The sequence below is a fragment of the Microcaecilia unicolor genome, chromosome 3 (assembly GCF_901765095.1).
Source record: "Microcaecilia unicolor chromosome 3, aMicUni1.1, whole genome shotgun sequence".
Lineage (NCBI taxonomy): Eukaryota > Metazoa > Chordata > Amphibia > Gymnophiona > Siphonopidae > Microcaecilia > Microcaecilia unicolor.
Genome location: NC_044033.1, coordinates 509321951 through 509466129, shown reverse-complemented (window position 1 = coordinate 509466129; position 144179 = coordinate 509321951). Strand labels below are relative to the sequence as shown.

General features: G+C 45.3%; 1 protein-coding gene across 1 annotated transcript; it reads left to right on the top strand.

Annotated features, from left to right (window-relative positions):
- Positions 1-41322: 41322 nt before the first annotated feature.
- Positions 41323-103705, top strand: LOC115464820 (hormonally up-regulated neu tumor-associated kinase homolog A-like). The gene is made up of 10 exons (XM_030195179.1): positions 41323-41601; positions 49355-49647; positions 60959-61014; positions 68685-68823; positions 69026-69153; positions 71294-71429; positions 77472-77649; positions 83919-84011; positions 89432-89651; positions 102849-103705. Exons 1-10 carry the CDS (start codon positions 41323-41325, stop codon positions 103607-103609), a joined length of 2283 nt encoding a protein of 760 aa, XP_030051039.1. The 3' UTR covers positions 103610-103705.
- Positions 103706-144179: the final 40474 nt, after the last annotated feature.

Here is a 144179-nt window from a genome sequence, read left to right as displayed (position 1 = left end):
AAATAAATTTTGGGGGAGACTGTCTTAACACAGACATCAAGTCTTTATTGCACGGCATGTTGGGTTTTTTAAGTTCAATGTTTTTATTGTTTTATTAAAAACCATAACATAAATAACACAAAAACTCCCCCCCCAAACCCCCCCCCCCCCCAAAAAAAAACCTTAGGCACAGCTAACAAGAACACTGGGATATTTATTTATTTATTTATTTGTTACATTTGTACCCCACATTTTCCCACCTATTTGCAGGCTCAATGTGACTTACATAGCACCGTAAAGGCGTTCGCCAGTCGGTTGATAACAAATACAGGTTATATATCATATAAATTATACGGAAAGTATCAAAAAGCACCCAGACTTTCTTAAAGAATGGAAAACACCACCTCTTAATGGCAGCAACGTTCTCATATTTCCTAACAAGACATACAACATTCCACCCAGCACTCATAGACAACTCAGCATTATTTTGCCAGTCGGACAGTATAGATTCAATAGCCACACCTATAAGCAGATCAGACAACTTAACCCTTTCTTTATGCAACAAATGAGATAGTGCTGCCAATCTCGAAACAACAATATTGTAGCTGAGTTTGACCTAAATATCAAGCACACACCCAATTCGTAACCAAACTGGTCCCCAAAACTGCTTCAAATTTGAGCAATCAAACAACATAGGAGAACAAGTCAGTGGCATACCAAGGGGGGGGGGGGGTGGGGGCGGTCCGCCCCGGGTGTCAGCGCCCCTCGGAACGCCACTGGAACAAGTCCCCACAGCAGATCAGCAAGACCAGCATAAATCTGCCCCATCCTCTGATAATTTTGACAGCTTTGAAGGCATCCACAGGTGCACTATGAACTAGGGGCGTAGGCAGACAACAGATTGTGGGTGGGCCTAGGCAAGAAGTGGGTGGGCACTAAGTGTTCTCTTCCCCCCCCCCCCCCCCCACCCAAAAAATATCTAAGCTGGCAGGAAAACGCTTCTTTCCACCTTGGCAGACTGCAAAGGCATGTACTGAAAACTGAGCATGCACAGGTTCCGGTATCGTTGAGAGTAGCGTTTTGTTACCATTAGGCGGAAGCCTCCAGCTGGCGGAGCTTGGGATCCCCACCAGCTACTGCTAAACTTGTGCTACTGTTGGGTGGGCCTAAGCCCTAAGTAGGTGGGCCCTGGCCCACCCAGGCCCACCTGTGGCTACGCCACTGCTATGAGCTACATAATAAAGAGACGGATTAACCAAAGCCAACAAGCCAACAAGGAAGGTCTGGATAATCTAACCCAAAAGTATTCCCACGATCATAAAAATCCCCCCCCCCCCCCAAATAAATAAATAAATAAATAAATTTGTCCAATTATGCTTTGGCTGTCCTTTATTCTAACGTGCAATTTTGCGATTCACTTTAGGAATTTTTAGGATTTCCTTCAGAATAAGTGCCATGAACAATTTCATACAAATTCAAAATTTTTTAAAGGTTTGTTCAATAGTTCAATGAATCAGTTTTGGAAAGATTTTCACTTTTCTAATTGTGGCAGAGATATGGACTGAGCTAAACACTGTAGATAGGGTGATCATGTCTGTTAACATAAAGGTAGATAACACCATTATCACATGTTTGTACGTGTTATTTATTTATTTATTATGTGTGGGGGAACCCCCCCCCCCCCCCCTTTGTGGGTGGTTTTAATGAGAAATAAGGGGAGAGAAGAAATCTAGATACATTTCTTTTAAAAAATAAACAGGTTTATTCTTTCTAAGGTGAACTGTCAGTATGCTTGCCTTAGTAGAGCTGTACAGAAATTTGGATGTTAGAATATTGTTACATTTTGCAGGAGAGGGGATGGGTCCCACAGCTCTGCCTGCAAGCAAAAGGGAGAAAATAGGCAAGTTGATGGGAGCTCTTTCACACATTATGAGGAGAATAAAGGAGAGTTTAGGGACCAGGGCAATTAGTGGCATGTTGAGAATCCAGTGGGAGAGTTGATTTGCTTTTGGAGGATGTTTGTCTTATGCTGAACTGTCTCTGATGGTTCTGGCTGGAATGAGAGAGAGCCCTCTAGTGGGGAAATCCTGTTACTGGTTGTTACAGGGTCTTATTAAGAGCTAGAAACTCTGAACCAAAGCAAATAGGGTACCTTCAGTGACTATCCTAGGTCGGCTACCACCCAGGGCAGATCGTCAATGTGCACCCCCTCCCCTGGTGCAGCATGACCCCCCCCCCCCTCCTGGTGCAATGACACCCCCCCCCAGTGCATCAACCCCCCCCCCCCCCCCGGGTGCATTCTTGGCTGCTGGGAGCAGCCGCGCGGCTCTCGGCTCCGCTGGCTCCCTGCTCCCTCTGCCCCGGAACAGGAAGTAACCTGTTCCGGGGCAGAGGGAGCAGGAAACCAGCAGAGCCGACAGGCACACGGCTGCTCTCTGCACCCCTCCAGCGGCGTGCACCCGGGGCGGACCGCCCCCACCGCCCCGCCCTTGGTACGCCACTGGGTACCTTTAAAGGCTCTCTTAAAGAAGAGTGGAAACCCTTGGGAGCACTGCTCAAGGCACAAGAAGCCTTTGAAAGCAGCTCAGGGCAGAAGAAAATAGCCTGGAGGAGCACTATGGGTGTCTTGGGCTGCGAAGAGTAGCAGTAGCCCTCTAGTGGGGAACCCTGGAACTGGCAGTTGCAGAGCACTGTTAAGGGCTGGTAATCCTGAACCCCAGCAGGGAGAAACCCCAGAGGCTCCGCTTGAAGAGAGGACCAGCAAAGGTGAAGGCTTCCAGGGTGCGATCGGCACTACGGTCCCAGCGAGGGAGAAGGCTCCCTAAGTGTGGCCAGTCCTTGGACCCCAGTAGAGGAGGGCAGCTCTTGGAAGGACAGCTGATTCCCCAGAGCCCAGGAAGAGCCTCCAGGAAGCAGCAGGAACAGGCTTAGCCAGCCTGGGATCCAGCAACAGCAGCCACCAGCCCAAGAAGACTCCTGCAGGAGGGGTGAGATCTGAGGGGACTAGAAGAGAGTGGAATTGCAAGGCAAGGAGAGGAGAGACTTAGACCACTCAGCCGCCCACACACTGACTTAACTAAGCAGCAGGGAAGAGATTATGGCTAATACCTTGGCAAGTAAGACTGACAGGGTCTGAGCTGTGTGTGAAGGACTAAGTCACTGATTCAGAATGGGATAATGGGATGGGATTCAGAATGATTCAGGTGGGATAATGTGGGATATAAATGCAATAAATAAATAAATCCCTAACTGCTCCCTGCGCTCTTCTCCATGGTGCCTCACCACCACCCCCTCTCTCCCCTCCCCCCACACAAACACGTACCTGCAGATCCCTGGTAGCTACTAGGGAGCAGGAGCCAACCACGGTTGTTCTCACCTTGGCTGCCTGTCGCTTCCAAAATGGTGCTCTTCTGGCCTCCTAATGGTAGTATTGCAAGCATTACTGCTACAGGTCAAGATGCCTAATAAGGGTTGGCCAGCTTTGACAACTGGATTGGGGTGAGTTACAGTGCCAGTGAGGGTCTACCTTCTGCTCTGAGAAGTGTATGAGGGCGTGGAGTGGGTTGGGGTATCTTCAGGTTTGACAAATGGATCAAGGTTGAATGGGGGGCCCACACGTTTTTAAAATGGAATTGGGAAGGCCGATTTGTGCCCACAACTGGTCAATTTACATGATAGCAGGCCTGATTTGAGGCCTGCTCCTTTGGCTTTGCTGTGGCCAGGAATAAATTTACTGTAGTATTTGCAACTGATATATCACAGGTTAGTGAATTCCATGGTAAAATAGCAACCAAGCGTGCTATTGTATTGTAGATTAGTGAAGAAACCTTTTCGTATGTATTTAAGGCAATGAAAGGTGGTGACTTATGAAATGTGAGCCTCTCTAGCTCTCAGCCTCCCGAAGTAACTATTAGGCCACTCAAAAAAAAGGCATCTCATCAACAATCTTGGAAATGAGTCAGAAAAGACACTTAAAAGCAGGGCTTTTTTTGAGGGGGTACTTGGGGGTACTGGGTACCGGCACCTTTTTCATTGTCTGCTAAAATTGACTCATGGTCCCCAAGTTATAGTAAAAGAGCTCAGGCTCTACACACCAATTCTCCCTTTTCATAGATTATGTGACTGGTTGCAGGGGTCCTGGCTATTGTGGGGTGATCACCCCACCTATAGGAGGCGACTCTGTGGGTGCTTGAGCACCCCCAATATTGAGAAAATTCCTTGTTTTTGTCCAAGGAAGGGTTATTTCCACTGGGTTTAGCACCCCCAATAATTTTGAAAAGTTGACTCCTATGACCCCACCCCTGAAGGGTGGTCTGGCATTTGAGTAACGGCACCTTTTTTGCTAGAAAACACTGCTTAAAAGTGAGCAGAATCCCAAAAGATGATAATCTCTAGCCTAGAAGGAGTCTGGGTCTTAGTACAGTGTCTCCTTAAATGTGTTTGGAGAGGGAAATGGGACGTCCTTCAGGTTTTCCTGGGGTCAAGGTGAGAGATGGCAGCGGGAGGCCAAAGCTTTTCTTTCCTATTGCTAAAGTAGTGGTGTGAAGTGGGTCTCAACCGGTTTAGTACGCTTTTCCTAAACGCTGTCTATCCCATGAAAATTAAAACAGTGAATGCCAAAGAACTGTGTTTCCCTACCATGTGTAAGTATTTTCCTACTGTGCTAAGTGTTGTCTTTCCTTTTGATATGATCAGTTTACTGGTCCTTTCTGCCTTGGAACAATTTTCTGATCTGTGGGCTGATTTTCATAGAAGGGCAGAAAAGTTACTGTCCTTTAAGGTCAAAGGCCTCCCAGTGATTACTGGTCTGGGTCCCAGAACCTATTAGGCATAGTAATGGTAACATAGTAGATGACGGCAGAGAAAGACCTGCACCGTCCATCCAGTCTGCCCAACAAGATAAATTCATATGTGCTACTTTTTGTGTATACCTGACCTTGATTTGTATCTGTCATTTTCAGAGCACAGACCGTAGAAGTCTGCCCAGCACTAGCCCCGCCTCCCACCACCGGCTCTGCCACCCAATCTCAGCTAACCTTCTGAGGATCCATTCCTTCTGAACAGGATTCCTTTATGGTTATCCCACGCATGTTTGAATTCCGTTACCATTTTCATCTCCACCACCTCCCGCGGGAGGGCATTCCAAGTATCCACCACTCTGTCCATGAAAAAATACTTCCTGACATTTTTCTTGAGTCTGCTCCCCTTCAATCTCATTTCATGTCCTCTAGTTCTACTGCCTTCCCCTCTACGGAACAGGTTCGTTTGTGGATTAATATCTTTCAAACATTTGAATGTCTGTATCATATCACCCCTGTTTCTCCTTTCCTCCAGGGTATACATGTTCAGGTCAGCAAGTCTCTCCTCATATATCTTGTAATGCAAATCCCATGCTTTTCTTTGCACCACTTCAATTCTTTTTACATCCTTAGCAAGATACGGCCTCCAAAACTGAACACAATACTCCAGGTGGGGCCTCACCAATGACTTATATAGGGGCATCAACACCTCCTTTCTTCTGCTGGTCACACCTCTCTCTATACAGCCTAGCAACCTTCTAGCTATGGCCACCGCCTTGTCACACTGTTTCGTCGCCTTCAGATCCTCAGATACTATCACCCCAAGATCCTTCTCCCCGTCTGTACATATCAGACTCTCACCACCTAACACATACGTCTCCCATGGATTTCTACTCCCTAAGTGCATCATTTTGCATTTCTTCGCATTGAATTTTAATTGCCAAACCTTAGACCATTCTTCTAACTTCTGCAGATCTTTTTTCATGTTTTCCACTCCCTCCGGGGTGTCCACTCTGTTACAAATCTTGGTGTCATCCGCAAAAAGGCAAACTTTACCTTCTAACCCTTCGGCAATGTCACTCACAAATATATTGAACAGAATCGGCCCCAGCACCGATCCCTGAGGCACTCCACTACTCACCTTTCCCTCATCCGAGCGAATTCCATTAACCACCACCCTCTGGCATCTCTACGTCAACCAGTTCCTAATCCAGTTCACCACGTCAGGTCCTATCTTCACACTTCACACAGTGTTTTTAATGCATTTTCTGAACGTGAACCCACTGCCCAGTATCTTCGGCTGTTTCCAACCAGAAATGTGCTACACATACTTACTTATATACCCAAATAAAAACTGCCTAGAGCATAGCAAATAAAACCCTGAGTACAATATCATCACCCTGAGTTAATTGGCCAATAAATATGGGTATGCTACAGGTAAAGAAGGCAATCATGAATTATTTGAAGTTAAATTCCATATTTTTGTATATAGAATTAGACTAAATAGTTTGTCCAAGGTGCAGAAAAGGCACAGATGTATGGAAGACAAAAATAAAATTGCATGTCTTATGTCAATGATTCCCAAGTCCAGTGCGTTTATTCTACCAAAAAAGGTGCCGGTACTCAAATGCCAGGCCACTCTTCAGGAGTGGGGTGATCACTGAGGGACCCACCCCACAATAGCCAGGCCCCCTGCAACCAGTCACAGAACCTATGACAAGGCAGAATTGGTGTGTAGAGCCAGAGCTCTTTCATTAAAACTTTAACAGACAATGGAAAAGGTGCTGGTACTCAGTACCCCCAAGTACCCCCTCAAAAAAAGCCCTGCCCAAGTCTGTCCTAGAGGATCCCCAACCAGTCAGGTTTTCAAGGTATCCACAATGAATTGCATGAGATAAATTTGCATGAGGTAAGAGCAATGCAAACTCAAAATGGGTGAAAACCAATTCCCAGGCCAGTTGCTTCTACCCCACAAGGCCAGTATTTTGAAATAGTGCTGGCCCATTTGGACTTTAGACACCCTACAGATGATGTAAGAGATATATGAATGATGGAGGCAGACCCAGAGAGTTTGGTTCATTTTTGTGTCAGTTTTCATTTGCATTTGTTCATTCAAGTTTGGATCCATTCATGATTCATCATGTTTTTATCATTAGGTCCCCTTAAAATCAATAGGGGACAGAGCAGGTACAGAGCAAGATGGTGGACTGTGTAGTGAAAAGGCTGAAAGATTTCTGTTGAAGAATTATTCCTACCCATTATTATGGGGGAAAGGAAGGGTAGTAGCTATGGGAGCAGATAGGCTTCATCAGCATCACAGACCTCAGGTCCAATCGATCGCCACATACAGTGCCTGATTATAGTTGAAGCATCTGCAGAATTGCCACTGGGAACAATGAAAGGGCCTGATGTTCAAGCCTCTCTCTTGGCACTGGAAATCTCACTGAGTCCAGGCGAAAGGCAGACCCCGCTGAACCCAGCCACAAGAAGATCAGCAAGCACGAGGCGTGGTATCTCCAGTGGATGATGTTGGAATCATTGCTGGTGATGTGTGTGTGTGACCATGTTGGAGGGAAGAGGTTATTCTCCTCCCAAAGAGATTACTGTCCTAACTTTGCCCACTTAACTATGTGAATATCGGCTGGCACCTGCATAGCTTCTGGGTCCCGGCCTGTACTTTGTATTGGTTGCTTCCCTCCTGACCCCTCTGACAGGACCCAATCATTCTCTTGATCCCCACCCCTGGCCAGGGCTGCCAAGAGACTTAGACAAGCCCGGGGCAGGCTTGCTGCCGCCACTTCCCCCCCCCCCCCCCCCCCGATTGCCACTGCCCAGCCCCCAGATTGTCACCATCCACCTCCCAGATGGTCGCTGCTGCTACCCACCTCTCCCCAGGATCGCCACTGCAACTGAGATACCTTGAGGCTAGCAGGGATCCCAAGACTCCGCCAGCAGAAGAATCCAGTGCTGATCTTCACTCCATGCCTGCCCTGCCCCTACGGCTGTTTTTTTCTCTTATCGTGCAAGCTTGGTTTCAAAACCGAGCATACGCCTAAGGAGTAAAGCAGCCGCCTGGCACGGCGGTAGAGGCGAGTGAAGAGCAGCGCCGGAGTTATCTCTCCTGCTCCTGTCAGGATGTGATCACTCAGGGCCCGTCATGAGCAGGCGAGAGAGAGAAACCCCGGCACCAGCCCCCCCTTAGATGCTGGGCCCGGGGAATTTTGCCCCCCTGCCCCCCCCCCTCAGTGGCCCTGCCCCCATCAATAGAGGCCATGTCAATGCATCCAGAACACATTCCCTCCCTCCAACAGTAGTAACCCCCCCCCCCCCCCAACAAGTCCCAAAACCACGTTCGGACTTCCCCTCCTATGTCTCATAGCTGGGTTCTTTTGGATTACATCTTAAAACAAGTTGTGTACTCCATCAATGGCTAAATAGCCAATAGTCAGTAAGTACTGTAAGGGAATTTGAATAGAACTTTGAAGTCAACAGGAGAAGAGGCAAAAACACAGAGCTTCAAAGCAGAGAATGACATGGGACCCAGGGTAACTGTGGGGATGAGGACAGGGACAAGGCCTGCAGATATGGGGCAGGGACAGAGTCTGAAGGGTTGGGACAGAGACAGGGACAGATCCCACAGGGTTGGGCCATGGATGGGGACAGAGCCCATGGGGACAGGGACAATCTTTGTCCCCGTGTCATTTTCTACATTGAAGCCTGTTAATGAACTGGACTGTTATGTTTGAGGGATGTAGATGATGATATTTTGATTGTTTTGGAAAAACAAGCAAGCATGCTGGACACAACTAGCAAAATTTGCAACATCCTGAATGTTGCAAGAAACTGTTTCTGGACTTTGGCTTTCATATCTTTGTCATCTTTGCTGTGATTGACACACTGCCATTCAGAAGCCATCTTCTTCCTCATTTCGATGCCCCGGGATATATGAGTGACCTCATAGACCTGCCAACCAGAAACTCAACCAGATCATCACAAACATACCTAAATCTTCACCACCCTAGCTGCAAAGGTCTCAAGTACAAATCAATTTATGGATCCAACTTCTCCTATATAAGCACGCAACTCTGGAATGCACTACCAAAAGCCGTAAAAACAAATCACTAAAGACCAACCTGTTCGAAAAGGTATACCCTATTGACCCAACTTAATGCCTGAACCCAGCAACACAAAGAAACCAATACTTGAACACTATATATGTCTGTAGCACATTTATCTCATTGATAATAACATCACTCTGTATTTGTTTCATCATCGGAGGTGGCTAACGCCTCTCGGTACTATGTAAGCCACATTAAGCCTGCAAATAGGTGGGAAAATGTGGGGTACAAATGTAACAAATTTCTATATCATTACTATCAATAGAAATCAAACAAAATAAAACATGGAAAAGAAAATAAGATGATACCTTTTTTATTGGACATAACTTAATACATTTCTTGATTAGCTTTCGAAGGTTGCCCTTCTTCGTCAGATCGGAAATAAGCAAATGTGCTAGCTGACAGTGTATATAAGTGAAAACATTCAAGCATTACTATGACAGTAAAATAGATACCATTGGAGATTCTACATGGAATGTTGCTACTATTGGAGATTCTATGTGGAATGTTGCTATTCCACTAGCAACATTCCATGTAGAAGGCTGCGCAGGCTTCTGTTTCTGTGAGTCTGACGTCCTGCACGTACGTGCAGGACGTCAGACTCACAGAAGCAGAAGCCTGTGCGGCCACATTGGTGATCTACAAGGGCCGACTTCTACATGGAATGTTGCTAGTGGAATAGCAACATTCCATGTAGAATCTATAGAAATCAAACAAAATAAAACATGGAAAAGAAAATAAGATGATACCTTTTTTATTGGACATAACTTAATACATTTCTTGATTAGCTTTCGAAGGTCGCCCTTCTTCGAAAGCTAATCAAGAAATGTATTAAGTTATGTCCAATAAAAAAAGGTATCATCTTATTTTCTTTTCCATGTTTTATTTTGTTTGATTTCTATTGATAACCTTAAGAGTGGACTAACACGGCTACCACACTCCTCTACTTATATCATTACTAGATGTACACAGTGCTGTATATATGCATGCAGGTACTTTTTCTGTTCCTAGAGGGCTCACAATCAAGGTTTTTGTGCCTGGGGCAAAGGAAGGTCAAGTGACTTGCCCAAGGTCACAAGGAGCAGCAGTAGGAATTGAACCCAGGTTACCAGGGTCAAAGTCTACTGCACTAACCACTAGGCTACTCCTCCATACCTGTAAAGACTTCAGTACCCGTTTTGTTCCAGTTCCAAGACTTCTCAGTGAGTACCAGTGCTCCACAACCTGGGCACTGCAGGTATGTACTCAAGGTCTGGCAAAACCCAAAGGCAAGGCAGTCACTCTAGGCAGAAGCCTGGGGGGTGCTTCATCTGACATTCGATCAGCTTTCTGTCCACGGTCTGGATCATCTGTTACCAACAGCAGTCGCCATGCTTCTTGTATTAAGATCCGGTACCTTACAGACCAAATTATAGCACTGCTGTTTCAGGTTTCCATCTGCTTCTAGTTTTATCCAGTTGAATTATGTTTAAGCCTAGCTGAAAAACATGTTTTTTGTTTTCTTAATTACTCTTTTCCGAAATCAGAAATGTTATCTCAGAAAAAGATTTTTTTGTTTCGCATTGCAACTGTTTTGATGTCATCGTCTCTTTTTCCAATATGTAATCAAAAAAAAATGTTTTCAGTAACAATAGGGTGCTTGTATTTGGCAGTAAAATGACATCTTAATGAAAAGGGAAAACAATACAAAATTGGAAACAGATTTATTCATGCTCATCGCTTTAATGAAAACGTTTGAGAGCCTGAACTGCGTGTGATGTGTGGAAAAAAAAATAATGGCGTAGCAGGTCTACGTTTTATTAACAAGTCATCAGAAAGCAGGTTGTAATTCATAAGCAAGAATTTACCCCAAGGAACAGCACATGACTCTGAGCTTTTTAGTTTCCTAAGAAAATACATATGTTGTTCCACTTGGTTTCCTTTCAATAAAACCTAACCGTTAGCACTTCATTTTCAAGCTGCGCTGACAAATCAGGCACATTAGCTCAGTAAAAAGAACAGGAGCCAGCTTTTCCAGCAGAATAGTTGCTGGGGGTGGGGGAGGGTAGACATTGCTTTTTAATAACAAATAAATTTCCCAGACGGTATGGAATCTGTGATGAAAGTCCTTGAAATTAGTCGGCTTTATGAGCTTTTAAAAGAACTTGTCAAGTTCTGAGAACTATACTGAAGTCTGCGTCTTGTCCGGTTTTGCCTGCATGTGAGACAAATGAACGTTTATGTTTGTATATGTATCTTGAAGTTTTATTGAAGTCTAACACAATAGATGACATTAGTCTGTAGTTAGTCCACACAAGTGTGCATTCAACATTTTCATGATACACTTGCTCCCCCTGGTGATAGTTTTTGGAATTGATTGTCATCTGTTTAGAGACATTATTTTTGCCCATAGCAAATTATGAAAGTTGGAGGGAAATGTTGTTTGCATCATGGAGCTCCAAGGCTGATGACTCATAGGTTAAATTGAATCCTGAGAAGTTAAGAGGTTCTATGTCTAAGCTGTAAACAGAAACCCCCTGACGTCATTTCCAGAGGCCCAAATAGCCAGAAGAAGCACCAGGAGCCTTCAAAATTGGGACACAGTTCCTTTTATCGTAGAACTTGAACATCAATCTCTCCTTAGTGACCCGACATGGGCTGTGTTTCAGCGCACAGTGCCTGTGTCAGGGGTCAATTAGGTTGTAACATCTAAGAAGCTTGGTGTGCAGCAACGGAACTCTGTCCCCGACACAGTACAGACTAAATGTCCTTCATCGCTCAGCACAATTAGAGCAAAGACGGTCCTTTCGTACTCCAAATGTGAGTCTTTGCTCCAACTGTGTCCCAATTTTGAAGGCTCCTGGTGCTTCTGTTGGCTATTTGGACGTTGTTCTGTTCTTTCGACTCTCTCTGTGCTTGGACCATTTCCAGAGGCTGCAGGTAGTGATGTCTCAAAAAAAAAAAAAAAAGAACTGACATCTTTAGGTGTAAAATTAGATTATGGATTATCTATGACCTCCCCCTAGTATCTCAAGTTGCACATCATCCCCTGGACTCTGTAGAGGTCACCAAATTTTTCACGACCAAATTTGGACCCGATCCCGAGATGCGCACATCTCAAATGAATAGTGAGCCAACTCACACCAATAACTGCATGTTAACAATGAATTATTGACAGTAAACAATCCAAGTTTGTATATAGGTACATAACATTATTTTGTGAAATATTAACGGACCTCATCAATAAACTCCGCCGCACTCGACTACCCCAGAATCATCACCGGTCCTTATAGATTAAATTTTAATGTTTTCATAGTCTTGATCATAATACTCAATTTTGAAAAAAAACTTTCATCTAAAGTCTTGTATATTTAAATGGTAGTCGTTGCTTTATAATGTATTAAACAACTTAGCTTTAATGAATGAAGTCAGCTGTGGAGGGTTCTTCTATCCGACATGTAACATGTTTTGCCAACTAGCGGCTGTTTCGAAGATGTGCCCCCCCCCCCCCCCCCCAAGTTTAACTGCCTGCCATTCTTGAATTTGAGAATCACCAACTACGACTACATTTCGCTTCTTATTGGCCACCAATCCAGTAGCTTTGGGATTGTTGAGCTTTGTTCCCTCTTGTTCTTGAGATATTTTCAGCTCTTCTACCTCCAGGTCTGTAAACCGATTCTTCAGTTCAATAGCAGATGGAATTGGGGGGTTGATTTTGCAGTATCTGGTGATCTGCATCCAGTTTTCCTCTTTCTTTGCAAGTTCTCCTATCCCTTTCTTGGAGATACCCAATGACTTGAGACGCACTTCTGGGACTGATTTCTGGTTGTCACAGATGCTTCTTAGTCTTGCCACCTCCTTGCCACCCAAAGAGCAAGTAATGCTCCTTGGGCGAGCTCTTTGGGGTGACTCAGTTTCCCTTTAACACCTTTGCCATCATCTTTTGTAAGATATGATATTTTTGGTATTTTTGGATCTTTATGACATTGACCCTTCTTGCCATATTCCAGTTTATTGGAGTTGCTGTTTCCTTTCAGCATTCTGTTCAACCATTTCCTGACTCCTATTGTTTGGTTCCCTGCCTTCCCTTATTTGCTGCCTCTACACCATGCAAATCCCTAAACCTCTTCCCCTGACAATCCCCTTTCCCTGTGATTCTCCCTCAAACTGTTGTTAAATCACGAGAGGATTGTGAAAATTTACAAGAGGACCTTACGCGACTGGGCGTCTAAATGGCAGATGACGTTTAATGTGAGCAAGTGCAACGTGATGCATGTGGGAAAGAGGAACCCGAACTATAGCTACATAATGCAAGGTTCCATGTTAGGAGTCACAGAATTGGATCTCGGCTTCATTGTTGATGATACATTGAAACCCTATGCTCAGTGTGCTGCGGCGGCTAAGAAAGCAAATACAATGTTAGGTATTATTAAGAAATGAATGGAAAACAAAAATGAGGATGTTATAATACCTTTCTATCACTCCATGGTGTGACCTCGAATATTGTGATCAATTCTGGTTGCCGCATCTCAAAAAAGATACAGTGGAATTAGAAAAGGTACAGAGAAGAAAATGATAAAGGGGATGGGATGACTTCCCTATGAGGAAAAGCTGAAGCGGCTAGGGCTCTTCAGCTTGGAGAAGAGACAGCTGAGGGGAGATATGATAGAGGTCTATAAAATAATGAGTGGAGTGGAGTGGAACGGGTAGACGTGAATTGTTTCCAAAATTCTTTCCAAATTCTTTCCAAATTCTTTCCAAAAATACTAGGACTAAGGGTCATGTGATGAAGCTACAAAGTAGTAAATTTAATACGAATCAGAGAAAATGTTTCTTCACTCAATGTGTAATTAAACTCTGGAATTCGTTGCCAGAGAATGTGGTAAAGGCGGTTAGAATCAGAGAAAATGTTTCTTCACTCAATGTGTAATTAAACTCTGGAATTCGTTGCCAGAGAATGTGGTAAAGGCGGTTAGCTTAGCAGGGTTTAAAAAAGGTCTGGCTGGCTTCCTAAAGGAAAAGTTCATAGACCATTATTAAAATGACTTGGGGGAAATCCACTGCTATTTCTTGAATAAGCAGCATAAAATGTATTGAACTTTTTTGGGACCTTGGCAGGTATTTGTGACCTGGATTAGCCACTGTTGGAAACAGGATGCTGGGCTTGATGGACCTTTGGTCTGTCCCAGTATAGCAACACTTATGCACTGTAGATCTTTCACTCTAAAACTACAGCTATACATGATATTACTCAAGCCTCGACTCCCATGTTACTTTGGTTGACCAATACTTGGTTGCAGAATGGGGAGGAAGTTATTCTTTCACAGTACCTTCCTGCTAATTACTTAGCATTTTCTACCTCTCACTAGAAGAGGACATAGCGTAGATTTTCTTGTCCCTGACTTGTTTTAGCCTTTGGAACTAAAAAATCGGCGCCGACAAATACCGCTTAAGCGGTGTTGTATAAGCTGCCCTTAAAGTTAGGTGCAGTTTATAGAACAGCGCTTAAGTGCAGGGGTCATGCATAAATTTAGGCGCGTCCATTTACACCAGTGAAAACGTGGTGCAAATGCCCTCATCTAAATTGAAGCACGAAGTCGTCCGTAGTCTATAATTTCACGTGTAACTGGAATCCACGCCCACATTCTGCCTCAAGCACCCCCATGACCCTCCCATTTCCACACCCCCTTTTCCAGATAAAATTTAGACACAGATCACATACCTAAATGTACATGCGGACGTGTTAATTGTTTTCGATTAACACCAATAATTGCTGTGTTAAAAAGCCAATTATTGTTGCTAATCGGCTCATTATTCAATTAAGATGCATGCGCAATTTGGGCATGTGCCCAAAATTGTGCGCGTATCTCAATGCGTGTTATAGAGAATTAGGGGGATCGTGTATCTTGAGTCTCTTTTTAAGGATCAGGAAGAGTGTTGTGTTTTCTACCAGCTAAGAAGGACGGGACTTTTATGTAAAGATCTATAGAGATATCTTAAAGACAGATGCATGTAATCTCATATACTAATTGTTATATTAGTATATATTAGTATAGGGGGAGCTTCATTGGCTTCCCATCAGAGAAAGAATAAACTTTAAAGACCACACACTCATTCATAAGATCATATATGGAGAATCCCCTAACTACATGAATAACCTGATCGACCTCCCGACCAGAAACAGATCAATGTCTTCACGTACTTACCTCAATTTACACCTTCCCAACTGCAAAGGAATTAAATACAAAACCTCCTATGCATCCAGTTTCTCCTTTTTGGGCAGCCAGCTTTGGAACGCTCTACCAAGATCCATCCGAACAATTAACGACTATCTACCCTTCAGAAAAATGTTGAAGCCCCATCTCTTCAAGAAAGCTTACCCTAACGACCCAACTTAACTTTTTAAGCTCACCTACATGACTCCTGTCCTGACGATTATTATACCTTAGACCATGTCTCCCAATCTCCTTATGCTCATCCCCCAATCTTTTCTTCTCCATCCACCCTACACCATACCCCTCCCAATCTCTTCTCCTTTTGCTCATCCTGTCGTTGTTTACCTCTCCATGTTCAATTTTCATATCCTTAAAACCCCACTATTACTATGTTTACTACAATTTGTAATAGTCTCCTTCATGACTTTGTAATTCTATTTACTATGTAAGCCGCATTGAACCTGCTATGTGTGGGAAAGCGCGGGGTACAAATGTAATAAATAAATAAAATTTTAATATTAACCAAGACAAGCTTTTACAGCCTGAAAGAATCTAGTTGTTTATTAGACGTGCCTACCAATAAACAGATGCTAAAATAAATGTGCTCATTAAGTAGAAACATCTAGCTCAAAGTTGAGAGGTTTCTGTATTATTAAAAACAGATCCATATACATTCACAACCTAAATAATTCATGCCATGCTGTACAATGTGGCCCAGCTTCAAACATCAACCTCTGACAGCAGAACCTGTAGAGACACAGAAGAGTATATATACGTAGAAAGAGAGACAGAGACGACCACTGTAATGGTATTAATCTTTTCTTGTTATAGTAATCAACCCTAATAAAATCATTTTGGTTCCAGCAAAGGTCTCCCTAGGACTTAGAAATTTGGTGAATGTTGTTCCAATTACTGTATGAACTTGCACAGCACTGGGAACGTAATCATTTCCAGAGGCTGCAGGTAGTCATATCGCCAAAAAAAGAACTGACTAGGTGGAAAATTAGATTATGGATTATCTATGAACTCCCCCTAGTATCTCAAGTTGCACATCATCCCCTGGATTCTGGATAAGTCACCAAATTTTTCACGACCAAATTTGGACCCGATCCCGAGATGCGCTTCTTTCACACGGAGCGAGGTCGAGGTAAGGTGCAATGATTTGAATTCAGGGGGGCCCGGTGGTGGACGGAGGGGAGCGGGTGGAGGAGACTGCTGTGCCGGGCCAGGGCCCGGGGAATTTTCTCCCCCCTCTCGGCGGCCCTGATTAAATGACTTGCCCAGGGTCACATGGAGCTGCAGAGGGAATTGAACCTGATTTCCTAGGATCTCAACCCACTGCTGACCATCAGGCAGCAGCAGGAATTAAACCCAGTTCTCCAGGTCCACAACCCACTACACTAACCATGAGGCCATTCCTCCACGCCACTCTATTTTGAAAACAAAGGAGAGTCACCAAAGATGTATAAAAAAAACAGCCAAGGTTTATTGATATAAAAACAAGAAAAAGACCTGCAAGGGTCAATGAAGGGTCCCAAATAAACCACATGTTTTAAAAAAAAGGGCTAATAAGCAATGATCAAATAAAGGATTCAACACGTAATCACCTGGCATCAGGAATCCCAAACACCTACATAAGTACAAAAGTATTGCCATACTAGGAAAGACCAACGGTCCATCAAGCCCAGCATCCTGTTTCCAACAGTGGCCAATCCAGGTCACAAGTACCTGGCAGAAACCTAAATAGTTTCAACATTCTATGTAGAACCCCAAAGAGTAGCAAGATTCTAGAATTCTGAAGAATAACAAGATTCCATGCAGAATTTCAAAGTGTAGCAACATTCCATGTAGAACTCCAAAGAGTAGCAAGATTCCATCAAGAATCCAAAGTACATAAGTGTTGCCATACTGGGACAGACCAAAGGTCCATCAAGCCCAGCATCCTGTTTCCAACAGTGGCCAATCCAAGTCACAAATACCTGGGAAGATCCCAAAAAAGTACAAAACATTTTAAACTGCTAATCCCAGAAATAGTGGATTTTCCCCAAGTCCATTTAATAATGGTCTATGGACTTTTCCTTTAGGAAGCCGTCCAAACCTTTTTTAAACTCCGCTAAGCTAACCGCCTTTACCACATTCTGGCAACGAATTCCAGAGTTTAATTACACGTTGAGTGAAGAAAATCTTTCTCCGAATCGTTTTAAATTTACTACATTGTAGCTTCATCGCATGCCCCCTAGTCCTCATATTTTTGGAAAGCGTACACAGACGCTTCATATCTAACCTAAAGGTTTTGTATACTGATATTGCTCAATGTGTCTATTGCAAGAGGTTTCCTGCAGAAACTGGTTTCACTTTGGAGCGATGATTTGTTTGCTTGTAGCTGTGCTCAACACCTTTAAAAGTTTGTGACTCCTGACCCAGGCAATTACGCCAAAATACGGCACCATGTCGAGTTCTTTATTTGTATTTCAGAAAGAAATGTCTTAGTTCAGGGATGGACAACCTGTGGCCTGCAGGCTGTAAGTGGCCCACAAAACCATGGGAAGTATACACAGAAAACGGCCCACCCAAACATCATTAACAAGAATTTTGTTTAGTGGAACTGTTGACTGATACAACAACAGGACAAAACTTCACATTGAGTTCTGCTGCCAGTGAATTATATGGTGTATTTGTTAATTTTCTATGTGCAGCTCAGGGGCTTAGCCTGAGTTCGGCAGGAGAGGGGTCCAGAGCCCAGGTGAGGGGGCACATTTTAGCCCCCCCCCCCCCCCCGCCATTGCCAACCCCGCCCTGCTGCCGCCACCAACAACAACTTTGCCCCCCAGCCGACGACCCTCTCGACCCCCCTCCCACCGCCAACCCTCCCCCGCCGCCGTCGCCTACCTTTGCTGGTGAGGGACCCCAATCCCTGCCAGCCGAGGTCCTCTTGCTTCCCGCGCAAGGCTTTGTTCTGTTTCTGTGAGTCTGACGTCCTGCACGTACGGACATCAGAAACAGAATGAAGCCTTCCGCAGGAAGCAAGAGGACCTCGGCTGGTGGGGGTTGGGGTCCCCCGCCAGCAAAGGTAGCCCACGGCGACAGTGGGGGAGGGTTGGCGGCTGGAGGGAGGGGTCGAGAGGGTCGTCGGCAGGGGGTCCAGGACCAAATCTATGGGGGCCCAGGCCCCTGTGGCCCCACGTAGCTACGCCCCTGGTGCAGCTCACTAGGGATAGAACTGACATTCATGCGGCCCTGTGTATATAACGGTTGCACACCCTGTCTTAGCTATTTGACATGCCACTCGGCAAGTTTGATCTCCTATGATACTGTACACTTTGAGGCTTCACCCAAGGAGAAAGACATTGGTAGTGGGACATAGGACTCCTCTCTTAAACTGCTCCACTGCGGCCTTCCTTAGAACAAAGTGGAATCCCTGTGACCGACAGAGAACGATGGATCCTTTTCCTCCTCTCTGCTATTTCCAATCAGCCTGATTATTGCTTGGAAACCACTGGGAATAACACTGAATATACTCCACATTCCAAGTTTGTAGTACTCTAAAGGCCCTATTTACTAGCCATGCTAGAGGTGTATTAGCGTTTTTAGCGTGAGCTGTGTAGACACCCACAATATTCCTATGGACATCTACACGGTTAGAGCATGCTAATTTTGTACATGCACTAAAAATGCTAGTGCACCTTAGTTAACAGGGTTCTAACTGATATACTGCCTTTCATAAAATCAAACTGCTTTGATTTTATGAAAGGCAATACAGTGATACCTCGGCTTTCGTCGATAATCCATCCGATAACAATCGGCGAAATACGAAACCAACGAAAACCGAGGTATCACTCTCTTTAATCCACTAACGCAGTGAAGTAAGCATGAGTCTCTCCAGGAAAAGCAAAATTAGCAGCGAGGTCACGTGGGCAAGCCGATGAAATCCGAGACAAATTTTTTGCAGAAAAAATCGACGAAACCCGAAACCGACGATAACCAAAGTCAACGAAAACCGAGGTTCCACTGTATATCAAATGTGAATAAACTAAATTACTCTACTGATCTGAAACTAAGTTTACTAACAAGTGCTACCGCATTAGCAAATACTAATATGCATTACCACACGTTATTTCTACTTTTACAGAATCTTATGCAAGAGACCTTTGTAATGCATGTTAACCCTCCATTGCCTCAGGTACAAAAACATAGATTGTGAGCCCAATTAGAAAGTACCTCCATATAATAAATGTAAACCGCTTTGATTGTACCACAGAAAGGCAGCATATCAAATGCCATTACCCTTACTTTGCCTATAAAAATGTACAAACCCACCTAACCAATTCCTGTTATTAGGAATGGCCACTAGGTGGCACCAAAATATCTTGTTCTTTCTGAGTACAGTATGTTTCTTTTTTCTCTCTAAGTTATCTGTGTGAATGTCGGAAATGCGTTCTTTTTGTAGCAAAGTGCAGGTATACAGCTTTGCAAGAAACCTGCATTTATTATTTTATTATTATTATCATTTTATAGTAATAAGTCAACAAACAAAATGAAACAAAAATAAGGAATAGTCTGACTCAGAATTATGCACATTCCTGCTTAATCAATAAGAAATTCTACAAATGGGAAGGGTCACTGATATATACCTAACACCTTGATAAGTTATAGACCTAGAAGTAGTACTTGGGGCAGGCCAATGTGTTGGTGCCTCTAGCCCTATTCTGATTTCATTTCTCTTTTCCTTCATCTCCTCTACTCTGATCCCCATCTTCTTTCTTGATAGAAGAAGCGTGGTACCTTTCCTGGTTTTTCATCTGCTGTCAGCCCGCATATGAATTGCAGCTGTCCACTCATCCAGCCATTGTTATAACTGTAACGTAAAGCACATTTTGTTAATATTGCATTCCATTTCTATAGAAAATTCTCATCCTGTGTAAACAAATGTGGTGGACTTTGGTCCTGGGGAACTGAGGAACTGAGTTCGATTCCCACTTCAGGCACTTCAGACTCTGGGCAAGTCACGTAACCCTCCATTGCCCCATGTAAGCTGCATTGAGCCTGCCATGAGTGGGAAAAACACAGGGTACAAATGTAATAAAAATTAAATTAATAAAATGAAGTCATCTTGGGATCATATGTTTCTTAATATTATTAGTGTGGTTCCATGCAGCGGTTAGCGTATTTGGGTTTAAAAAAGGTTTGGACAAGTTCATGGAGGAAAGGTCCATAGTCTGCTATTGACACAGACATGTGGAAGCCACTGCTTGCCCTGGGATTGGTAGCATGGAATGTTGCTACTCGGAATTCCAGAATCTTGCTACTCTTTGGGGTTCTGGAATGTTGCTACTCTGAAATTCTACATGGAATGTTGCCACGATTTGGGTTTCTGCCTGGTACTTGTGACCTTCTGGCTTGGCCACTGTTGGAAACAGGATATTGGGCTAGATGGACCATTGGTCTGACCCAGTATGGCTACTCTTATGTTCAGTTCAGCTCTTACCAATCGTTTATAAAAATTTGATAAGTCAGTCCAGAATAAAGGATCTATTTTGGCTTCAAGTAAAAGTGCAGAACGCTGCATCATTTTAGACATTCTGTTATTTTCTCCTGATAGGCTATCTCTACTTGGGAGATTATCGTGCAGATAACCAGAGTATAGAACATCACAGTGAAGACTCAGAACTCTTAAACCAAAAAAATTCTTTAAACAAAGGGAAATGACGTGAAGGCCACAGGGCCGCCGAGAGACTGAGCCGGGCCTCAAGGGAAAAGCAGCCGCTTGGCAGGCAATGCAGCAGAGTGAAGAGCAGCGCTGGATGAAGACCTCGTCTGCTGGTGGAGCCTTGGGGGGACCCCCGCCAGCCAAGCTAGAAGGCCCTCGCTCGAAGTCCTGCTGTGTCTGCTCCTCCCCAGCCTCCAAAGGGGGCCTGGTGCCGGAGTTTTCTCTCTTCTGTTCCTGGCGGAACTCGATCAGCCAGGTCCCATCAGGAGCAGGAGAGAGACCCCGGCACCGGGCCCCCCCTCGGAGGCCCCCTGCCTCTCCCCCTCTCGGCGGCCCTGCTGGACAAGAGTCTCTGCCTTGCAAAACTGGGAGTCTGTTCCAGCTCACCCTGTATACCAGGGGAGCCAGGAGTAAATGATGTGAATACTTTTAAACTGCTAAAAACGTGGTCATTTACAGTAGCTTGAAAGGGGAGTATGCAACAGGTACAGCGAAGTCAGGTTACAGTTCTTACAAAAGCATGCTGTAAGCACACTCCCAACCCCAAAATGGAAAGAAAAGGGGCGTCCCACAAGGACTAGGGAACAGGGACAGGAAGGACCTCTCACAAGAGAACTACAATTACATCACTTTGTAGTCCTATTCCACTTAAAGAGCACAGGACACTTATAAACTACAAGCACCCTGTTTCCATGAATATGGGGGCTGAACTCATTTGCTCATCAGTATAATTAAGCAAGCCAGGCTAATGCAGTGGCGTAGCCAGACTGCCAATTTTCGATGGGCCTGAACCCAAAGTGGGTGGGCACAAAATTTTCTCTCTACCCCCCTCCCCCAGCAAAATTTAGTCACGCTAATCAGATGCATTTGTCACACAGGGTAAAGTGCTGCTTTTCAGTGCATCAGATTTCAGAAAATGTATTTAATAGCCTAACACCCTTTTCAATGAGCTTTCAGAAGCCAAAACCTCCTGCCTCAGGTCAGTATAATGCTGTTACGGTATCCTCGCCTGACCTAAGGAAGGAAGTATTGGTCTCTGAAACTTCATTAACACAGGTACCATATTACTTTATCCTAAATTAAAAATAAAATTATTTTCTTTACCTTTCTTGTATGGCCATTTACTTTTTCTCATTGTATCGCTCCCAGTCTCTAGATTCTGCTTTCCTTCGTTTTCGCTTAACTCTTCTGCCACGGTTTCCTGGCCATTTCTCATTTTTCTCTCCTTTTTCTTTGCGTTCTTCAATATTTTTCTGCCTCTCTCTCTCTGTCCTGATTTAATTCATTCTTACTATCCATTCTTTAATTTCCTTCATCTACTTATGGCTTTTCATCTTTTTCTCACCCTTGTTCTCCCCATGCCCCTTCCTCTTATTCTCCAGTCTTTCACTACTCTCCTTTTCCATCCAGCAGCTCTCTTCTCTCTCTCCCCATCCTTCCAGTCTCCCCTCTCTCTCCCCATCCTTCCAGTAGTCTCCTCTTTCTTTCTGCATCCTTCCGTCCAGTGTCACCTCTTTCTCCCTACCCTTCCATCCAGTGTCTTCCCTCTTTCTCTCCCCATCCTTCCATCCATCTATCCTCTCTCCTGATCCTTCCATCTAATGTCTCTCTCCCTCTTTCTAACCAGTGTCTCTGTATCACTCTACCCTTTTCTGTTGTGTCCCTTCTCTCTCCACATCCTTCCAGTCTCTCACCTTTCTCTGCATCCTTCCAGTCTCTCCCCTTTCTCTCCCCATCCTTCCATCCAGAGTCTCTCTCCCCATCCATCCGTTTCCCCTCTTTCTCTCCCCATCCTTCCATCTGTTTTCTATCTTTTCTCCCCATCCTTCCATGTTTCCCTCTTTCTCCCCATCCTTCCATGTTTTCCCTCATTCTCTGCCATCCTTCCATCTGTTTTCCCTCTTTTCTCACCATCCTTCCATGTTTTCCCTCTTTCTCCCCATCCTTCCATCTGTTTTCCCTCTTTTTCTCCCCATCCTTCCATGTTTTCCCTCTTTTCTTTGACGAGGCCCGCCCTGCATGCCAGCGCCAGCCCCCATTGCCGGCCACTGCTGCTTTTCCTGTTGAGCAGCAGGGCCGGCGCTACAAAAAAGAAGAAGCGCTAACGGCGCTAAGGACGAGAAATGTTTAAAAAAAAAAAAAGCGCGGCACCGGCAGGCACTGTCTCGGCAGCCTTGAGGCATTGGCTGCTGAGGCATTGGCTGCTGGCTCGCAGGCTCCTCCCACAGACGGGGGGCTGGCGCTGGGCGGGCCTGGGCCCACCCAGGCCCACCCGTAGCTACGCCCCTGGGCTAATGTCTAACAGGTGGTACAGATGATAGAGTACCATAGTAGATGATGGCAGATAAAGACCTGTATGGTCCATCCAGTCTGCCCAACGAGATAAACTCATAGCATAACGTATGATGCAATATTACATACGTACACTTGATTCATTTTTGCCATTTTCAGGGCACAGACTGTAGAAGTCTGCCCAGCACTGGCCTTGTTCCCCAACTAGTGAAGCTGTCATTGAAGTCTCCCTCCAGCCCATCCAGATCTGTCCTGCCACGATCAGAGCACAGATCGTAGAAGTCTGCCTGTCACTGACTTTGGTCCCCAATTACTAGGGCTACCATATGACTCCAGAAAAAGGAGGACACATTGATCCAGTCCAGGTTTTGCTTCCTTTGAACGCAATTACTGTTCCTTCTTATAAACAACTTACCTTGCAAGACATCAAAACTTTTTATCTAGAAGGCGCTCGTTTGTGGAATGGGCTCCCAGAGGACTTGCATATGATAAATCACTATCTTTCTTCTCATAAATGTCTTAAGGCACATCTTTTTACTCAGGCTTTTGACTAACCAATGTAAGGTGTTACATTTTATAATGCTGGTTGCTAGATGTTACATGTTCGTATTTGGTACTGAGTGGAGGAGTGGCCTAGTGGTTAGGGTGGTGGACTCTGGTCCTGAGGAACTGAGTTCAATTCCCACTTCAGGCACAGGCAGCTCCTTGTGACTCTGGGCAAGTCACTTAACCCTCCATTTCCCCATGTAAGCCGCATTGAGCCTGCCATGAGTGGGAAAGCGCGGGGTACAAATGTAACAAAAATAAAATAGATACTATTGGAGACTCTACATGGAAAGATGCTACTATTGGAGATTCTACATGGAATGTTGCTACAATTGGAGATTCTACATGGAATGTTGCTATTCCACTAGCAACATTCCACTTAGAAGGCTGCACAGGCTTCTGTTTCTGCTATGCAGAAGCCTGTGCGGCCACATTGGTGATCTGCATGTAGAATCTCAAATAGCAGCAACAGTGGAGGAGTGGCCTAGTGGTTAGGGTGGTGGACTTTGGTCCTGAGGAACTGAGTTCAATTCCCACCTCAGGCACAGGCAGCTCCTTGTGACTCAGGGCAAGTCACTTAACCCTCCATTGCCCCAGGTACAAATAAGTACCTGTATATGTAAGCTGCATTGAGCCAACCATGAGTGGGCAAGTGTGGGGTACAAATATAACTTAAATAAATAAAAATTGTTTAGCCAAATTGAGATCCTCATACACCATCACTCCAAAGTCCCTTTCCTGAGCTGTGCTTATCAATCTCTTGCCTTCTATCTCGTACATCTCCTTTGGATTTCCGAAACCCAAGTGCATCACTCTGAACTTCCTCGCATTAAATTTTAACTGTCAAACCTTAGACCATTCTTCTAATTTTTGGAGATCTTTTCTCATGGTTTCTATTCCCTTCGGGGTATCCACTCTGTTAGCAATCTTCATGTCATCCGCAAAAAAGGCAAACTTTTCCTTTTCATCCTTCAGCAATGTCTCTCACAAATATATTAAACAGAATCGGCCCCAGTACCAACCCCTGAGGCACTCACCTTCCTTCCCTTCGAGCGGATTCCTTTTACCAGCACCCTCTGCTGCCTGTCAGTCAACCAGTTTCCAATCCAGTTCACCACTTTGGGTCCTAAGTTCAGCCCTTTCGGCTTATTCTTGAGACTTCTGTGAGCAAGCATATCAAATGCTTCTCGAAATTTACTACTGTTGGCCAGATCATTTGTCTCCAGGTGGGTTACAATATCAGTATTAGAATCCTTACTCTTGCTTCTGATCACATTCGGTATTTGGTTGGTACTGCTGGTAGCAGAGAATCCTGGAAGGTATTTCACGAGGTTGGGATCCTACAACTGTGTTCTTCAGTTAATGCGTCTGATAATGGAGGACTCCTTTTACATTAGAAGAATGGGAATAGAATGGGCTTCTTCGTATTTAGTGCACCACTAAGCAGTACCCCAGCTTTGTAAAAGGAGCCCAGAGTCTCTTAACAGTAAGAACTTTTGAGCTGGTTTGTCAGTATTTCAGGGTTGTCCTTTGTTTAGACTGAGTTACATTCTTTATCTCTGGCTCCACCATTGGCATAGCCACTATAACCACAGGTGGGCCTGGGTGGGCCTGGGCCCACTCACTTAGGGCTCAGGCCCACCCAACAGTAGCACACATTTAGTGGTAGCTGTGGGATCCCAAGCTTGGCCAGCTGAAGACTTCCTCCAGATGGTAACGAAAACGCTACTCTCCATGATACCGGCACCTGCGTATGTTCGGTGCCCACCCACTTCTTCCCTAGGCCCACCCAAAATCTGTTGTCTGGCTACGCCCCTGGGCTCCACCTCACGTAGCCAGACAACAGATTTTCGGTGGGCCTAGGCAAGAAGTGGGTGGGCACCAAGTGTTCTCCCCCTTCCCCCACAACCACCAAAAAAATATCTCAGCTGGCGGGAAACTGCTTCTTTCCACCTTGGCAGTCTGCAGCAGGCATGCACTGAAAACTGAGCATGTGTAGGTGCCGGTATCGTGGAGAGTAGCATTTTCGTTACCATCAGGGGGAAGTCTTCAGCTGGCAGAGCGTGGGATCCCCACCAGCTACCACTAAACATGTGCTACTGTTGGGTGGGCCTGAGCCCTAAGTGGGTGGGCCCTGGCCCACCTAGGCCCACCTGTGGCTACGCCACTGGGAGACAGATAGGGAAAGTGCTAAGATTCCAGATGGTTTGCCTTAGAACTAAAGAGCAACAAATATTGCATTGAATGAAAGTCATGTTGTTTGGTGAAGATTAGCTGGGAGGACTTCCAGAGCAGGACAGAACTTCACTGGTAAGTTATTTGCTGGAAAATTGCTTTTAAAGTTGGGAAAGGTAGACGTAGAGTTAAATAGATTATCTCAGTGTCTTTATTTGTAAGCTACTCTACTTGTTTAGCAAAGGCAGTTTAAGGAATAGGGTATTTTGTTTGTTTCGCATCAAAAGTCTCTATTACATTCCATAGGCTAGCAGTTGAGGGACTATTCTACAGTTTACCACAGTATCAGTTTAGAGTTTTAATTTTGTTTTGCAGCACATCATAGTTTCCTTTTCCCTATAGCTTTAAAACGTTAACATTCTGCCATAGTCTACAGCACTTAGAGGTAGCTTCTAGAAGGAACAGCAGGGCCTAGTTTAGTCTTCATTCCCACCCACCCTCCCCAACTCCACTCACCCCTAGCAGAACTCTTCATTTACAGCCTTAATTTATAGTCAGTTATTCTAATTAGGATAACAAGAAAGGAATCCTCTTACAGAATTTTAATTACATTTTATTATTTTCTGAGAAGCAAACACTAAATAAATCACACAATATAGCATATAATATCTTAAAGGCTCTTTTATATTAGTCTAATATCCCTAATATCTTAACAAGCAGTCCTGCAGCAAGAGGGATGATATCCAGTCTTATGTACTGAGTGCCACATATATGATTATCTCCCAGTTGGTGAGAGATTATAGGTGTGTGCCCAATGCAAAGAGATCCTAGCACTCAGAGAATGAGTCCTTCTCTTAAGGCTAGAGTAGCTGTGGGGAGACAGAGGTGTACATGGAAGAGACCTACAGGGACATTGCAGAGAAGTCCCACCTCCAGTCTGGCAGCCCCTGTCTTGCCTGGGAGGACAGAGGTCTCCTAAAAGGACAGCATGAACCTGGTGAAGTAGGAAGTATCCTGTAGTGAGGACCTGCCCACCAGGGGATGCAATATACTCTTGCATTAACAATATGTCTCCAAGAACTTCTGCTCTGGTGGAAAGGGTTATGACAGCTGTTGTAGTTGGTGATTTGCTCATTAGGCATGTAGATAGCTGGGTGGCTGGTGGACATGAGGATTGTCTGATCACATTCCTGTCTGGTGCAAAGGTGGCAGACTTCACACATCACCTAGATAGGATTTTAGATAGTACTACTACTACTACTACTTAACATTTCTAAAGCGCTACTAAGGTTACGCAGCGCTGTACAGTTTAACATAGAAGGGCAGTCCCTGCTCAAGGAGCTTACAATCTAAAGGACAAATGTACAGTCAGTCAAATAGGGGCAGTCAAATTGGGGCAGTACTGGGGAGGAGTCAGCTGTCTTAGTACATGTAGGTACCAATGACATAGGAAAATGTGGGAGGGAGGTTCTGAAAGCCAAATTTAGGCTCTTAGGTAGAAACCTGAAGTCCAGATCCTACAGGGTAGCATTTTCAGAAATGCTCCCCATTCCTCACACAGGACCCAAGAGGCATGCAGAGCTCCAAAGTCTCAATGTGTGGTTGAGACAATGGTGCAGGGATGAGGGATTTAGATTTGTTAGGAACTAGGAACTATTTTGGGATGGAACCAGACTGCTGGTGCTAACTTTTAAAAAGGAGATAGAGCAGCTTTTAAACTAAAATGGGGAGGGGGGATCTGACAGTTGCCCAGGAGCACATGGTTCGGTGTGGCGTATCCTTGAAGGATACTGTTGAGACAGAAAATTTAGGGAATCCCAGTAGAGAGGTTTCAGCAATGATGAAAGAAATCCTGGAGTGTTTAAGAAGAGCGATCAAAATGATAGAGGGAATGGAACTCCTCTCATATGAGGAAAGGCTAAAGAGGTTAGGGTTCTTCAGCTTGGAAAAGAGAAGGACGAGAGGAGATATGATTGAGGTCTACAAAATCCTGTGTAGAACGAGTAGATGTGAATCAAATTTTACTCTTTCAAAAAGTACAAAGACTAGGGGACACTCAATGAAGTTACATGGAATACTTTTAAAACAAATAGGAGGAAATATTTTTTCACTCAGTGAATGTTTGAGCTCTGGAACTCATTGCTGGAGGATGTGGTTAAACCCAGCATCTCTGGGTTTAAAAAAGGTTTGGACAAGTTCCTGGAGGAAAAGTCCATAATCTACTATTGAGACGGACATAGGGAAACCACTGCTTGGTACTATATGAGCCTCTTTTGTGGTGTTGTGGTGAGATGAAAGATCGAGTGGTGGGGTTACTGAGCCTCTTTTGGGTGTTGTGGGGAGATGGAAGGTCGGGTGGTGGGGTTGCCGAACCTCTTCTGTGGTGTTGTGGGGAGATGGAAGGTCAAGTGGTGTGGTTGCCGAGCCCATTTTGTGACGTGGTGTTGTGTTCTGCTGGGATATATTTTCCACCTAGGGATTTATAACAGTCCAACTTGTTCTGTTTTCCCAGTAAGAGATGTATTGATGTTCTAGAGAAGTGTGTGAGGGGAAGGGAAAAAATGATAGTGTAAACTGCCCTTAATTCATGGGGTTATGAGTGGGGGCCCCATGTGACAAACCTCCCTTGGTGCTGTCTCATTGTAGTTTTTGGACTGGAAGTGAATGCCAGTGGCACTGTGGGTAGTCAGTCATTTCCATGACCTTTCTAGCTGCCTAGCTCATAGATGCCTTCTCACGCTATTCAGACTATCACTGTCCAAGGCCTGGCAGTTGAATTTATAACACATACTGTAGAAAACGAACAAATTCTTCCCTGGTTTTATCATAACTTTTTATAGAGCTAGATTCAACTGGGAGGGTGGGGGTGGCAGAAGAGTGAAAGAACATAGTGCAAGGTGTGACTGACCATTTAATTTTGGACCCTTCAATATTAATATTTTGGGGGGTTACGTAATCCAGGAAGTAAATACCTGAGCAATATTCATGATGGGGGTTCTTTTGGCTTAGACCTAACAAAAGAATTAGTAGCTTTGAGTGTTGTCCAATAAGTGTTTCCTGCCTGTTGGCAAGAGAAACAGAGCAATTTGAGTATGTGGAGGGGGGGGGGGGGGGGGAGGATTGTGCATCATTATAATAAATGCTTCTAATCTTCTCCAATTTCTGGAGTGTAAGGCACACATCTTATTCATCACAGTATTCATCACACATCTGGCACACGGATCAGGAAACAACTGTTTTACCTCACTCCTGTCATCGACTCGAAGCAGATTTCTTTCGCTTCACGAGCCGGAAGAGAGAGACTTGCACCTCTCTCCCATCAGTTTTGCATTAACACTGACTTTAGCAGTAGAAAGGGCACCCTGGGTTCCTTTCTACCTCTGGCAATTAATTACTCTGAGCTGCGTCTTTTGACTTCAGCACATGAAATAAGTGGTGTTTGACTGATGAACACATGAAGTCAATGGTATTTTCCAATGTTTGTTAGCAACATCTTTATTACATATGGTGCAGGCAAGTAGATAAATATTGTCATGACTTCCATGTGATTAAAATCAGTGCCAAGCCTTCTCCTGCTGCTGCCTTTTTTGTTAATATGTGTTTTATTGTTGTACTAGTAAAAAAGGCCCGTTTCTGACACAAATGAAACGGGCGCTAGCAAGGTTTTCCTCAGAGTGTGTATGTTTCAGAGAGAGTGTGTGTGTCAGAGAGAGAATGAGAGAGAGACAGAGTGTGTGTGTGTGTGTTTGTGTGAGAGAGAGAGTGTGTGAGAGTCTGTGTGTGTGAGACTGTGTGTATGTGACAGAGAGATAGAGTGTGATAGACAGAGAGTGTCAGAGAGTGTACATGAGAGACAGTGAGTGAGTGTGTGCCCCCCACCCCCCTCGCAGGGTCCCTCTCCCCACCTCCCTTTCCCCTGCCCCCCCCCAGCCATCCATGTCCAGTGACCCTCCTCTCCCCCTGCCCCCCTGCAGCCACCCATGTCCAGCGACCCTCCCCCACCACGGTGCATCAAACCCCCTTGCCACCCGCAGCTGCCACTGGTAACGCTGTCCGGCTGCTGCTGCTTCTCCTGTTGAGCAGCAGCAGTGGCCGCTACAAAAAGAAAAAAAGCCATAAATGTTTTTAAACCTGAAACGCGGCACCGTAGACAGCCATCAGGCATTGGCTGTTGGCTCTGCAGCCGCTCCTCCTCTCGCCTCTCACGTCGCTGCATTCCTCTGGGGTCTTACTCCAGGGGCAGTGATGTGAGAGGCGAGAGGAGCAGTGGCTGCAGAGCCAACAGCCAATGCCTGATGGCTGTCTACGGTGCCGCGTTTCAGGTTTAAAAACATTTATGGCTTTTTTTCTTTTTGTAGCGGCCGCTGCTGCTCAACAGGAGAAGCAGCAGCGGCCGGACAGCGTTACCAGTGGCAGCTGCGGGTGGCGAGGGGGTTGATGTGCTTTGGGGGGGGGGGTGTTTGATGTGCTGGGGGGGGGGGCTTGGGTGATGCGCGGAGGGGATGTTTGAGCGGCGCACTCACAGCTGATTCCCAGGCAGGGGGAGGAGTAGGGAAACACGCGGAGCAAGTTGCTCCGCATGTTTCCCTACTCCTCCCCCTGCCTGGGAATCAGCTGTGAGTGACGTCAGCCTGGCTACGGAGCCTAGCTCAGCAACTCCAGGAGCCACGGACACAGGCAGCTACTTTAGAACGTTGGAGGTGAGAATTATTATATAGGATATTATCCATGAATATGTTTTGCTGCTGGAGAGAATAGTTCTGTATATAGAAAGGGACAAGAAGAGGCTAGGGGGCCCTTTTACTAAGCTGCGTTAAAAGGGGCCTGCGGTGGTGTGGGCCTGCGGTAGTGTGAGCGCGTCTTTTGGGCACGCACCGGGCCATTTTTACCGTGTCTAGGAAAAAGGGGCCTTTTTTTAAAGGGGCTGGAAAATGGACATGCCCTATAATTGAAACCAGCACACAACTATTTTCAGCCTGAGACCTAATTGCCACCCGGTGACCTAGCAGTAAGGTCTCATGCGCTACTTGGGCGGTAGGCATGCATGCGCCAACTGCAATTTACCGCCAGGTACGTGCCCCGCGGTAGAAGATAGAAAATATTTTCTATCGCGTGTTTTCGGTGCGCACCAAATTCAGAATTACCACCTGGGTATTGTGGTAGCCGGGTGGTAATGCCGATTTGGTGCACGCTGAACACGCGTAGGCCCTCGTGCACCTTTATAGAAGGGCCCCTAGATTCTCTCAGCTCTTGATTCGCCCAATATTATTTTGGTATCTACAGGGGATCTAGAATTTGGTTTTTTTTTTTTAACTGTGTAATAAGTGCTGCATAAAGCAGATACAGTATTTGCTGGAGGATGTGATCATGGTAGTTATCATATCTGGGTTTTAAAAAGGTTTGGACAAGTTCCTGGAGGAAAACTCCATAGTCTGGTATTGAGACAGACATAGGGAAGCCGCAGCTTGCCCTGAGATTGGTAGCATGGAATGTTGCTTCTCGGGATTCTGGAATCTTGCTACTTTATGAGGTTCTGGAATGTTGCTACTCTTTGAAATTCTACAAGGAATGTTGCTACTACTTGAGTTTCTGCCAGGTACTTGTGACCTGGATCAGCCACTGTTGGAAGCAGGATACGGGGCTAGATGGACCATTGGTCTGACCCAGTATGGCTATTCTTATGTTCTTATGAGATGATCAAGGAGTATGTTATAGCAGCCCTCCATTCTGCCCATGGACCTTTTTAGGGGAGAAGTTTCAATGTGGGCTACCATTAAGATGGGTTATTTTCCCTCAAGTCATGTTAATTTATCACAGGATCCCATTTTATGCAATGAGACCCTGTGCTAAAATAGCATGACATGTGATAAAATAACTCGTCTTAATGGTAGCACATGTTGATATCCCCCCCCCCCCCCCCCACTAGTGTATTTAGATTTTAGTGTAAACTTTCAATAGTATTTGAAGGCAAGTTAGATACTTCCCTGTCCCAGGAAGGCTTAGAACCATAGCGGCATGATTACTAAAAGGCGTTAAGCCCTTTAACATGCGCTAACGGAGGTACCACACGATGGTGTTAAGGCATTCTGCAGTAATATACCTGCTAGTGCACGCTTTAGGGATTTTTTTTTCTGGGAGAAGGCGTGGCATGAAAACATTATCCTGCTATCGCATTTTAGGTAATGCACACTAACTGGATATCAGCTGAGTCTATGCTGGATCACTTGGTGCCTCCTACATAGGGCACACCAGTGTTGTAGCCATACTTTTTTGGGTGGACCTGATCCCAAAGTGGGTGGGTGCACAATTCCACCCCCCCCCCCCCCATGCTCTCCACCCCTGCCCCAGGAACTACAAGCTCTGCCAGCTGAAGAGGTCCTCCGGTAGCCAGAACAGCTGCCTCCCCTACTTGCTGCAGCTAGTGGAACGGTCTACACATGGCTTCCACATCACTCCTCCTGCATATCAGGGGCGTAGCCAGACACACAATTTTGGGTGGGCCTGGGCCCAAGATGGGTGGGCAGAAGAACTCCACTTTGTCCCACAAGTGATTTGGTCTCTCTCTTTCTCACCTGTATACCATATGGTCTGTCATACATTCTCTTCCCCCCCCCCCCCCCCCCAGCATACCTTTTAAATAGCAGATTTTCACCGGCAGCGAGTAGCAACTAATACACACTGCTCATGTTGGCCCCACACCCTTCCCACTGACGCAACTTCCTATTTCCGCATAGACGAGAATACATCAGAGGGAAGGCTGTGGGGCTGGTATGAGCAGTATGTATTAGTCACTGCTCGCTGCAGGTGAAGATCTGCTATTTACAAGGTATGCAGGAGGGACAGTTGTTGGGAGTTTTTGGCTGATGGGGCTTAGGGATCCCTGCCAGCCACATCATAGGTGTGCTACTACTACTGGGTGGGCCTGAGCTCAAAGTGGGTTGGCCTGGGCTCACCCTTGGCTACGCCACTGCTGCATATGCTTGGTTTTCTTACCTGAGTGAAATCTGGGAGGGGGGGGAGAGGAGGCCGGCACAATGGCAGCATGTGAACATTAAGCACTGCACTAATCCTTACCCTTTTCTGTATTTCTTCTTACTTTGAAGGTGTATTTCCATTAAGGGGAAGTTTAACCTCCAGGTCTAACACATGTACACATGTCAATTCTTATCTTCCTTTGGTAAACGAAAGTCTGACTCTGAATTGGTATTCCAACACAACTTTTTAACTAGTCCACTTGCGCACATGTTCTCTGCAAATTTTCAAAGACAAACAACATGGGGCGTCTCTTGATGTGCAAACCGTATGCATGAAAAGTAAATACATACTTTGACCTGCTATTTTTAGAGGGGGTTGGGGTGAGATAGCACTTGCAATACAAAATTATGCACATTGTTCCCACCCTGCCCATGTGAATGCCACTGCGCAGAGCATGTAGAAGTAACCACAGTTTTGAACAATATACATACTTTACCTATAAACATGGCGGCCAGTTTTCAAAGAGCCCATTGCTTGGGTAAATAAAATAGTATCAAATGCTGCTGTTAAATCAAATGGAGGAGTGGCCTAGTGGTTCGGGTGGTGGACTTTGGTGGACTTTAGTCATGGGGAACTGAGGAACTGAGTTCGATTCCCACTTCAGACACAGGCAGCTCCTTGTGACTCTGGGCAAGTCACTTAACCCTCCATTGCCCCATGTAAGCTGCATTGAGCCTGCCATGAGTGGGAAAGCGCGGGGTACAAATGTAACAAAAATAAAATAGATACTATTGGAGATTCTACATGGAATGTTGCTATTCCACTAGCAACATTCCAAGTAGAAGGCTGCGCAGGCTTCTGTTTCTGTGAGTGCAGGACGTGCAGGACGTCAGACTCACAGAAGCAGAAGCCTGCGCGGCCACATTGGTGATCTACAAGGGCCGACTTCTAGTGGAATAGCAACATTCCATGTAGAATCTCAAATAGTAGCAACAGTGGAGGAGTGGCCTAGTGGTTCGGGTGGTGGACTTTGGTCATGGGGAACTGAGTTTGATTCCCACTTCAGGCACAGGCAGCTCCTTGTGACTCTGCACAAGTCACTTAACCCTCCATTGCCCCATGTAAGCCGTGTGGAGGAGTGGCCTAGTGGTTAGGGTGGTGGACTTTGGTCCTGAGGAACTGAGTTCGATTCCCGGCACAGGCAGCTCCTTGTGACTCTGGCCAAGTCACTTAACCCTCCATTGCCCCATGTAAGCCACATTGAGCTTGCCATGAGTGGAAAAGTGTGGGGAACAAATGTAAAAAAAAAAAAAAGTTGAAGGAGACACACATCTTTTCCCTTGTCTACGGTAGCCCTTATATCATGGACAATGGAGACTAAAACTGTCTGAAAACCCGATTGTCTATTATTAAGAATCTCATGGGATTCAACATCTACTATAATAAAAAGCAACCTCAACGTTCTGAGGACACTGAAGTCAGTCAGTCTCCCAGAACGGTTCGTGGATTCATGGTGGTGAAGCCACCCCACAGACACGTGCCCCGCCCTCGCGTCAAACGTCATGACGTCGAGGGCAGGAAAAAAAAACACCTAAACAAACGGTTGACCCCCCCCCCCTAAAGCTGCAGCTCAACACAAGGACCTCCAGCAACAACCCCCTCCTGAGACACCCACCTTTGCATTGCTTTGCCGGCAGGGGACCCGAAACCCTGCCAGCACAAGCCCTGTCTGCTCCCTACGGCGTCATCTTCGGCGTTCCTAGCCTGTGGAGGCAGGGCTTCTGTGCGTCTGACGTCCTGCACGTGCACGACGTCAGACGCACAGAACTCCACCCTGTACAGCTACCAACGCCGCCGACGATGACGCCGTACTCAGCACACAGGACTTGTGGTGGCGGGGTTCTGGGTCCCCCGCCGCCAAACCAACGCGAAGGTGGGTGCGATGGGCACGGTGGGTCGGATGGCTGCGGCCGGATGCATCGCCGTGGGTGGGATGGTGCCGGGAGGGGGGGCATTGCACCTCACAGGCAACTGCTCAGTGAGGAAAACCTTGCTAGCGCCCGTTTTATTTGGGTCAGAAACGGGCCTTTTTTTACTAGTAATCTATAAATTGCTTAACAATGGTAATTGAGAGACCGGTTTTATCTATATGTCCTTCTTTGAAGATAGGTGGACCAGAGGGCTTTTAGTCTCATTTGTACCTGAGGGAAAGAGACGTGGAGGGGCATAATCGAACGAAAACATCTATCTCCATGGGCGTTTATCTCCGAGAACGGGTCTGTGAAGGGGCGGACCAAACCGTATTTTCAAAAAAAATAGACGTCCATGTTTTATTCGACAATTTGTGAGCTGGGCGTTTTTGTTTTTCAGTGATAATGGAAAATGAAAGCGCCCAGCTCAAAAACGAATAAATCCAAGGCATTTGTTCGTGGAAGGGGCCAGGATTCATAGTGCACTGGTCCCCCTCACATGCCAGGACACCAACCGGGCACCCTAGGGGGCACTTTTACAAAAACAAAAAAAAAGGTAAAAGAGCTCCCAGGTGCATAGCACTCTTCCCTTGTGTGTTGAGCCCCCCCCAAATCCCCCTCAAAACCCACTGCCCACAAGTCTACACCATTACTATAGCCCTAAGGGGTGAAGGGGGGCACCTACATGTGGGTACAGTGGGTTTGGGGGGGTTGGACGACTAAGCATTAAGCAGCACAATTGTAACAGGTAGGGGGGGATGGGCCTGGGTCCACCTGCCTGAAGTCCACTGCACCCCCTAACAACTGCTCCAGGGACCTGCATACTGCTGCCAGGGAGGTGGGTATGACATTTGAGGGTGAAAATAAAAAGTTGTGAAACATCATTTTTTGTGGTGGGAGGGGGTTAGTGACCACTGGGGGAGTCAGGGGAGGTCATCCCTGATTCCCTCCAGTGGTCATCTGGTCATTTAGGGCACTTTTTGGGGCCTTATTCGTGAAAAAACAGGGTCCAGGAAAGGTGCCCTAAATTCTAGCTACAAACGCATACTTTTTTCCCATTATTGGCGAAAGGCGCCCATCTCTGTTCGGGTGATAACCATGCCCCAGTCCCGCCTTCGCCACGCCTCCCGTCAACTTTGTACGCTTCCGCGATGGAGTGCAGTTGAAAACGTCCAAGTTCGGCTTTCGATTATACCGCGTTATTCGTTTTTGTGAGATAAACGTCCATCTCCCGATTTAGGTTGGAACTTGGGCGTTTTTCTCGTTCGATTATAAGCAGGTTAATATACTACCTTTCTGTGGGGTTTTTTTTGCAACTATATTCAAAGCACTTTACATAGTATACTGTACACAGGTACTTATTTGTACCTGGGGCACTGGAGGGTTAAGCGACTTGCCTGGAGTCACAAGGGGCTGCAGTGGGAATTGAACCCGGTTCCCCAGGCTCAAGGTCTGCTGCATTAACCACTAGGCTATTTCTCCACTTGTGAGGCAGTGGTGGGTTAAGTAACTTACCTAAGGCCATAAGGAGCAACAGTGGGCTTTGAACCCTGCCTCTGTAGTATCATAGCCTGGCTCTTCTACCCATTAGGTTACTCCTCCAGCTGCAGTGGAATATGCTAGTACCAGTTAACTGATGCACTGCAGTTTATTTATTTATGTATTTATTTGCTGCATTTGTACTCCACATTTCCCACCTATTTGTAGGCTCAGTGTGGCTTACATTATATTGCAAAAGGTATAATTATGAACAGAGTAAGAGGTACATAAGTACATAAGTACATAAGTAGTGCCATACTGGGAAAGACCAAAGGTCCATCTAGCCCAGCATCCTGTCACCGACAGTGGCCAATCCAGGTCAAGGGCACCTGGCACGCTCCCCAAACGTAAAAACATTCCAGACAAGTTATACCTAAAAATGCGGAATTTTTCCAAGTCCATTTAATAGCGGTCTATGGACTTGTCCTTTAGGAATCTATCTAACCCCTTTTTAAACTCCGTCAAGCTAACCGCCCGTACCACGTTCTCCGGCAACGAATTCCAGAGTCTAATTACACGTTGGGTGAAGAAACATTTTCTCCGATTCGTTTTAAATTTACCACACTGTAGCTTCAACTCATGCCCTCTAGTCCTAGTATTTTTGGATAGCGTGAACAGTCGCTTCACATCCACCCGATCCATTCCACTCATTATTTTATACACTTCTATCATATCTCCCCTCAGCCGTCTCTTCTCCAAGCTGAAAAGCCCTAGCCTTCTCAGCCTCTCTTCATAGGAAAGTCGTCCCATCCCCAATATCATTTTTGTCGCCCTTCGCTGTACCTTTTCCAATTCTACTATATCTTTTTTGAGATACGGAGACCAGTACTGAACACAATACTCCAGGTGCGGTCGCACCATGGAGCGATACAACGGCATTATAACATCCGCACACCTGGACTCCATACCCTTCCTAATAACACCCAACATTCTATTCGCTTTCCTAGCCGCAGCAGCACACTGAGCAGAAGGTTTCAGCGTATCATCGACGACGACACCCAGATCCCTTTCTTGATCCGTAACTCCTAACGCGGAACCTTGCAAGACGTAGCTATAATTCGGGTTCCTCTTACCCACATGCATCACTTTGCACTTGTCAACATTGAACTTCATCTGCCACTTGCACGCCCATTCTCCCAGTCTCGCAAGGTCCTCCTGTAATCGTTCACATTCCTCCTGCGACTTGACGACCCTGAATAATTTTGTGTCATCGGCGAATTTAATTACCTCACTAGATTTAATTACCTCACTAAAGGTTTGTTCTAATTTAACATATTACTGTGTAAGAAAAAAGGTAATTAGCTTTTGCTCTAAGATTTTATGGGAGGTGTTTTTTCCAGGAGTTGAATGCAGATGCCAATTAATTACCGCCCAGTGTCTTCAATTCCGTTTTTGGCAAAGGTGTTAGAAAAAGTAGTATTACACCAGTTATAGGATACTATTGAGGAGGGTAACAGCAAATAGGAAGAGAACCTCTATGGAAAAACAAGCCAGACCAGAAGGTAGTAGATGTAGACCAAATGACGAGCCAGCTCACGAGATGTTGCTTGCAAATACTTTTATTCAAAGCACCAGGAGAGGGACCCAACTTGGGCTGTGTTTCGGTAGGTGGAACCGCTCGACTCAGGGGTCATAACAACATTCTCTGTAACTATTTATTTATTTAGTTATTGGGATTTTGCTCACAACTTTTCAGTAGTTGCTCAAGGTGAGTTACATAGAGGTACACTGGGTATTTCCCTGTCCCTGGAGAGCTCACAATCTAAGTTTGTATCTAAAGCAATGGAGGGTTAGAACAAGTAGTTTTGTAAATGGTGTAAATGTGCTAGTAGAAGTAGCAATAACAGCAGGTTGTATGATGCCTGCAAAGCGCTAATGCAAAATCAACCACCATGTCTGTCTCAATAGCAGACTATGGACTTTTCCTCCAGAAACTTGCCCAAACCATTTTTAAACCCAGATACCCTAACTGCTGTTATTACATCCTCCGACAAAGAGTTCCAGAACTTAACTATTCTTGAGTGAAAAAAATATTTCCTCCTATTTGTTTTAAAAATGTTTCCATGTAACTTTGAGTGTCCCTTAATCTTTGTACTTTTAAAATGAATAAAAACTTGATTTACTTCTACTCATTCTACACCACTTGGAATTTGGTAGACTTCAATCATATCTCCCCTCAGCCGTCTCTCTTCCAAGTTGAAGAACCCTAACCTCTTTAGCCTTTCCTCATATGAGAAGAGTTCCACCGCCTTTGTCATTTTCGTCACTCTTCTTTGAACCTTTTCTAATTCCGCTATATCTTTTTTGAGATACGGTGACCAGAATTCAATGCAATACTCAAGAAGAGGTTGCACCATGGAGTGATACAGAGGTAGTATTAGAGAAAACAGTAAATGTATTGTTGCTAATTGTGAACAATCTTCAGGTGTGATAAAGAATATTTCATCTTTGCTTACACCCTATGCTGTCTATTAAAATGTTTTATTGTGCACTGTGTTGAATTGTAATGTAGCATACTTTGCCGTACTTTGTATTGTTATTTGAATATTTTTACTGCTGTAATTGTCCATTGCCTATATTTGACATATTCTTGCTGTACACTGCCTTGAGTGAATTCCTTCAAAAAGGCGGTAAATAAATCCTAATAAATTACAAAATAAAAATTTCAGTTTGGTAGTCACTGGGCACACCCTCAACAACTACCATACACCGTTATATCACTCCATGGTGCGACCGCAACTTGAGTATTGTGTTCAATTTTGGTTGCCGCATCTCAAGAAAGCTAGAGCAGAATTGGAAAAGGTGCAGCGAAGGGCGACTAAAATGATAGCGGGGATGGGACGACTTCCCTATGAAGAAAGACTAAGGAGGCTAGGGCTTTTCAGCTCGGAGAAGAGACGGCTGAGGGGAGACATGATAGAGGTATATAAAATAATGAGTGGAGTGGAACAGGTGGATGTGAAGCATCTGTTCACGCTTTCCAAAAATACTAGGACTAGGGGGCATGCGATGAAACTACAGTGTAGTACATTTAAAACAAATCAGAGAAACTTTTTCTTCACCCAACGCATAATTAAACTCTGGAATTCGTTGCCGGAGAACGTGGTGAAGGCGGTTAGCTTGACAGAGTTTAAAAAGGGGTTAGACGGTTTCCTAAAGGACAAGTCCATAAACCGCTACTAAATGGACTTGGGAAAAATCCACAATTCCAGGAATAACATGTATAGAATGTTTGTACGTTTGGGAAGCTCGCCAGGTGCCCTTGGCCTGGATTGGCCGCTGTCGTGGACAGGATGCTGGGCTCGATGGACCCTTGGTCTTTTCCCAGTGTGGCATTACTTATGTACTTATGTACCTTTTGCATTTACCACATGTTAATTTTTGCTGTTAAAAAATAAGTGCAAAATCTTTGCACACTTATGTAAAAGGCCCCCTTCTTAATCACTTCTTAACTCTGAGGATCTGGTCAAGAAATGTACTAATTTAGTCCAATAAAAACTGTTACTGCTTTATGCTTTTTAATTTTTATTCGTAAATCTTTATTTTCGAACAACAGATGCGTATATTATTTTTTATTTATTTATTTTTAGCTTGTAACATTTTTTTTTCAGACATTTGTTACACAGTTGTAGCATTTGTACAATAATTCTTGCACATCTGCACATCTTTCTTCAAATTCCTGTTTCCTTGAAAATAAATGTAAGCTAGTTCTGTGGATGTTATTAGAAAAGGTGGTGAATATGTAACCCCTTTTGGTTGATACTACCTTCGACTCACTAAGGCAGGAGTGTAGCCAAACCTGCAATTTCGGGTGGGCCCCGAGTTAGCCTGGGTGGGCCCTTCCCACCCACACCCCCTTCCCCTTACAGTTTTTTTTTTAAACCTTTACCTCTGCCCTGCTTATCATCATCTTTTCCCCCTCCCCTTACATACATACAGTTTTTTTAAACCTTTCCCTCCACCCCTGCTTATCGTCATCTCTCCTCCCCCCTCCCCGGTCTACCTCCAAGCTGTTGTCAGCAGCGATTTCTGTAAGCAACTTGCACTGGTCCTGCAGGCTTCTCTCTGTAGCATCTCTGCCAGTGAAGAAACAGGAAGTGATGTCATCGACGGCAGGATGCAGTAGAGAGAAGCCACTAGGGCTGGTGCAGTCCAACTAAAGGAATTGCTGCAGACGATGGCTCAAAGATAGACCAGGGGCAGGGGACGGAGAGAAACGAGCAGCTGCAGTGAGAGAGAGAGAGGAATGAGGCATTGTCAATGAGGTGCTTTGGGGGCCACTATTCTGGGTGGGCCTGACGCAAGAATAGATGGGCCTGTGCCCACCCAGGCCTACCCTTAGCTACACCACTGCACTAAGGGGGGTCTTTTGCTAAAGATTAGCTCAAGTTATCTGCAGCAGGGCCCATAGAAATAAAATGGAACTTGCTGCAGATAACTCAAGCTAACCTTTAGTAAAAGACCCCCTAGCCCTTCAAGGTAAAGTATACACAAAAAATGGCACATGTGAGTTTATGTTGTTGGGCAGACTGGGTGGACCGTGCAGGTCTTTTTCTGCCGTCATCTACTATGTTACTATGTTCAGATCTTGCATTTTGCTGTGACCCTTGTCTGTGAAAACAAGGGATGAAACCTGTGCAGACTAACTGAGCTGCCTGCTATTGTCTGCCAGAGAACTTAACACTAGTCCATCAAGCCCCTGCGAGGCAGCGGTTTGTTCACTGCTGATCCAGGGCTTAAGTGTCATGGAGCTGGTTGCTCTGGGGAGTTAATTGACACCATGTATCAGGTTAGGTTAATAATCCACAGTTTAGGTTCTACTTGAGCAAACCAGCATGACCGGGCAAAGATCGCGACAAAAAAGTCATCTACAGGGAACAGTTCAAGCATGATCTATGGGAGTGTGCTCTCACCCAGAGAGGTACCAACCTCATCGCATTACGGTATTTGTTGCAAATCACAGGGTGCATACCTAAAGTAGTTCTCTTTTAAAGATCGCAAAGCTGGTGAGCCTGACTTCACTCAATGATGCCTGCAGCTACCAAAGGAATCCTCAGTGGCATTATATCAAACCCTGGTGACTTGGAGCACGTACTACCAGAATGGGGGAAAACCAGCAAAGGTTTCCAGATACCACCTGCCTGTTTCAGCAAGATGCGCCAGGACGCAATGAAGCATTTCTCTCACACCAAACGGGTTGGGAATTACCTGGTGGGGAAAATGATCAACAAAGGCTCGTTTGCTAAGGTGATGGAGGGAATGCACATCCCGACAGGGCAGAAGGTAAATGTGCAGTCAGAGGTACAGGTAATTTTGCAGAATTTCAAATATGTCTGGTCTGACATTTAGCATTGCCAAATCAGCAGGTTTTTATTGCAGAAATAGGCATGAGAATAAAACACCCACTCATGTGAACATAGGAATTTAAATAATTAGCTTGCGTTATAAGCTGAATAGTCATTTGATGGTACAGTACTAAATTCTCGAAAGATCCTTTTGACAAACCAAGGTTTGCATAGGGATTTATTAAAACAATGTACTAAACTGGGATCTCTTTACTAAGAACAAAACGCTGTCTTAGTTGTGCATTCAACATCAATCATCACAATAACGGGAACCAATAAATAATCCAATAATAGATTTTTTGTTGTTGTTACATTTGTACCCTGTGCTTTCCCACTCATGGAAGGCTCAATGCGGCTTACATGGGGCAATGGAGGGTTAAGTGACTTGCCCAGAGTCACAAGGAGCTGCCTGTGCAGGGAATTGAACTCAGTTCCTCAGGACCAAAGTCCACCACCCTAACCACTAGGCCACTCCTCCACTGTTGCTACTATTTGAGATTCTACATGGAATGTTGCTATTCCACTAGCAGATCCCTTGCAGATCACCAATGTGGCCGCGCAGGCTTCTGCTTCTGTGAGTCTGACGTCCTGCACAGCCTTCTACATGGAATGTTGCTAGTGGAATAGCAACATTCCCTGTAGAATCTCCAATAGTAGCAACATTCCATGTAGAATCTCCAATAGTATCTATTTTATTTTTGTTACATTTGTACCCTGCGCTTTCCCACTCACCTCCGTGTGGAAGCGCTGCAGGCAGCAGCAGAGCGATCTGCTGCTGCCTGCAGCGCTTTCACGCGGAGGTGAGAGGCACTGTCAGGTCAGTGCAGGGGGCCCGGCACGGAGGGGGGAGGGAGCGACAGTGAGGAGGGTAGCTGGAAATCTTGCCCGTTTTAACGGGCTTAACGGCTAGTTTTTTTATAAATCATAATCAATGTGTCATTTTGAAGGGCTGAATTAGTTTGAAGCCGAGTTCGAGGGGTGTGGGGGCAGGGTGTGAGTAGTACTGGCCCCCTCAAACAATCTGGAAGAGGAAAAAGAGGGAGATTACTTGATCTAGTGTTTTGTATTTTTTGGGTTATGGGTGGGAATTGGTTCATTGGGAATTGTCCTAGGTGGAAATTGTCTAGATGGGAATTGGTGGGTGGGAACTGTCCAGGTGGGAACTGAGCTAGAACCCTTTCAGGGTAACACAGTACAGTATCGATTATCCGAACTTCGCTAATCCAACCATCGGGTATCTCTAACAGAGCCCCCCCCCCCCCCCCCCCCGATGTCATCACATTTAGTTCTATTAAAAATCTTTATTCTAGAACAATTTTTGAAAATCGGGAACGCTATGCCTTTGTTTGAGGGGTTTATGCAATGTATTCCATATTATCCGTCTTTTCATATATCCGACAACTGGTCGGTCCCGTTTACGTTGGATAATCAGGACTGTACCATGTCTCCAAATGGGGTGATATTATGCATACTATGAATGGAATGAAGATCACTCTTATCCAAGGTATGCTGGGCACTATCTCACTTTCTCAGGTTTACTGAATTGTGCCAAAGAGAGCTTTCCGCTGAAGTTCATGGGGTGTAATGTGTGTGGGCAATCTATCAGGGCAGGTTAGGAAGTTCTTTTGTAGCAGCTCATTGATTGGGATGATTTCTGCAACTTTCTGCCACATTTTCTCCTGTCTCTGATTGTCACTGGATTCGGACACCTTCTATAAGTAATTCCACTCTGCTGTTTTTCTCCTTCACCGCTCATGCATTGAGCTTTTTTTTTTCCCATTGGAATAGGAATGTCCCATGTGGCCACAGCTTCTACATTCCCTACAGTTCTGTCACAGTTACGATGCCAATGTTTTCTAGTAAGGTGATGTAATAGGGGTCAACATTCAGAGTGATTTAACTAACCAGGAGAGGTTCCCCTCCAGTTAAGTTGCCTGTGTGGGGCTATCTGCCACTATTCAGTGGCTCTTAACCAGGTAGTGTTGTTGGACTTCCCACCTAACCATCTAAACTGAAACCAGCTAAGTTGAGGGTGGTCTGGGGGCAGAGGGACCCTTTTACTAAGGCACGTGGGTGCCTAAGAACGTACAACGTGCTCCAAATTGGAACTACCGCCCAGCTACTGCGTGCCCTGGGCGGTAATTCCATTTTTGATGAGCGTCCATGTCACGCTCCTCACCTCGGTGAGTGGCACTCCCATGACATGGGGTGCTGGCCATCTTGGCGGGCCCGGCGCTCCGGGAAATCCATCCTGCCACCTGCAACGCGAAGCGCCAGCCATCTCTGTCCGGGAGGGTGGTCTGTGGCGCCGGGAGCTCCTCTTAGGCGGGCCCGTCCGGGTGGGTGGTGGGTGGTTGGCGGCGTGGCTTGCCTCCCCGGGGAACGCCAGACTCTTTGCCCCACCTCCTGCTCCACTGGATTGGAGCCCTGCTGTCAGGCTCCTCCTTCTCCACGACAGACTGGCCAACGGGAGACTTCTCTTGCCAGCTGAATCTTGTCTCCCTGATGGTGGGAGCTATTTTAGGAGCAGCTTTACTCCACATCTTTGCTTCGGCTTCTACTCCGGTAGGTGATTGCGCTGTATCGATTCTCAGGCTGTTACCTTCTCATACCTGACCACTGCCTGAACCCGGATTATTCTCTGCCTGCTCCTGACATGACCACTGCCTGAACTCAGATTACTTTCTGCCTGCTGCCTGACCTGACCACTGCCTGAACCCGAACTACTCTCTGGCTGCTGTCGGCCTCTGCTCATTGCTTGAACCCAGATTTCTCTCTGCCTGCTGCCTGCGGCCATCTGACCCCTGCCTGCATCCGGAAGTCCTGTCGGCTGCCTGCACCTGGGGGCTCAACCCTCGGGGAACGGCGGTCATCACAGGTGAAGCCTCGGGGTTGCTCGGCTGCCCAACTGAGCGCAGGTTCGAGTCTTCGTCTCTGTGCTCCAGCTTGGGCATAAGGACTCACGGACGTGACAGTCCAAAACACATGGTAGAAATTTTCTTCCATATGGCGCTTACCTGGTGGTAATCGGCAGTGTACGCACGCTGACAATTACCGCCTGGTTAACATGTGAGACCTTACCGCTAAGTCAGTGGGTGGCAGTAAGGTCTCAGGCCAAAAATGGACGTGCAGTCACTTTAATTTTGCCACACGTCCATTTTCGGCAACAACAAAAAAAGGCCTTTTTTGCAGGCACGCTGAAAACTGGACCTATGTGCGTCCAAAACACACTCCTACACCAGCGCAAGCCATTTTTCAGCACACCTTAGTAAAAAAAAACCCAGAGTCAGTGTGAAGTCAGCACGTATATGTTAAGTGCCAATATTCAACACCTAACTGCATAAGGTAACTGGACAAATTGGATCGCATAAAACACAGTCCTATCTTTGTCCGGTTTCACCTTTCTCATTAAGGGCTGAATATTGGCCTTAAGCTGACTGAATCTTGACAATCTTATCTTCCCACTATAACATCTTTCGTACTTATTCCCTACCGGACTTGGCGAATGTCTTTACGGTATTATGTAAGCCACATTGAGCCTTCAAATATGTGGGAAAATGTGGGATACAAATGTAACAAATAAATAAGTGTTGGATAACCACACATACCCAGATATCGAGTGCTGGTGCCCAGACTTGGCCTGACATTGAATATCTGAGCATAAAGCCATGCTAATCTGATGCAGAAAAACCTTCTTGTGCAGGAGAATCTTGAGTAAACCCCCATTATGCTAAAGAATAGCGCAGTCAGCATGCAAAGTGCATGAATAGCTACAGGAATTGCTCCTGATATTAAAAAAAAAAATCACTCAACACAGATTTATACTCTTCACTTAATGCTGTAATCTTTATGCCAGCTCAGAGTGGGAGCAAAGAGGTCTTCTAAAATGATGTGCAGCATTTCACCTCAGATGACCCAAAAATCACTGGTAGCCCAAACCCTCTGATCCATCCCCCATGATACCAACACCCTCCAAACCACACAAAAAAAGTCCTGGTGCCTCAGAGATCCCTTGTCCCTGACTCCCCATCCCACCACAAGAACTTCCTGGTAGCCCATACCCCCACTTCTCTTTATCACCACCAAAATTACCTTGGGGGCCCAAGAGAACCCCCATCCCCAATCCCTGACCCCCAAAACATCCTTGGTGGTCTAGTGCCCCCAATCCTCCTACCCTTACTTCAAATATTTCTCTGGTGGCCCCCTAAATATATCCCGAGGGGGCCAAGTGGACTCTCAATACCCCTGACCTCCCAGAATCCCCAAGGCTCCTGCCTCCATGCCACCATCTTAGAAAATGGCAGCACCTGACCCTGCATCGTGCATCCTGGGATATACTGCATTAAATCAGGCACTGCCATTTTTCAAGATAGTGGCACAGAGGCAGGAGCGAGTGGGCATCCCTCCTCCCTCTCAACTTTAAAGATGCACTTTGGGGATTCCAGGGAAGTCATGGGGTATTGGGGGAGTCTACTTGAGTCCCTGTGGTGCTTTAGGTGTAATTGAGCAGAAGGATTGGGGCCCACAAGCCACTAGAAAAACCTTTGGCGTGGGGGTGGGGGTGAGAGGGTCAGGATCCTGGAGGCCATTGGACCACCAGGAATGTTTTAGGGATCACTGAGCCCACTTGGACCACTAGAAATGCATCCAGATGGGCTACCAGGAATATTTTGGGGTCGGGGTCATTCTTTTCACTTTGGCCTCCAGGGACATTTTTGCTTGCAGGAGCTGCTAGCCAGCCACATCAGCTCACATCTCTGGACTGCTGCTTACAGTGGGGCAGCCCCACTGCCTTGCAGGGCAGTGAAAGGATGCGACTCTCAGGACAGGAGGACTGCCCATCTTCCACACCCCCACCCCAGCTGGAGCCCAAGTCCTTGGCAGTGGACAAAGAGCCAGTGAGTGGCCACCATGGTGCTTCTCTTCTTCTGTGCTTTCTGCTGAGTCTCCGCCTCTTGACTGCTCAATACCACAACGCCAACAGTTTTAAAGCGGTAGGAACACCCTTGTGAGGTGCCCTGTTTTCTGATCATCGGATGGGAATAGGAGATGACCTCATATACATATTTCTGCCTACATTTGCATGTCAATTCTGCTGTTCCTGCCCGCACTTGTTGTTTCCCTCTGTAGGTACTAGGGCCACATAAAAATTGGCATGCATCCATTTTGGGCCTGAGACCTTACCACCACCCATTGACTTAGCAGTAAGGTCTCACGTGTTAACCAGGCGGTAATGGTCTACGCACATAGAATGACGATTTCCGCCCAGTTTCCGCCGAGCTCCGGAAAATAAAAATTATTTCCCAGCGCACGTAGCGGACTCGTGTAAAAATCAAAATTACCACCCAGGCCACGCGGTAGCCGGGCAGGAACTCCGAATTGACACGCATTGGGCACATGTAGATGCCCACGCGGCTTAGTAAAAGGGCCCTTAAATCTGTTATGCGCAGTGAACTCCATTTGGGGTAACTTGCAGAATAGAAGTATAAAAATCTTTTTTTAAAAAAAGGTTTTTATATATAGGATGATGCCCCAGAATATATGATTGATTTAATAGATCTTCCAGCCAGAAAAAGAATCAGTTCATCACGTACTTATCTGAACCTTCACTATCCAAGCTGCATTGGACTCAGATACAAATCAACCCATGCATTCAATTTTTCTTACTTAAGTACACAAATGTGGAATGCGTTACCAAAGAGTGTGAAAACGACGCACGACCATCAAAACTTCAAGCGAACTTTAAAGACCTATCTGTTTTGCAAGGCCTACCCTATTGATTCTACTTACAGTGGGGGAAATAAGTATTTGATCCCTTGCTGATTTTGTAAGTTTGCCCACTGACAAAGACATGAGCAGCCCATAATTGAAGGGTAGGTTATTGGTAACAGTGAGAGATAGCACATCACAAATTAAATCCGGAAAATCACATTGTGGAAAGTATATGAATTTATTTGCATTCTGCAGAGGGAAATAAGTATTTAATCCCTCTGGCAAACAAGACCTAATACTTGGTGGCAAAACCCTTGTTGGCAAGCACAGCGGTCAGACGTCTTCTGTAGTTGATGATGAGGTTTGCACACATGTCAGGAGGAATTTTGGTCCACTCCTCTTTGCAGATCATCTCTAAATCATTAAGAGTTCTGGGCTGTCGCTTGGCAACTCGCAGCTTCAGCTCCCTCCATAAGTTTTCAATGGGATTAAGGTCTGGTGACTGGCTAGGCCACTCCATGACCCTAATGTGCTTCTTCCTGAGCCACTCCTTTGTTGCCTTGGCTGTATGTTTTGGGTCATTGTCGTGCTGGAAGACCCAGCCACGACCCATTTTTAAGGCCCTGGCGGAGGGAAGGAGGTTGTCACTCAGAATTGTACGGTACATGGCCCCATCCATTCTCCCATTGATGCGGTGAAGTAGTCCTGTGCCCTTAGCAGAGAAACACCCCCAAAACATAACATTTCCACCTCCATGCTTGACAGTGGGGACGGTGTTCTTTGGGTCATAGGCAGCATTTCTCTTCCTCCAAACACGGCGAGTTGAGTTCATGCCAAAGAGCTCAATTTTTGTCTCATCTGACCACAGCACCTTCTCCCAATCACTCTCGGCATCATCCAGGTGTTCACTGGCAAACTTCAGACGGGCCGTCACATGTGCCTTCCGGAGCAGGGGGACCTTGCGGGCACTGCAGGATTGCAATCCGTTATGTCGTAATGTGTTACCAATGGTATTCGTGGTGACAGTGGTCCCAGCTGCCTTGAGATCATTGACAAGTTCCCCCCTTGTAGTTGTAGGCTGATTTCTAACCTTCCTCATGATCAAGGATACCCCACGAGGTGAGATTTTGCGTGGAGCCCCAGATCTTTGTCGATTGACAGTCATTTTGTACTTCTTCCATTTTCTTACTATGGCACCAACAGTTGTCTCCTTCTCGCCCAGCGTCTTACTGATGGTTTTGTAGCCCATTCCAGCCTTGTGCAGGTGTATGATCTTGTCCCTGACATCCTTAGACAGCTCCTTGCTCTTGGCCATTTTGTAGAGGTTAGAGTCTGACTGATTCACTGAGTCTGTGGACAGGTGTCTTTCATACAGGTGACCATTGCTGACAGCTGTCTGTCATGCAGGTAACGAGTTGATTTGGAGCATCTACCTGGTCTGTAGGGGCCAGATCTCTTACTGGTTGGTGGGGGATCAAATACTTATTTCCCTCTGCAGAATGCAAATAAATTCATATACTTTCCACAATGTGATTTTCCGGATTTAATTTGTGATGTGCTATCTCTCACTGTTACCAATAACCTACCCTTCAATTATGGGCTGCTCATGTCTTTGTCAGTGGGCAAACTTACAAAATCAGCAAGGGATCAAATACTTATTTCCCCCACTGTAAATGCCACAACTCTACAATGCATCTATACATACATTGCAATGGATATTGTATTTCTTATTTCCTTGTCCCTTATTGTACCCATTTACCCCTACCTTACCTGACCCTTTTTCTAATTGTATTTGTTTAATACCTACCGTACTTGGCGTCCATCATTACGGTATTTTGTAAGCCACATTGAGCCTGCTAATATGTGGGAAAATGCGGGATACAAATGTTACAATTAAATAAATAGGCATTCTATTATAAAATTCAGCCCAGTATAAAACTGTGAACCAAAAACTCCAACACAATAATACCATGATTCTAAGATTGTTCTGACTTATAACATAGGTTGCCATGAAAGTTATTGACAAGAAAAAGGCCAAGCAAGACTCGTACGTCTTAAAGAATATGAAGAGGGAGCCACGAATCCACCAAATGATCAAGCATCCTAACATTGTGCAACTGTATGAGACTCTGGAAACTGAGAACTCCTACTACCTGGTGATGGAGCTGTGTCTAGGGGGAGATCTCATGGACCAAATCTGCGACAAAAAAAAGCTGGAAGAAACAGAGGTCAGGAGATACACGAGACAGATAATATCTGCAGTAGAGCACCTGCATCGCCATGGAATAGTCCACAGGTAATTCTTCCATCGTCTGTTGAACTATGCAGTGATATGATGCCTAAAAAAAAGAATATGACCTGGAAATTCAACTGTTATTTAATTACTATTGTTATATTTTAGACAGTCTAAAAGTGCTGATTGCTGAGGTTTCAATCCTTAATGATACTGGGTACCAATCCTGATGCAAAACAAAACAACTTTTCCTTCCAGCCACGTATTAATTACTAGTAAAAAAGGCCCGTTTCTTAACGCAATGAAACGGGCGCTAGCAATGTAATGAGTTCCTGCCATTAATGTTTCCACGGTTGTATTCTGAATATAATTGTTGTTTACATGTGTAAGATTTCTTTATTTACAATAGTTTTTGTGTAAACTGTGTTACAATGTGGTAAACGTTTTCCTTGTTCAGGCCCTTCAATCAGTTTAACAATCACATCAGAAGAGCTCCTTACTCCTGAGAATGCAACATACAGTTGCCCATGTGAGAGACTGAGAGTGACAGTGTGTTTTACAGACAGTGTAAGAGAGAGATACACAGAGTGATTGTGTGTGTGATGTCTGTCTGTGTGTGTGTGTGATGTGTGTACGTGACAAAGTGATTAAATGTTTGTCTTCCCTTCCGTTCTGTGCACTTGCCTCCACTGATGTTTGTACCTCCCTGTATATGATTGTTTGTTAGAGATTCAATCCACTCCACTTAAAGTTCCGTTCTGTCTGATTGGTTCTTCGTTGACAGTGAGAGCCAATGAAACGCTGAACTACAGACTTACGAACCCTACACTGCCACAGTGCCACAGAGTCAGCTTCAGACTGTTGGAGGTGCTTTTTATTATATAGGATGAGAATACTTAAAAGAACTATTCCAGGATTGATCCCTGCAGTATCAGTATCACTGTTGATCAACCACCCCTACTCTCTGTTATCTATAACCCAACTCTCTGTTACCTATATCTCAACTTGTTTCAATTTACAAATCCTAAAATTCATCCCCAAGCTTGTTCCCAAGTCTATTGCAAAAGGTAGAAATAGAAATATCATGAACAAATGGAATTTTTATGCGCTTCTTCGCGTGTCGTCTGCGTCGTCCTTCGGCCAGCTTGAAGATGTCGAAGTACCACCTCCGTAGGAACTTTTTGCGCAGGGACCTTGGAACCTGCTGCCATAAGTGCTCTGAGGGAATAGCATATGAGAGTGCCGAAGCAACAGGAGTGGCATGCCTTCCTCTGGTGGGGGATAGAGAGGAGGAAGAGGAGGACAACGAAGAGGAGGAGGAAGAATCAGAGGAGGAGGAGGTACTGGACCGCCTTGAGTGCTTGCGCTTCTTACCTTTCTTCCTCCACTTAGGTGCCTGATGGTTGAGCCGCTGGGAGTCAAGAATGCTGTCTGTCATAGGGCTTGGGAGGCCCTGACGTTGATCTGCATAAGCGGCAGTTTCGTGGCTCACCGGCCTGGAAGGCGCGCTTGCAGGTCTGCGATGTGGTGAGGCAGGAGACCAGAGACGCTCCCGAGTCGCCGCTGTAGCCATAAGCCGGACTTGTGTGGGTGAGGGAGGGGATCTGCGATGGTGATGGGATGTGCAGCAAGTCCGATGTCTCCGGGCGGAAGGCGATCTGTGGCGCCAGCGGTGGGACCTGGAGGCGCTAGAGTTGCTTCTGGAGCTGCGGGATTTTGTACCGTGGCTGTAGTGAAGGCCATCGTCCCAATCGCAGTGGTGTCTGGAGTCAGGTAGGCAGGGATTAGCTGGTAGGTCATGTGGGCGCAGCGTGTCAGCTGCATCGCTAGCAGACAACACAACGCCTGGTACAGTATCCGGCTGGCAGGGAAGAGCAGGGGAAGCAGGCATGTGTGGCAGCAGGAGGCAGTCAGAGTTGGTAAACCGCTGTGGGCGCTTAATCTGCCTTGAAGATGCACGTTGCGGCTGCTCTGCTGCAGCCAGGGTGGAAGTGGTCTTTGTGTTGCGTGGCCGACGAAGCATGCTTGAGATGTATGGCAACATGTGGTAAATGAAGGAAATAAAATGGCCGGCCTGTCCGAAAGACGGCCAAAACGTGGCTGCCATGCAGCGCAAGGTAGCGTTACCCTCGAGGATATTGGAACACGTGGTGAGTGAAGAAAACAAAATGGCCGGCCTCTCCAAAAGATGGCCAAAACGTGGCTACCGTGTAGCATGAGGCAGCGTGACCCGCAAGGCTGATCTGCTAGCCGGCTAGCCGCACCTGGTAAAAGAAGACAGCAAAATTGGCTGCCTTCCCTGGAAGACGGCCAACACGTAGCTGCCGTGCAGCGTGAAGTAGCCGGCTACACGGGAAAAACCGAGGTGAGCGGCAAAAGAAGGAAATGTTAAATGGAGAAGGGCATACAGGAGCATGCAAGAAAATGTTAGTACATAACTGCTCACCGTGATATTGGGCGTCCCGGTACTGCCGCGCCGGTCATTAATGCCAAGGGCGCGGCACCACGGCACAGGAAAGGGAAATGGGAGAAGCGGCAAAATAAAAGGCGGCTGGGAAATCAGCTGATTAGATAGCCGGCTAGTAACGCGATAGGGAAAACAAAAGGAATCAGCTGATCTGAAAGTCGGCTAGAAACGCGATAGGGAAACAAAGAAAAGCAGGTTTTACCGTGTGGGGAACCACGTTGGAAACTCCTGCGCCACTCTCTGCCCGTGATGATTGCGAGATGGCCGGCTCTGTGGAAAAAGCAAAATTTTAAAAAAGGCGCAACACCGCTACACCACGATCGCGAACAAGGAAAGGGAAATGGCCGGCTTTTGTGAGAAACGGAGAAAATAAAAAAAGGGAGGGAAATCAGCTGATCTGATAGCCGGCTAATACCACGATTGAAACTCCCGCGCTGCTCGCTGCCAACAAGAGGCTCCCTAGCCCTCGTTGGCAGCTTTTATGCTTTCCCCTGTAGCCCTGCCCCTTCCGGCTTCCCAACCAACGGCAAGGGGGTCTCCTGCCGCGTCATCTCAATCGCCGATGGGGAAGCCGGAAAGGAAGGGTCGGTCTGACGCAGGAGCTGCCGGGCAGCAGCCGCCATGTTATGTGCGGCTGCTCGGCATGCCCCTCGCCGGCCTACCTGAATAATGACAAGAGGGAGAGTCTTCTGGCAGTACACAGAGTCAGGAGTATGGCTGCTGGTTTGGAATTTGGCTGGTGCTCCTGAACCACTGCAGCACCACGGCATACCCTGCATTTCAGGTCTCAGGACCACAGTAGTTGCATCAGTCCAGAGAATAAGCCAGAGAGGAGTCAGGGGAAGCGCCTCTGCTTCTGTGCTACTGCAGCACCTCAGTCTGAGGTGAAGAAACAGTGTACAGGGGCAGAGTTGGAGAAAAACATGTGGATAAAGATGAGCCGGTTGATGATTGAGGTGTACTTAGATTTTCAGAAAGCATTTGACAAAGTCCCTCATGAGAGACACCCGAGAAAATTAAAAAGTCATGGAATAAGAGACAATGTTCTGCTGTGGATTAGGAATTGGTTGATTGATAGAAAACAGAGGGTAGGGTTAAATGGTCAATTTTCTTATTGGAGGAGGGTGAATAGTGGAGTGCCACAGGGATCTCTACTGGGACCAGTGCTATTTAACATATTTATTAATGATCTGGAAATGGAATGAAGAGTGAGGTGATTACATTTGAAGATGACACAAAAAAACTATTCAAAGTTGTTAAAATGCATGCAAATTGTGAAAAAATTACAGAAAGACCTTAGGAAGCTGGAAGACTGGGCATCCAACTGGCAGATGAGATTTAGTGTGGACAAGTGTAAAGTGATGCACATTGGGAAGAATAATCCAAATCATAGTTATTTGATGCTAGGTTCCGGCACCCAAGAAAAAGATGTCGGTGTCATCGTGGACAATACGCTGAGATCTTCTGCCCAGTATGTGGCGGCTAAAAAAGCAAACAGAATGCTAGGGATTATTAGGAAAAGGATGGTAAATTTATTAATTTATTTATTTTGACATTTATAGCCCACATTATCCCAAACATACTCAAGTTCAATGTGACTAATAGTAAATAAACAACAGACAAGGTTTACAAAGCTATAAATAAAATATCAAATATAGACCACAGATGGCCAGTTGCAATCTAAGATACCAAAAAAAAAGCAAAACAGCGAAGATGACTAACAAAACAAAAATAATTAAAAAAAAGAAAAAAATATCAAATTTGTATTTAAAAATACAAATACATAAAAAAATAAAAAAAGATGACACTTGTTCATAAAAAATTAAAACACTTTATTAGCCAAAGGATAGCAGGGAGAAATGGACGACACAGCTGAGACGCTGCTCTGACGGTTTATTCTTCACTTTGTTTTCAAGGATTACCTAAGGCTATAGTTTAGAAAGAGACACACATATTCCTTTTACAATTGGATAGAGTTAAAAATCAACACACGATGAGAAGACTCCTGACGCAGGCCTGCACGGCCGAAACACAGCTGTGTCGAGTCCATTTCTCCCTGCTATCCTTTGGCTAATAAAGTGTTTTAATTTTTTATGAACAAGTGTCGTCTTTTTTATTTTTTTACTTTTTTATGTATTTGTATTTTTAAATACAAATTTGATATTTTTTTCTTTTTTTAATTATTTTTGTTTTGTTAGTCATCTTCGCTGTTTTGCTTTTTTTGTTGTTTTTCTTGCGAAGACTGGTTTCTTCTGTTTCTTGTACTGCAATCTAAGATACTCCATCAATGGATAGAAACCTCTCAAAGGGGAGAGTTTTAAGTATTTTATGAAATGCCAAGTAATCAGGCTGACCCTTGATTGCCATTGGTAGTGAATTCCACCCTGGTATACAAAAAGTCAGCAGAGTGAACCAGGGGCGTAGGCAGACTTCGGCAGGAGGGGGGGTCCAGAGCCCAAGGTGAGGCGGCACATTTTAGCCCCCCCCCCAGCACCGCCAATCCCCCCCCCCCCGTCATTGCCACCACCACCACCAACTTTGACCTCCCCCCTGCCGACGACCCTCTTGACCCCCCCTCCCGCCGCCAACCCTCCCCCATCGCCGCCGTTGCCTACCTTTGCTGGCGGGGGACCCCAACCCCCACCATATGTGCAGGACGTCAGACTCAGAAACAGAACGAAGCCTTGCTCCGGAAAAGAGTACCGCAGCTGGCGGGGGTTGGGGTCCCCCGCCAGCAAAGGTAGGCGACGGCGATGGCAGGAGAGGGGTCGAGAGGGTCATCAGCAGGGGGTTCCAGTCCCCCGTGGCCCCACGTAGCTACGCCACTGGAGTGAACTGACTTATAACGCACTCTCTTGCAATCTGGAAGATGAAGTCTAAGGTAATCCCTAGAACCAGAGATTATATTGTGTAGGAGAATAGTTATTAAGGGCTGCATATAATCTGGTGTCATGCCATATAATATTTGAAAGACAAAAACACATAATTTAAAAATAATCCTGGCTTTAATGGGCAACCGGTGCAGCTTGCATAATAATGGAGTGGCTTTATCAAAACGTGATACCTTGAGGACAAGCCTAGCCGCAGTATTCTGGGCCATTTGTAGTCTTTTTAGGATACCCTCCTTACATCCAGCATAGGTGGAACTGCAGTAATGAAACTGAGTTAAAACCAAGGATAAGGCCAAGAAAACTATAATGTCTCTGTATCACTATATGGGGTGACCATTACCTTGAGTATTGTGTGCAATTCTGGTCGCCATATCTTTAAAAAGATATCGCAGAATTAGAAAAGGTTCAAAGAAGAGTGACCAAAATGATTAAGGGAAGAGAACTCCTCTTTTATAAGGAAAGGCTTAAGAGATAAGGAAGGGCATTTTCGATATGACATCGAAATCTGATTTTGGACTTTTTACCACCTAATTCTATAAAAGTCACCAAAAATTACCACCACAATTAATGCCAATAATTGGTTTTTCAAGAAACAATTTTTGGCACTAAGCAAATTTAATTGGCATCTATGTGTGTAAATTTAGGCGTGGGAACCACACCTAAATTTTACGCATGGTCCATAAATGGGGTGCAGAAATGGGAGGGTGATGGGAATTTTGGGGCAGATCAGGGGCGTAGCTTTTGGTTACACATGTAATTGAAACAACGTGTGTAAATTTAGGCATAGGCATTTGCACCACATTTTCACTGGTGCAAATGGCGGCACTGAATTTTACATGTAACGTGGAAGGGTATAATCGAACGTGGCCAACCATCTATAAGGGCGGCCATCTCTAATGATGGCCCCGTAAAGCGGCATACCCGACCGTATTATCGAAACAAGATGGCCGGCTATCTTTTATTTCGATAATACGGTTGGGGCCGGCCAAATCTCAACATTTGGCCGCCCTTAGAGATCATCGGCGTTAGAGATCACCGGCGTTAGAGATCACCACCATTGGTTTTCGCCGATAATGGAAACTAATGGTTGCCATCTCAAACCCGGCCAAATCCAAGGCACTTGGTCGTGGGAGGAGCCAGCATTTGTAGTGCACTGGTCCCCTCACATGCCAGGACACCAACCGGGCACCCTAGGGGGCACTGCAGTGGACTTCACAAATCGATCCCAGGTGCATAGCTCCCTTACCTTGGGTGCTGAGCCTACCAAACCCCCACAACACCCGCTCCCCACAACTATACACCACTACCATAGCCCTTAGGGATGAAGGGGGGCACCTACATGTGGGTACAGTGGGTTTCGGGTGGGTTTTGGATGGCTCGCATTTACCACCACAAGTTTAACAGGTAGGGGGGGATGGGCCTGGGTCCGCCTGCCTGAAGTGCACTGCACCCACTAAAAACTGCTCCAGGGACCTGCATACTGCTGTCATGGAGCTGGGTATGACATTTGAGGCCGGCATAGAGGCTGGCAAAAAATGTTTTTACATTTTTTTTTTAGTGTGGTAGGGGGTTGGTGACCACTGGGGGAGTAAGGGGAGGTCAAGTAAAGTTGGCCAAATGCTCATCAGAGCCGGCCTTCTTTTTTCCATTATCGGCCGAGGCTGGCCATCTCTTAACTACGCCCCCATCCCGCCTTCAGTACACTGCCGACACACCCCCTTGAACTTTGGCTGGCCCTGCGACGGAAAGCAGTTGAAGCCAGCCAAAATCGGCTTTCGATTATACTGATTTGGCCGGGCTTAAGAGAAGGCCGGCCATCTCCCGATTTGTGTCGGATGTCACTGGTAATTAATCTGTCCTCGAGATCATTAACTAACACAGAAGAATCAGTGTTAGCAAAAGGTTTCTCTTTTGTCCCCAGCATTCATTTTGATTACATCTTTCTGTGACAGAAAAAAGGTTCCTTGGGGATAAATTCAGACAGTATGTTTCTAGACATTTAAACTAGAGGGTGGGAGTGACAATAGGAAGCAAGGGAATTCAGAATGTCACCCCACAGCAAAAACATGACAGCAGTGGGGAAAGTAATGTTAATGTAGAAAACCATTTAACCTCACTTAACAAATGGAAAGCAATTCACAAATGCTCGTTGTTTAAATAAAAAGGTTCAAGATTTGCAAGCCCTGATGTCTGAGGAAGATTTAGATATTGTTGCTATTACAGAGACATGGTTCAATGATTCTCATGAATGGAATACAACCATACCAGGCTATAATCTTTTCAGGAAAGGGAGGGCCGAAGAGGTATAGAAGTGGCACTGTATGTGAAAAATATCAGAGCTGCTGAAATACAAGGGACCTGGGGAAAGGAAGAAGCTATATGGATCATTCTGGAAAGACAGCGGAGAGATTAAATGAATTCTTTGCTTTGGTCTTCACAAAGGAAGATTTGGGAGAGATGCCGGTGCCAGAAATGGTATTCAAAGCTGACGAGTCAGAGAAACTGAATGAAATCTCTATAAACCTGGAGGATGTAATGGAGCAATTTCACAAACTGAAGAGTAGCAAATCTCCTGGACTGGATGGTATTCATCCCAGAGTACTGATAGAATTGAAAAATGAACTGGCAGAACTATTGTTATTAATATGTAATTTCTCTTTAAAATCGAGCATGATACCGGAAGATTGGAGGGTGACCAATGTAACATCAATTTTTTAAAAAGTTTCCAGAGGAGATCTTGGAAATTATAGACAGATGCGCCTGACATCAGTGCTGGGAAAAATGGTAGAGACTATTATTAAGAACAAAATTACAGAACATATTCAAAAGCATGGATTAATGAAACAAAGCCAACACGGATTTAGTAAAGGGAAATCTTGCCTCACCAATCTATTACATTTCTTAGAAGGGGTGAACAAACATGGGGATAAATGTGAGCCAGTAGATATTGAGGGGCATAATCAAAAGGGACACCCAAGTTTTTCTCAGGACATCCTCACAGGACGTCCCGTGAAAGGGTGGGGAAACCCGTATTATCGAAAAAAGATGGACGTCCACCTTTCATTTTGATAATACGGTTGGGGCGCTCAAATCTGGAAATTTAGGTCGTCCTTAGACTTGGTCGTTTCTGATTTTCGGCGATAATGGAAACCGAGGACGCCCATCTCAGAAACGACCAAATCCAAGCCCTTTGGTCGTGGGAGGAGCCAGCATTCATAGTGCACTGGTCCCCCTGACATGCCAGGACACCAACTGGGCACCCTAGGGGGCACTGCAGTGGACGTCAGAAATTGCTCCTAGGTGCATAGCTCCCTTACCGCGTGTGCTGAGCCCCCCAAAACCCACTACCTACAACTGTCCATCACTACCATAGCTCTTATGGGTGAGTGGGGCACCTAGATATGGGTGCAGTGGGTTTCTGGTGGGTTTTGGAGGGCTCACATTTACCACCACAAGTGTAACAGGTAGGGGGGATGGGCCTGGGTCCGCCTGTCTGAAGTGCACTGCACCCACTAAAACTGCTCCAGGGACCTGCATACTGCTGCGATTGACTTGAGTATGAAATCTGAGCCTAGCATAGAGGCTGGCAAAAAATATTTTTAAATAATTTTTTTGAAGATGGGAGTAAAGGGAGGTCATCCCCGATTCCCTCCGGTGCTCATCTGGTCAGTTCGGGCACCTTTTCGTGGCTTGGTCGTAACAAAAGAAGGACCAAGTAAAGTCGTCCAATTGCTCGTCAGGGACGCCCTTCTTTTTTTGATTATGGATTGAGGACGCCCATGTGTTAGGCATGCCCAAGTCCCGCCTCTGACATGCCCTTGGGAACTTTGGTCGTCCCCACGACGGAAAGCAGTTGGGGATGCCCAAAATCAGCTATCGAATATGCCGATTTAGGCAACCCTGGGAGAAGGACGCCCATCTTCCGATTTGTGTCGAAAGATGGGCATCCTTCTCTTTCGAAAAAAAGCCTGATAGTGTATCTGGATTTTCAAAAGGCATTTGATAAAGTACCTCATGAAAGACTCCAGAGGAAATTGGAGAGTCATGGGATAGGAGGTAGTGTCCTATTGTGGATTAAAAACTGGTTAAAAGATAGAAAATAGAGAGTAGAGTTAAATGGTCAGTATTCTCAATGGAGAAGGGTAGATAGTGGGGCTCCCCAGGGGTCTGTGCTGGGACCGCTGCTTTTTAACATATTTATAAATGATCTAGAGATGGGAGTAACTAGTGAGGTAATTAAATTTGCTGACAACACAAAGTTATTCAAAGTTGTTAAATTGAAAGAGGATTGTGAAAAATTACAAAAGGACCTTACGAGACTGGGAGACTGGGCGTCTAAATGGCAGATGATGTTTAATGTGAGCAAGTACAAAGTGATGCATGTGGGAAAGAGGAACTCGAATTATAGCTACGTAATGCAAGGTTCCGCGTTAGGAGTCACCGACCGGGAAAGGGATCTAGGCATCGTCGTTGATGATACATTGAAACCCTCTGTTCAGTGTGCTGCAGCGGCTAAGAAAGCAAATAGAATGTTAGGTATTATTAGGAAAGGAATGGAAAACAAAAATGAGGACGTTAGAATGCCTTTGTATCGGTCCATGGTGCGACCATACCTCGAATATTGTGTTCAATTCTGGTCACTGCATCTCAAAAAAGATATAGTGGAATTAGAAAAGGTACAGAGAAGGGCAACAAAAATGATAAAGGGGATGGGACCACTTCCCTATGAGGAAAGCGGCTAGGGCTCTTCAGCTTGGAGAAAAGACGACTGAGAGGAGATATGATAGAGGTCTATAAAATAATGAGGGGTAGACGTGAATCGTTTGTTTAGTCTTTCCAAAAATACTAGGACTAGGGGGCATGCGATGAAGCTACAAAGTAAATTTAAAACAAATCAGAGAAAATGTAATTAAACTCTGGAATTTGTTGCCAGAAAATGTGGTAAAAGCTTAGTGGGGTTTAAAAAAGGCTTGGATGGCTTCCTAAAGGAAAAGTCCATAGACCATTATTAAAATGACTTGGGGAAAATCCACTGCTTATTTCTGAGATAAGCAGCATAAAATGTATTGAACTTTTTCAGGATCTTACCAGGTATTTGTGACCTGGATTGGCCACTGTTGGAAACAGGATGCTGGGCTTGATGGACCTTTGGTCTGTCCCAGTGTGGCAATACTTATGTGCCTAGGAGAAGATGGAACCTGTCAGCTCAGCAAAAGTTATCAGCTAAGCTGACGCTACAAGAAACACGGGGGGAATGTCCTTGAGACAGCCCATTGTGGGCGAAACGTGCATGTCGAGCAGATGATCCCCTGGGTCCGACAAGTATAATAAATTGAAAAGATAAGTAATGCTAAAGCTACATATATATATTTTTCTAAAATTAAGAAATAAGAAAAAGAACCGGTGAAGAGCTTGATGTTATTGAAATCGCTGTATTTTAAATGGATAGCAATTAACATCACTGAGGTTCTGGGATAAATATATGATTTGATCCTGAAGTATCTGTATTATGAGTTGTGTTCTTTTGAAAAAGGACTTTATTATATTAAAGATCTAAAGGAGGTTTAATCTCCAATGAGAAGCGGGTGAGGAGGAGGAGGGGCTCTTCATACAATATCTGGTGAGATTTTGTTGCATTTTCCAGGTTTTGTGGAGTGTGTTTTCACAGCATTTTATCTGGTCAAATCTGGTGAACCTCCAAGTTAAACTGTGGCAATTTCAATATGGATCAGTTTCCAAACAGGAGAAAGTCAACACCAAATCGCAGGTCACCTACTTTTTATGGCTAAAATAACTGATTCCTAAAATAAGATCTTAATGCCACAGCAGAATCTCACTGTAACTAGAAATGGCTCAACATAGGACACCTAACATAGTTTTATATCCTGCTCTGCCATTAATGTACCAGAAAAGTTTATTGCTATGCAATCTGTAGAGTAAAAAATAAATAAATTCAATAGATTGATTTAAATCACTAGTTCACAAATTCAAGTTATTTCTGTTTTCTGATATTTAGAGACTTGAAAATTGAAAACTTTCTTCTAGATGAGAATAACAACATCAAAATTGTTGGTAAGTCCAGATCGATGTGCAAGATTGCATTTGTTTTCAGAACATGTTTATGAACAGTTGATGGGACTTTCTATAGCAACCATTTCATCGTTAGCTGTATCCATTGACTCAGTTATTGATTAACAAATACAGCTTTATAGCTAAGGATGAGGACTTGTCTTTAATACAATCTGACCTGGAACAGATTGACCAATTCAGCATACACTTTTTAGGGAAACAAGTAACATAGTAACATAGTAACATAGTAGATGACGGCAGAAAAAGACCTGCATGGTCCATCCAGTCTGCCCAAGACAAACTCATATGTGTATACCTTACCTTGAATTTGTACCTGTCCTTTTCAGGGCACAGACCGTATAAGTCTGCCCAGCAGTATTTCCCGCCTCCCAACCACCAGTCCCACCTCCCATCACCGGCTCTGGTACAGACCGTATAAGTCTGCCCTCCCCTATCCTAGCCTCCCAAACACCAACCCCTCTTCCCCCCACCTGCTCCGCCACCCAATTTCAGCTAAGCTTCTGAGGATCCATTCCTTCTGCACAGGATTCCTCTATGCATATCCCACGCATGTGGGTTGATTCAAAGATTTAGCTGCCTAACTTTGGGAATTGACCAAACTAATCTGTAGGGTTGACGTTTGGAACAGTTTGAAACTTGAAAGATACAATTAATGGTGGGGTAGATACATCCACTGAGATGCCAACAATTCTGCTCCACATTTACAGTCACATAGCAGATGTTTGCAGATAAGGACCATGTCACCTATCCGTTTTGTCTCTTCCAAGATATTGCTAAACAAAAATAGAGGGTTGAGAAAGTGGAATGTGACAAACTCCAAACTGAGAAGAAATCCGCCAAAAGATGGAGAACTCAAAACGCCCTACGGTAAACAACAGTACAAAAATAAGAGTGGGAGGGCAACCAAGGATACCAAAGACTGAAAGATGTGTGTTGGTAAAGGAGTTTATTGAAGTATGGAGACTCGACACAAAATTTTATACATACTTCAAGTCATATTATAATATCTATATGTCATTCTCATTTTGTTGAAGAGAATTAAAATATAGCTATGTTTTATCCCCATATACACTTATATATATTATATATATTTTATGTTTTTTATATCTGTGTATATGTCTGTAATTTATCTGTGTATCACTTTGTATTTTACCTGTTTTTAATTTTTATTGTATATATAAATTTTTATAGACTCTGATGCAGGCCTAATGGCCGAAACACAACGTTGTGTCGAGTCTCCATAATTCAATAAACTCCTTTACCAACACACATCTTTCAGTCTTTGGTATCCTTGGTCGCCCTCCCACTCTTATTTTTGTACAAACTCCAAACTGACATTCTAGATTACAAAGTACCTATATTACAATCCAAATCAGAATTCAGCTTTGAACATTCTCTGGTCAATATTGAAAAACATTTAACTGGCCAGGAACAGCTCCTGGAGGGTTAAATAGTATGCCTAACCACAGATACTCAGCAGATAATCAATTATGTCCGCTAAATATTCGCAGTGGTTGCTAACTGGTTTTGTGCCCTTTGGTTAGTAAAATTCCCTCATTTGTGAGGGATTCGGGTGATTAAATCCAACAATTAGAAGGTATAGTATTGAATGCTGATTCTCCACCTATTCTTGTGACTATGGACGTTAATTCTTTATATACAAATATTCCTCAACAGGGTGCCATTAATGTTATCAAATGATCAGTTAATGAACTGTAAATATCAACCCATCATGCAGATTTATTGGTTGCTATGGTCTCCATGGTGATTCTTAAAAATTATTTCATGTTTGACAAGAATTTGTATTTGCAGATTAAAGGAGTGGCCATGGGGGCTACTGTAGCTTCTCATGTGAGCCACTCTTGTGGCGGTGTGACTCACTGAAGTAGTGCTCGGCTGAAGGTTCAGCCGATACTGAACTCCCCTTCTTGCACCTCTTACAAATTATAAACTATAAAATAAATAAAATTAAATCCAGTTTAGAACATAATTAAGCTCCCACTACTGCTCTGTCATTAGTTAGTATCTTTTTTAGTAACTTCTTGTCTCTCCCTTGGGGGTTCTTGCAGTGTTAATGACTACACAGTCAGCAGTTAATCCGCATACTAGGAAAATATTTTATTTGCGGTCCATAACTGACTGTAATTCCAGTCAAGTAGTGTATGCAAATAAATGTCCCTGCTCTGTTTGGCATATAGGACAGACTAGGTTGAAAATTAACCAGCATATTGCTTGTCATCTAAGTAACATTAGAGTCAATGGAAGAGAGATCTGCCTCTTGTGGACCATTGGAATAATGCTGGACAAACCTTAAGGGACTTGTAATTTGTAGTTTTATTTAGAAGAGTCTTTACCCCAAAGGGGGAGATGTTTCAGCTAGCTTAGCTGAAATTGGGTGGCGGGGGGAAGAGGGGTTGGTGGTTGAGAGGCTAGGATGGGGGAGGGCAGACTTATATGGGGTCTGTGCCGGAGCCAGTGATGGGAGGCGGGACTGGTGGTTGGGAGGCGGGAAATACTGCTGGACAGACTTATACGGTCTGTGCCCTGAAAAAGACAGGTACAAATCAAGGTAAGGTATACACATATGAGTTTATCGTGGGCAGACTAGATGGACCGTGCAGGTCTTTTTCTGCCGTCATCTACTATGTTGAAAGAAAAGAACGTCTGATTTATCACTGGAATACTATTTCCCCTCTGGGACTAAACAGAGATATAGATTGGTAGTTTGAAAATGATTTTGGTTTTGTTGATACATTGACTTGTTTTGCTTTAAGAGGAGAGTTCTATACAGTGCATTTTTTTTCTAGCAAAAAAGGTGCCGGTACTCAAATGCTAGGCCACCCTTCAAGGGTGGGGTGATCACTGAGGGACCCACCCCACAATAGCCAGGCCCCCTGCGACCAGTCACAGAATCTATGATAAGACAGAATTGGTGTATAGAGCCTGAGCTCTTTCATTAAAACTTGGGGTCCATGGGTCAATTTTAGCAGACAATGGAAAAGGTGCCGGTACTCAGTACCCCCAAGTAACCCCTCAAAAAAAGCCCTGGTTCTATATAAAGCACAGCTGTGCTCTCTGGCACATGCATTTGTTTCTTACCTTGGGCTGCAGTTCCTTGGGGGACTGTTTTGAGTCTATCTGCTCTTGCTATGCCGATCATGTTTTGTGAGTTTAATTGATATTAAATAACTTCTTTAGAGTGGTTTTTTAAGTTTGGTTTGTGGGAAACAATGGTCCTTGATTAAATGTTGCATTTGTATGGTTTTAGATCTTGATCTATAGTCTCACTCCTGATGAAGCCTAAATGAAACACAGTTTCTGTGTCGAGTGAGGATTGTGGTAGCCTTGTTAGTCCACTCTTAAGGTTATCAATAGAAATCAAACAAAATAAAACATGGAAAAGAAAATAAGATGATACCTTTTTTATTGGACATAACTTAATACATTTCTTGATTAGCTTTCGAAGTCAGAATGATTGAATATTTTAACACCCAACAGAAAGGACTTAACAAGGATCTGGGGTTCCTAGCCTATTATAAACCATAAAGCTATATGTCTCTGTTGATCACCCCACCCCTCACCTACCCACACCCATCCTGTTAGAATATCAATGATATGCTTTGATGTCCCCATGCATACCTCCTACCCACCCCCATCCTCCCACCCTGTCATAGTAATGCTTGAATGATTTCACTTATATACACTGTCAGCTAGCACATTTGCTTATTTCCGATCTGACGAAGAAGGGCAACCTTCGAAAGCTAATCAAGAAATGTATTAAGTTATGTCCAATAAAAAAGGTATCATCTTATTTTCTTTTCCATGTTTTATTTTGTTTGATTTCTATTGATAACCTGTGTCGAGTGAGAACTTTCATATCTGAAGATTGGATTGTGGTTTGTGGAGACTTATATATATATGAAGATCTCTGCCACCCTCGATTTTCTTCTTGGCTTGGGATTTTACAAGCATTTGTATCTACAAGCTTACTAATTATGTCGATCTGCTTTCAACTGAATGGGGATGCCATGAAGGACCTCAGTTCAAGAGGCTGAATTGAAGCTCTGCTGGGAAACAGTGGAAGTGCTTTCTAAACTGCCAAAGGATCTCTTGAAGGATCTGAACAGTGCAGGGGCGTAGGCAGACAGCCAATTTTGGGTGGGCCTGAGCTCAAAATGGATGGGCACGGAATTCAGCCCCTCCTGGCCCCTCTCCACTCTGCTCTCTGCATTCTTCCTCTCCCCTACCCTCAAATACAAAATATTAAATACCTGGGCTGCTGGAGATCCCTAAACTGCACCAACTGAAGATTTCCTCCTCCGGTAGCCAGTGCTCTTCCAAACAGCAGCTGGCAGCACTTGACTTGAGCTGACACCGCTGCCAGTAGTCCATACATGCTCAGTGCTTCCACATGGGTGAAAACTGAGCATGTGCAGAGGGGCCAGTGTGTGGTGCCTGCTGCCGTTTGGAAGAGCATTGGCTGCCTGAGGAGGAAATCTTCAGCTGGTGGGGTTTGGGGATTCCCACCAGCCACAGCAAGAGTGCCACAATTTTGGGTGGGCCGGAGTCCAAATTGGGTGGGCCACAGCCCACCCAGGCCCACCTGTAGCTACGCCACTGGAACAGTGTTTGTTTTCTCTCATTATTTGCTTTATCTTCCTTTTTGCTTCTAGCAATGTTTAGAGGCTGAGAGAGAACCAAGATGTTGATTTAAAATCCTTTTAGAGTACAGCTGGTATCATTTAGATCTAATTATGGATCGTTTTTTGAATGCATGGAACAAATACTGATGGCCCCCGATAGGCTAAGATTGCTTAGAGGAGTGGAGGAGTGGCCTAGTGGTTAGGGTGGTGGACTTTGGTCCTGGGGAACTGAGTTTGATTCCCACTTCAGGCACAGGCAGCTCCTTGTGACTCTGGGCAAGTCACTTAACCCTCCATTGCCCCATGTAAGCCACATTGAGCCTGCCATGAATGGGAAAGAGCAGGATACAAATGTAACAAAAATAAAACAAAATTAAAGGATTCTGTACTGGCTGTGATGTAGTAACTGTATAGTTAGGATTTAACAGCAATGTTAAGTATTGTAGCTAATTGTATTATTTGTATAACCTCTAAAATGGGGTTGTGATTTCATTTTAAGATCCTTGCATAAATTGAAGGGGGAATGTGTTTTCATTTCCTTCAATCATGTGATTAGCTTTATTCTTGTGACCAAGTCATTAAGATTTCTGGGGTGTGTTTTAGATGCGATTGTTTCTCAATAAATAATTTTGTTCTCATTTATGTGTACTTTATAAGAGCCTTCTATTTTTGTATTGTACTAATTTAAAATTGTTTGAAGGCTAATAGTTCATTTGATACCCCGGGTTTTTTTTTTTTTGTATTATGATTTCTTAAATGTTATAATACCGATATCCAATAATGGAAAATCCAATTTCACCTTAAATACATCTTAAATCTCAGTCTGATTTATACTTTTATTTTCATATAATAATTGTTATATTTTGTTATATTTTTCTTTTTACTTCTTTATCTTCAAGGAGGGCCTCTGTTTTTCATTGACTGGAAACAACTTTCTCGCCAGTCGTATTGGCATCCGACTCATTCAATCATCGGCTAAAAGCCTCTGTTTTATTTAAGCCAATATTATCCTTGTTTTTTTATTTTGCCTTCAAAATTTGTTCTTAAAACTAATTCATATAGACTGAGATCCAATATCAATACTTCTAACATTCCTCATAAGCATAACTCAATGCATATTTTCAAATCAATTATCACTGCAGGAAGAAAAGAGGCACTTAACTTTAATGGAGACTGTCTCAACAGGGACCCATTTCACCCTATGCTTCTTCAGGGGATGTCTCTATGTGCCACTTTATTTCAAACACTCTGCTCTTTTCTTCCACTAACAGTAATAAATAGGTATAAAACAAAACAAAGAAAAGAAAATAAGATACTTTTTTATTGGACTAACAATACATTTTTTGATTAGCTTTCGAAGGCAATACCTTCTTCAGATCAGCAATGAGCAAAAGATGATAAATATCAGAATATATAAGTGAAATATAAAAGCACTCCAATGACAGTCTCATGGAGAAAGGTGGAAGTAGGGGGTGAGAAACAGGATGAGATGGATGGGTGATCAGAGGGTGACAAAACAGTATAATTTTATGTGAGTAACATAGTAGATGACGACAGAAAAAGACCTGCACGGTCCATCCAGTCTGCCCAACAAGATAAACTCATATGTGCCACTTTTTGTGTATACCTCACCTTGATTTGTATCTGCCATTTTCAGGGCACAGACTGTAGAAGTCTGCCCAGCACTAGCCCCGCCTCCCACCACCGGCTCTGCCACCCAATCTTGGCTAAGCTTATGAGGATCCATTACCTCTGAAAAGGATTCCTTTATGTTTATCCCACGCATGTTTGAATTCCGTTACCGTTTTCATCTCCACCACCTCCCCGGGAGGGCATTACAAGTATCCACCACTCTCTCCATGAAAAAATACTTCCTGACATTTTTCTTGAGTCTGCCCCCCTTCGATCTCATTTCATGTCCTCTAGTTCTACCGCCTTCCCATCTACGGAAAAGGTTCATTTGCGGATTAATACCTTTCAAATATTTGAACGTCTGTATCATATCACCCCTGTTTCTCCTTTCCTCCAGGGTATACATGTTCAGGTCAACAAGTCTCTCCTCATACGTCTTGTAACGCAAATCGCATACCATTCTCGTAGCTTTTCTTTGCACTGCTTCCATTCTTTTTACATCCTTAGCAAGATACGGCCTCCAAAACTGAACACAATACTCCAGGTGGGGCCTCACCAATGACTTATACAGGGGCATTAAAACCTCTTTTCTTCTGCTGGTCACACCTCTCTCTATACAGCCTAGCAACCTTTGTTAAGCCCTTTCTAGTGGGTGTCAAAATATTTTATAATTTTAACTTCAAAGGTTTTACATTCCTGTACGGTTTTAAAATTTTGCTCTTGTTTTCTCACCATAAAGTCATTACGCAGTGCTCTAGTCTTACAAAATGCTGCCGTCCAGAGGTGTCACCCTGGCTAGAACTGTGGTGTTTAATGGTGTGTTTGTGTAGGATCAGTTTTGTCTTAAGCATTTGGCCTGTCTCTTCAACATAACATCCTTTTTCACATTTTTTTTGCATTGAACAATATATACTACATTTGACGATGACCATGTGTAGGATTCCCTTATGTTGAATGTTTTTCCTATGTGAGCAACTGTGGGGTCCTGTGATATGTGCTGGCACAGTTTGTAGCTTGGTATATTGTAGCGTTGTGTGCCATTCTGTTTTTCAGTTTCTGTTCGGAGTTTGTTTTTCACTAATTTTTATTTCAGATTAGGTGGTTGTCCAAAGGCCAGCATAGATGAAATGTGGAATATTTATTTCAGTAATTCATCCTCCTTGAGTAGTGGCTATAGATCTATTATAATTCTTCTCAGTTTCTCCAGCTCTGAATTGTATGTGAAGTGTGAAAGAGTAGAAAAATCACAAGCAATGAATGGGACACAGGCTCGATCCAGGCACACAATTCCTCAAAATTGATTTATGATCGTACCTTGACTAGATACTGTATTTCAATGGGATGAAGGATTTTTCTTTGTTTCCTTATGTCTTGCAGATTTTGGGCTGAGTAACACTCTGAAATTTGAGAGCCTTTCTGAAGAGCTGTTAAATACCCAATGTGGAAGTCCAGCATACGCTGCCCCTGAACTATTAGCACATAAAAAATATGGTCCAAAAGTGGATGTCTGGTCAATGTAAGTAGATCCTTAGAAAGATTAAATTCAAAAAGGAAAAGAACATGAGGACAATAGTGAAAAATAAAGTCAAGGTTCTGCAACTGCTATTAGAAATCATTGTGTACTAAGTCAAGTGAAACTGTAGAAGGCCTCTCAGAAGGCAAATGGCAAGAGAGTTTGAGGTATTTATAGATGGAATGTTCTCTGTTTCTGTCTGCAGAGGAGTTAGCATGTTTGCTATGCTAACTGGTACGTTGCCTTTTACCGTTGAGCCATTCAATATAAAACAACTTCATCAGAAGATGGTGAATGGTGAGATCAGCCCTATTCCTCCGGATACTTCTTCAGGTAATTCAGGGCTTCTTTTACAAAGCCATGCTAGCAAGTCCCACCTGGCAAATGAGAGGAAGCCCATATTCTTTTATTTATTATTTATTTATTTATTAAGATGATGGAATTCACTGAAGGTGCTTTATATTGTGTCATGGGCCATGGCCTTTGTTGTTCGATATTGCACACAGTCAATACAATTAGCTTTGTAAAACTGTAGCTATTTCAGTACACTTGTGTCTTGTAATTGCTAGTAGACATGGAGGGGCATAATCAAACGGGGGCGCCCATCTCTAAGTGCGGCCATCTGTAAGGACAGCCCCGTAAAGCGGCGTCCCCGACCGTATTATCGAAACAAGATGGCCAGCCATCTTTCGTTTCGATAATACGATCGAGGATGGCCAAATCTCAACATTTGGGTACACCTAAGAGATGGCTGCACTTAGATGGCTGCCATTGGTTTTCGCCGATAATGGAAACTAAGGACGGCCATCTCAAAACCCGGCCAAATCCAAGCCATTTGGTCATGGGAGGAGCCAGCATTTGTAGTGCACTGATCCCCCTCACATGCTAGGACACCAACCGGGCACCCTAGGGGGCACTGCAGTGGACTTCACAAATTGATCTCAGGTGCATAGCTCCCTTACCTTGTGTGCTGAGCCCCCCAAAACCCACTACCCACAACTGTACAACACTACCATAGCCCTTAAAAGGTAACGGTGGGCACCTAGATGTGGGTACAGTGGGTTTCAGATGGGTTTTGGAGGGCTCCCATTTACCACCACAAGTGTAACAGGTAGGGGGGGTGGGCCTGGGTCCGCCTCCCTGAAGTGCACTGCAGTACCCACTAAAAATTGCTCCAGGGACCTGCATAGTGCTGTCATGGAGCTGGGTATGACATTTAAGGCTGGCATAGAGGCTGGCAAAAAATGGGTTTTAATTTTTTTTTGGGTGGGAGGGGGTTGGTGACCACTGGGGGAGTAAGGGGAGGTGATCCCCGATTCCCTCCGGTGGTCATCTGGTCAGTTCGGGCACCTTTTCAAGGCTTGGTCGTAAACAAAAAGGGACCAAGTAAAGTCAGCCAAATGCTCGTCAGGGCCGCCCTTCTTTTTTCCATTATCAGCCGAGGACAGCCATCTCTTAACTACACCCCCATCCTGCCTTCGGTACACTGCCGACATGCCCCCTTGAACTTTGGCCGGCCCTGCGACGGAAAGCAGTTGAGGCCAGCCAAAATCGCCTTTCGATTATGCTGATTTGGCCGCCATTAGGAGAAGGGCGCCCATCTCCCGATTTGTGTCAGAAGATGGCCGCCCTTCTCCTTCGAAAATAAGCTGGACAGTATACATGTCATTAAACTTTACCTGCAATGTACTAGTAATTCATTGATGATAACAAAAGTGAATGATTTACAAGACCTAAAAATAATAAAAAAAAAATACTACAGCTTATAGAGAATTCAGTGATAAACAGAAATATATTTACGATATTCCCAAACAAAAAAACTGGCGTATTTCTAGCTAGTAGCTGTATATTCCTTACTTATATGTTGTCAACACTCCTTATTTGTAGTGCAAACACCATCAGCTGGTTTTCAACATCATTGCCACTGTGGTGCTAGAATGCAGCAATAGTAATACTGTGCAGTGGCTTGCACATACAATCGTAAACAAATATGTAGAAATGGAACAGTCATTTAAGTCTAAACTGAGGTGTTTCGCCAACAACGTCCCAAAAAATGTCTTTCTCACAGCTATTTTTGAACCGGAAAAAAATGTTTAAAAATACCTTTAATTTGTACACTTTTTTTAATTGCATAAGAAAATATTGGCCTGAATGGGCAACCTAAAGGTTTGGGCAAGTGTCTGGAGGAAAAGTCAATAGTCTGTTATTGAGGCGGACATGGGGGGAAGTCATTGCTTGCCCTGGGACTGGTAGCATGGAATGTTGCTACTATATGGGATTCCGGAATCTTGCTACCTTTTGAAATTCTACATGGAATGTTGCTACTATTTGGGTTTCTTCCAGGTACTTGTGACCTGGATTGGCCACTGCTGGAAGCAGGATACTGGGCTTGATGGACCATTGGTCTACTCTGACCCAGTCTAGCTATTCATGTTTCTTATGTTTTTCTTATGTATTCTCATTTTTTTTACAGGAGCTGTACATTTTATGCATTTATTACTTGAACCTGATCCAGATAAGCGGCCTACAGTGAAGGAAGCAATGAAAGACAAATGGCTGAATGAAGGGTTTATCAGGAAACCATTAAATTCCATCACGTATAAAAACAGGTAATGTGTGGCACATCCTGATGAAGAGGCTACCCGACTTGGTTTTAGCAGGGCATCAGGAAGGATTTTCTATTCTAAGTCCAACTTGTGTCGATGCTAAATATATTTAGGCCAATATTGAAAAGCACTTATGCATTCTTGACCACATAAATGCTGTTGTTTAAAAATCAAACTTACAGCAAAAGAGGTGATGATCTGCAAACCAACGTAGCAGCAAATAAAAAGCAGACCAGAAGTGCTGATGTGCTGGGCAAGTCACCCGATGTGGCCACGTTTTACCCTATGGCTGCGTCAGGGGTTACAAACTTTAGGAGAAAAAAACCCAGCTTTCCCTTAATAGTTATAATATCGCCAGATGCCTTATTGTGCATATTGCAGCACTGTGAGGAGGTATTTCCAGGAAAAGAAAATTACACTCATAGATGGAATTTTCAAATCTGCATGCCTACTTTTCCAGCAAAAATCTACTCACTCAAAAATCAGGCAAGAGTGAGGCATGCTGGGATCAGAAACACCAGTATCCAGACTCCGTGAAGTGGAAAGAAGAAAAAAAGGCAGTGTATGTGGTAGGGGATGGGGAAGTGGGTAAGAAAGATGGCAGGATTTGGTCATGGCAGTAGTAATAAAGTAGTAAACTTGGAAGGGGGGGAGGAAGGGGAGTGGAGGAGTGGCCTAGTGGTTAGGGTGGTGGACTTTGGTCCTGGGGAACTGAGGAACTGAGCTTGATTCCCACCTCAGGCACAGGCAGCTCCTTGTGACTCTGGGCAAGTCACATAACCCTCCATTGCCCCATGTAAGCCGCATTGAGCCTGCCATGAGTGGGAAAGCGCGGGGTACAAATGTAAAAAATAAAAATAGGGCATCAAACCCACCCCCCAGCAAACCACCCCACCCCCCAAAAACTTGCTCTTCTGCAACTGCCCCCACCATCCTGAAAATTGCCTTACTCCAAAAAATATCCCCCTCCACCCCCTCCTGCAAATGTACCACTCTCCCACTTGAAGAGGAAAGGAAACATAGGGAGGAAGAAGACACGAGAGGTGGGTTTAGGGGCAGGATAAAAGGAAAGATAAGAGGACATGATATAAGGAAAGAGAAAGAAACCTTTGGGGGAGTCATGAGGAAAATAAGATTGTCAGGGTATAGGGAGAAAGAGAGTTAAGAAGAAAGAGAAAGGGAATGAAAAGTTAGGCAATGAATAAAAACATATCCTGGCTTGTGAGTAGGGTTCATTCCTGACATGGTATATGCAAAACTACTCCATTTGGAGATACTACCCCTATGAGAATAATTTTCAAAATCACTTTCACAGGTGGAACAGTGGTTTGACTGCAGAAATACGCGTTTAGAAAGTTGCCCACCTTATATGTAGGTTACAGTATACACACGGTGCAATTTCACACATCCTTTACCACTGTGGGGGGAGGTGTTTGTGGGGTCAGGGTTCAGGCAGGATTTAGAAAATAATTTGTGTGTACTTTGCCTGGGAAATTTTCAAAATGGAAGTGTAACTCTTTTAATATCACGCAAAGTCAGTGAAATGAAAACTGCATAAACTTGTTGCCAGTAAAAAGTAGAACATTTTTATCCTTTAATGTTTATTACATGCAATCTTTATTTTAAATTCAATTCCTTAACTAAAATAAAATGTATGATTTTTCTGTTTAATTGCTTTTGTGTATACAGTATGAACTAAGGTTTGCACGATCAGCGGCGTACCAAGGGCGGGGCGGTGGGGGCGGTCCACCCCGGGTGCACGCCGCTGGAGGGGTGCAGAGAGCAGCCGCGCGCCTGTCAGCTCCGCTGGTTCCCTGCTCCCTCTGCCCCAGAACAGGTTACTTCCTGTTCCGCAGCAGAGGGAGCCGAGAGCTGCGCGGCTGCTCCCACAGCCAAGAATGCACTCGGGGGGGAGGGGGGGGGAGGAGAGGTTGATGCACTGGGGGGGTGTCATTTATTTTTTTTAATTTTTTGTTACATTTGTACCCCGCGCTTTCCCACTCATAGCAGGTTCAATGCGGCTTACAAATTGTATACAGGTACTTATTTGTACCTGGGGCAATGGAGGGTTAAGTGACTTGCCCAGAGTCACAAGGAGCTGCCTGTGCCTGCAGTGGGAATCGAACCCAGTTCCCCAGGACCAAAGTCCACCAGCTAACCACTAGGCCACTCCTCCACTCCATTGTGCCAGGAGGGGGGGGGGGGGGTCGTGCTGCACCCGGGGGGGGAGTGCGCATCTGCGATCCGCCCCGGGTGGCAACCGACCTAGAATCGTTACTGGCACTGATTAAGGTCTTTGCTGATTTAACTCCTGACACAAGTATGCTCGCTTCTGTTGCTAAGGGACCCTTTTACTAACGTGCGTAGGCACCTACGCATGTCCAACGCACATCAAATGGGAACTACCGCCAGGGTACTGCATGCCCCAGGCGGTAATTTCATTTTTTTTAATGAGTTTCATTGTTTACATTGACATTACATAAATACTTTGAAATATAGATATCATTGAATTTAGTGAGATAATATAAGCCCTTAAAACAAGGTGAGGAAATTAAACTTCTAAATCTGTGCCAGATAGTAAGACAAGATACAAGGAAATGATATTTGAGGAATTAAAGCACAAAACAATCAGAGATGGGAGGGGGGTGGAAAACACCTACTAACGATTATCAGCATTATTAACCTGTTGGAGCATTCAGAACAAGACCACCAGGCATTTCTTTAACTAGTATAAATTCCTGCATTTTCTTCGGATCAAAAAATATATAATCGAATTTAAGGATACTAAACATCTACACGCAAATTTTAATAGAAAAGTTCCACCCAAGGCGAGAATTCTTGGTTTCAGTCCCATGAATTCACGTCTTCTTTTTTGTGTATCTTTATTAAGGTCAGGAAATATTTGCATCTTAGTTCCTAGAAATTGTGCAGTCATATGTCTGAAGTATAATCGAAATAATATTATTTCTCTCCGTTTCAAATGCAAAGGAAACAAGAAGAGTTGTTCTTCCAGTTATTACTTCTAAAGAATTTTCCAAAAATTCTGTTACATTTAATTCAGACTGAGGTTCCGTTGGTAAGGTTTTAATTCCGGATATACATTGAGCTTTTACAATGGGTGGAAAGCCTTCCTTTGGAACTCCCAGAACTTCATTAAAAATATTTTTTCAACACGTCAATTGCAGGGATCAAAGGTGATTTAGGAAAATTGAGAAATCTTAAATTGTTCCTCCTCATTTGATTACCTAGATATTCCAGTTTCCTAACCATGAATAATTGTTCCTGTAGAACTTTGTAATTTTTTTATTTCACCACCCTGCAATTCAGATTTTTCTTTGTGCGCTTGAACTCTCCCAGACAGAAGTTGTTGGGATTGATTTAACTCAGCAATTTCTTCATTTTTTTATGCTCGTCCAATACGCACGTCAGAAAATACTTTTTATTTTCTACCGCTTGGCGCTAACCGGGCGGTAATTGGCAGTGTACACTTGCTGATGATTACCGCCCACTTAATGCGTGAAACCTTACCACTAAGTCAATGGGTGGCGGTAAGGTCTCAGGCCCAAAATGGACTCGTCAATTTTTATTTTGCCGCACCTCCATTTTTGGCCAAAAAAAGGGCCTTTTTTGCAGGAGTGCTGAAAAATGGACCTGCATGAAATCTAGTACATGCACCTACAATAGCGCAGGCCATTTTTCAGCGTACCTTAGTAAAAGGATCTCTACATTTGCTAACTTTTTCTGAGAAATTGAATCTCCTGAGAAATGACTTGAAATGAAGGCACCAACTATTTTAGTACTTCTGGATGAAATTCTTTCTCTACAGGAGTTAGCAAGTACAAAGTGATGCATATAGGAAAGAGGAACTCAAACTATAGCTACACGATGCAAGGTTCTGCATTAGGAGTCACTGCCTAGGAAAAGGAATTAGGTGTTGTCTTTGTTGATAACGTTGAAACCCGCCGGTCAGTGTACAGCGGTGGCTAAGAAAGCAAATAGAATATTATGAATTATTAGGAAAGGAATGGAGAATAAAACTGAGAATATTACAATGCCTTTGTATTGCTGAATGGTGCGACTGCACCTCGAATACTGTGTGCAATTCTGGTCACTGCATCTCAAAAAAGATATAGCGGAATTAGAAAACATACAGAAAAGGGTGACAAAAATGATAAAGGGGATGGAAGAATTTCCCTATGAGAAAAGGCTAAAGAGGCTAGGGCTCTTCAGCTTGGAAAAGAGACAGCTAAAGGGAGAAATGACAGAGGTCTATAAATAACTGAGTGGAGTGGAACAGGTACATATAATTCGCTTATTTACTTTTTCCAAACACACAAAGACTAGGGGACCGAAATTAAGCTACTAAGTAGTAAATTAAAAACAAATCAGAGAAAATATTTCTTCACTCAAAGTGTAATTAAAGTCTAGAATCCGTTGCCAGAGAATGTGGTAAAAGCAGTTAGCATAGCAGAGTTTAAAAAAGGCTTGTACAAGTTCCTAAAAGTCCACAGGCCATTATTAAGATGGACTTGAGAAAATCCGCTGCTTATACCTGGGATATGCAGCATAAAATCTGTTTTACTCTTTTAGGATCTTGCCTGATTGGCCACTGTTGGAAAAAGGATACTGGGCTTGATGAACCTTCAGTCTGTCCCAGTATGAAGATGCTTATGTTCTTATGTTGTGAAAATGACCCCACCCCCTACCCCCTCACTCCTGAATTCCCCTATTATTGCATATATATCACACTGAATGGTTTCTGATCTTTAAGCAAAATGTATTATTAGACAAAGGGAATCTGCGCAAACACATATCACAGTTTTTAAATTATTACTTAATTTATTAAGGAACAAAGATGTTCAACACCCATATCACCTGTCCCCTAAACTTAGCAACAAGTTGCATCACGTGCAGCAATCCCCCTCCCATCCCTTCCATCCATACACATTTCTCCCCTCTCCCTGTTCTTCCATCCGTGTGCATTTCCTCCTCTCCCTTCCCTCCTAACCAAGTGCATTTCCCTCTCTTCCTTCCCTTCCCTCCAATCCAAGTGCAGCATTTCCCCCTCCCTTCATTCACCTTTATCCCCTCTTCCTTTTTCATTCATCCATGTGTAGCATTTTCCATCTCCTTTTCCTTCCTCCTATCTGCAGTATTTCCCCCATCACCTAGGCACAGGCCCTACAAACTTTTGCTTTCACCGGCACTGCTTACATCAGGGTCTCTCTAGTTGCTCTGATGCCTCTTTCCCTCTGCCATTTCCTGCCCATGCAGCAAAAGTGATTGTGACAGAGGGAAGGACACGTTTGTATTCCTGCCTGGGGGGGGAGGGGGACGGACATAGAGGGAGGAGAAGGGGATATGCAGGACCTTCAGGAAAGAATGGGGGAGGAAGAGAGAGATGAGGCAATGCTAGACTCACAGCGGGAAGTGTACCGATTTTGGGGTGACAAAAAGCTGGTGAGGCAATTTTTTGGGGTGGCAAAATATACAGTATAGTGAGATTTAGATTCAACAGGGCTGGCTGAAGTCAAGCCCGGTTGTGTTCAATCAACTGAATCTAATTATCAATTAAATTTGGTCAATTGGTTGATTTGAGAAACTAAGGGGGCAGTTACTTTCTCACATGAATGACATGGATATTGGATACCTTTGTTCCTTAAATAAATGAAGTAATTTAAAAGCTATTATACGTTTACTCAGGTTCCCTTTGTCTAATATCACATTTTGTTTTAAGATCAGAAACCATTCAGTTGACATATATACAATAATAAGGGACATTCAGAGGAGGGAAACGTTCTCACATCACTTGTATGTATGGGCAAAAAGTGAAAATAAGAATGTGAATATTATTTCAATGTTTTTAACATGTACAGAATGGAATGGTATTGGAGTTCTAATGGTTCTACATATGAAGGAGAAAACTGGAATCTTTACATCATGATATCTTCTAAATATCAACCAAAGTGTGTTATAGTAAACCAACTTTTAGGACCACACAGGTTCCTTTGTCTGAACAAGATATTGTTTTTTTTTTCATTCCAGACTTCGTCCAGATGAGCTAAACACGATTGTTTTAGATTACATGACTGAAAACTTAGACCTTAGCCTTTCAGAAGTTATCAACGTGTTGATAAATAACAGGCCATCTCCAGTCATGGCTTCTTATTGCCTATTGCTGAAAAAGCTGCTAAAGTTTCAAAAAGAACACATAACCATGAAGGTAAGCAAAGCAGAATGTGGGCGGCACTTCAAAGCAGCTGTAAGCCAGGGTGGGATCTTTCAATATAGATCTGTGCTCAAGCCCTTTCATTCCCGCCCCTTCCAACAGGATATTTGTTTCAGAGGGGGTAAGACTCAGCAGTTGTGGAAACACAGGCTTGTGCTGGAAAGCCCCATGCTGTATTTCAATTACAGTGAGCGCATTCCTGAGTCTGGGTGCAGATAGGGTAACGGGGGCAGCAGGTGTAAAGGGAAGAAGGGGAAGATGCTGGACATGGGGGGAGGGGAGGTAGGGAAATAGAGATGAGATGTTGGACATGAGAAGTGCTAGGAAAGGGGAGATGGAATGCTGGCCACAGGGAGTAGAGAATGGGTGATGAGATGCTGGACAGTTGAGGGTTAGGGAGATGAACTGGAAAGGGAGATGCTGACCAGCTTGGGTGGAGAAGGGAAGGGGAGATGCTGGACTATGGGAGGGAAGACTTTGAGGGGCCCTTTTACAAAGCAGCAGTAAACCCTGTGGAGGTTAGGGAAGAGAAGGGGAGATGTTGGCTCCCTGGAGGAGTAGGGAGTGGAAGGGGAGATGCTGGACTATGGGCGGGAAGACTTTGGAGGGCCATTTTATTAAGCAGCAGTAAGCTCACCGTGGGCTTACTGTGCGCCAATCTGGAACTACTGCTGGCCCAACATGGGCACCAGCGGTAGTTCCACCCACAGCACATGGCATTTCTGGCGCTAACAGAAATATATTAAAAATATTTCCACAGGTGCTAACCTAGTGGTAATCGGGCAGCACCGCATGCTACCCGGTTATTGCCGGTTAGTGCGGGAGCCATGGCCACACGGTAAGTGAAATCTTACCGCATAGCCATTTCTTTTTTCAGCCTTTATACCCACTGCGGTAAAAAGGGCCTCTGCATGTGGCAAAAATGACCCCTGCTGCTAGCACAGGGCACTTTTTACCACAACTTAGTAAAAGGGCCCCTGAGCTGCCCTTCAGGGGGGGGGGGGGGTTGCATGGCTCAAGGTTCACCTAGAATGTCAGATACCCTTGGGTTGACCCTGTAACTATTAGCTGACGTCATGCCCCCCAGAATCAAGAGGTAGTTCTAGAATATAAAGAGATTCTTTGCTTGCTGGATCAATCTTGGTAAGATTACAAAGACCATCCTAGCCGTAGGGTGCAGTGTCATCCAATAACATAATACTCGTGGAAGTAGAATATAACTCCAACTATCCAACTAGTATCCAGATTGAACTGCATTGAATTTTGAGCAGTCACTTCAGAAAATGGATAGCATGTCATCGATCTAACTGTATTATGCAGCTAATCCATAGGCTTAACCTTTTACATGCGCAAAACAGTGTTTATGCGCAAAAAAAAATCCTTTACAAAAAAGTGTCCCCCTATTGTTCTAATCTTTTCAGAAGGAATGCTGGAAAAAACAGATATACTGGCCTTTATATGGAGTGGAGGAGTGGCCTAGTAGTTAGAGCCAGGGCCACCGAGAGACTGGGCCAGGCCTGTGGCAAGGCCGCCCCCGGGGCCCCTCCCCTCACTGCCCCCAACGTTGCCCGTCGCCGCTCCACCCCCCCCCTGAGGTCGCCACCGCCGCTCCCCCCCCCTTCGTCCGCCACCGGGCTGGGCCCCCTGCATTGAAATCGCATCTCACCTCCATGAAAACAGTGCTGCAGGCAGCAGAACGCCTCCCTTCGGCCCTCCTTCCCTCGTGGTGTCCCGCCCTCGTGGAAGTTACGTCAGACGAGGGCGGGACACAGGGAGGGAAGGAGGGCCGAAGGGAGGCGTTCTGCTGCCTGCAGCGCTGCTTTCATGGAGGTGAGACTGCGATTTCAATGCAGGGGCCAGACGGTCGACGACGGAGGGCGGGTGGGACTGCGGCGCCAGGCCCCCCCTTCGGGGAATTTTGTCCCCCCTGCCCCCCCCCCCCTCTCGGCGGCTATGGTTAGAGCACTGGTCTTGAAATCCAGAGGTGGCTGGTTCAAATCCCACTGCTGCTCCTTGTGATCTTGGGCAAGTCACTTAACCCTACATTGCCTCAGGTACAAACTTAGATTGTGAGCCCTCCGGGGACAGAGAAATATCCAGAGTAACTTGAATGTAATCTCACCTTGAGCTACTACTGAGAAAGATGTGAGCAAACTCTAAATAAATAAATATTCTAGAACTCTAAAGAATAACAAGATTCCATGCAGAATTTCAAAGTGTAGCAACATTCCATGTAGAACCCCAAAGAGTAACAAGATTCTTTGGGGGTGGAGGAGTGGCCTAGTGGTTAGAGCACCAGTCTTACAATCCAGAGGTGGCTGGTTCAAATCCCACTGCTGCTCCTTGTGATCTTGGGCAAGGCACTTAACCCTCCATTACCTCAGGTACAAACTTAGATTGTGAGCCCTCCTGGGACAGAGAAATATCCAGAGTATCTGAATGTAACTCACCTTGAGCTACTACTGAAAAGGTGTGAGCAAAATCCAAATAAATACATCTGTGTTGATTTTGATCTGGGATCCAAACAACTAATAAAACAATAATAAAGGTTAAACAACTTCTACTAGTAAAAGAGAGGGTCCAAAAGTACACAAACCAAGGCAGCAAAGTACTACTACTACTACTTAACATTTCTAGAGCGCTACTAGGGTTACGCAGCGCAGAGAGACAGTCCCTGCTCAAAGAGCTTACAATCTAATCGACAAGTGAACGGTCGGTCCGATAGGGGCAGTCTGGATTCACTGAACGGTAAGGGTTAGGTGCCGAACGCAGCATTGAAGAGGTGGGCTTTAAGCAAAGACTTGAAGACGGGCAGGGAGGGGGCTTGGCGTAAGGGCTCAAGACTGGAACAAGTGCATAGACTGCTCACTAATTGCACGCTTCTGCTACCGGTAGCTTTCTGAGGGGGTCTTTTACTAAGGCGTGCTCAGGTTTTTAGCACACGCTAAAAATAAGCATGCGCTATAGGTTAGAGACACCAATGCATTCCTCTGGGCATCTCTAATGTGTAGAGCGTGCCCAATTTTAGCGTGCGCTAAAAATGTGAGTGTGCCTTAGTAAAGACCCCCTGAATGCCTAAGTTTGTGTGCAGATACTTACAGCCAATCGGTCATTCCATGTCAAGTGGTCTGGTGGTCCCTGCGCGACCATCATGGATTTCGATGACATTTTCTGTGAACAATCTCAGCAAGTATTGCATCGGCGAACACAAAACTTTACCAGTGTTCATAGCAGGGGTGTAGCTACGGGTGGGCCTGGGTGGGCCCAGGCCCACCCAATTCCAGCCCAGGCCTGCCCAGCGCCAGCGCCAGCTCCCATTGCCGCGGCGCGCGGCGCTACAAAAAGAAGAAGCGCTCAGCTGACTGAGCTGAGCGCCAACGCGTCGCTAAGGAAAAGAAAAATGTTTTTAAAAAAATGCGGCACCGCAGGCAGCCTCGAAGCATTGGCTGCTGGCTCTGTGCAGGCTCCTCCCGTCTCTTACATCACTGCCCCTGTAGCGAAGCAGGGGCAGTGACGTAAGAGACGGAAGGAGCCTGCAGAGCCAGCAGCCAATGCTTCGAGGCTGCCTGCAGTGCCGCGTTTTTTTTAAAAACATTTTTTCTCGTCTGGTTAGCGACGCGTTGGCGCTCAGCTCAGTCAGCTGAGCGCTTCTTCTTTTTGTAGCGCTGCCCTGCTGCTCATCAGGAAAAGCAGCAGTGGCCGGCAATGGGAGCTGGGGCTGGTGGGCCTGAATGGGAGAGGGAAAATGGATGGCAGGATGGGGAGAAAGAGGAAAAATGGAAGGATGGGGAGAGAAAGAGGGAAAACAGATGGCAGGATGGCAGAGAAAGAGGGAAAATGGAAGGATGGGGAGAGAAAGAGGAAAACAGATGGCAGGATGGGGAGAAAGAGGGAAAATGGAAGGATGGGGAGAGAAAGAGGGAAAACAGATGGCAGGATGGGGAGAAAGAGGGAAAATGGAAGGATGGGGAGAGAAAGAGGGAAAACAGATGGGAGGATGGCAGAGAAAGAGGGAAAATGGAAGGATGGGGAGAGAAAGAGGGAAAACAGATGGGAGGATGGCAAAGAGGGAAAATGGAAGGATGGGGAGAGAAAGAGGGAAAACAGATGGCAGGATGGGGAGAAAGAGGGAAAATGGAAGGATGGGGAGAGAAAGAGGGAAAACAGATGGGAGGATGGCAGAGAAAGAGGGGAGATGGATGAAAGGATGCAGAGAAAAAGGGGAGAGTGGAAGGATGTGGAGAGAGAAGGGACACTGAACAGAAAAGGGTAGAGAGATAGACACTGGTTAGGAGGGAGAGAGACATTAGATGGAAGGATCAGGAGAGAGGGTAGATGGGTGGAAGGATGGGGAGAGAAAGAGGGAAGACGCTGGATGGAAGGGTAGGGAGAAAGAGGTGACACTGGATGGAAGGATGCAGAAAGAAAGAGGGGAGACTATTGGAAGGATGGGGAGAGAGAGGGGAGACACTGGAAGGATGGGGAGAGAAAGAGGAGAGCTGCTGCATGGAAAGGGGGAGTAGTGAAAGATTGGAGAATAAGAGGAAGGGGCATGGGAAGAACAAGGGTGAGAAAAAGATGAAAAGCCATAAGTAGATGAAGGAAATTAAAGAATGGATAGTAAGAATGAATTAAATCTGGACACAGAGAGAGGCAGAAAAATATTGAAGAAAGCAAAGAAAAGGAGAGAAAAATGACAAATGGCCAGGAAACCCTGGCAGAAGAGTCAAGAGAAAACGAAGGAAAGCAGAATCTAGAGACTGGGAGCAACACAATGAGAAAAAGTAAATGGCCATACAACAAAGGTAAAGAAAATAATTTTATTTTTAATTTAGGATAAAGTAATATGGTGTTAATAAAGTTTCAGAGACCAATACTTCCTTCCTTATGTCAGGAGAGGATACCGTAACAGCATTATACTGACCTGAGGCAGGAGCTCACTGAAAAGGGTGTTAAGGCTATTAAATAAATTGTCTGAAATCTGATGCACTGAAAAGCAGCACTTTACCCTGTGTGACAAATGCATCTAAGTGTGACTACATTTTGCTGGGGGGGGGGGGGGGGGTAGAGAGAAAATTTTGTGCCCACCCACTTTGGGTTCAGGCCCACCCAAAATTGGCAGTCTGGCTACGCCACTGGTTCATAGGGAACATGTATGAATGTTCACAGAAAATTTCATTGAAATCCGTGATGGTTGCGCAGGGACCACCAGTCCACTTCACATGGAATGACATAAATGCGCACTGGAGACATAAAATATTGTTTTACATGTTCAAGTCGCTTACAAAATTACCCCCTTAAAGCCAAATCAATTATGACATTTTTCATTAATCTGATTATATTTATATCAACTAATATTAATCTGTGTACTCCGCCTCTTTTAAAAGTATTTTTCTTTTGTATACAAAACTGAAAATGACAACAAAAATATCACAGCTGGTATTTCTCATGTGCACTATTTTTATTAGGTAAAAATGATGCTCTCCTGATTGTATAACCCTTAAGGGTCGTTTCTCTTACTGACCAAAAATACAAATTAAAACACATATATATGCACATCAGGGGCGTATCTGGACTTCGCCGTTAGGGGGGTCCAGAGCCGAGGTGAGGGGGCACATTTTAGCCCCCCCCCCAGTGCCGCCGCCAACCCCCCCGCCATTGCCAACGCCGCCCGCCTGCCATTGCCGACACCCCCCGCCACCGCCAGAACCACCTCCAACAACTGTGGCCCGCCCGCCGATGACCCCCCGCCCGCCATCGCCTACCTTTGCTGGTGAGGGACCCCAGCCCTCGCCAGCCGAAGTCTTCTTGCTTTGTTTGGTTTCTGAGTCTGTCTGACGTCCTGCAGATCGCAAGGCTTTGTTCTGTTTCTGTGAGTCTGACGTCCTGCATGTTGTGTACGTGCAGCAGGACGTCAGACAGACTCAGAAACGAAACGAAGCAAGAAGACTTCGGCAGGTGGGGGTTGGGGTCCCCCACCAGCAAAGGTAGCAGACGGCGATGGCGGGTTGGGGGCGGGATGGGGGGTTTAGAGGGTCGTTGGCAGGGGGGGGGTCCAGGGCCAAATCTGCAGGGGCCCTGGCCCTCGTGGTCCCATAGCAGCTACGCCCCTGATGCACATTGCAAGTCTTTGGAAACTTGTTCTCATATTACTATTTGTGCCACAATTCATTCAAAAACGTTGTCGTCAAAAATGTACCTATTGTCTTCTAAATTCTAAAACATCTCAACCAATGAGTCAAATTCCATGTTTTGTATTTCAGAAAATAGAGCCTGAAGAATGGAATCCACCATCCAGAACCGTATGGCAAGAAGCATCACAAAGTAATGTTTTTGTCAGAAAACTTCCTACCCAGGTGCTTGTATAACTGCTATTTATTGCACTGTACACGAGGTAAAAAGAATCGCACTCTAGTATACAAAAGTAGATTTTTCTCTTACAACATGTAGGATTCTGTAAAACTCCTCATCAGTTTTCAAATTAGAAAAAAACAATAGTTATAAAATAGACACACCATGTAGGGACTGTGATGCACCAAAAACAAAAGCTGGAGGTAGATATAATTTATTATATAAAATTAAAAAGACAAAAATAAAACTTAACATGGCCATGTTTCGCCCAAACAGCTAAATCAGGGTATAGAGTCCAAGATGGCCGCTGATTGAATCAGACTCGAGTGTGAGCTCCTGTGATTTTTGACCTTAATTATGCCTAAGAGACCAGGCCGACCCGCTGCTGTGTCCTCTCAGCAGCGGAGCCCTGTGGCTCAATCCGGCTCCATTGAACCTTTTTATCCAGCGAGCCCCAATTCCAGTGGCGTCGGTGAGCAGCCCGCTAGCTCAGCCAGGAGTTGATGGAGGATAGGATTACCATATGTCTGGACTTACCCGGACATGTCCTCTTTTTGAGGACATGTTCGGGCGTCCGGATGGGTTTTGCCAGTCCGCCCGTTTGTCCGGATTTCTGGACAAACGGGTGGGCGGGCAGCGGGCCTATCCTAGCCTCCCCTTCCCTTACTTACTATCTACTGCCCTGGTGGTCTAGTGACCTCTTCAGGGCAGGAAAGAGCCCCCTCTTTCCTGCCCCGGAGTGCTGCCCTTGCCCTGCATCCTGTTGCTGTGACGGTCTCAGGATTCAAAATGGCCACCGAGAGTTGAAGCGGCCTCGCGAGACTTCAACTATCGACGGCCATTTTGAATCCCGAGACCATCACAGCAACAGGATGCAGGGCAAGGTCAGAGCTCTGGGCAGGAAAGAGGGGGCTCTGTCCTGCCCCAAAGAGGTCACTAGACCACCAGGGCAGTAGATAGTAAGTAAGGGGAGGGGAGGTGAACCGGGGGAGGGGAGGTGATGGGGGGGGCAGGGGAGGGGAATATGTGACCCGGGCGGGAGGGTAGGGAAATATGTGACAGGGGGCAGGGTGAGGATGTGAAAGGGGTGGGTGTGGGCGGGGCAGGGGCGGGGCTTGTGTCCTCTTTTTGAGAGGACAAAATATGTAACCCTAATGGAGGCCCCCGGCGGAACTCTGGGCTAGAGGTTACACTCAGCCCTGATGTTAGATCTCCCTCCCCCGCAGCCGAGAGGAAGCAGCTCCCTGACGGCGGTGTCCCTAGCCCTGCATATGGAAGGAACGCCAGGGCTAGCATGACAAGAGGCAGAATGTGATCTGCGTGGAGCAGAGGGGAGTTTAGGATTTCAAACTCCTCAAATAAGATCTGAAACAGTGATTACAGCACCGGGGGACACAGAAACTACAAGTACAAGTACAACTACTTTGGGAGAATTTCCTACGCAGTGTTCGAAGGTAACGAACACCCAATTTTCAGTTTCTTTTGTTAAACCCTCAGAAGTCACTTTAGATAATTTATGGTGCTTGATAGCTGACCTGGGCAAAACATTATGTCCTCAGGTACAGAAAATAAGTCAAGATATGACTGTTTTGGAAGTAAAAACTAAAGAAGGTTTAAAATCTTTGACCTTAAATGTTCAATCACAGGAGAAAAACCTCCAGCACATGCAATTGCTTCAAAGTAATATGTTGAAAGATTTAACTAATCTGAGGGAGAAAACAGAATTTCTTGAAAATTACTCAAGAAGTAATAACTTGCGATTTTTGAATTTTCCTCAACAATTTGCTGTTTTCCCTGTTTCCCTGGTGAAACGTTAAAGAATTATATTAAAGAAATACTGAAGGTTCCGGAAGAGGGTGTCCCTCCCTTCACACAAGTGTATTACCTTCCTGTTAAAAAAGATAGTAACCAACAAACTCAAGTAAATCAGTCACTAGATGTATCTGTGCTTCTAGAATCTTCAGATACAGAACAAGTCACAGCAGCCACTTTGTTGGCTTCTGATAAAAACTGGATAATGAAGATGTTCTTTAAAAATAAAGGAAAGACCTTTAAAAGTCTAAAAATTCAAATATTCCCGGACATATCAAGAGATACCCAGAAAAGACGACAACAATTCCTCCAGATGAAAACTGAAGTGCTTCAGATGGGAGCTACTTTTTCCTAAGATACCCCTGCAAATGCGTGGTTAAATACCAATCTTTTAAATATGTTTATTACGAACCCTCTCAGCTTGCAGCTTTCATAACATCAAAAAGCTCTAGTTAATGTAATAAGGAATTGGTTCACGTCTGATTACAAATGTGTTAAAAAATTTCCTAAATCTCCACTGTTTGGGAATCTTGGACTCTTATTGTGGACTTGAGATTGGTTACAGATAATAATAGAGTTCATTCTTTTCTTTCCCTTTTTTCCTTAGCTTAATTTTCTAAGATAACCAATCTTTTCTGTACAAATAATGCAATGTCTTGTATAAAAATAGAAATGCTTATAAATAAAAATTAAAAAAAATCAGGGTATAGACATCTAATATGTTCAAAAATATATTAAAAACAGGCTTTCCAAAGTGATCTATAAAAAAAAAATCATGTGTCATTGAAAAAAAATAGATAGATACATTAAATAGTAAGAATAAATACTAGTACGTACTCTTATAAACAAAACCCAACAAGAGGCTCCCTAGCCCTCGTTGGCAGCTTTTATGCTTTCCCCTGTAGCCCTGCCCCTTCTGGCTTCCCAACCAATGGCAAGGGGGTCTCCTGCCGCGTCATCTCAATCGCCGATGGGGAAGCCGGAAAGGAAAGGTCACTCTGGCGCAGGAGCTGCCGGGCAGAAGCCGCCATGTTATGTGCGGCTGCTCGGCATGCCCCTCGCCAGCCTACCTTAATATAAGGGTCCTTTTACTAAGCTGTGGGCCATTCCTGCACAGGAAAAGGCCATTACCATGGCCGTAAAAACCCTCTAGGGCTCTGTTTACTAAGGTACACTAGCATTTTTAGTGCACGCTAAACATTAGAATGCATTAATGCTAGAGACACTCATATATTCCTATGGGTGTCTTTAGCATTAGCATGAGCTAAATATGCTATCGTGCCTTTAACACGGCTTAGTAAACAGGGTCCCTATTCTCTCTTTTTTTCATTAATGGCCGTATGCTAATGTTGCCATTAGCCTGCCGCCATTTAAAAAATTACAGCAGGAGCTCTTACTGTGATGCAGAAAAAAGTTTTGCACCAGGTTTGGGGCAGCATAGTTGAGAAAAGTGGGTATCTAGCAACACCCTCTCTCTCACTCCAACCCAACCACCTGCCCCAAGCGACCTGCCTCCCACCCTGTCGTGGTCTACTGGGCTCCCCCACCCATCTGATCCACCCCCTGCCCCCGCTTCCAACCCAACATCTACACAAAAGTCCCTAGCAGTCGCGTGTTCTCCCTCCCCCTCTCCCCAATTTAAAAAAAGATCCCTGGTGTCTAGCAGCACCCCCAATCCTTCCAGAAGCCCCCTACCCAGACTTGTACCTCAAAAGAGGCAGGAGTGATGCCCATTTGTTCCTACCTCCGGCGCTACTATATTCAAAATAGCGGCACCCTGCCTCACATGGTGCGTCCTGGAATGCATATAGGAGAGCCAGTCTACCATATGTACCCCGGATTGTGCCTTCCCAGGCTAGGCTCAATTCCCAGCCCAGGGCTCGCAGGGACAATTCCACCACTTACACACGGTCACACCACTCTTCTCTTAGTTCCAGTTCACACTCACGATGAGCTGGGAGTGGGTTTAAAGTTCTAGAACTGTGATCTGAGGGTTTGGGAGACATTCACACTCTCCAGGAGTGCAATCCCTTTGGTCCTCTGTATGCAGGAGCAACTCTTTAGGCAATAGTTTATACAAGAACTCAAACCTTTATTCTCCAACTCTGCAATGGCAACAACATCAAACAGTTTCAGCACTCCAACTCCAGGTAAACTCAAACTAGGTTCCAATTCTTCTGATGTTCCTCAGGGAACTCCTGTGTCACTTTTCCAGGTGTATTTATAAGGGCAAGCTTTTGAGCAAAATATGTACATGTGTACAGTTTTCCCATTCATGCCTATTCTGTGGGCAGTGTGATTGCCACTGGCTGTTTCTCCTCCCCTCAGTACAACTCAATTTTTTGTGAGCTCAGATCCTCCTCTGGTTTGACCCTCTTCAAGCGGTGACCCCCCACCCACTCTGGATCCACCCTGGTCTTGGGATCGAGCTCTCCCTGGTTCCAATCCTCTTGCTCCTGGTCTGGGTCTCTCCTACACCCACCTGTTGCTCACACACTTGAACAGTTGCTACTTCAGGAGCCACAACCCCCCTCTATAGCCAGAGGACACGCTCCTCCATAGGATTCCTCTTTACTCCTCCTGGTATCTTGGCAGGGGACTGTCAAGCAACCAAAGAACCCCTCCTGAGCATAATTCTAATCTTTATCCCTTTAGTAACTCCTCCCTCTTGTCACTCACTCCCGGGGAACCTTTATCTCCCTGCAACTTGTATCAAACACTCCCCATGGGCTGGGCCGCCTCCTTCCCCAAGGATCTCCCAGTCACCCCTCCCCCCCCCTCGTGACCCTCAAGGGGGACTTTTCTCAGTAATCACCATATATTGTGGGATTACACATATAAGGAATTTCTCCCTTACAGGGCAACTAGACTCCACCAAATGCAGGGTGCCTGCATTTTGAAGATGGTGGCACCCTCTTTTGAAGTACAGGTCTGGGGGACTTAGGGGACTTCAGGAAAAGGTGGAGGTGGCGCTAGACACTAGGGATTTTTTTTTCTTTTAAAAATTGGGGATAGAGGATTTGGTCAAGGGAGGGGGCACTAGACCACCAGGGACTTTTGTGCAGATGTTACGGTTGGGGCAGAGGGTCAGATTGATGGGTGGGGGGGGGACTTAGTAAATCACCAGGTAATTTATTTCTTACTCTTAGTAGATGGGAGAGTCATATCAGGTCAGTTTGGGGAGAGGGAGGGAGCAAATCCTCTGGGGACCCTACAGAAAGCAGGGTCAGAGCACCAGCAGTTTTTTTCCTTCAGTGTCATCCATCTTCTCAGCGCCTGAACCAATCACTGCTCAGGCACTGACAGGAAAGGTGACATTTATCAATGAGGTATGGATTACTGCTGTGATTATAATGCCACAGTATTTTTTGTTTTTTAGGTAGATTTTGCATTAGAGTACTAGATCTACCACAAAGCTTTTTGCGTGGGCCCCAGGGATTCTGGAATGTTTCTGTCTGTGTAGATAGAGGGCACATTTTGGTGATCCTGCTCCATAAGCATAAATGATTGAAAGTCACTTTTAAACAGAAGAATGTGGTGTTACAATGATGATTGTTTTTACTTGCAGTAACTTTTGTTCATGTAAGCAGTCATTTCTAAATCATTTTTTCAGAGGGCAATAATGATGGAAAAAAGTGATGACAAACAACCTGAAAGCATGAACCAAGAAGCAGAGATTCAGAAGACCAATCAAACTGAGCAAGTGATACCAAATACAGGCAAGACAAGTGAGAAGGAAGAACCATCATCTACCCAAAACCCAGCATTTCCAGAAGCCACTGGAGAAAAGGAAATTGCAATTTTGTTGAAAAAGCCAGAAATCCTTCAGGAAGGTATTGATGCCTTATACATAAAGACCATAAATAAAGAAATATATCTTAGAGAAGAGGGAGATAACTCAAAAGACATACCGTATTTTTCGGACTATAAGACGCACTTTTTGCCCCCCAAATTTGGGAGGAAAATGGGGGGGGCGTCTTATAATCCGAATGTAGTTTTAAAAGCACTGCAATTCCATTTTGCAAGGTCCCTCCCTCGCTTCGTTTTGCAAGGTCTCCCCTCCCTCCCTCCCTCGCTCCGTTTTGCAAGGTCCCCCCCTCGCTCCCTCCAAATTTTAAAAGTTTTACCTGGTCGTGGTTGCAGCAGCAGCAGCAAAAAGATACACGCTGGGTGCGTCAGTCTTCCGTTCTGACGTCTCTCTCAGCTCTGGTCCCCTTGCAGAGAGAGACATCAGAACGGAAGACTGACGCGCCCAGCATGCATGCTTTTTGCTGCCCCGACCATGGCCAGGTAAAACTTTTAAAATTTGGAGGGAGCGAGGGGGGACCTTGCAAAACGGAGCGAGGGAGGGAGGGGGGACCTTGCAAAACCGAGGGGGGGGGGACCTTGCAAAATGGAGCGAGGGAGGGAGGGAGGGACCTTGCAAAATGAAATTACGGAGCGAGGGAGGGAGGGGGGACTTTGGAAAACGGAGGGAGGGAGGGACGGAGGGGGGGCCCTGGAAAACGGAGAGATCGGGGGCCCTGCATTTGTACAAGATGCACTGGACCATAAAACACACCTAGGCTTTAGAGGAGGGAAAAAGTGCGTCTTATAGTCCGAAAATTTTTTTTTTTCCTATTTCCCTCCTCTAAAACCTAGGTGCGTCTTATGGTCCAGTGTGTCTTATAGTCCGAAAAATACGGTATATAATCAACTAAAAGGGTTTATGAATATGAGGCTCTGAAGAAAGACATGAGAAAAGGTCTTCCTGAAAAGGGTGGTTGAATAGCCTCTCACTGGAAATGGTAGGGAAGAAAAGAAGAGTACTCCGGAAAACAGGTTATACAGCACAGAGTCCCTACTCAGGAAGAAGTGAGGGAGAGGCCAAAATAGACTTTGTTATAACATACAGAATAAAATTCAGTGAACTTGATATATCTTTCCTCATATTCTGTTTTTCTGAGAAAGTCCTCTTAGGATAAAAAGGGTTCCTTGCTTTGTTACTAAGTCATGAGGTTAACACTAAGAGGGGCATAATGGAACTGGGGGGCGCCCAAGTTTTCATGAGGGTGTCTGTCAGCAATCGTTGTCTAGCTATGGTCCCAGGTCCAGTTCACAGAGGCAGTGGGTTCGTAGAGGCAGTCGGGTCCAGTTCACAGAGGCAGTGGGTTCCCAAAGAATACACAATCCACACAGGTTTGGATATATATATAGAAAGAAAGTATATTGTATTTGCATATATATATATATATATATATATATATATATATATAGGCTCACAGAACTTAGTACAGGGAAATACTACAATGCTGTATCTGTGTGTGTGTTTAGATGGGAATCAATGAGATTCAGAAAATGGTGTTCAGAAAAAGAGAGACGCTTTGGGGTAGAGCTGGAGAAGAAGGGGGGAGCAGAGAAAGAAAGAAAGAGAAGCCTAAGAAAGCAGAGCCATGTGCTCTGAGAGGGAAAGCTTTGGGGTAGGGATGAAGGAAAAAGGGGGGGCCAGAGCCGGGGGGGGGGGGAAGGCTCTGGTGGCTGGAGATGTGTGTGTGCAGAGAGAAAGAAAGAGAGAGAGAGATGTGAGAGCAGAGCCCTGTGCTCTGCTTTATATATATCAAATAACTTTTTTTCTTCCCAGCCTTTGATTTCAGCTCTTTCCTATACAAACTCCAGTGTACCTTCTTGAGGCAAGGAAGGTGACCATTTTCACAGATTTTCCTCTTTGAAGTCCCTAGTTCTGGAGCCTATCTGTCTGGCTTTGGTTGTTCTCAAGCCCTGCTCCCAGATAGGACAAAAGGTATGTTAATCAGGACTACCGTGTTTCCCCGAATATAAGACACTGTCTTATATTAATTTATCCTCCCCAAAACACGCTAGGTCTTATTTTGGGGGGGATGTCTTATTTTTCTGGGATCGTGGTCGCCCCCCCCCCCCCACCCGAGGTTGCCCCCCACCCGAAGTCGCCGGGCCCCCCCTCCACCCGCCCTCCGTCACTCCGGAACTAACCTTAAACTCCTTTCACCTTCACAACGCAAGTTCCCAGCAGCAAGCAGCAGCAGGGCAGACCTCTCCTTCCTTCCATGCCCCGCCCTCGCCTGACGTACCGTAACGTCAGGCGAGGGCGGGGCATGGAAGGAAGGAGAGGTCTGCCCTGCTGCTGCTTGCTGCTGGGAACTTGCGTTGTGAAGGTGAAAGGAGTTTAAGGTTAGTTCCGGAGTGACGGAGGGCGGGTGGAGGGGGGGCCCGGCGACCTCAGATGGGGGGGCGACCTCGGGTGGGGGGGGGGGCGGGGGGCGGTCTTGTCCGGCTCTCGGCGGCCCTGCTGCAAAAAAAAAGTTTGCTAGGTCTTATTTTCGGGGGGAGGCCTTATATTTACAAATGTAGCAAAATCGCTACTAGGTCTTATTTTCGGAGGATGTCTTTTTTTCGGGGAAACACGGTAATTAAGAAAACACAGGGCTAGCAGGCAGCTGAGCACCATTTGGTCCATTTGCCATCCTTAGTAATTCCTGAAGGAGGGGGGAGTTCTCAGAAATCAGAAGCTGGTTTCATCAATCCTGACATGCAGCCATCCTGACAGCGTCCTCGCAGGACGGCCAGGCAAAGGGGCGGGGAAACCTATATTATCGAAACAAGATGGGCGTCCATCTTTCGTTTCGATAATACGGTCGGGGACGCCCAAATCTCAACACTTAGGTCAACCTTAGAGATGGTCGACCTAAATGTTGAGATGGTCGTCCCTGGTTTTCGGCCATAATGGAAACCGAGGACACCCATCTCAAAAATGACCAAATCCAAGCCCTTTGGTCATGGGAGGAGCCAGAATTCATAGTGCACTGGTTCCCCTCACATGCCAGGACACCAACCGGGCACCCTAGGGGGCACTGCAGTGGACTTCACAAATTGCTCCCAGGTGCATAGCTCCCTTACCTTGGGTGCAGAGCCCCCCAACCCCCCACAAAAACCCACTCCCTGCAACTGTACACCACTACCATAGCCCTAAGGGGTGAAGGGGGGCACCTACATTAGGGTACAGTGGGTTTCGAGTGGGTTTTGGAGGGCTCACATTTGCCACCACAAGTGTAACAGGTAGGGGGGATGGGCCTGGGTCCGCCTGCCTGAAGTGCACTGCACCCGCTAAAACTGCTCCAGGGACCTGCATACTGCTGTCATGGAGCTGGGTATGACATTTGAGGCTGGCATAGAGGCTGGCAAAAAATATAATTTTTTTTAGGGTGGGAGGGGATTGATGACCACTGGGGGAGTAAGGGGAGGTCATCCCCAATTCCCTCCGGTGGTCATCTGGTCAGTTTGGGCACCTTTTTGAAGCTTGGTCGCAAGAAAAAAATGGACCACGTAAAGTCGCCCAAGTGCTCGTCAGGGACTCCCTTCTTTTTTCCATTATCGGCCGAGGACTCCCATCTCTTAATCACGCCCCAGTCCCGTCTTTGCTACGGTGCCGACATGCCCCCGTGAACTTTGGTCGTCCCCGCGACGGGAAGCAGTTGAGGACGCCTAAAATCGGCTTTTGATTATGCCCATTTGGGCGACCCTGAGAGAAGGACGCCCATCTCCCGATTTGTGTCGGAAGATGGGCGCCCTTCTCTTTCAAAAATAAGCCTGTAAGGTTTGCAATTGTCTTAAGAGCTCATTTTTTACATCCCTTCTACATATGATCAACTAGTATTTTCTGATACTCTCATCTTCTTGCATATTTATTCATGTGAACACTTGCTAAAAAATGGAAAGGGCTTCACTGAAGAGATGACTATGAAAATACACCAGTATGAATTTGAAATCCATTATGCAATATGGTTCCCTTCAAAATTGCCATTCAAGCATTCATATAACTGGGGTATTGTTGAGGAACATTCCAGGGTGCTGGGTCTGTCTATCACTAGGCAGTTACCTACGGCAGCAGCATTTGAGATGAGTGGGCAGCTCAATCTCCATGCGTGCCTTCACCTGTCTCCCTGTTCTGGTCCTGGTCCTACTCCCACTTTTCAGTTCCTGCTGTTTCACATCTGGAGTTCTTTCTTCCACTACTCCAGCTGTTGAAGAGTCCAGCCCAGTGGCGGCCCTACCATTAGGCCAACTGAGGTGGGGGCCTCAGGTGGCAATCTTCCTGGAGTAGCATCTGCCCCTTCCTTCCTCCACCCCATTCCCAGAGTTTACCTTCTTTTTCCATTTTCCAAAAGGTGGCAGCAGCAATGATTCCCATACACTGCCCTGCTGCTGACATCGGCCTCTTCTCTTTACTGTGGCCCGCCTCTTTGATGTAACTTACTGATTCCTCAGAGGCGGGCCACAGTAGAGAAAAGGTCAGGGGGGAGATACATCTCATCCTTGCCTCAGGTAGCATCTTGCCTTGGGCCTCCCCTGGTTCAGCCTGTGGATACCCCAGAGGGAGTAGAAACCATGAGACAAGATCTCTAATAATTAGAACAATGGTCAAGAGTCTGGCAGTTAAAATTGAATGCAAGCAAGTGCAGAGTGATGCACTTGGGGTGCAGAAATCCAAAGATGTACCAGATAGGAGGACAGAGATTGATGTTAGGAGAGAGGACCCTGGGGTGATGGTTTCTGAACATCTCAAGGTGATGAAACAATACGACAAGGTGGAGGCCATAGCCAGAAGGATGCTAGATTCTATAGAGAGGGGTATAGCCAGCAGAAGAAAGGAGCTGTTGATGCCCCTGTACAGTGGCGCACTGCAGGCGAGACGGTGGGGGCAGTCCGCCCCAGGTGCACGCTGCTGGAGGGGTGCAGAGAGCAGCAGTGCACCTGTTGGCTCCCCTGGTTCCCTGCTCCTTCTGCCCCGAAACAGGTTACTTCCTGTTCCGGGGCAGAGGGAGCAGGAAGCCAGCAGAGCCGACAGCCATTCGGCTGCTCCCTGCAGCTAAGAATGCACCCGGGGGGGAGGGATTGATGCGCTGGGGGGGGGGGGTCATTGCGCCAGGGGGGGTGTTGTGCTACAACCTGGGGGCATGGACGCTTCTGCACCTTGGGGGGGGAGACGGATGCCGCAGTACCTGGGGGGGCTGCGCAGCGGCGATCCACCCCGGGTGGCAGCTGACCTAGGATCGTCACTGCCCCTGTACAAGCTTTTGGTGAGGCCACACTTGGAGTATTGTGTTCAGTTTTGGAGACCGAATCTAAGGATGTAAAAAGACTTGAAGTGGTTCAGAAAAAAGTGACGAAAATGGTATGGGGGTTTGCGTAGCCAGACATATGATAAGAGAGTTAATGACCTGCATATGTATACTTGGAGGAAAAGAGAAACAGGGTGATATGATACAGACGTTCAAATATTTGAAAGGTATTAACCTACAAACAAACTTGTTCCAGAGATAGGAAGGTGGTAGAACTAGAGGACATGAATTGAGGTTGAAGGGGGGCCAACTCAGGAATAATGTCAGGAAGTACTATTTCACTGAGAGGGTGGTAGATACCTGGAATGCTCTCCTATGGGAGGTGATGGAGATGAAAATGGTAATGGAATTCAAAAATGTGTGGGATAAATACAAAGGAATCTTGTTTAGAAGGAATGGATCTAAAGAAGCTTAGCGGTGATTGGATGACAACAACTAGTAAACGGAAAGCAAAGCAAGTACTAGGCAGATTTCTACAGTCTGTGCCCTGATCGTGGCAGGACAGATTCACCTTCAGAAGTTGGAGAACAAGGCCAGTGCTGGGCAGACTTCTACGGTCTGTGCCCTGATCATCTGTTCAGCCATGATCAGGGCACAGACCGTAGAAGTCTGCCCAGCACTGGCCTTGTTCTCCAACTTCTGAAGGTGAATCTGTCCTGCCACAATCAGGGCACAGACTGTAGAAGTCTGCATAGTACTTGCTTTGCTGCACAGATTTGGATGGGTTGGAGTGGGGCTTTTCAGGGCCTTCAATAACAACTTCAGAAATGTTAGAACAAGGCCAGCGCCAGGAAGAATTCTATGGTCTTTGCCCTGAAAATGGCAAGAACACAAATCAAGATCAGGTTTATATATGAAGTATCACATCATACCTTATGCTATGAGTTTATCTTGTTGGGCAGACTGGATGGGTTGTCATCTACTATGTTAGATGTTGGCCTTGTGGTAACGTGGCTGACAGGCAGGCAAGGAGCGCTCACAGGCAGACAAGGGGTAAGATTAAACAGAAGAATTCTTTATTACTGTGCTTTACCATACAAAAGCCTGTTGCATCACAACTTTGTAATGCTATCGGTGTTCTTGTAGAATCCTAGGAGGCAGTCTTACTAGAGCTGGCTTCTGGCTACTAGAGCATGCCATAAACAAAAGGTTACTATTCCAGTAAAAAACACAGTTCAACACAGGCTTGCCTTCAGCCTGTACACACAACATCTTAGTCTTCAAGGTAATTGCAGGAACTTCCTACTTCCAAACCGCCCAAAACACAGCAGCCAGACTCATTTTTGGTAAATCATGATTCGAAAGCACAACACCACTCCGTGAAAAACTCCACTGGCTCCCTATCAAAGAACAAATAAACTTCAAAGTCCACACACTGATTCACAAGATTATCCATGGAGAATCTCCAAGTTACATGACCAATCTGATCGACCTTCCAGCCAGGAACGGGTTAAAATCTTCTCGGACATATCTCAACCTTCACCTTCCCAATTGCAAAGGTCTCAAGTACAAAACCTACTACGCATCCAACTTCTCCGTTATAGGCAGCCAACTCTGGAATGCCATACCAAGATCCATCCGAACAACCAACGAACATCTACCCTTCCGAAAGTTGCTGAAAACTTACCTCTTCAAACAAGCCTATCCAAATGACCCGACTTAATTTACGAACCTAGTCCACACCACTACTACTACCTCTACCTCACTCCTCCCCTGCACATCTCTCCTTCTTGTCCTACTCTATACAACCACATCATAACTCTACTATTCTACAACTGTGTTGTTTCTGTGATACTTTGTAACCCATACTATATAAGCCGCACTGAACCTACGTACTATCGAGCGGGAAAGAGCGGGGTATAAATGTAACAAATAAATAAATAAATTGTCTTTCCCACACAGACTCTGGAAATATAAGCTTGAGAGCCACTCTGCTTCCCTGAACCTCCCCCAGGTACTATATCCCAGACAACTCCTTAGCAAGATTCCGTCCTTCACAGTCTTTCTACAAGAGATCTCTTGCCTTGGGGCTTCTCTGATCCACTCTTTCTCAGTGCGTTGAATCACCTACCAGCCTCAGCCCCACTCCTCTGACTCAGCCTCTGACTTTTCAGGTTAGTGTCACCTGCCGTAAGGTTGCTAAACTGCAACTTCAGTGAGGGAGTGTTCTCAGAGACACCTGCTGCTATACCTCTCACTTCCTCACAGGCCTTTTGGGGTGGGGGTAAGGAAAGGAAGGCTATATGTTGAATTACAGGGAAGGGGGAGAGAAGGGAAAGGGCTATGTTGGACTGTCAGAAAGAGGGGAATTAAATCCTTGATCCACCTCTGGTGGGGTGCACAGATGAAGATTTGCCTAAGGCATCAAATACCCTTGGGCCAACCCTGGAGGCAGGAGTGGGCAATCCAGTCCCTTGATCCTTGCAACTGTGTTTGGGCTAGGGGGAAGCTAAGATATGCTTTCAAGACCCTGCCATTGGGGCTGCTCCCTTCTCACTTATGTCCTACTTTCAGTCAGCACTCCGAAAAGCACTAAAAACAGACCTGTTCAGAAAAGCATACCCCACCGACCCAACTTAAAAAACCTGGATACCTGCAACATAACGTAACCAAAGACCATAATGGACATATCCTAACTCTTCCTCTCCCTCTCTAAGTTCCCCCAATGTATTTACCATACATGTACCTCATTCTACCACAATATCACCTTGTATTTGTTCATACCAGAACCGGCTAACGCCATTTACGGTACTATGTAAGCCACATTGAGCCTGCAAAAAGGTGAAATAATGTGGGACACAAATGTAACAAATAAATAAATCTCTACAAGGGCAACTGTCCAGTTTGAATGGTTATGCACAATAAAAGGGATTTTTAACAAACAGTTCCTTCAAAGCAGGTAGAAATGTAAAAAAATAGACTTCAACTCAGATCCTTTAGTTTCCGGATTCAGTTCTGCTCAGCTTTTTAATCCCCAATTCCCCATTCCACATGATGGCAAGGTGTCTCCTCTCGTCATGTCCTTGTAGTCTTCAAGTTAGTGGCCAAATCTCTGCTACCATCCATCTTTGCGTCAGTACCAGTGGTGGAGGAGTAGCCTAGTGGTTAGTGCAGTGGACTCTTATCCTAGGGAACTGGGTTTGATTCACACTGCACCTCCTTGTGACTCTGGGCAAGTCACTTAACCCTCCATTGTCCCAGGTACAAATAAGTACCTGTATATACTATGTAAACCGCTTTGAATGTAGTTGCAAAAACCACAGAAAGGTGATATATTGCCCGATTCCCTTTCCCTAAACTCATGAGTCACTGCTCTTTTCCTTCACTGACTCAATGAATCACTCATCTCACCTCAAGCTCCTCAACCCCTTACATAGTAACATAGTAGATGACGGCAGATAAAGACCTGTATGGTCCATCCAGTCTGCCCGAAGAAATAAACTCATTACATAAGGTATGAGGTGATACAACATATGTATACCTGAACTTAATTTGTCCATGCTATTTTCAGGGTGAAGACTGTAGAAGTCTGCCTTCACTGTCCTTGTTCAAAAACTTTTGGAGTTGTTATCAAAGAAGTTGATAAGATCCTTTCCAGCCCATCCAAATCTATCCAGCCACAGACGCAATGGTGAATTGAAAACTTGAGCACAGATTGGGACTATAAACCAACTTTTTGATAGCGATCTGCACAACTACTACTACTACTACTTAACATTTCTAAAGCGCTACTAGGGTTACGCAGCGCTGTACAATTTAACATAAAAGGACAGTCCCTGCTCAAAGAGCTTACAATCTAAAGGACAAGTGAATAGTCAGTTCGATAGGGGCAGTCAAATTGGGGCAGTCTGGATATCCTGAAGGTAAGAGTTAGGTGCCGAAGGCAGCATTGAAGAGGTGGGCTTTAAGCAAAGACTTGAAGATGGGTAGGGAGGGGGCTTGACGTAAGGGCTCAGGAAGGTTGTTCCAGGCATAGGGTGAGGCGAGGCAGAATGGGCGGAGCCTGGAGTTGGCAGTGGTGGAGAAGGGTACTGAGAGGAGGGATTTGTTCTGTGAACGGAGGTTTCGGGTGGGAACATAAGGGGAGATGAGGGTAGAGAGGTAGTGAGGGGCAGCAGACTGAGTACATTTGTAGGTAAGAAGGAGAAGCTTGAACTGAATGCGGTATCGGATTGGAAGCCAGTGAAGTGACCTGAGAAGAGGGGTGATATGAGTATATCGGTTCTGGCGGAATATAAGACATGCAGCAGAGTTCTGAACAGATTGAAGGGGGGATAGATGGCTAAGTGGGAGTCCGATGAGGAGTAAGTTGCAGTAGTCAAGGCGAGAGGTAATGAGAGCATGGACGAGAGTTCGGGCGGTGTGTTCAGAGAGGAAAGGACGAATTTTGCTGATGTTGAAGAGGAAGAAGCGACAGGTCTTGGCTATCTGCTGGCAGCCTATGTACTGATCATAAATCTTCCAGCGGTATAAAGATGGGACTATAAATGATTTGTTGGACAATATTATCAGTTCAAATATATAATTTAGTATTAACACAGTGAAAGCTGGAAGAGACTTTGATGTTTTATATATTTATCAGCTAGGTCGTAAAGCTTTGGTTATAGTGCAAGGTTATAGCAGGGTTTAGACTATAAGCCATATGGTGTGTAGTCCTAAAGCTACATGTTGAGTGTGTGTGGTATGAATGAAGTATAGTGAATAGTGAGGAGGACATGAGGCTTTACATATTTTTCTATATTTAGAAAGTGGTATAAAGATGTGTTCAATAAAAATCCTATATAATAAAACTCACCCTCAACGTTCTGAGGACACTGACGTCACTTCCTTCGTGAAGGGTTCGTGGTGGTGAAGCCACCGAAAGCACCAAGTCTTTGGGCCCCGCCCTCGCGTCAAACGTGATGATGTAGAGGGCGGAGCAATGGCATCACGCATCGAGGGCGAAGCAATGGCATCAGTGGCTTCAGAACCAAGAAGGTGATGAAGGTGCGTTCACGAGGTGTGGAGCAATGGCGTCAGTGGCTTCAGAACAACGAACGGGTGGGTAGGGAGGGAGGGAGGAAGGGGGGGGGGTGTTGGGGAGGAAAACCTTGCTAGCACCCGTTTCATTTGCTCCAGAAACGGGCCTTCTTTACTAGTATATTTATATAGTACAAGAGTTGTAAGTGGTTACTAGTAGTGTAATATTATTATTCTTGTAACTAGATAGGAATTAGGATACTCATTTACGTTTTGACTAATGAATATGTATGAGACAGATTTGTAGGTATTTAAAATAGTCGTGATACTAAAGTGAATTTTTGATGATAAAGGGTGGTTACTGAGTATTGATATATGAAAAAATGGTAACCAGAGTGAAATTGGGATACTCAGAAGGAGGTATAATGCATATTCATAAGAGATATCCTGAAACTCTGACTGGCTGGTGGTCACCCAGGATAGATTTGAGAACCACTATTCTAGACTACCTTGGCCTCTCTCATCAGGTGCTGCCCATGAGCCCCAGCATCTTCAAGGAAGACGCAATAAAGAATTTTCTCTACACTAGGGGTTCTGAACCCAGTCCTCGGACCACACCTAGCCAGTCATGTTTTCGGGATACCCACAATGAATATGCATGAGAGAAATATGCATACCATGGAGGTAGAGTTGCACGCTGTATCTCATGTATATTCATTCTGGGTATCCTGAAAATCTGACTGGCTAGGTGTGGTCCGAGGACTGGGTTCAGAACCCCTGCTATACACAGTGTTTTATTATATCATCAACTCCTCCTGCTTAGAGCAGGTTATTTAAATCACATTTTTTTTCTTTATTGTTGCTGTCTGTAAAGCTAAAGAGCTTGAGGTTCTTCTACTTATTGAAAATTTGTCAAATCCTGAGTGGAGTGGAACAAGTAAACATGAAGTACAAAAACTAGGGGACACTCCATGAAGTTATATAATATTGCATTTAAAACAAATTGTAGACAATGTTTTTGTCACTAATGGGCAGATGATCGAAAGCACAAGCAGATGCTACTACTACTATAGATCATTTCTATAGCGCTACCAGTCGTACGCAGCGCTTCACAATTTAACATGTAGAAAAGACAGTCCCTGCTCAAGGGAGCTTACAATCTAATAGGACAGACAGACAGGACAAATAAGGGATAAGGGTGGGACAGACAGATAGGACATATGGGAAGGGACTATTGAAGAGAGGAAGACAAGATAAAGGTTACAAGCAGGTGACAAGTTAGGAATTACAAGCAGCATCAAACAGGTAGGCCTTTAGCCCAGATTTGAAGGCAGCCAGGGATGGAGCTTGACGTAATGGCTCAGGGAGTCTATTCCAGGCATAAGGTGCGGCAAGATAAAAGGAACAGAGTCTGGAGTTAGCGATGGGGGAGAACGGTACAATTAGGAGAGATTTGCCTAGTGAACGTAGTTCCTGGGAAGGAGTGTAGGGAGAGATGAGGGTGGAGAGGTAGTGAGGGGCAGCAGAGTGAATGCATTTATAGGTTAATAAGAGGAGCTTGAATTGTATACGGAAACGGATAGGGAGCCAGTGAAGTGACTTCAGAAGAGGGCTGATATGGGCATAGTGACTTTGGCAAAATATTAGTCGTGCAGCAGAATTTTGAACAGATTGAAGAGGAGAGGGGTGGCTGAGTAGAAGACCTGTGAGAAGCAAGTTGCAGTAGTCCAAGCGAGAGGTGATGAGAGTGTGGATGCTAGAGGCCATTAGCACCGTACTAGTGCCTGTGTTTGCTCCCTCCCAATGATCAGAGCTGGCGAGCGCGTGTAACAATGAGTTCGCCGGCTCTGAACACAATGAGCATACAAATGTATGCTAAACATGGCATTTTTCCCTTATATGGTAGGGAAGCCACGCCCAGCACATCCCAAGGTGCACTGGGCAGGGTGCCATGTTGAAGGTGGCGCACACAGGAGATAGGAGAGCTACGCCCTCCTCCTGCTTAAAGGTGCGGGGAGGGTCAGGAGGCTTGGGGGATGGCACTAAGCCACCAGGGTGAGGGAGGAGGACTACAGGGTCCCAATGGACCACCAGGTATTGAATGGGAGTGAGTTTGTGGGGGGTGGGTCTGGAGGTCCACCAGACCTCCAGCCTCTTTTGTTGATCAACGAGGTGGGGGACACTAGGCCACCAAGGTGAGGGGGGCAATAGGGACCTGCTGGACCACCAGGTATTGCTTGAGGAGGGGTTGTGTGTATGGGGACATGCTCAGGCTGGTTTGACAGATCCAGGCTTCTTTTTTGAAAGCCTGGACCTGTCAAACAACTTCTGCATGCTATTAGTTTTGATCAACAGGGCTTTATGTCCCCACACTGTTCCGGCGCTAATTTTACAGCGCTGTTCAGAACAGTGTGGGGTTTTTGTTCATCAGCCCATAAATGCATAATTAAGCTCCGGAACTCACTGCTGGAGGATGTGGTAAAAGCAGTTAAGACAGCTCTATTTAAAAAGCTTTTGAACAAATTACTGGAGGTACAGTTCATAAACCATTATTAAAGGAGACCTGGGGAAGTCTCTGCTTACCCCTGGGGGTAAGTAGCATGGAATCCTTTACTTTTTTGGTATTCTGCCAGGTACCTGTGACCTTGCTTGGCCACTGTTAGAATGGGATACTGGACTAGATGGACCATTGGTCTAACCCCAGTATGGCAATTTACTGCTGGCAAATCCATTTATAGCTCTGAAACCAATACTAGTAATGGAAGCTTGCAGTCCTCTTACATTCCTTTTGCACAAGATGAATCTTTGTTCTCAATCCAAATCTTTTCAGTTCTTACGCAGAAACTCTTTTTAATTTCCTGCTATTGAATTATTGTAGTCTAATGTGACTGCTGCCTCTGCTGGAAATAACTGATCTTTTTTATTTATGCTTCTCAGTTTCCAAGTTTGCAGGCAGAGAACTGATTCACCTAGAGCTACCCAAGTCTCCGAAGAATAAGCCCTCAGACCAGTCACTAAACCAGCCACCTCTAGCTGGACAAGATCACTTGGCTGATATGAAAGACCAAACTGAAGTTCAGAAGACTTGTGTTCAAGAAAAACAAACCACTGCTTTGTTGATTAATGCACCGTCTGACCAACAGACTGCAAAGTCACCTGTGTCAAATTCAAGCACAGTAATCGCAAGGACTTTACTGGAAAACAAAGCCCTAAAACAAAGCCTGGCATCTCAACAAGAGACAAGATTTAAAGACCTCTTCAAAGCAGTGGATGAGAATATTCCAGTGCCTACTCAGCGGTCCCTAGAAACTGAAGGTCCAAATCCAGCAATGAATGAAGTGCCTCAACTGTCTCCTTTACCCAGGCTAAGGCAAGCTATGTATAGAGACGCATTATCAAAAAGGTTTTCATGGGTTGGACCCTCACAGCAAGCAACACCTGCCTCCCCTCCATTTCTAGTCGAGTGCTCCAGACCTCCAGTTCTTTCATTGTCCCGCCGGCAAACTCTGATGGCCAGAAGTTTAAGGCAGTCTAAAGAAAAACCAAGGATGTTGTTCAACAATACTAAGATGAAGAGAAATTTGATACAGATAAAACACACTCATAAAGCTACAGATCTGAACCTTCCAATGCTCTCTCTTCCATTCTCAACAAAACCAGAGAAAAAATCTGAGGGGTTGATATTCAAAGCCAGTTAACTGGGTAAGAGAGTCTCTTGATTGATTAACTGGCTCTGAGCTGGCCCCAAGGGAATATTCAGCAGCACTTAACCAGATAGTGTCACCCAATATCCCCTCCAAAATGGAGTTACCGCCCGGCTACCTCGTGGCTCTTGAGGTAATTTCATTTTTGGCGCGTCCACTACACGCGCCAAGTGGTATTTGACATACCTAGGTCATTACCGCCTGGTTACTACGTGAGACTTTACCGCTAGGTCAATGGCTGGCGGTAAGGTCTCAGACCCAAAATGGACACGTGGCAATTTTTATTTTGCCGCATGTCCATTTTTGGCAAAAATTTTAAAAAGGCATTTTTTGCAGGCGCACTGAAAAATGGATCTGCACGTGCGCAAAACACGTGCCTTCACTACAACAGGCCATTTTTCAGTGCACCTTAGTAAAAGGACCCTTGAGTTTTTAAAGTTTAATTTTGTATAAAAATGGAATTTCCATTAAAACACAGCAAGACATGTAACTTGTGTGTCATGGAGCTACGAGGGGAGAATAGAGAGAAGATGGATGGGAAGGTAGGGGACGAGGGCAGAGGGAGTGTGAATATTTATCCTAAATCTGATTCTGTCAGTTCATAAACACTGGTTTCAAAGTTTACATTATCAGTATTTTTATTTTAAAATTGTGCAGTGCACATATACACAGAAGATGTCAGCTTCTAAATATATGTAGAAATCTAGTGGTTCCTTGCAGACAACATATGCTACACAAATGGATGCTTCTTTTCATGGATGCAGTGACTTAGAAAAGTTCAGAAAATGCCACATAGATAATTGTCCAAATATTAAACGGGCACTATATCCTATATAATAATTCTCACCTCCAACGTTCTGAAGCTGCCTGGGACCGTGGCTTCCGCCGGAGGTGGTCTGCTTCATGCAGTAGATAACACTGATGTCACTGGCCTAGAAGCACTGAAGAGCGAACAGGCTCAGCGAGTCTGCTGCCTTCCCTTCTCTTCGCTCTGAGCTGTGACTCTGGTCCCGCCCTTGCGGAAACAGGAAATGAGGGCGGGACCAGAGTCACAGCTCAGAGCGAACAGAAGGGAAGGCAGCAGACTCGCTGAGCCTGCTCGCTCTTCAATGCTGCAGCCGGGACCCCGGTAAGAGAAGGGGGTTGGTGATTTTGGAGGTGGGGCGACGTGCACGTTGGGCGATGGGGGGGGAGGGAGGGGGGACTGGAACTCGGAGGGAGGACTAGAACTCGGAGGGAGGACAGAGTGAAGGACAGTGACAGAGGGAGGGAGGAAGCCATGGAAATCGGAGGGGAGGAAAGGGGGCTGTGGGACTTGGAGGGGACGAGGAAAACCTTGCTAGCACCTGTTTCCTTTCATACAGAAACGGGCCCTTTTTACTAGTATAATTATAATTTGAAGGGAGCTCACGATCATTTAGTTCACAATATGCTCAGCTTCTTCACATTAACTGGTATCTCACAGAGATCACTAGGATCGGGAGATCATAGTAGGATCTATCAGATCAGCGTACCTGCCCCTATTTTGGCTAAATTACTCTATGAAATCCAATCAAGCAGTTGTATGGTGTCTGCATTTGAGTAGGGGAAAAGTCTCAACTGCTGCGGCTTCCCGTCTTGATTTTAGGGTGGCACGCAGAAAAAGTCATCATGGACTAAAAAAACCCATACAAAGATCAATTCTTTATTGTTTTATACTCACTTAGTGCTTCTGAAGAAGAATTACGAAACGGGACCGTTGGAATCAACACGCAAACTGGAGTCCATTGCAAAAGATAAGTTCAAGGGTTTAAATTGACTATTTATCTTAATGAGCATAAAAAGAGCAAAAAAACAAAAAAAAAAATAAAAAAGAAGCACTAAATGAGTATAAAACAATGAAGAATTGATCTTTGTATGGGGTTTTTTAGTCGATGGTGACTTTTTCTGCGTGCCACTCTAAAATCAAGACGGGAAGCCACAGCAGTTGAGACTTTTCCCCTATTCAAATGCAGACACCATACAACTGCTTGATTTGATTTTTTTGATTAAATCAAGATTTAGTAAGCAGTAGCCTGATCTGTGAGTGGTTTAAATTACTCAATGAGCCAAGCATACTTTTTAGGGGTAGTATCGCAAACAGAGATCCATGTTTTGCGTTTCCACGCTGTTTCAAGGTAGTCTCCAAGAGTGTTTCTAACAGGTGGCGTCTAATTGTGGCATTAATTTGTAGATAGGGAAATACTTCTACGGGACAGTGTTCTCCACTTACGGTAAATAAGTCCCAAAGGTCATATATTTTTTTTCTTTTCTTTGGAAGAGATTATAGAAGCCATAACATTAAATGTAAATACAATGGACCCTTATTTACAGTGTAAAGAATGTTTTCTTCATGTATTGCACACAATAAGAAAAAAAATCCTTTTGGAATAAATCTCAAACACGTGAATTGGTTACTCACAATTTTTAGTTTTTCATTATTCATTGAAAACTACATATATTAAAAAAGAAAAAAAATATCTGTGACTTCAAATTTAGGTGATTGTAGAAAGGATTAACCTTACCAGCATAGGAGCCAACTTTCAAAATTATTGGGGGTGCTAATTACAATGGAAATAACCCCTCTCTGGACACATACAAGGAATTTTCTCAATATTGGGGGTGCTCAAGCACCCACAGAGTCGGCTCCAATGCTTACCAGTTGGAGAACACCAGGAAGACAATGTACTAAACAGCAAATTTTTCAAAGCGGGAGGCCTGTACTGCGTAGAAATGTTGATGTTTCAGAACTTTATATGTTTGTTCATGCATTAGGCCTTTTTGGGACAAAAAGTGATAGTCAGTAGTTTTTTTAAGCACCGACCATTGCCAGCTAAATAAGTTCCAGACATTTGTTAGACCATGGTCTGGGCACGAGCGTTAAATATCTGAGTATGACTGTACACGTGCTGGCTACTGACACTTATGCAGGTCCTAGCTTTTATTGAGCTGGGACTTGCCTAATGTGGCTTCCTAGCTGAATATCGGCCAGGACTGGCATAAGAGAATCTCTCAGGTTTCCATAACTCCACTCCCTTTCTAACCTCCCCCCCCCCCCCAAAAAAAAAATCAATTTCAATCCGATCCTCCCAGTTCAGTTCTGCCATTCCCTACTTCCAATCCCCTTCCCGGTTCTGAACCCCCCCCCCCCCACACACTTCTGAGGCCCTCATTCACATCCAAACCTCCCTCCTCCACCTCTCAAAACCCCCAAGCCACCCCAAGTTCTTACCCACGGGTGATCCACGATTTCTAGGGGGCTGGGACTGGAGTGGTCTCCTTTCCACTCCAGCCAGCCTTGTTGGCCGGGCTAGCTTCTAGTGCTAGTCTTGCAATACTACTGTTAGAGACCAGCCTTCCACATAATGGAGCTGATGGGGTAGGAGCACAAAGGGGACTGCTCCAGCCTCGTCTCCCTAGACACCAGGGATAAGTCCCAGAGATGCCTAGGGGGTCCAGGGGGTGGAGGATGGAGACCTGGCTGAGGCTTGGATGTGAAGGGGGAGGGGCCATAGAGGGGAATCAGGTCTAAAGATGGTCTCCCTTGTTTTTACTGTATTAACATTTGAGTAGTTTAAGCATAATTGTATGTTATAGATGGTTTTACTTTTCTCTATTTACTATGGAGTTCCTTTCCGACTGAACCTATTTGTATTTGTCAGCTGCTATGATTTGCATTGCAAAAATGGCGGGAAAACGAAAGTTAATAAACTGAAATGGGTGAGGGGGGGGATGCAAGGAGGAAATTGAACTGGGAGGCAGTTTGGGGACTAGAGTAGTAGTTGGTGTTGGAGGTTAATACAGGTACCAGCAGATATTTATTTATTTGTTGTATTTGTATCCCACATTTTTCCACCTATTTGCAGACTCAATGTGGCTTACAATATTTCATCATGTCAAGCGCCATTCAAGAGTAGATAGATAATTAGTTACAAAAAGAACTACTGCAACCTACTCCTGACCGGCCTCCCACGTAGCCATCTATCCCTCCTTCAGTCCATCCAGAACTCTGCCGCACGTCTTATCTTCCGCCTTAACCGATATACTCATATCACCCCTCTCCTCAAGTCACTTCACTGGCTCCCAATCAGATACCGCATACAGTTCAAGCTTCTCTTACTCACCTACAAATGCACTCGATCTGCGGCCCCTCCTTACCTCTCTACCCTCATCTCCCCTTACGTCCCTACCCGTAACCTCCGCTCTCAAGACAAATCCCTCCTTTCAGTACCCTTCTCCACCACCTCCAACTCCAGGCTCCGCCCCTTGTCTCACCTCACCCCATGCCTGGAACAAACTCCCTGAGCCCATACGCCGTGCCCCCTCCCTACCCATCTTCAAATCAATGCTCAAAGCCCACCTCTTCAATGTCGCCTTCGGCACCTAATCACTTCACCTCTTCTCAGGAAATCCTAACTACCCCAACTTGACATTTCGTCCTTTAGATTGTAAGCTCTTCCGAGCAGGGACCGTCCTTAATTGTTAATTTGTACAGCGCTGCGTAACCCTAGTAGCACTCTAGAAATGTTAAGTAGTAGTAGTAGAACAGGTATAACATAATGGATATAATCAGTTCAATAAATCAGAAAATAACACAGATTGTCAGGTAAGTATTGGTATGTTAGAGTTCCTATTGTTGATTAGTGTGGTAAGTCTTATTAAAAAGGAAGGTCTTCAGTGACTTCCGAAAGTTGATAAGGTCACAAATATTTTCCAGATCAGTTGGCAATGCATTCCACAGCTGCGTGCCAATATAGGAAAAACAGGACGCATGCACTAGTTTGTATTTTAGACCTTTACAGCTAGGGAAGTGAAGTCCCAAGAATGTGCGTGCTGATCTTCTAGCGTTCCTGAGTGGCAAATCTATAAGGTCTGACATGTAGGCCGGTGCATTTCCATGGATGATCTTATGAATCTGTACAAACCCACAAAGCTGAGTGAACAAAGTTATGTGCAATCCTATACTACTGCTAATCATTTCTACAGCACTACTAGATGTACACAGTGCTGTACACGTTATATACAGGTACTTTCTCTGTCCCAAGAGGTCTCACAGTCTAAGGTTAAGTGACTTGCCCAAGGTCACGAGGAGCTGCAGTGGGAATTGAACCCAGATTGCCAGGATCAAAGCCTGCTGCACTAACCATAAGTTTCTTACATAACTACACAACTGTGGAATGCTTTGCCCCAAACCATGAGATCTATCCATAACCATCTTAACTTCAGGAAACTACTGAAAACCAACTTGTTTAAGAAGGCCTATCCCCATGACCCAAATGAACTTCCTACTTCATGCGACACAACAAAATATGGACCGTACTAGACTTCTATCACCACCCCCTCCTTATTTCTTTGTTGCTTTATACTTATGTTTCTTACTCCTAACCCTTGTTCACTTGTTCAGAACCCTTATTTTATCATCCTCACTTTAATATTCCCTTATCTCTTGTTTGTCCTGTTTGTCTTCCTAATTAGATTGTAAGCTCTGTCAAGCAGGGACTGTCTCTTCATGTTCAAGTGTACAGCGCTGCATACGTCTACCGTGTTTCCCCGAAAATAAGACACTGTCTTATATTAAATTTTGCTCCCCAAGACCTGCTAGGTCTTATTTTCAGGGGAGGCCTTATTTTTCGGGGAAACATCGGGGTCACTCCCCCCCCCCCCCGAGATCGCCGGCTCCCCTCCTCGATCGGTGGCTCCCCCTGCCCTCAGTCGCTCCCGGAAGTAACTAACCTCTTAAATGCTTCCTTTCACCATTCATCTTCGCACTCGCCGCAAGCAGCAGGGCAGGCCACTCCTTCCTTCCGTGTCCCGCCCTCGCCTGACGTAACGTACGTCAGACGAGGGCGGGACACGGAAGGAAGGAGTGGCCAGCCCTGCTGCTTGCAGCGAGTGCGAAGGTGAAAGAAAGCGGTTAAGAGGTTGGTTCCGGGAGTGACTGAGGGCGGGGGGAGCCGCTGATCGAGGGGGGGGAGCCGGCGATCTCGGGTGGGGGGGGTGACCCCGATGTTTCCCCGAAAAATAAGGCCTCCCCTGCTAGGTCTTATTTTCGGGGGATGCCTTATATTTTCAAATTTAAGCAAGACCTCTACTAGGGCTTACTTTCGGAGGATGTCCTATTTTCGGGGAAACACGGTAGTAGCGCTATAGAAATGATAAGTAGTAATAGTATTTACATGCTTACTACTGTACTATGTATTTGTATTATTGAACCGGAGCCTACCTCTACGGTATTGTGTAAGCCACATCAAGCCTGCAACTAAGTGGGAAAATGAGGAATATAAATGTGTTAAATAAATAAACCATTAGGCCACTCCTCCCTCCTATATGGTCAATTAGCTATGCAGACACCAGCACTGAATATTGCTGGCAATCGCATAACTGCCAGCTCCTCCCTGATTCTGCCCCGGACCACCCCTCCACTGCGCAGTATTTAACATAGCTATTTAGAACCAATATTCAGCAGCGTCGCCCAGTTAAGTGCTAGTTCAGCATGGCTTAACTAGGCAGAAACCTGTCCTGCCGCGCTAAACCTTGCAAAACTGGGCCCATCCTCATATTAAACATTCCTATGTACTCTGCTAGGTGTGAAACCGTATGCAGTTTCATTAATAATTTGCAGTCGTGATGCAAGAGCAATAAAAGCACAGTAGAAAACCTTTTTGCATACAGACTTTCACCAAAAAAAAAGTAATTATACCTCTTAGAGGGAAATTTAGAACAGATCACCAAGGTACAAAACCACTTGGGACTCTTTTACACAAATAACGTGGAGGGGCATTTTCGACCGGGGACGCCCATATCTAAGGGCGCCCATCTCCAAGGATGGCGCTGTGAAGGGGCGGGGCTGACCGTATTTTCGAACGAGATGGCCGGCCATCTTTCGTTTCGATAATACGGTTGGGGCCGGCCAAATGTTAGAGATGGCTGGGTTTGAGATGGCCGGCCTCGGTTTTCGCCGATAATGGAAACCGATGCCGGCCACCTCAAACCCGGCCAAATCCAAGGCATTTGGTCGTGGGAGGAGCCAGCATTTGTAGTGCACTGGTCCCCCTCACATGCCCGGACACCAACTGGGCAACCTAGGGGGCACTTCTAAAAATTAAAAAAAAAATGTAAATAGCTCCCAGGTGCATAGCTCCCTTTCCTTGGGTGCTGAGCCCCCCAAATCCCCCCCAAAGCCCACTCCCCACAACTATACACCACTACCATAGCCCTAAGGGGTGAAGGGGGCACCTACATGTGAATACAGTGGCTTTCGGGTGGGTTTTGAAGGGCTCCCATTTTCCACCACAAGTGTAACAGTTAGGGGAGGGGATGGGCCTGGATCCACCTGCCTGAAGTCCACTCCACCCACTAAAACTGCTCCAGGGACCTGTATACTGCTGCGATTGACCTGAGTATGACATTTGAGGCTGGCATAGAGGCTGGCAAAAAAAAGTTTAAAGTTGTTTTTTTGAGGGTGGGAGGGGGTTAGTGACCACTGGGAGAGTCAGGGGAGATGATCCCCGATTCCCTCCGGTGGTCATCTGATCAGTCCAGGCACTTTTTTGGGACTTGGACCTGAAAAAAAGGGATCAAATAAAGTTGACCAAATTCTCACCAGGGACGCCCTTCTTTTTTCCATTATCGGGCGAAGCCGGCCATCTCAAAGCATGCCCCCATCCCGCCTTCACTACCCTACTGAAACGCCCCCTTGAAGTTTGGCCGGCTCCACGACGGAAAGCAGTTGGCGCCAGCCAAAATCGACTTTCGATTATGCCGATTTGGCCGGCATTAGGAGATCGCCAGCCATCTCCCGGTTTGTGTCAGAAGATGGCCGGCGATCTCCTTCGAAAATAAGCTGGATAGGGGTCCTTTTACTAAGGTGCGCTGAAAAGTAGCCTGCGCTGGTGTAGACGCACATATTGGATGTGCACAGGTTCATTTTTCAGCACACCTGCAAAAAAGGCCTTTTTTTTTGGCCAAAAATGGACGTGCGTTAAAATTTAAATTGGCATGCGTCCATTTTGGGCTTGAAACCTTACCGCCACCCATTGACTTAGCGGTAAGGTCTCACGTGTTAACCAGGCGGTAATCATCAGCAAGTGTACAATGCCGACTACTGACCGGTTAGTGCCGCATGCCTAGGGTTACCATATGGTTCCAGAAAAAGGAGGACGGATTGAGCCAGCTGGGTTTTACTTCCATTACTTTCCATTGAAAGCAATGGAAGTAAAACCCGGCTGGCTCAATCCGTCCTCCTTTTTCTGGAGCCATATGGTAACCCTACGCATGCCAGAAATGTTCTGGCATGCATAGTGGGCACGCATAAAAAATGAAATTACTGCCCGGGCCACATGGTAGCCAGACGGTAGTTCTGAATTGGCGCACATTAGGCGTGCATAGGCGCCTACGTGGCTTAGGAAAAGGGCCCCATAGGCGCTTATATGTCATTATAAAATACCCTCAGTATAGCTACAAAGATCGCAGGCAAAATGCAACCGCATACAGCTCCATCTGCTTCATAACTCCCTTTCCCCCTCCCCTTGAATGTGCCTACACTTGGGTCAGATGAAAGTAGGCGGAAACATTGTCCGGCATGACACATGAGGTAATTGCATTAAAACCCTTTCTGTGAATAAAACAGAGTTTATTTGTGGAAAAAAATGTTTATAAAATTACCCTATTAAGGTGTTATCTTTTTTGGGTCAGCCCTGCTGCTCATTTTCATGCATAGTTTTTCTATGCAGCATATTTGCATGCAAGCAGGTCACTGATCTGAAGGATGTCCCACAGTCTAGGGCATCAGCCTTTAAGAATGTTGGATTCCTAGCATTGGATATTGTTTATGGATCTCTTCATCATAAACTGTTTTTGCTAGATGGCTCGGCAAGTGGAAACACTGCAGGCTTGATTTCCAAGTAGAGGTGGCTCCTACCCAGATACTCCTGCACACTGGGTGAAACCCTGATTTTCTCGGCAGACCACTGCAGTATTATTCAGTTAGTGCTGGGGGAGGGGGGGTCTGGGGCCAGATTTGGGGTGGAACCAGGAGATATGATAGAGGTCTATAAAATAATGAGTGGAGTTGAACGGGTAGATGTGAAGCGTCTGTTCACGCTTTCCAAAAATACTAGGACTAGGGGGCATGCGATGAAGCTACAATGTAGTAAATTTAAAACGAATCTGAGAAAATTTTTCTTCACTCAACGTGTAATTAAACTCTGGAATTCATTGCCAGAGAATGTGGTAAAGGCGGTTAGCTTAGTGGAGTTTTAAAAAGGTTTGGACGGCTTTCTAAAGGAAAAGTCCATAGACCATTATTAAATGGACTTGGGGAAAATCCACTGTTTCTGGGATAAGCAGTATAAAATGTTTTGTACATTTTTGGGATCTTGCCGGGTATTTGTGACCTGGATTGGCCACTGTTGGAAACAGGATGCTGGGCTCGATGGACCTTTGGTCTTTCCCAGTATGGCAATACTTTTGTACATGTTCTAGCAGTGCTCTACATTCACAAAATCACTTTTTGTATTTTGTTTCAGTAGTGATTTGTGTTTATCATATCACTCTATTTTCAATTTTTTTTTTTTGGACCGCAGACACTCACTCTCTCGGAAACCTCTGTGTCGGGGACTCCCTGAACTGTTCTGCCTCAGGAGTTTTAGCTCCTGCCTGATCTGAGTCCCACCCCTCTGACTCAGCATTTTTCTCAGCCTCCACCTCAGCATACTAGCGCCAACTGCTGCAAGGTGGCTAACTGTATCAGCAGCCTCAGCATCGCCAGACTAGTGCCACCCGCTGCAAGGGGGTTGAACTGTGAGGGAGTATTTCCTGCCCTTACGTCACTCCCTCACAAACCGCAAGGGGCCATACAAATGGACTGATCACAGTAGGGCCATGGGCATGTCACCAAACGCCACACACAACTTATAGAATACTATCAGTGGTGCACGTTGATTGGCACACCCACTTACACCAATCATTAGCCTAGATTTCCACCTAGCTCTCCCCATTGTGGGGACTATTTTGAGGCACCCAGTTACAGAATTGCCCGGTTGAGGCATCCAGTTAAAATATTGCCTCTAAGAGGTAGATGCACTAAACGTTTTTCATCGGTAAATGAGCCCTCAGGGAAGAATTTCCTATCCTTTCCATGCACTTAAGCCTATTTTCCGACGACAGTAGCAGCTAACGAAAACGGAATGGAGATGAGCAATTAGTGTGAAAACCCCATTGAAACGACATGCACTAACCTTTTCCGATTGCCTTTACGCAGGAAAAAGGCAGGAAAACTAACGAGAGGTCTGGACCTCTCGTTAGGACAGCTCCGTGGCAGGAAAAAGTGTTAAGTGAAAAAATAAACAAACTTTGAGCCAATCCCAGCGCATTAGCAGAGCTAAAAGCGCTGTGATTGGTCCAAAGGACCTCAGAAAACACATAAAAAAATAAAAATAAAAAAAGGATCGGGAGGGGGCAAGGGCGCTCATCAGGAGCGTCCTGTACAGACGGCCTTGCCCCCCCCCCCCCCGCTGCTCCCCACTTTCCGCCGCTCCCCCCACCCCGAAAAAGCAAACTTCTAGAAGCCCCTGCCCCCCTCCCTTCCTCACTACTCTCAGCTCCGCCTCCCGACATCCTCCGTTGCAGCGAGACGCGCTGTGATTGGACAAAAACACGTTGCACCTGTATTGTTTTGCTTTTAATGAAGCTTATAGAAAACGTGTCATAACCACGTTCATATAGCACGTGCATAACATACGTGCATATTTGATTAACGGCAAATGCTGTGAAATCACGGTTTACAACATCAGACGTCTTACCCACCTTTTTAAAAAAAAAAAATACAACGTTGCACAAAGGGAGGAGAAAAGCGCGAAACACGAAGAAAAACGAAGCAGGGCAGTCGCCTAAGCTGCAGCGACGTGATTCCTACACGCTGTGGATGCACGCTCTGGACGCATGTTAATGACGTCAAGATGGGTCGCATATTATCCACGTCGATACCGTGTGCTTTACGAATGTGCAACAGCGCATGCGTTTTCTGCTCCGCTACGAAACTGTCATGCATCCGACTTTTGAATTACGAATCGGAGTTTGCAGGTGGGGTTTCTTGGTGCATTCTTCGTATTTTTGAAATCGGTAAGTACTTTAACGATTTAGATTTTTTTACGTTTGGTTGCTGCATCTGCCTCTAAGGATGGGAAAATACCTAATTATACTTGAGTGTAACTTAACTTGAGCTACACATGGAAAAAAAGGTGAGAGCTAATTCCAAATTCCCTTCCCTAGCTAGAGAAAGAGGGGTGCAAATTCCAGGGAACTCAAAGAATTCAGGTGGCTACATGATTGCAGCTACTGGGAACACACCTCCTTCCTCCCACGTTAATAATTCTGTGAAATCAAGAACAGAGTATTGTGAGCTCCTTCCTAAGAAATAGCTCTACCATTGTTCCCCATCCCACTCCACCCCCTTTGAATTCCTTTTCTACCTGGAAAGCCTGGGCACTTGGAGTCACTTCACTGGTTTCCTATCCGTTTCCGCATACAGTTCAAACTCCTCTTATTGACCTATAAGTGCATTCACTCTGCAGCTCCTCAGTACCTCTCCACTCTCATCTCTCCCTACATTCCTTCCAGGGAACTCCGTTCACTGGGTAAATCTCTCTTATCTGCACCCTTCTCCCCCACTGCTAACTCCAGACTCCGTTCCTTTTATCTTGCTGCACCTTATGCCTGGAATAGACTTCCTGAGCCGGTACACGTTAAGCTCCATCTCTGGCCGTCTTCAAATCTAAGCTAAAAGCCCACCTTTTTGATGCTGCTTTTAACTCCTAACCCTTATTCACTTGTTCAGAACCCTTATTTTATCATCCTCACTTTAATATTCCTTTATCTCTGGTTTGTTCTGTCCTAATTAGATTGTAAGCTCTGTCGAGCAGGGACTGTCTCTTCATGTTCAAGTGTACAGCGCTGCGTACATCTAGAAGCTCTTTAGAAATGATAAGTAGTAGTAGTAGTAAGTAGTACCTGCCACTTAACAGAAGGTAAGAGTGAGCTCAGTTCTGCTGGATTCGGCTGAGCTCCTTCTCCTGATATAAAGTACAACAGAGGGAGAGAAATTCCCATCTAATCTGAATTGCCTGTCCAGATTTAGTTTCAACTAATAAAACATTTATTAACTACCATGTGCTGAGAAAACATGTCTTAACTTGCCTACTCTGTGTTTTCAGAAAACCAGGCTGACCTGTAGTCTGCATAGTGACACTGGCTTTAAAATAATATGAAATGCCTCAGTAGCTGGTTTTATTTCAATGTAGTTTCACAAAAATAACAGTGCAAAGTCTTATCGGTAGTCAGTGGCATAGTTGCTTTCAAAAGACTAGACAAAGCTGCAAAGATGACTGGCCTGGCAGGTGACAATGAAATTTCCCAGTGTGGAGACTGATTAATATTGGAAATGTGAAAGGTGCCCTTCCTGAATTCTTATTTTCCCTGAAAATATTTGAAACTCAGCCATGCATATGGACTTGAGATGTTAAAAGAGGAGATAAATTTAATTTTAACATAAACTGAGGTACCAGTTTTAGCATGATAGAAAATCACCTTTATCTGCTACTACTACTACTACTATTTAGCATTTCTATAGCGCTACAAAACGTACGCAGTGCTGCACAAACATAGAAGAAAGACAGTCCCTGCTCAAAGAGCTTACAATCTAATAGACAAAAATAAAGCAAGCAAATCAATTAATGTGTAGAGGAAAGAGGAGAGGAGGTAGGTGGAGGCGAGTGGATACAAGTGGTTACGAGTCAAAAGCAATGTTAAAGAGGTGGGCTTTCAATCTAGATTTAAAGATGGTCAAGGATGGGGCAAGACGTAGGGGCTCAGGAAGTCTATTCCAGGCGTAGGTGCAGCAAGGCAGAAGGAGCGAAGTCTGGAGTTGGCAGTAGCGGAGAAGGGAACAGAGCTAATGAGGTGAGATCTTATTTCACTGTCACGTGCACAGAGCTGTGAATCTTCACATGCCAATGAAATTGCTTTAAGAAGTTAGCAAAATGAAATGAGTTCCATAATGTAATTGAATCTGGTTAAGATAAATGATGTTTCATGAATTAAAGAGGGAACATAATGGGGGTACTCTCCTTCCTTCCAGGCCCAACAAACCTCTCTCACTTTTCCAAACCGCCGCTCATAACCTCATCTAACTTTCACTTTCTTCTCTCACGTTCCTCAATTTTTTTTACGTTTCTCTTTTCTCTTCATTGCTGTTCCATTCGTCCTACTACTACTACTTATCATTTCTATAGCGCTACTAGACGTAAGCAGCACTGTACACTTGAACATGAAGAGACAGTCCCTGCTCGACAGAGCTTACAATCTAATTAGGAGAGACAAACAGGACAAACAAGAGATAAGGGAATATTAAGGTGAGGATGATAAAATAAGGGTTCTGAACAAGTGAATAAGGGTTAGGAGTTAAAAGCAGCATCAAAAAGGTGGGCTTTTAGCTTAGATTTGAAGACGGCCAGAGATGGAGCTTGACGTACCGGCTCAGGAAGTCTATTCCAGGCATATGGTGCAGCAAGATAAAAGGAACGGAGTCTGGAGTTAGCAGTGGGGGAGAAAGGTGCAGATAAGAGAGATTTACCCAGTGAACGGAGTTCCCGGGAAGGAATGTAGGGAGAGATGACAGTGGAGAGGTACTGAGGAGCTGCAGAGTGAATGCACTTATAGGTCAATAAGAGGAGTTTGAACTGTATGCGGAAACAGATAGGAAGCCAGTGAAGTGACTCCAAGTGCCCAGGCTTTCCAGGAATGTAGGGAGAGATGACAGTGGAGAGGTACTGAGGAGCTGCAGAGTGAATGCACTTATAGGTCAATAAAAGGAGTTTGAACTGTATGCGGAAACGGCTAGGAAGCCAGTGAAGTGACTTGAGGAGAGGGCTAATATGAGCGTAACGACACTGGCGGAATATTAGTTGTGCAGCAGAATTTTGAACAGATTGAAGAGGAGAGAGATGGCTAAGTGGGAGACCTGTGAGAAGCAAGTTGCAATAGTCTAAGCAAGAGATGATAAGAGTGTGGATGAGGGTTCTGGTAATGTGCTCAGAAAGGAAAGGGTGAATTTTGCTGATATAGAGAAAGAAACGACAGGTTGTAGCAGTCTGTTGAATATGTGCAGAGAAGGAGAGGGAGGAGTCGAAGATGACCCCAAGGTTACGAGCTGATGAGACAGGAAGGATGAGAGTGTTATCTACAGAAACAGAGAATGGGGGAGGAGGAGAGGTTGGCTTAGGGGAAAGATAAGAAGCTCAGTCTTGGTCATGTTTAGTTTCAGATGGTGCTGAGACATCCAGGCAGCAATGTCATACAGGCAGGCTGATAATTTGGCCTGGATTTCGGCTGAGATTTCTGGTGTGGAGAGGTAGATCTGGGAGTCATCAGCGTAAAGATGATACTGAAAACCATGGAATGAGATCAGAGTACCAAGGGAAGAAGTATAGATGTCTTGCTTTCTTTCTCACTATTATCTCTTTACTTTTATCTGTTTCGTTCTCTGTGTCTACCATTTCCCCCTCTCCGTTCTCATCTTGTAACATTTCAGGGGCCTAACAGACTCCTGTTTCACATCCTATCAGGGTCCAAGAAAACAACAAGGCAGACGATCCGCAAACTCCAAGATGGAAAACAACAGAGTCCGACACAGGCCTTGTTTCGCCCAAAAGGGCTGCGTCAGAGTCTATAAGGAAGCAAATAAAACACATGAATAAAACATTGAGTTAGGTCAATAAATAAATAAGTAAATACAAATATAGTCACCAAAAATTGAAAGAACAAAACTCAGCTGATGACATAATAACACCATGACAGGAACTAATGTGACAAGTTGAGTGTATAAATACATAAAAAGATGGAAAATATAAATATATGAAGAATATTAAAATTATTACATGTTCATATTGATGAACATAGACAATCATAAAAACATAAATATTCTTCTCTATACCGATATAAAATATAAAATATATAATTTCAAGGTAATCCAACAGGCCAAAGAATACATTTATAATATTTAGTAAAACATATATGTTTAACAAATACATGTAAAATCTTGATTCACAATATCCATAACAATACAATATGGTTTGCAGTACCACCAGATAGGACACCCACCTACTCAATGATCCTTATTATGAATATTTAGAACTGTGCAAACCAGTTGTCATAACTAAAAAAAGAGAGAGAAAAAATAAAATGAAAAATGATACATAAGAAAGTAAAATATAAAAAGAAAAACATAAAAACGGTTCAATCAAAAAAGTGTATAAATGAACTTACATGTACAGGAGACAACCAGTGTATCCTTTCAAGCTCTAGGTTAAAAAACAGCACAAGCTGAATGTCTTAAACGGGTGCTGTGGGTGGTTAGCACAAGGTGGACAAATCAAGGTCAGGTATACATATGTACCACATACCATGTGTAATGAGTTTATCTTGTTGGGCAGACTGGATGGACCAAACAGGTCTTTATCTGCCGTCATCTACTATGTTACTATTGTAGTTTGAGCAAATCCCTTCACTGTGTCCAAGTAGGAGTAATTTCTGTTGCGTTTAGCATCCCATATTATTTTGTAAAGTTATTTTAGGCCCTAAGAATTCAAAAAGAAATAGAGGTGAATTCCCTTCTGAATTCTTATATTTATGTTTGTCCCAAATAATTCTTGCTAACCCCACTCCAGTTTCCATTTCACTTTTTGTTTTTCTTCTTTCAGAGCCAGTCTCACCCTTCTTTCTGTTCAAATGACCTGTGACAAGTATTGAGGAAACCGTTATCATGTTACTAAACGGGATGGTATTACATAATAAAGATAATGAGGGTGAGGAGATGAAATGAAATGGAGAACTTTCCTCTATGGGCACATTTCTAAAGCACAGAATATAAATTTTTAAGGAAGAAACTGAGAAACAATAAAGAACGATCAGTGAACTTAACTTGAAAGGACAGGTGAAAATGTGTTTCCATAATTCTGTTAAACTGCATTGCTTGTGTTTGTATAGAATTTGGAAAGTAATGGCATTACTGAAAAAAAATGCTGGAACATGAGCTATTTCCAGTTGTTTTAAAGTTACCTCTGTTTATGTTCTGTATATTGAAACATGTGACTTGCCCAAGATCACAAGGAGCAGCAGTGGGATTTGAACCGGCCACCTCTGGATTGCAAGACCAGTGCTCTAACCACTAGACCACTCCTCCACTAGCAACAGTCCCTGTAGAATCTCCAATAGTAGCAACATTCCATGTTCCACTGCACTAACCACTAGGCCACTCCTCCACTCCACACAATATGAAATCTGAATCCCCTTCAACAAGCACACAAGAACTACAAAAGAATCATGCTTATGTTTCTTAATATATAATAACTGCAGACTAACACTGCTCATCAGATTTGTAATGAACTGCATCCATAATTGAATGGCTCTCTTTAAAATAAAGAAAGATAACAACAACAACAACAACAAAGCTTTGCTGACCTAGGTACGGTCACACTTTTAACATGTTTTCCACATGTCTCAATTCCAGTGAGCATGGATATTCTATTTTGCTATTTCAATTGATAGTTTTTACATATTTCTAAATACAGTGCAATCTGCTTAAGTGCAAGGGTCTGGGACCAAAGAAATACATGCAGTTAACCGGAGCGTGCACTTAACTGTTGTGACCCAAAGAAGCTTGACATCTGATAAACATATGCACAGTACTGTTAATTATACGTGCTGTATACAGTCTCCGTTAACTGACGTTAGGCTTACTTGAAGTAATCAGTCATAGTCCTCTGTACTAGAGAGTTGCACGGGGACAGAAATCCTACCCATCCCCGCCCGTCCCTGCTGGAATCTTACCCGTCCCCACCCATCCCCGCTGGAATCTTACCCGTCCCCACCCATCCCTGCAAAAATTTAAACCATCCCAACCCGTCCCCACCCGTCCCCGCAAGAATTTAACCCATCCCCACCCATCCCCGTAAGAATTTAATAGTATATAAAAGAAAGTTCCAGTCAGCTCCCTTTCTGGATTTGAGCCACAGCACTGTAGGCAAGGACGGACCGGAAGTTGGAACACTCTGGTGCGCACATGTAAGATTTGTCTCTGATTCACTGGGATTGTGTGCTGAGAGGCCGCCACATGCACGCGCCAGTACGTCAGGTGACATCTGATGCTCGTGCCTGTGTCAGAGCTGAGGTCTGTGCACCAGCCTGGGAGCAAAGAGGATTAATAGTAACATAGTAAGTGACAGCAACTAGACCTGAATGGTCCATCCACTCTGCCCAATAGTCACACTCATGATCAATTCATCATTAAATCAACGAGTGTGATATTATATACTTGATTATGGTCTTTCTTTCGTGTTTCTAGAACAAAGACCACAGGAGTCTATCTGGCCCCATCCTTATGTTCCAACTGCTGGAGTTGCCATCGCAGCCCACTCCAGCCTATTCATGTTCTCATTTGTGGGACACAGACCGTAAAAGTCTGTCCAGCACTGTCCTCATGTTCCAGCCACTGAAGTTGCTGTCTAAGCCCTTTCCAGCCCATCCTACACCAGATTGCCATGTATGAGACACAGAACATACAAGTCTGCCAGGTATCAGCTCTAGTTCATCACAGCCAGAGTCGCCATCTAAGCGTCACTTGACACATCCACACACATGCAGCCATTTAAGGTTAGCTTTTATATAACTTCCATTTTCTAATTAGAGATCCTCTGTGTTCATCCCACGCCTTTTTGAATTCCGTCATCATTTGTGACTCTACCACCTCCTTAATGGTAGACTTTCCACATTTATGCTGTTAAATCAAGGAAGAAGAGGAGGAGGAGACAGCACTCAAATAAATTGGTATTCGGTAGATGAGAGGCAGGTGCAGCTTACACTTCCACGGGAAGCCCACAGAACTGGTTCCATCCCCGCGGGAACCCCGCAGGAACTGCCTCCGTCCCCGCGGGAACCCCGCAGAACTGGTTCCATCCCCGCGGGAACCCCGCAGGAACTGCCTCCGTCCCCGCGGGAATCCCGCGGGTTCCGCGGGATTCCCGCGGGGACGGAAGCCGTGCAGCTCTCTACTCTGTACACTATTGTGTCTGTGAGTTCCATAGACTATGTCTGCCAAACAGTAAAAACTGTCATAGCACTGACATCCAGTGGCCTCCAGAAAGGCCTGCATGGTGTTCAGACTCTCCAGCGCTCTTGCAAAAGTGACAGGCGGTTGTTGAATTTCGTCAACATGTGCCTCGCTGCTCATTTCATCATCTGTTTCATCATCAGCCGTTGCCTGCGTGTAGGCGCATATCTCAACATCAGTGCTGTCGTCAGCTGTTTGTAGATCGTAATCAACAGCTACGTAGTGATGAAACTCCTCTTCAGTAACACCGGCTGGGATGTCAATAGCCTGTTCATCTGATGCGTTTGCAACAGCTGCATCTGTTTCATCCCTCTCCACAAAGCTTGCCCGCTTGTAGCAGTTCACAATGGTTGCCTGTGTAACATGATTTCAGGCTTCTTTCTGCATATGTAGGGAATCCAACAGTGATAGATTATGAGCCAGTTCAACAGCACGTTTATCCTTGCCAGTCTGGTCATCCATAACGCTCATCAGATGACGTAGCACAAGAGCCTGATAATGTTTTTTGAAATTGGCTATTATGCACTGATCCATAGGTTGGATCAGAGAGGTAGTGTTTGGTAGCAGGAACACTACCTTGACGTTAGACAGCCTGACATCATTACTGTGCAGCACAATTATCACAAAGCAACAAAATCTGATGCTTTTGTGCCCGCATTCTAGTGTCTAACTTCTTTAGCCACTGCTTCCAAATTTCCCCAGTCAACCATGAATTTGCGTTAGCCTCATATAACACAGGAAGTTGCTTAACATTCTTGAAGCAATGGGGCTGTTTGCTCTTTCCAATGACGAGGGGTTCCAACTTCTCACTCCCATCCATATTGCAGCACAGGAGGATTGTCAGTCGGTCCTTCAACATTTTACTTCCTGTAGTTTCGGCTTGTTTGAATGCAAGTGTTCCATCAGGAACCACTCGCCAGTAGAGACCGTTTTTGTCAGCATTGAAAATGTCACAAGGTGCAAACTCGTTCAAGATGGTAGGAAGAACTGAAACAACCCAATTTTCAGCACCAAAGTCATCAGCGTCTTGTTTTTCACCATGCTGTTTCTTGAATTTATGTTGTTCCTCTCCTTCCATCCTTCCAACCAACCATCCAACAGTGGCTTTGAATTCAGTGAGTCCAAGACTTTCAGCTAGCTGATTAGCTTTCTCCATAAGCAGTGGACCACTGACAGGAAACTGTCTGTTCCTGACTTGAGAAAACCATTGAAGAAGAGCATCTTCTACATCCTCAGCTTTTCCCATCTGTTTACGCTTCCAGTGTGGATTTGTATTGTTTTGCCAGTCTTCCAGAAGCTGATCGTTCTGCTTCAAGATACATGAAATTTGACTGGGATTGACACCATATTCTTTAGCAATAGATTCTTCACTTTGTTTGTTTTCTAATTTTTTAAGAACTTCTATTCGTTCAGCCAGTGTTAAAGTCTTACAGTTGTGCGATGACGACGACGACTCTAGTGTACACTCTAACAACTTTCTTTCGCTTATTCTCCCTGTGGCAGTTAACCAATGAGATTTCAAATTTATCGCCCCTGTCACGTGCCAATCGGCTTTCATATTCCGTGTGTGTGCTTATGCGGAGTCTTTCCTGCAGAGGAGCGGTCTTAAGCCATGCATATAAGCTAATCTTGCACTTATCAGTGGTGCGCTAAACCAAAGTTTGTCCCCATAGAAATTAATTGCGCCAAAAACAGGACTGAAGTACGGCATGCAGTTAAACAGAGCATGTGCTTATCCGACGTACACTTAAATGGAGTGCAGTACTAAAAAAGAAAAATCTTCAATTTTTTGCATCAGTGCAATACTACGATTAACAAGTGACGAAAGCTTGCAGAGGACATGAAATGAAGCTATATAGAGGGAAACTTAAAAGCAACATCAGGAAACACTTTTTCACAGAAAGGGTAGTGAAGCCTAGGATGCTCTTCCATGGGAGGTGGTGAGGACTAAAACAGTGACAGAATTCAAAAAGATGTGAGATAAATACAGAGGATCCCATTAAGGCAACAAGTTGGAATCACAGAAAAATTTAAAATGACTTTCACGATTTAAAAAAGCATGGAGGGAGGGGACAACCTGCACAGAGAGGCAGTTACAACCATAAAAACAAAAAGGAGAATGGAGACCTGCATGGAACAGCAGGTACAACCTTAGCCACCTTTCTGGGCAGACTGGATGGGCCATGCTGGTCTTTAATATGCCATCATTTGCTATGTTACTATCAGGCACATTTTCGAAAGAGAAAAACGCCCAAAAAGTGGCATATCTGCATTTGGACGTTTTTCTCACAAAAACGTCCAAATCAGTATTTTCGAAACCTATTTTTAGATGTTTTTCTCTGAAGTCCGCCAGAAGTGCATCCAAATGTCAAGGGGGAGTGCCATGGGCGTGTTCAGGGCGCAACTTGTGCGTTCCTAAGACTTAGACGTTTTTCAGCCATAATGGAACAAAACAAAAATGTCCAGGACTAAAACAGACATTTTGAGCTAGACCTGTTTTTATTACGAATAAGGCATAAAAAGGTGCCCTAAATAACCAGATGACAACTGGAGGGAATCAGGAATGACCTCCCCTTATTCCCCCAGTAGTCACTAATCCCTTCCCACCCCACCCCCACCCCCACCCCCCCCCAAAATGTGATGAAAAATATTACTTACCAACCTCTATGCCAGCCTCAGATGTTGTACTCAGGTCCATTAGAACAACATGCAGGTCCTTGGAGTAGTCTAGTGTTGGGTGCAGTGCACTGCAGACAGGTGGACCCAGGCTCCTACCTCCCCCTACCTGTTACACTTGTAGAGGAAACTGTGAACCCTCCAAAACTCACCAGAAACCCACTGTACCCATATATAGGTACCTGAAAGTACCTCATACTTTATTTATGACCCTTATACATATTTTCTTCCTAGCCCTCTCCCTTCCCAACCTTTTCCCTCACCCCCTACCAATGTCCATTACAGGAATACCACTGTCCATTACAGGAACCCACTGCCCATCCATTGATCTCATCACCTCACCTTCTCTTTTACCCCCTTCTTCCTTCTCAGCTTTTAATCTTCATCTCTTTCTTCCCTCCATTGTGCCTTCCCCATTCTGCCTAAATACCTCTTGCCTTCGTCGCCACACCTCTCCTACTCTCCTCCGCTCTATGTTACTCCTTCTCTTACTCTCAGCTGGTGACATTAATCCCAATCCTGGTCCTCCTCTTCTACCTTCTTCCTTCTTATGCAGGCCACATCATGACATCTTTAATCTCATCTCTATTCCTCTTCTTCCCCCCTCCTCCTTACCCTTCTCTTGTGCTCCACTCCATCTGCAATAAACGTCCCTACATTCATGACCTCTTCATTTCTTGTTCCCTCCATCTCCTTGCCTTAACTGAAACTTGGCTCTCCCCTGATGACTCTACTTCTGTTGGGGCCCTTTGCCATGGTGGTTACCTTTTCTCTCATACCCCTCGCCATGCCGGCCACGGCAGTGGCGTTGGATTGCTGCTCTCTCCCTCCTGCAAATTCCAACCTCTTCTTCCACCCCAATCTCATTGCTTTTTGTCCTTTGAAGTCCATTCCATCCGCCTTTTCACTCCTCTGCCTTTCCGACTAGCAATCATTTATCGTCCCCCTGATAAATCTCTTTCATCCTTTCTCCCTGACTTTGACGCCTGGCTTTCCTTCTTTCACGAACCTACATCCCCCTCCATCATCCTTGGTGACTTCAACATCCACGCTGATGATTCATCTGACTCTTATGCTTCCCAATTCCTTGCCATAACGTCCTCATTTAATCTTCTGTTGTGCTCCTCTGCACCCACTCACCAAAATGGTCACTGTCTCGACCTTATCCTCTCCTCTAACTGTTTTCCCTCCAGCTTCTGTTCCTCAGATCTCCCCCTTTCTGACCATCACCTATTAACCTTCACACTTAAGCACCCTCCTCCCCGATCCCACCCAATCTCAACCCCCACATCTAGGAATCTTCAGGCTATTGACCCCCTTACTCTAGCCTCTTGTGTCTCTAACCTTTTCTCTACTACCACTCTATCTAAGTCTGTCAATGAAGCTGTTTCCTCCTATGATACTATTCTCTCCTCTGCACTGGACACTCTTGCCCCTCCCATGCCCTGTCCTACTACGTGTACCAAACCCCAGCCTTGGCTGACCTCTAAAATCCGCTACTTTCGTTCCTGTGCCCACTCTGCTGAACGTTCTTGGCTTAAATCCCGCACCCTTGCCGACTTCATTCATTTCAAATTCATGCTTAACTCCTTCCAGTCTGCTCTTTCACTTGCCAAACAGGATTACTTCACCCAATTGACAAATTCCCTTGACTTCTCTTCGCCACACTGAACTCTTTTCTCAAGGTACCTCCGTCCCCAACTCCTCCATCTCTTTCTCCTCAGACCCTAGCTGAGCACTTCCATGATAAAATCCGTAAGATTAACCTTGAATTTTCATCCAAACCCTCCCCACCTCTCTGTCCCTTAGTCCTCACCCCCTACTCTCCTTCTTCTCCTTCTCAGAAGTTTCTACTGAGGAAACTGCCCTTCTTCTTTCCTTCTCTAAATGTACAACCTGTTCCTCTGATCCCATCCCCATTTATCTACTTAACACTATCTCTCCTACTATCATCCCAGTCATCTGTCACATCCTTAATCTTTCACTCTCCACTGCAACTGTTCCTATGGCCTTCAAACATGCTGTTGTCACTCCACTCCTTAAAAAACCCTCACTTGACCCTACCTGTCCCTCCAACTATCGCCCCATTTCCCTTTCCTCTCCAAATTATTTGAACATGTCGTTTACCGCCGTTGTCTTGACTTTCTTTCTTCACAACCTATTCTTGACCCACTCCAATCTGGTTTTCGCCCTCTTCACTCTACTGAAACTACACTTACCAAAGTCTCTAATGACCTGCTACTGGCTAAATCCAGAGGTCTCTATTCTATCCTTATCCTTCTTGACCTATCTGCTGCTTTCGACACTGTTGACCACACTATACTCCTGGATACGCTGTCCTCGCTTGGATTTCAGGGCCCTGTTCTTTCCTGGTTCTCCTCTTACCTCTCACTTTGTTCTTTCAGTGTTCACTCTGGTGGATCCTCTTCAACTTCCATCCCGCTTTCTGTTGGTGTGCCTCAGGGTTCTGTCCTTGGACCCCTCCTTTTCTCCAACTATACCTCTTCCCTTGGTACCCTGATTTCATCTCATGGCTTTCAATACCATCTTTACGCTGATGACTCTCAGATCTACATCTCCACCCCTGAAATCTCAACCTCAATCCAGGACAAAATTTCAGCCTGCTTGTCCGACATTGCCGCTTGGATGTCTCAACGCCATCTAAAGCTAAACATGACCAAAACTGAACTTCTCATTTTTCCCCCTAAACCCACCTCCCCTCTTCCCCCTTTCTCTATCTCTGTTAATGGCTCTCACATCCTCCCTGTCTCCTCGGCTCGTAACCTTGGACTCATCTTTGATTCCTCTCTCTCCTTCTCTGCACAAATTCAACAGTTTGCCAAAACCTGTCGTTTCTTTATCTACAACATTAGCAAAATTTGCCCCTTCCTTTCTGAATACGCTACCAGAACCCTTATCCACACCCTTGTCACCTCTCGCTTGGACTACTGCAATTTACTTCTCACTGGTCTTCCGCTCAGCCATCTCTCTCCTCTCCAATCTGTCCAAAATTCTGCGGCACAAATTATTTTCCGCCAGAATCGTTATACCCACACTAGCCCACTCCTCAAGTCACTTCACTGGCTCCCTGTCTGATTCCACATACAGTTTAAACTTCTCGTACTGACCTTTAAATGCATCCACTCTACAGCCCCCCATTACCTCTCCACTCTCATCTCTCCCTACATTCCTCCCCGTGATCTCCGCTCACTGGACAAATCTCTCTTGTCGTCCCCCTTCTCCTCCACTGCTAACTCCAGGCTTCGTTCCTTTTCTCTCGCGGCACCTTATGCCTGGAATAGACTTCCTGGACCTATACGTCTAGCCCCATCTCTACCTATTTTCAAATCTATGCTGAAAACCCATCTTTTCACTGCTGCTTTTGGCTCCTAGCCACTACTCATTTGCCCTCCCCTTGTTCCTTCCCTCCTTCTCACCCAGTACTTCCTCCCTCACCCGTAACTGTCTTGTCTGTCTGTATTACTTAGATTGTAAGCTCTATTGAGCAGGGACTGTCTCTTTGTGTCAGGTGCTCAGTGCTGTGTGCGTCTGGTAGCGCTATACAAATGCTAATAATAATTATATACGTGCCCCCTTCACCTGTAAGGGCTATGGTAGTGGTGTTCAGTTGGGGTTAGTGGGTTTTGGGGGACTCAGCACACAAGGTAAGGGAGCAACGGTGAGATGTGTACCTGGGAGCAATTTATGAAGTCCACTGCAGTGCCCCCTAGGGTGCCCTATTGCTGTCCTGGGATGTCAGTCTACTAAAAATGCTGGCTCCTTCTACATCCCAATGGCTTGATTTTGTGTGTTTTGCAGTTGGACGGTTTTTTTTTTTCCAAAAATGGACCAAAAAAAAAACATCCAAAAAACAACAAAAAAAGACGTTTTTCTTTTTTGAAAATGACTTTCTTTCCTATTCGGAAGGGAAGGATTAAGGCATAACCCACCTTACTCCGACAGCTTCAGATGTTATAGCCAGTCCATTCAGAGCAACAAGCAGGTCACTGCAATAGCCTAGTGGTTGGTGCAGTGGACTGGGCCTGAGATCCAGGAGCTCGGTCTTAGGAACTTATAATTTGGCTCCCTTCTTAGTGACATAACTAGGCACTCTGAGGGATGTTCCTCCACATCCAGAAATATATATGCACATAGAGGGAAAGTTCTGCCACTGCCGTGGACGTTTTGGGGACGTGGGGACCAGTATCACTGTTGGACATTTTGCATAGGGTATTTTCCATTAATGGAAAAGTTTTTCTCCGAATGTCTAGCAAATTTTTGGCACGTCTTCTTTCAAAACTTTTTTTAATGTATTTTTGAATATCAGAAAACATTTAATTTTTCTTCCATTATGGCCTTCAGTTTTACACATTTTCCAATAAATGTTTATTTCACCATTTGGGCGTTATATCGAAAATGTCCCTTCCATATATACTACTTAACACAAAAACTCCTTATACTTTGGACCAGACAGAGGTACTAATTCTCCCCTACCCCCCCCCCCCCCCCCCCCCCCCCTCCTGGACACAAATGTGTTAGTGCATCTGGTCCATTGCCTGCCTCTGTGTGAAGTGTTTCTCCTAGTCTGACTTATCCATATTTTCAGTGTTCATTGGGCTGACAGGACAGCCTCTGCTGCCACCTACTGTTCAATATGGTGATTAAATATACAGCTGAATTTTTATTTTACTCTTCCTTTATGTTTAAATCCTAGTTTATTAAGTTCCAACAAAACAAAATCATGTACAAGTAGTACTGGAATATAACATCTTAAGGGAATTCAATTATAGCAATCCAACCCTTAGTTCTTAAAGTTTGGTATCAGAATATTATTGTCCAATTTGAGAGTGTTTTGGGGTGGAGAGAGAGAGGTCATACATTGCATCTTCTCTCCAGCCACAGGGGATTTAATGCTTGGGTTTGTGTTTTATTGTTTCCAGTTTGTTGGGGTGAGAAGCAACAGGTTGAGGGGAGGGGTAGGATTTCTTGATCAGCAGGCATACTATTGGTTCTATATTGTTCTGAAATAGCGTTACTCTGCTGGATTGACGGGAAATCTCACTGTGTGCGGAGACGACTGCAAATAGACACGACTGCATAATAAGCTAAGTACAAGCTTTAATTCTGATTTTTGTGCCATATTTGGATGTGTTGCTCTTTGAAGGTCTATAGATGGAACGTTTTTGAGCCTAGGATGAGGACAGATCTGTTTTGACCACTTATTTAGGTCATTGTGATCGCCAGTAGCCCGCTAGACCTTTGAAGTCAGGAGCCCTGGTGTGGATGCTGAATAGCTAGAACTGAAGAAAGTTCTAGCAGCATACCACCACGCATGTGCTGGTGCCTTCCCGCCTGACGCTCGAGCACAGGTCCCTCAGTCAGGTAAAAAGTATAAAGAGCACCACCAAAAACAACTCCTAGGTGAGATGGGAGGGTATATGAGAATAAGCGGCTTGCGGTCCTCGGAGAACATCAGCTAGAGGTAAGTATCTTTGCCTTCTCCAAGGATAAGCAGGTCACATTATTCCCACATGTGGGAATCCTCAGTTACCAGGCTCACCAAAAACAAGAAAGCTAAGATAATAGAGTCTTGAAATATCGAGACTAAAGCTTCAATCAACCTGAAACTATATACATACTAGATGTAGGTACAGTCTGGAACAGAATAGGAGAGTAAAGTTGGATTCTAGACACCGAACAAATTCTGCAGAACTGCCTGTCCTAACCGATTGTCATGTCGGGTGTCCTGGGATGTGAATGTGTGGACTGAAGACCATGTTGCAGCCTTGCAAATCTCCTCTATGAAGGCTGAACACATGTGGGCTACCAACTCAGCCATGGCTCTGACACTGTGAGCTGTGACATGTCCCTCAAGAGTCAAACCCAGACTGGGCATAAGCAAAGGAGATGCAGTCTGCTAGCCAATTTGAAAGTGTGCATTTGCAGATGACCACCCCCAATCTGTTGGGGTCAAAAGAAACAACAAGCTGGGCGGATTGTCTATGGGCTTTAGTTCACTCCACATAGAAGGATAAGGCTTGCTTGCAGTCTAAAGTATGTAGTATGGGCATGAGGTCTGGTGAAAAATGTTGGAAGAACAATTGACTGGTTAAGATGGAACTCCAACACGACCTAAGGAACCTAAGGACGGAACTTGGGGTGCATGTGGAGGACTACTCTGTTGTGATGTAACTTAATATATGGTGGGTGAGCTACTAGGCCTTGGAGCTCACCGATTCTGCGAGTTGAAATGACTGCCACCAGAAACACGACTTTCCAGGTCAAAAACTTCAGATGGTAGGTATCCAGAGGCTCAAAAGGAGCTTTCATCAACTGAGTGAGGACTATATGTTGAGATCCCATGACACAACCAGAGGTTTGATAGGAGGCTTTGTCAACAACAAACCTCTCATGAAGTGAACAACTAAAGGCTGTACAGAGGACTCACCTCCTACATGGTGATGATAAGCATTGATTGCACTAAGATGAACCCTTACAGAATTGGTTTTCAAACCAGACTCAGTAAGGTGCAGAAGGCACTCAAGCAGTTTTTGTGTAGGCAAGAGAAGGGATCTAAGGCCTTGCCCTCACACCAGATTGCAAACCTTCTCCATTTACAAGAGTAACACCCCTTAGTGGAGTCTTTTCCTGGAATCCCACAAAACATGGGAGACACCCCCCAGGCAATCCTAGCGATTCGTTCTACGCTCTCAACATCCAAGCTATGAGGGCCAGAGATTGGAGACTGGTATGCAGAAGGGACTCTTCGTTCTGCATGATGAAGGTTGGAAAACAGTCCAATCTTCATGGATCTTCTGAAGACAACTCCAGAAGAAGAGGAAACCATATCTGTCATGGCCAATAAGGAGCAATTAGTATCATGGTTCCTCAGTCTTCCCTAAGTTTCAGCAAGGTCTTCCCTATCAGAGGTATAGGAGGATATGCCCACAGAAGCCTTCTTCCCCAATGTAGGAGAAAGGCATCTGTGTGATCAAAGCCTGGAGCAGAACTGAGGGACCTTGTTGTTGATATGAGTGGTGAAAAGATTCACCGAGGGGGTGCCCTACTCTCAGAAGATCTTTCAGGCTACACCCTTGTTGAGAGACCACTCGTGTGGTTGCAATAGCCTATTCAGTCTTTCCGCCAGGCAGTTGTTCTTGCTGGGAAGGTATACAGCATGAAGGCTCATCCCGTGAAGGAGAACCTATTGCTACATATCTACCACTTCCTCTGCTTGTTAACATAAAACATTGCAACCTGGTTGTCCATCTGAATTTGAATAATTTGGTTTTGGAGTCGATCTTTGAAAGCCTTTAGAGCATTCCAAATTGCCCATAGCTCAAGGAGATTTGAAGATGAGTCTGCTGAGCGGACCACTGACCTTGAATGTGAAGCCCATCCACATGAGCTCCCCAACCGAGGCTGAATGCATCCATTATCAATACTATTTGATGCGGTGGAATTTGGAATGGAAGTCTCAGAGACAAACTGGACCGAATTGTCTACCAGAGAAGGGCGTAAGTGAACTCTGGCGGGACGTGAATGACATCCATTAGGTTCCCCGTATCTTGAGACCACTGAGAAGCTATGGTCCAGTGGGCTACTCTCAAAGGACCCATGCATTGGGCGTGACATGCATTGTGGAGGCCATGTGGACCATCAGTCTCAACATTTGCAAGTGCTACAAAGATATCCACTCTTGCTAGAAAAAGGAAGGCCTGAGCCTGCACTGTGTCTAGCAGGGCTCCTATGTACTCCAATTGTTGTACTGGATTGAGATGGGACTTGGGATAATTTATGACAAACTCCAGAAGCTCTAACACCTGAATAGTCAATCACACTGACTTGGTTGCCCTTTCCTGAGATGCGTTCTTGGACAACCAATCATCCAGGTAAGGAAACGCAGTGTGATTAGATATGCTGCGACTACCGCCAGGCACTTGGTTAAAATTCTGGGTGCAGACGCTAGGCCAAATGGCAGAATGTGATACTGGAAGTGGAGTTTCCCTACTCAAAATCTGAGATACTTCCTGTGACTGGGAAGTATTGGAATGTGGGTATAGGCATAGCCAATCATTTTCCTGAATTAGAGGGAGTAGGGTGCCCAGGGAAATCATCCTGAACTTTTCTTTTTCTATAAATTTTTTTCAGGGCCCTTAGATTTAGGATGGGCTGGTACCCCCCTGTTTTCTTCGTCACAAGGAAATAGAACCAGGAATAATACCTGGAGTAGAACCATTGCTCTTCTTCCCCTGGTTGCATAGGTTTGACCACTCAGGTCTGCAGAAGGGCAGAGATCTCCTCTACAAGTGTTTGCTTATGCAGAGTGCTGATGTAAGAAGCTCTAAAAGGGCAATTTGGAGGTTGTTGATGCCAATTCAGGGCATACCCGTGGTGGACTATTTGAAGAACCCACTGATGGAAGGTTATAAGGGGCCATCTTTGGTGGTAAAAAGTGAGCTTCCCTCTGACCGATAGGTCATCCGGAACGGATATTCTTTGGGTGGTTGGAACCAGTCAAAAACCCGTGCTCTGCTTTGAATGGAGAGCCAGCTGGGACTTCTGAGGGTGGAATGGTGAGACCTGGGATGCTGGCCCTGCGTCACCTGAGTGGAACGGGCTGAGGGCTGGCATCCACACCTATGAGAGTAGTAGGACCTGCGCCTCTGCCCCATCAAAAATCTTTTTGTAGATGAAGAAGCAGATGGAGGTTGCCGAGAGTGTGGATAGTATCAGTGAGCTTTTTAATGAGGTCAGCAACCTCTTCCACTTTCTATCCAAATAAAAGTTGTCCCCCTGGCAGGGCATGTCCGCCAACCTCTCCTGAACAGCTTGTTTCAGGTCAGAGACACGCAGCCATGACAATCTGTGCATCAATACACCCATTCTAGAGAGTCTGGACGCATTATCAAAGGTGTTATAAGTGCCCCTGTCAAATAATGCCTACAATCCATCTGCTTACTGGCCAACTGGAGAAGCTCGGCGGCCTGCTCCACAGGGAAAGAGTCTGCCAGACTGAGTGTACTATTCACTAAAGACTCCAAGTAAAGGCTCATATAGAGCTGGTTGGACTGGATGTGGGCAATGAGCATCGAGGCCTGAAAAGTTTTCCTCCTAAATGAATCCAAGGTTCTGGCCTCTCGCCCCGGGGACGCCAAAGCATGAGACCAAGAGCTCTTGGCTTGTTTGAGAGCAGATTCGACAACCAAAGAATAGTGAGGCAGCTGGGCCTTCTGGATAAGATACTGCATATCCACCTTATTGGGTGCTATCTGTACTAAGAAAGGAGATTCCCAATTCCTCATCAGTACATCCTTAAGGATCGGGTGCAATGGTACAGTGACTCATTCCTTAAGAGGAGACTTATAGCCCAAGACAGATAACATCTTTGCCCTGGGCTTCTCCTCCAAATTAAATGAGATGGCCGCAGCTATCTCCCTGTCAAAAACCAGTGAAACAGCGCCTCTGGAGGAGATTTTCCTCTCTCTTGAGGAGGTGAGGGATCAGAAGGGATACCATATGTAGTGCATTTTTTCTAGCGAAAAAGGTGCTGGTACTCAAATGCTGGCCTACCCTTCAGGGTTGGGGTGATCACTGAGGGACCCATCCCACAATAGCCAGGCCCCCTGCAATCAGTCACAGAATCTATGACAAGGCAGAATTGTTGAGTAGAGCCTGAGCTCTTTCATTAAAACTCGGAGACCATGGTCAATTTTAGCAGACAATGGAAAAGGTGCCGGTACTCAGTACCCCCTCAAAAAAAGCCCTGACCATATGACTCCTCTTCCGAGAAGTAATGTGGATCTGTATCTGATTCCCATGAGTGGCCCCAGTCAGACTCCTCTTCCTCATGAGGATCAGGAGACTGGGTCTGACCGGCCTCGACCTAGTGGAACAGCATCCATGCTCTGAGAAGCATCAAGGTGCAGCCCTTCCCTCAGACTACAGGAAAGCTTCCTCCCCTGATGTTAGAGGGGGTACTGCCTGCTTAGGCCTCGGCTCCTGCACCCTGCAAGGTACCGGTGTCCATGAACTGAGCACTGGCATCGATGAAGCATTGCAGAGGGGTTGGGGCTGCTCCACTGAGGGCACAAGAACCCTCGATGCAAAAGCAGGAGCGCCCTGCAGCAAACTGTCAGCTCTTCTCAGAGCATGCTCTGGAACTGCTTATCGAAGGCAGGAATCGGCAAAGGCACGGAAGTCGGTTGTGGAGGCAGCCTGCAAAGTCATTGGTGTCGAACCGGTGATAGGGACCTGGCCACTCAATAACTGGCACACAGCACCTCTTCCAAAGAGAGGAATCAGTCCTCTTGATGCTGGCAATTCTTGGGTACCAGAGAGTCTGATGCCCCGGTGCTCCCAGCACTGTGCATCAAGGAGGACCGATGCTTACGCTTCTTGGGATTCCCTGTGCCAAGGACACCGATGAATCAGAGTGTCTTCCCGGAGTCAGGTCCAATGCTGACCAGTCCCGGGGCCTGCTAACAGTGCCCGGTATTAAGGAAGGTGGAGACCCATTTGATGCTGGGGTACTCCCAGTGGTTACCAGTGTCGTAGCAGCCATGGAGGTCGATGTCACCGGTGCCAAAGACAATAGTCTGGTCTTTGAAGAGTCAAAAAAAGTTGCTCTGTTTGAGCCAGTCTCACTCTCTGTATCCTTGCCTGCATTTAAAGACAAAGATCACACACAGAGGGGTCCTAATTTGGCCCAAGGCACCCAATGCACCAGTTGTGCAGGTCTGTGAGAGAAATAATGAGGCAGCCCTTATCACACCACTTGAAACCGCTGGGGGTCTTGTGGGACATTGAGAAAAGAATGTCAGCTAAATTAAACCCCTCAATCTTGAGCAAGTGAAAAAGGGAAGTGTTCAAATTGAGGTTGGGGCTGAGGCCTAACTGCGCAGCCACTCATGAAAAAATTAAGGAAACTGTAAATAAAGGGAGAAAATTACTCGCTGGGAAGGCACTCGCAAAAGCGAAAAAATTTCTGAATAAATACAGTGTGAGGAGAAGACTATAAAGAGTGTCCTCTCAGCTCAACAGAAAAAAAACAGACTGAGGGACCCGCACTCGAGCACTGGGCGGGAAGGCACCAGTGCATGTGCAGTGGTGACATCACCTACATGTGGGAATAACGCAGCCTGCTTGTCCTCAGAGAATTTGAGATTACTTAATTTTCCTGTGGCTCATTATCTGTCTTCCTAGAAAATATTTACATTGCACTCAAGTGGATTCAATTTCTTTAGTAAATATTTTCTTTGTTCCCAGGGTTTCGCAAATGATTATTAAGGAAGGATAATTTGATCATATATCAACTCCAAATAGTTAGAATATTTCTCAATTTCTTGAGCCTTCTTATAATGTTATTTCTAGGCAAGCTACCTTATTAGTGACTTTTCAAACTGAAGCAGAGAAGAAAGATATTTTGAAATTGTATTTTCTAAGAAACATACTCCATTTTGTGGTCAGGAAAAGTATTTTCCCTGATGTGGCCAGGCAAGCACAACATCGGTGGAAGGCTTTTCTGCAGCTGAAACTTATAGTTTTGGAAATAAGAACCTTTATTCCTCTGGTTTCCTTGTAAATGCCTGGTCACATATGGAAATAACAAAGTTTGTTTTTCTAGACTCTACTCATTTAGAAAATTTATTTTTGGATAAACCTGTTCTTCAAGGGAATGTGATATGAAGAATTATATTCAGGACGGTTATGGGAGTTGCAATAAATTATGATAATGTCTGTTTATGTACTATCTATATATTGTTAAATGGATAGCTTCACAACAAGGAATGATCTTCATGATGTGGTCTGTGAAGTATATATATTTTTTTGCTCTTTTATTTCTATAATTGCATATTGTATTATTTATACAATTTATTCAAAATGATAAATATAAAAGGGTTACGGATTTGATATACCACGAAGATCAACAAATGTAAATGTGACATCTCCACCTTTACCTAATATCAGGACAGTTTTTTTCATATATCTGCTTGTCTATATTCTATTCTGTCATTCATGGTCTTTATGTAACACTATGATATAATTTCTAATCTGTTCTCCACAAAGAACGATACATTGTAAGTCACATTGAGCCTGCAAAAAGGTGGGAAAATGTGGGATACAAATGCAATAAATAAATAAAAAATATATTGTCTTTGATATACTGCACAACCAAAGTGATAGCTCATATAGGCAAACAGCGTAGCTGGAACCCACACAGACAGAGAACTTAGCTGGAGCTCACACAGGCAGAGAGCACAGCTGGAAGATGAAGGCATTTCAGGACCCACGGAACTGGAAGCGCAGCGGGAGGCTAATGACACAAAAGTGCCAAATCTGAAGACAAAGGGTATTGTCTGTATAGGCGTGTATGATGTCACAGCAGGGCATCCATGCAGGTGCTCGCCTCCATGGGCCTCAACGACGCTCCCAGAGTCACCAGAGAATAGACTCCTCCCACAGCCCGATAGCCGCAAGGTGCGCTGGAAGTCACGGTAAGATCGTGACTGCCAAAGTGGATTTAGTGAAGGGAAATCTTGCCTCATCAATCTACTATATTTCTTTGAAGGGGTGAACAAACATGTGTATAAAGGTGAGTCAGTCAATATTGTGTATCTGTATTTTCAAAAGGCATTTGACAAAGTATCTCATGAAAGACTCCTGAGTAAATTAGAGAGTCTTGGGATAGAAGATAATGTCCTATTGTGGATTACAAATTGGTAAAAGATAGAAAAGAACATAATACCAATACTGAGTCAGACCCAGTGCCGTAGCTAGGGCGGCTGACACCCGGGGGGAGGGGTCGCCGCTGTGCACCCTCCCCAGGTGTAGCACAGTGCACCCCCCCCCTCGGCATGCATTCTTACCACTGGCATAGGAAAGGGGACGGGTGGGAGGGCCGCTCCGCCCCAAGTGCACATCACTGGGAGCTGCGTCGGCTCCGCTGGGTCCCTGCTTTCTGTGCCCCGGAACAGGAAGTAACCTGTTCAGGGGCAGAGAGAGCAGGGAACCAGCAGAGCCGACACCCCCTCAGCAGCATGCATCCGGGGCGGACCGCCCCACCTCCCCCCCTTCCTACGCCACTGGTCAGACCAATGGTCCATCTAACCCAGTATTCTGCTTCTAACAATGGCCAATCCAGGTCACAAGTACTTGACAGAAACCCAATTAGTAGCAACATTCCATGCTACCAATTCCAGGGCAAGCAGTGGCTTCCCCCATGTCCATCACAATAACAGATGATGGACCTTTCCTCCAGGAACTTGTCCAAACCTTTTTATAAAGCAAAATATGCTAACCGCTGTTACCACATCCTCTGCAACAAGTTCCAAAGCTTAATTATTCTTTGAGGAAAAAATATTTCCTCCTATTTGTTTTAAAAGTATTTCCATGCAATTTCATTGAGTGTCCCCTAGTCTTTGTACTTATTGAATGAGTGAAAAATCGATTTACTTCCACCCGCTCCACAGGATTTTACAGACGTCAATCATATCCCTCTTCAGCCATCTCTTTTCCAAGCTGAAGAGCCCCAACCTCTTTACCCTTTCCTCAGATGAGGGCAGTTCCTTCTCCTCTATCATTTTTGGTCATTCTTCTTTGGTCCTTTTCTAATTCCACTATGTTTTTTTAGATATGGCAACCAGAATTGAACACAATACTGAAGGTGAGGTTGCACCTTGGAGTAATACAGAGACATTATAATATTTTTGGTCTTATTTTCCATCCCTCTCCTAATAATTCCTTGCATTCCCTTTGCTTTTTTTGGCTGCTGCTGCACACTGGGCAGAAGATTTCAGCATATTGTCTACAATGACACTTAGGTGCTGACTCCTAAAGTGGACTCTACATCAGATAACTACGATTCGGATTATTCTTCCCAATGTGCATCACTTTGCATTTGTCTATATTAAATTTCATCTGCCATTTGGATGCGTAGTTTAACTGTTCAATTTGGGGGGGGGGGACGCAAAATGTGGGTTGTGACACATTATTATATTCATTTGCATATATACATCTCATACATATTCATTATGGTTATCTCAAAAAAATAGACTGGATAGGAACCCAGTTTATTGGACAGTGAACATTTTTTCACTGAAATGAGCTAGCACCAAGGGAAGTGGAGGCAGAGGCTAGCATACACTTCTCTCTTCAGTTCCGGTTTAATGTGCCTACACTTTGGGCGTGCCTACTCTGACATCAGATGTCTTCACTTTAAAACTAGGAGTTTTCCTCCTTTCTTTGCCTCAGCTATTTCTTCCTGGTATCTGGTGTGCTCCTGTTGTGACTACTGCTGATTTAATTGGCTTTGACTTTGTGCCTGGACCTGACTTCTGCTGGATTGCTGCCTGCCTTGACTCTGTGCCTGGACCAGATTCCTGCTGGACTGCTGCCTGCCCTCTCCTGATTGCTGCTGCTGCCGCGGTCATCCCCTGAGTCCTACTCTCGTCCCATCTCCAAGTCCTGCTGGCCACCTGAACCCAGGGGCTCAACCACTGGAGAACGGTGGTTGCCACGGGTGAAGTGTTGGGAATTCTGACTGTTGATCTTCGGATCAGCACAAGGGCTCACTCTAATCCTGAATATCATGACATAACTTTTATAGAATCAGGGGGATTATGCAATTTTGGGGTTTGAATGCAAAGATCTCCCCACATGTGAGCTTGCTGCAGTATTCATCAGATACCTTCACAAGGGGTTAATAAAGGAAAGCGTAGTGGAATTTGTTGACACTGCAGATTTGACTGCAAATTGAGCTTCAGCTTTGATGGAGCATCTGTGATGTCTGGAAACAAAAGGGTTTTGAAATGTACATTTCAGTGGGCTGTTTATGTGCATTGTGATTCTTATTGCCCTCTTTCTGGTTCTATATTCTAAAGTACGTCCTTCTTAACACGTTTTTAAAAATTCTAAACTTGCATGGTTTTATGACCGGCACACATAGAAATACAGAAATACCTGCATCCTTATTTTATTTATTTGGATTTATTTACCGCCTTTTCGAAAGAAATCACTCAAGGCGGTGTACAGTATGAATAAATCAAACATAAGCAATAGACAATTACAGCTGTAAAAACATTCAAATAACAATACAAAGTATGGTGTGGAGGGGCATAATCAAAAGGGACGCCCAAGTTTTGCTGAGGACATCCTCGCAAAACGGCCCGATGGTGGGGCCAGGAAACCCGTATTATCGAAACAAGATGGACGTCCATCTTTCATTTCAATAATATGGTCGGGGACGTCCAAATCTTGAAATTTAGGTCGTCCTTAGAGATGGTCATCCCTAGACTTGGTCATTTCTGATTTTCGGTGATAATGGAAACCAAGGACGCCCATCTCAGAAACAACCAAATGCAAGCCCTTTGGTCGTGGGAGGAGCCAGCATTCGTAGTGCACTGGTCCCCCTGACATCCCAGGACACCAACCTAGGGGACACTGCAGTGGACTTCATAAATTGCTCCCAGGTACATAGCTCCCCTACCTTGTGTGCTGAGCCCCCCCAAAAACCCCTACCCACAACTGTACACCACTACCTAATGGACAATGCCTTGAGCTTGAATCAGTACTTGCACGGGAATGGGGTTCACAGGGTTCCCACGGGGATAGAAGCAGTTCTGCAGGGTTCCCGCGGGATTCCCATGGGGATGGAAACAATTCCTGAAGGGTTCCCATGGAAATGTAAGCTACACCTGCACCAGCTTCTCATCTACCAAGTACCAAATTATTCCTCCTTGCTTTAACAGCACAAATGCGGAAAGTCTTCCATTAAGGAGGTGGTAGAGACACAAATGATGAAGGAATTCAAAAATGCATGGGATAACACAGAGGATCTCTAATTAGAAAATGGAAGTTATAAAAACCTAAACTTAAATGGCTGAATGTGTGTGGATGTGTCGAGTGACGCTTAGATGGCGACTCTGGCCGATACCGGGCAGACTTGTACGGTCTGTGTCTAATATATGGCAATCTGGTTTAGGTAAGATGAGCTGGAAAGGGTTTAGATAGCAACTTCAATGGCTGGAACATGAGGACAGTGCTGGACAGACTTTTACGGTCTGTGTCCTACAAATAAGACAAAAAGACTGGAGTGAGCTTTGATGGCAGCTCCACCAGTTGGAACATAAGGATAGGGCCAGATAGACTTCTATGGTCTACGTCCCAGAAACAACAAAGAAAGAACATAATCAAGTATATAATATCACACTCATTGATTTAATCATGAATAGATAATGTGTGTGACTATTGGGCAGACTGAATGGACCACTCAGGTCTTTATTTGCCATCACTTACTATGTTTCTATTAATCCTCTTTGCTCTCAGGCTGATGCACAGACCTCAGCTCTGACACAGGCACGAGAATCAGATGTCACTTGACCTACTGGCGTGTGTGTTGGATTATTTGTAGTAAATAATTAGCAGATTTTATACACACAGCTTCAGCTTTAGAAATGTTAATTTCTTTTCTTCATCTCTCTCACATACACCCCAGAATAATTCACTGCTGAGTCACTTTAAAGTTGAAGTAACAAAACATCTGTTTACTCACAGTTTGTAGTTAGATATATATTCAGCAGGCTTATATATACATAATATAATACATTTGGTTTATCAGCTCTTTCCATGTGCTTAGATGGTAATGGATAGGGTTACCATACGTCCGGATTTCCCCGGACATGTCCTCTTTTTGAGGGCATGTCCGGGGCGTCCGGCGGATTTTGCCCCCGCCCACGTTTGTCCGGATTTCTGGACAAACGTGGGCGCGGGTGCGGGCAGGCGCGTGCGTGCGGTGGGCGTGTGGGCGGGCGATCGGCGCGTGGTCTCCCGTCCCCTCCCCTCCCTTACCATGTTCCCTGGTGGTCTAGTGACGTCTTCGGGGCAGGAAAGAGCCCCCTCCTTCCTGCCCGGAGCGCTGCCTCCCCTGTCTATCATCCTTCTCGGTCTGGCTGGGGATTCAAAATGGCCGCCGAGAGTTGAACTCTCGCGAGGCCGCTTCAACTCTCGGTGGCCATTTTGAATCCCCAGCCATACCGAGGAGGATGCAGCAGGCAAGGGCAGGCAGCGCTCCGGGCAGGAAAGAGGGGGCTCTTTCCTGCCCCGAAGAGAAGACGCTACTAGACCACCAGGGCTAGACAGTAAGTGAGGGGGGGGTATGTGATGGGGGGGGGGGGGGGGGGGAAATAGGGGCGGAACCCGGACCTGAAGGGGGCGGGGCCCGGACCTGAAGGGGGCGGGGTAGGGGGCGTGACATGTGTCCTCTTTTTCAGAGGACACAAAATGGTAACCCTAGTAATGGATGCTCACACCATAGATCCTCAGTTAGGAGAGACCATTAGAGCTCCATGTGCTATGCCTAACCACACCCACAGGAAGTTGCATGGGTGTGACCTCTCTAGGTAATTCACATCAGAGGTCACAGAGTAAACACAGAGAAAGAAAAAAAACATTGCTGACAGACAATGCATGTAAAACACAATACATTATTCCAACAGTGTGCATGTGGCGACCTCTCAGCACACAGTGCCAGCGAATCAGACACAAATCTTACATGTGTGCACCAGAGTGTTCCAAGTTCCAACTTCTGTTCCTTCCTTGCCTGCAGTGCTGTGGCTCAACTCCAGAGAGAGACTGAGGCCCTCATGATCAAAAGCAAACTCTGGTGCTAGAGGCTGTTAACGCCATACTAGCGCCAGAGTTTGCAGCCGATCCATGATCAGAGCCCTCGAGCGCCTGAAACAGCGCACTCGAGGGCTCTCAGCGCAAGTAGCATGCAAATGCATGCTAAACAGGGCTTCTAGCGCAATTAGCTTGCAAATGTATGCTAATTGGCGCTTAACGCATTCATTCCCAATGATCAGCGACCAGCGCGCCAAAGATTGGGTCGCTGGCCACAGCAAAATCAACGCCAGCTCCGAGCTGGCGTTAGATTTTGCGGATCATTGGAGAGGAATGGTGAGCCCTGTCCAGCATGCAGTTGCATGCTGGCAGGCCCCCCTTCCCCCCCAAGGCAAACGCGAACGGGGGGCTGGAGGTCCGGTGGACCTCTGGTCCCCCCGACAATCCCCCCCCCCCCCATGTTCACGGAGGGCTGGAGATCCGGTGGGTCTCCAGCCCCCGAAACCCCCAGAAATCGTTGATTGGCCGCCTCCGGCCAAAGGATCTCCTACTGTGATCCATCGACGAGGGGGGGGTGGGGGGCTGCAGGTCCGGTGGACCTCCAGCCCACCCCAAATCCTCCCCCCCAGCGTTGTCCTTCGATTCCCTGGTGGTCCGTGGTGTGCTGTGACGTCGTGCCGGCCCCTTCCCGGCCCCCCTACCTTTTGTTGGAGGAGGGACGCAGCCTGCCTGCCTCCCTCCTCTTCCAGTCAGTCGACGCCCAAAATGGCGGTGCCCAGCCCCGCCAATTGCATCCTGAGATGCGCTGGGCGGGGCTACAGACCATGTAAGGGAATCGCTTCCTTACATGGTCTGTAGCCCCCCCCAGTGCATCCCAGGATGCAGTGGGCGGTGCTGGGCACCGCCATTTTGGGCGTCAACTGACTGGAAGAGGAGGGAGGCAGGCAGGCTGCGTCCCTCCTCCAACAAAAGGTAGGGGGGCCGGGAGGGGGCCAGCACGACCTCACAGCACACCACGGACCACCAGGGAATCGAAGGACAACGCTGGGGGGAGGATTTGGGGTGGGCTGGAGGTCCACCGGACCTGCAGCCCCCCCCCCCTCGTCGATGGATCACAGTAGGAGATCCTTTGGCCGGAGGCGGCCAATCAACGATTTCTGGGGGTTTCGGGAGCTGGAGACCCACCGATCCTCCAGCCCCCCCCCCCTTCGGTGGGTGGGAGGGTGGGAGAGGGTTTGGCCGGCGGCGGCCACGACGTTTTCTGGGGGTTTGGGGGGGGGCCTCGTTGTTCGGGCCTCGGGGCAGGCTGACAGGTTTGGGCTTTTGACAGCATGCTCGGCACAATTCTCCCGCACTTTAAACATGATAATCAAAGATAATAGCGCTGCTTAGATTTGCATGCATTATCTTTGATCATCGATGCAGAAAAGCCCTGCGCTGTCCCGGCGCTATTTTTAGGGCGCTGTTTGGAACAGCGCAGGGCTTTTGATCATCTGCCTGTGAGAGAGCTGACCAGAATGGGTCTTGCTGGGATGGGTTAAATTCTTGCAGGGACAGGTGGGGACGGATTGTGATGGGTTAAATTCTTTTGGGGATGGGTAAGATTTCTGTCCCAGTGCAACTCTCTATAAGAGACACAAGGTGGAGCTTGAAATCTAGCTCTGTAAAGAAAAGTTCTACTGCTTTTTGATGTTATTCTTCAGTAAAGTGGTGCAGTGTGTTAGTCCACTTTTAAAGGTAATAAATAAAGATGAAACAAAACAAAGAAAAGAAAAGAAGATGATGCCTTTTTAAATTGGGCTAACAATATAGTAGCTTTTGAAGGCAACACCTTCTTTTTAAGATCAGATGTTATTCTTGAAATGCTTGGTGAATTTCAGACTCTGCTGGACAGACAAAACTAGATTTCCTGTCTTACATCAAATAGAGACAACAAAATTCTTAATTCTAGCAATTACATTCAGGAAATTATTTGAAATTAGTGATTTTGTTACTAAAGGGCTATACAGTGCTACTTTGTTACAGATTACATTAATTTGATACAATATCTAAAACAAAACTTTGTTTAGTTTAGGGAGAACACATTAA

What these genes read in the sequence shown, in the direction of transcription:
- LOC115464820 (XM_030195179.1), top strand. Translation starts at nt 41,323, where the DNA reads ATGCCTGCAGCTACCAAAGGAATCCTCAGTGGCATTATATCAAACCCT. An exon ending in TCCTCCGGATACTTCTTCAG is followed by an intron (nt 69,154 to 71,293) that starts GTAATTCAGGGC and finishes TTTTTTTTACAG; the next exon opens with GAGCTGTACATTTTATGCAT. An exon ending in TCAGAAAACTTCCTACCCAG is followed by an intron (nt 84,012 to 89,431) that starts GTGCTTGTATAA and finishes TCATTTTTTCAG; the next exon opens with AGGGCAATAATGATGGAAAA.